Here is a 136,190-nt window from a genome sequence, read left to right as displayed (position 1 = left end):
ATCCTGGAAAAAAATTACTTTTACTTATTTTAAGCACAGAACTGTGCAGTAAAGCTGAAACTCTACATCTTCAAACTGCATCATGTAATTGAAAAAAAGGAAAACAAAAAAACTTTACACTTTTTTGAGAACTTTACAGAAGTTTTTGATTTACAAAATGCTAGCTAGTGATGCACATGCAGCACCTTTTTACGTCATTAGAATGCACAATTACTGTAGGAAAATTATAATCTAAGAAACTCCTGGAACTAACAAGCAAAAAAAATTAACAGGTACTTTAACAAATCTTGTTTAGTAAAACTCCAAAGTGTTAAAAACTTTTCACTGACATTCAGAAGTCTAACAATTGTTTTAACAACAAAAACATCTGTAGAGTCTATACCACACCTTTATCACATTGTCCACAACAAGAGGGGTAGTGCTAGAGCCACTCATGTTCAGCAATGTCTGAGATGAGAGTGAGGACTCTGGGATTGACACTTTTCTTCTTGGATTCAACCTTGGAGCCTCTCTCAGGATTTATGGAAAAGAAACACCTTTATGGGAAAAAAAAAAAGGTTGAAAGGAAGATTGAGAAAATTAACAACCTGAGATGGGATCCAAAAAAGGTGTCCATAAAAACAGAAATTTTACCATTGGAGAAACTCCAGTGTTGAAAGTAGTTCCACTGGGTAGTGTATGTTAAAGCAGTAATAACTGCCAAACATCAGGCAGAACATCTTGTCGATGCTCAACATGAATGTCTCAGCAGCGAAGCAGAAGGAACCTGGGAATAATAATAAAAATAAAAAATTCAAACGTTTAATAACAGAGGCTTCAATGTCAGTTATATATAATGCAGATACTTAAAACGAATTGGAGAATGGACCCTGTCAATATTGGTAGTAAACAAATAAAAAATGGCTTGATAAAGTAATTAATGTGCCAAATAAAAATATTACATAAAAAGGAAAGTAATTATTAAAAAATAAGATTAGAAATAAAAGGGAAAATTAAATAATAGTGCTAATTTTAAATAAAAACTGAAAATGATAAATATTGATCTATATCAATGTATAATAAAATAAGTTGGTAAAGTTTCTTTTTTGGATGCTAAATTTGGCACAATAATTAATCAAGCCATGTATTTAGTTATTTTTTTTATTACCAATTAAGGCAGGATCCATCTTCCATAGTTACATCCATCATAGGATGAATCATCTTACTGGCTGATCTTCTGAGGATGTGTTAGCCAGTGTTTCAGTACGTAAGCTAGCGAATGTGTGCGAGAATGAATAAATAACTGAATGTATTGAAGTCCTCTGGACTACATAAAATCTTATACAAATTGTGGGAAATGATATAACAAAACTAAACAAGCCAAGAGTACAATAACATTACAGTTACATCAGGAAAAAAACTGTTGGATTTTGCTCTATTTACTTACCACAAACAATAATGAAGGGTGTTGGTGGCACTTTCTCCATCTGAACATCCTATGCAAGGCTTGTCATCTCAACACAGTGGAACAGAAGCTCTTCCTTCTCATTAAATGTGGCAGTAAAAAAAAGCAGCATCTCAATGACTTCTTGGGAGCAACCACTGGACTGACCTCTTTCAGTCTGAAGCTTGAGAAGAGCGTTCTGGACTCGTTTGCTTTTTTGTGCATCAACATATCTCAGGAACTTTAACAGACGTGCCCCTTTTTTGTCTACATTGGCAAGGAAGGTTTCCATCAGATTCACACCAGTCAGCTCTTGGAAATGTGCTGGCATACCAACTTCATTGAAGAGAGAGGGTCATTCCTGGCATAGTTTCTGGATGCTTGCCCCTTTGTTGATGTCTTTACGCTGGGTGTAATAGGTGCACTTGACTAGTTCTTTCACAACATCTGTACTGTAGTTCTTCTTAAACATCTTCATTTCTTCTTTTTTTTTCAAGCTGACTCTCCACAGTCTCTGAGAGTGGCAAATGCTTTCGCTCCCAGCTAATACATCCATAGGTGTCTTGAACACTTGCTTTTTGTTCTGTAGGTATTTCGTCTGTGTCATCATCTGATGCTGCTTTGCGCTTTATAACCTTTGGTGTGCCGGGTCAAATCGCTCTAAGCAGTTTGGTATTAATGGTGTACAGATTCCTGAAGATGATGTAGAGGTGGATGATGCTGGTGAAAAAGAAATTGAGGATGCAGAGGAAAACACAAAGAACTGGAGATGAATGCACAGATTTTGGTGTTGAAGTCCCGGAGACTAAAAAGAAGATATGAAAGTATTAAACAGTGAGTAATGCTTTTTTTGTTTTGCTAAATTACACACTGTATAGATGCATTTGGAGACATTAAGGTTACACAAAATAGTAAAAACTAAATGTAAATTGTCTAACAGATTGCATTTTAAAAATTAAAATTTTTAAACAGCCCCTATTGCATAATAACAACATTTATTTATTCAGGAAATAATGATGATCACATCATTAGACTCAAAAATTCATATTCTAACCTTAACACCATGTTAACAAGTGTGCCATTGGGTGGTGTGGTGACATTGTTCTATACTCACTATTTTGGGTCCAGGCAGAAACCAGTCTTCGGGCTTGTATGGGCTTTAACACTGGCAGCAAACAGTTTTCTGTGATGTCCTTTAAATCATCTGTGGTTGCCGCACCAAGTGTTTTCAAAGTATCTTCAACGGACTTAACAAGTTGATCAGGAAGGTCCGGAAGCACTTCTGCTATCACATCCCCCGTGTTCTTTAGCAGCTGTGATTCAGCCATATCTGTTAGGACACACAAACAAAGAGTTCGGTCTCTGGTCCAATGAAATTAAGGTATTCAGTCTGACAAGATGCTGTGCTTCAGTGGAATAATCTGGTAACCATTTTACACATAAGATAACAATGGCCACAAGTAAATCAGTTCACTGATGAGTCTGCACTCTAATCTGAGTACATGTGGTAGTAAGAAATAAATTCAGCATCATAAACTCTCATGAGAAAATGAAGAGCTGAATCATCCTTAACAAATTAGCAGAAGTTCACCAAACTTCACTGACTCCTCATACTTCATGACAAAAAACTGGCCCTTCCTGTAAGCAAGGCCATTGTACTGAACATCAACTGGAAACTTTGTATTCTTTTCAGTAAAACCAAAATTTAGGACTGCGTCTTTAACTTGCTCACTGTAAAGCTCCAAGTAAAGTGGTAAACCATCTTTTATTTGCAATGCTGGAGGACTGACTGACCCAGCAGAAAGGAAGGCCTGGAACATTTGATGGAACAATGCCTTTCTGGTTTCAAAATATTCTTGGATGAGAGCATCCAGATAAGTAACCTGGGCCATGGAAATTTGCTGAGCACAAATTAAGTGAACGATGTACTTGAGCTGCAACGTTAACTGCCAGACATCATCTTGAGGGTTCTGCACTTTGTCTCCAATTATGAGAGGGAAAAGTCTCAAGAAGTTCCAATTTTGAACAGTTTGTCCAACTAAGTTTCAATGTTTTTGGACAGACCTCACAAGGCTTGGATAAAGTATCTGTTCCTTTGTATTTAAATTGCTTGATGCACCTGTTCAGAACTGTGTAAGTGAACCATTTATTTGTGCAGATGAAATATTTCAGGTAAAGAGCAAGATCGTATGAGAGAACACCCTCAAAAATGTCATGACCAAGACCTGGGGGCATGCCAGGTGTATAAACAAAGTTTACAAAGTTTTGTAAAGAATTAAACACAGACCTGAACTTTATCCCCTGTATATCTGACAGGTCTTCTCTTTCCAGCTGTTCTGTGGCAGATCTATAGGTTTCTGGAGTCCTCTGAGGTCCACAGACTGCTGGATCAGCACCCTGAAATTCAGTTCGAGTAAACAGACAATATCTGCATAAATACACTGATGAACTAAAATTTTCTGTAAAACCCCTAATACAATGAGAGCCCAGGTTGTCTTCAGCAATGCAGTAGAGAGCTCTAATCACAACAGTTTTGTCTGCCATCGTTAAGCCATTCTCCTCTAGTACTTTCAAATCGTTCAGGAGTTCTGAAAAGAACTTGTCATTGCCAAATTCCATAAAATCCTTCTCCCTACACAGTAAAACTAGCTGCATATGATCAGCATTAGACCGGGCATGGGGAGAAATGTTGAGTAGAGACAAGTACACAGCCAAAAACGTGTGCTTCTTTTTTTTGCAAAACCAAGTGGGTTCACTACTTCGAATGCATCCTGGTATAGAACAAGCTTAAGACAATTTGGATTTTCTTTTTAAAAAAACGTGCTTGACACAAACACGTCTCCATCACAACAGTCACTGAGAACATCTGATCTTGAAACATCAGGATCCACTGATATGAGACCTTGCCAAAAACTAGATTCCAGTATATTCTTTCAAGTATTTAGCACAGGAACATAAGCAAATATCTCAGTTCTGTTCTCGTCTCTGCTCAGAAATACTTTTTTTGGGTTAACATACTTAAACACCATCTCAATCTCGCCTCCCTCACCTTGTCACCAAAACATCCTACATGCGCTGTCCCTCTAATAAACTCATTTCTAATCTTGTCCATCCTCGTCACTCCCAACGAAAACCTCAACATCTTCAGCTCTGCTACCTCCAGCTCCACCTCCTGTCTTTTACTCAATGCCACTGTCTCTAATCCATACAACATCGCAGGTCTCACCACAGTCCTATAAACTTTCCCTTTCATTTTTGCAGATACCCCATCACAAATCACTCCGGTCACTCTTCTCCACCCACTCCACCCTGCCTGCACACTTTTCTTCACTTCTCTAACACACTCTCCATTACTTTGCACTGTTGACCCCAGGTACCTGAACTCCTCCACCTTCTCCAGCTCTTCTCCCTGCAACCGCACCATTCCACTGCCCTCCCTCTCATTCACACATGTACTCTGTCTTACTCCTACTGAGTTTCATTCCCCTTCTTTCCAGAAGAAGGGGAAAGGTGGAGTTATCTCCACCTCTCCAGGCTCTTCTCAACCTGCTCCCTACTCTCACAACAAATCACAATATCATCCGCAAACATCATAGTCCAGGGAGACTCCTGTCTGACCTCGTCCGTCAACCTGTCCATCACCACTGCAAACAGGAAAGGGCTTAGGGCCGATCCTTGATGCAGTCCAACCTTCACCCTGAACCAGTCTGTCGTACCTACTGCACACTTCACTGCCGTCACACTGTCCTCATACATGTCCTGCACCATACTTCTCTGACACACCTGACTTCCTCATACAATACCACAACTCCTCTCTTGGCACCCTGTCGTACACCTTCTCTAAATCCACAAATCCACAATGCAATTCCTTCTGTCCTTCTCTATACTTCTCCATCAACATTCTCAAAGCAAATAAGGCATCTGTGGTACTCTTCCTCGGCATGAAACCATACTGTTGCTCACAGATGGTCACCTCTTCTCTCAGCCTGGCTTCCACTACTCTTTCCGATAACTTCATGGTGTGACTGATCAGCTTAAATCCCCTGTAGTTACTGCAGGTCTGCACATCTCCTTTATGCTTAAAGATCGGTACCAGCACACTTCTTCATTCCTCAGGCATCTACTCACCTTCCAAAATCCTGTTAAACAATCTGGTCAAAAACTCCACTGCCATCTCTCCTAAACATCTCCACGCTTCTACCGGTATGTCATCTGGTCCAACCAACTTTCCACTCTTCATCCTCTTAATCACTGCTCTCACTTCCTCCTTACTAATCCTATCTACATCCTGCTTCACCAACTCCACATCATCCAACCTTCTCTCTCTCTGATTTTCCTCATTCATCAGCTGTTTAAAATACTCCCGCCACCTCCTCAACACACTCTCCTCACTAGTCAACACATTTCCCTCTCCATCCTTTACTGCTCTAACTTGCAGTACATCCTTCCCAGCTCGGTACTTCTGCCTGGCCAATCGGTATAAATCCTTTTCTATTTCCTTAGTGTCCAACCTCTCATACAGCTCCTCATATGCCTTTTCCTTGGCTTTCGCCACATCCCTTTTAACCTGCTGCCGCATCTTCTTGTACTCCTGCCTACTTTTCTCATCACTCTGTCTATCCCACTTCTGTTTTGCCAACCTCTTTCTCCTTATGCTCTCATGCACTTCCTCATTCAACCACCACGTCTCCTTGTCTTGCTTTCTATTTCCAGATGTCACACCAAGTACTTTTCTAGCTGCCTCCCTCATCACTCCTGCAGTAGTTGCCCAATCATCCAACACCTCCTTAACACCACTGAGCTTCTGTCTGACCTCTTCCCTGAACCTCACACTACACTCTTCCTCCTTCAGTTTCCACCATCTTATTCTTCTTTCAGTCCTCACTCTCCTCCTCCTCTTCTTCTCCTCCAAAACCATCCTACAGACCACCATTTGATGCTGTCTAGCTACACTGTCCCCTGCCAACACCTTACAGTCTCCAATCTCCTTCAGGTTGCATCTCCTGCATAGCACATAGTCCACCTGTGTGCACCTTCCTCCACTCTTATACGTCACCCTATGATCCTCCTTCTTCTTAAAATAAGTGTTCACCACTGCCATTTCCATCCTCTATCCTAGGTACACCATTTACAACTTAATCTAATTCACTCCAGAATCTTTCCTTCTCCTCCATCTCACAGCCAACTTGTGGAGCATAAGCACTGATGACATTTATCATCATCCCTTCAACTTCCACCTTCACGATCATCACCCTATCAGAAACTCTCTTCACCTCCACTACACTCTTACTGTACGCTTCCTTCAGAATCAACCCTACACCATTTCTCTTTCCATCCACACCATGATAAAACAGTTTAAACCCACCTCCAATGCTCCTGGCCTTACTCCCTTACCACTTGGTCTCCTGAACACACAGCATATCTACCTTTCTCCTCTCCATCATATCAGCTATCTCTCCCATTACCCGTCATAGTACCAACATTTAAAGTACCAACCTGAACCTCCACTCTCCTGCACTGCTCCTTTCCCTGCCGTCTCTTTAGATGTCTTCCTCCTCTTCTTCTCCTCCTACGGCCAACAGTAGCCCAATTTCCACCGGTTCCCTGTCGGCTAACGATACCTGTGGCGGTCGTTGTTAACCCGGGCCTCGCCCGATCCGGTATGAAATTCTCATTTGTTATCGGCATATTTGATTTGGCACGTTTTACGCTGGATGCCCATCCTAACGCAACCCTCCCCATTTACCCGGGCTTGGGACCGGCACTAAGAGTGCACTGGCTTGTGCATCCATAATGGCTGGGTTGTGTTTTCTAGTCATATGGGAGGGTAAATTAAGATTTTACAGAGATCACACTTTGACATCCTCTCACTGAACAAATCACATGTCGTCCCTCATCTGTGTTCCTTTAAGTGAGCAATCAAAGCTTTAGTTCCCTCACACTGGCGTTCACACAGTCAAACGGTACAATTCAATAGCATAAGGGAAGTATTGTGAGAGACGGCTGCAGCACTGGTGTGGTGAGAGTAGAAGTGACACTTTAAAGCGGCATATCGAGAAAACACCTGCTTACAGCGCTTACTTCTACACATTTAAAAATACACCGGGGTTCATTACGATGCAGTCTGCAATGAAAAACATAAGCTTTCACGGACTGAACCGATTCTCCACAAATGCAGCAAGAACACATATTCCCTAGAACACAGCTGTGAGGTTAACTAACTTACAGCTCTAGCCTGGTATCATAAAAAGATGGAAAATCCAGGCTGCCTTTACATAAAGCCTTAAACTGGAGTTACACTTATAAGACGGCCTACATTAATCCACACGTCTCTGAAACATCCACTACTGGCGTTAGAAGGCTGTTTTTTACTCTGAGGTGGCTAACGTTAGTGCAGGACCTTGCGCTAAAGCTAACATAACACTGTTCATAAATAAACCAATTTAGATCATTTTCTTACCGAAGTAACTGAAGACGACCTGTGGTCGAGGTTAAATCCAAGAAAATAGAAAAAAATTGGTGAAAACGTTGATGCCGTAATCCAAAGTAAGCGGGGCTGCAAAGACGTTAATTAGCCGCTTCGGAGCCTGATGCAGTGCGCTGATTGGCCCGTTTGAATTTAGGCGCCTTGAGGTGAAAGATTTCAGGAGGGAAACGATTTTGGATGAGATACTTTTAAAATCATACAGTTCTATTTTCCCTAAAAAAAAAAATAGAGATATAGTATTATTTAAGTGTAAATAAATAAAACAAGCAAGAGATTATTATTTTTATGTTTTGGGGAGCATAAAAAGATTGTTTCATGTATAAAGAAGAAGAATATGCTGTTTTAAAAAACACAAAACAAAAGGGAACTGATAAAGACATGTAAAGATTTAATTTTACTCAAATATTCTAATACATTTTACACTGTTTATTGTACGACCAATGTGTGAAGGTGGATTGAATCAAGAATGAATTCAGTGTAAAGTGATTTTGATTTGTAAATAGTGCTATTTAATTCATTATGTTGTTAAAATATTTAAAAAAATCAGTCATATTATAGCATACATTCATTACCAACACAATCATAACTGCATTCAACAATTAAAACCTGTATTTCTTTAAGACAAATAAATGTAAAAATCATAGTGTTTGTTATAAAATTTATTAAAATTTTCCATAAAAAAAAAAACAGTGCAAAGGTGCATTACGGTATTGTTAAGTTGTTTTTTTTTTCTGAGAAACAATATACAAATTACTGGTTTTCACAGATTCATTTATGTTTTAGTGTCATGCTGGTAACTGGACGTCATATATATATATATATATATATATATATATATATATATATTACACCCAGGATTTAAAAGCTGGTCACTCTCTCCATCATCACACTTCTGCAAATATTTTTCTTTTCTTTTCGCACTACAACACTTTAAACTCTGGACAGTCACTTTAACTGTGGGCTTGCACAGCACAGTGCACTTTATACCACACCATACCGCACACGTTTACTTTAAGGACAATCACATCAACCACCTTGTGTGATTACTGTTTACTGTACATTAGCATACCTTGTATCCTTGTTTTTTGTTTTATTTCTTCTCCCCATCTTATTTCCTAATGCCGGACAGTCGTACAAAGCATTTCACTGCATGTCGTACGTGTATGTGACAAATAAAATTGGATTTGATACATGATTGATATATGGTATATGGTAGCGCCCGCTCGCGCGGCGCGACGGGAGGGAGGGAGGGAGGGACACACGTTGTGTCCTTATTTGTTGTGTACAGGGGCGCCGGGGGAAAAGGAGAAGTGCAATCTTGTATAGGAATGTGAAGGAGTCCTTAACGCCGCGCCCGCCGGAGCTTCCGACGTAGCGCCGCTCCAAATACGTGTTCGCGGCTACGGCCCGTCCGAGGAGAGCTGAGTCCCAAAACCTGTCTGGGCGAGTGGGTGCTCGGTGTCCTCAGCACGTAGAGACCTTTAGAGAGTCGTTGGAAGAGGTTCGGCATAGTCGCTGCGATAACTCGCGCTACTCGCGCTGCTTTCTGTTGCGAAAAGGGAACCCGTTCGTTAGTTAGACGCAAAACATTCCTCTCGCAATGCTCCTTCGTGGCTCCTTTTATATTCCTCCTTCTCCTTGATGCGCGTGGAGAGTTGGCGTTTTCCTTATGAGCTTCCAGCCGTGCCTCGTTATGCCGCTCCGCCCCGCCCCGCTGCCACGTGCTCTGCAGCTTTCCACAACACTGATATGGCGCTGTCCCTTCAGCACCCGCCTGCCTGTCGTGTTCGGAGCGTTTGCCTGGTTTTGTGAACGGGACGTAATGCCGACGTCACTTTATATATATAAAGTTGTTGCCAAAAGTATTGGGTCACCTTGTCATAAGTACGCTTTGTGATTTTTGAGCATCGCATTCCACATTTAGTCTCAATTTGCTCTTGTAATTTTCTCCACTATTCTGTGAAGATGTTTCGCTAGATTTTGGAGTGTGCTGATGGATATTTGTGTTTATTAGCCACAAGGGTGTTATGAAAGGCAGGTACTGATGTAGGTGAGGTAGGGTGCAGTCAGCGTTCACATTCATCCCAAAGATGATTTAGTTGGATGAGATCAGAAAACAACCACATATAGGAGCAAAGGTCAGGTGACCCAATACTTTTGGAAATATAGTGTATACCAAGTGTATCACCAAGGCCATATCCCAAACTGTAGGGAGATTCTAGATCTGTCCTTAAAAACAACTTACAATTATTGTGATGTTTTACAAATGACAAAATTAAGGTGAGTTATACTGTGCATTTTATTGAAATTGAAACCGGGAGAAAATAATAACATGTGGCAGCATCCCTTATATAAAACACAAACAAAATTGTAGGGAAATAACTTTAGCCACTCCAAAAACTGGGGCAAGGAATTTTAAGGCAAGGCATACACTACATAACTATGAGTTATGTTTTGCAGTTTTCTTCGATTATCTCAGCAGCTGTGGTGAATCTTGCACTTTTGTGCCACAGCTTGAGCACTTTGAAAATGCTGAGTGGGACAGCCACTTGTAAGCTGAATTGAAATTGGCTTTCAAGACATCATCTGTAGACACCAGATTCAGGAGGTGGCAGGCACAGTGATGGTGTTTAGGCAGTTGATATTCCAGGCCATCATCTTGGTCCAACATTGTTCCAGCTTCAACAAACTCAACACCCTCATTGTTTTCCTCCTCTTGAATTATTTACACTTAAATAATACTATATATCTATTTTTTTAGGGAAAATAGAACTGTATGATTTTAAAAGTATCGTTATCATCATCATTACCACTCTCACTTTTTCTCACTTGACTTTGCCTGGCCCCTTCCACAATTTCTGGATTATTATTTTCTTTAAGCTCACCATAGATTTTATATGATTTTAGAAAATTGGAGCCGTTGTCAGTTGTTGTGCGAACAATCTTGTCACGGATGTTAAACTCAGTGTGAATTTCATACATGGCACCTGCAAGTGCAGAAAAAGAATGTGTGCCTTTTAGTTGTTTACATGCTAGGGCAGCACAACATCTCTGTAGAGTTTCTGGATCTATTCAGTGTGCCATGTGACATATGAAGCTCTGTCGGTGTGCTGTCCAGCAGTCAGTGGTGGTTGCAATGAACTTAATTTCATGGCTCATGGCTTCTTTCAGGTTGTTCTTCATTTTCTGTGTTGCCTTTTGAACTTTGTTTTTTTTACAGTACCACGAGACATTACCACAACACTTAGTTGTAGGAGATGCACAAGGGATTTAAAACCCTCCTGTTCAACAACACTTAGTAAATGTATACCCTGAATGACAAAGTTAACAATAGCTTCATCCACGCTGTGCTGTGAGACCCTCTTGGTTTCTTACAACTTTATTTGCTTTAATGAGGAGCCTTCATCTAATAATCTTCTTTTTAGAGCAGTTTAAGTGAGCTTGGTATATCTCTCGAAGTTATTGGTGTGCTTTCTCTAGAAGTGACAAGTAGATTCAAGAAACAGACAGACACATAGGACATAGAAATGTAATTCAAATAACAGAATAACAGTTCCTAAAAAGTAACCATTATACACCCAGGGGTGATATAATGATGGTGAATTAAGTTAATTAATATTTCAATAAAAATAACAGCTAGCTAACATTACAAATGCATAGTTAGCGACGTTACTAACATTCACTAATCAAGCAAACATGTGCTGCCCTGAAGTTAATGTGATAGCAAAATGTGCACCCCTATACATTTATGCTAACATTGCAGACATTGCAAACACTTTTATTACTGAAAACATTAAAATGGCCCATGACAAGAAAGATAACAATAAAAAATTAGATTGTCTTTGTTGTTATTTATTTACACTTCAGTGACTCCCTCTGAATTCACATTACACTGAAAAAAATATCCGTATATTTAACAGTGATAAACAGTAAAATTGTGACAGGAAAAATCAGTAAACTATAAAATATTTTAAAACTGTAGATTTAATGTGAATTTCCCGTAAATGATTGAATCTGTGAAAACCAGTAAATTGTATATTGTTTCTCAGAAAAAAAACTTAACAATACCGTAATGCACTATTGCAGTGTTTTTTTTTTTTTAATGGAATATTTTCATTAATTTTATAACAAACACTATGATTTTTACATTTATTTGTTGAAAAAAAAATACAGGTTTTAATTGTTGAATGCAGTTATGATTGTGTTGGTAATGAATGTATGCTATAATATGACTGTGATTTTTTAAAATATTTTAACAACATAATGAATTAAATAGCACTATTTACAAATCAAAATCACTTTACACTGAATTCATTCTTGATTCAATCCACCTTCACACATTGGTCGTACAATAAACAGTGTAAAATGTATTAGAATTTTTTTTCCTTAAGTGTCATATTTGAGTAAAATTAAATCTTTACATGTCTTTATCAGTTCCCTTTTGTTTTGTGTTTTTTAAAACAGCATATTCTTCTTCTTTATACATGAAACAATATTTTTTTATGCTCCCAAAAACATAAAAATAATAATCTCTTGCTTGTTTTATTTATTTACACTTAAATAATACTATATCTCTATTTTTTTTTTAGGGAAAATAGAACTGTATGATTTTAAAAGTATCTCATCCAAAATCGTTTCCCTCCTGAAATCTTTCACCTCAAGGCGCCTAAATTCAAACGGGCCAATCAGCGCACTGCATCAGGCTCCGAAGCGGCTAATTAACGTCTTTGCAGCCCCGCTTACTTTGGATTACGGCATCAACGTTTTCACCAATTTTTTTCTATTTTCTTGGATTTAACCTCGACCACAGGTCGTCTTCAGTTACTTCGGTAAGAAAATGATCTAAATTGGTTTATTTATGAACAGTGTTGTTATGTTAGCTTTAGCGCAAGGTCCTGCACTAACGTTAGCCACCTCAGAGTAAAAAACAGCCTTCTAACGCCAGTAGTGGATGTTTCAGAGACGTGTGGATTAATGTAGGCCGTCTTATAAGTGTAACTCCAGTTTAAGGCTTTATGTAAAGGCAGCCTGGATTTTCCATCTTTTTATGATACCAGGCTAGAGCTGTAAGTTAGTTAACCTCACAGCTGTGTTCTAGGGAATATGTGTTCTTGCTGCATTTGTGGAGAATCGGTTCAGTCCGTGAAAGCTTATGTTTTTCATTGCAGACTGCATCGTAATGAACCCCGGTGTATTTTTAAATGTGTAGAAGTAAGCGCTGTAAGCAGGTGTTTTCTCGATATGCCGCTTTAAAGTGTCACTTCTACTCTCACCACACCAGTGCTGCAGCCGTCTCTCACAATACTTCCCTTATGCTATTGAATTGTACCGTTTCACTGTGTGAACGCCAGTGTGAGGGAACTAAAGCTTTGATTGCTCACTTAAAGGAACACAGATGAGGGACGACATGTGATTTGTCCAGTGAGAGGATGTCAAAGTGTGATCTCTGTAAAATCTTAATTTACCCTCCCATATGACTAGAAAACACAAATGTTTAGAAAATGTGATTTGGGGTTCGAACAAAGATACTCGGTCAGAGAGTCCAACTACAAGTGCCACCATTCAGGAAGCTGCCAGTGTGTCAGATACAGAAAATCCTTGTATGTATGGGCCTAATTTCAGTGACCTGTATCTCAGAAATGTATGCATGTTTTACATTAAACTACAGGGACAGCATCTTCTGCCAGCATCTACCATTCAAACAATTGTTGAAGAAATACAAAATATAAATGAATTGAGGATGTTATAAAAATCTGTGACACAGTAAAACAATCTGACTTGTTCTCTGCTTGTCACACAGGACCTATGAGAAGTGCTTACTCAAGAGTTCAGTGCTTTAAAGATGTGTTTAAGTATGTTGACCCAAAAAAAGTATTTCTGAGCAGAGACGAGAACAGAACTGAGATATTTGCTTATGTTCCTGTGCTAAATACTTGAAAGAATATACTGGAATCTAGTTTTTGGCAAGGTCTCATATCAGTGGATCCTGATGTTTCAAGATCAGATGTTCTCAGTGACTGTTGTGATGGAGACGTGTTTGTGTCAAGCACGTTTTTTTAAAAAGAAAATCCAAATTGTCTCAAGCTTGTTCTATACCAGGATGCATTCGAAGTAGTGAACCCACTTGGTTTTGCAAAAAAAAGAAGCACACGTTTTTGGCTGTGTACTTGTCTCTACTTAACATTTCTCCCCATGCCCGGTCTAATGCTGATCATATGCAGCTAGTTTTACTGTGTAGGGAGAAGGATTTTATGGAATTTGGCAATGACAAGTTCTTTTCAGAACTCCTGAACGATTTGAAAGTATTAGAGGAGAATGGCATAACGATGGCAGACAAAACTGTTGTGATTAGAGCTCTCTACTGCATTGCTGAAGACAACCTGGGCTCTCATTGTATTAGGGGTTTTACAGAAAATTTTAGTTCATCAGTGTATTTATGCAGATATTGTCTGTTTACTCGAACTGAATTTCAGGGTGCTGATCCAGCAGTCTGTGGACCTCAGAGGACTCCAGAAACCTATAGATCTGCCACAGAACAGCTGGAAAGAGAAGACCTGTCAGATATACAGGGGATAAAGTTCAGGTCTGTGTTTAATTCTTTACAAAACTTTGATGTTTATACACCTGGCATGCCCCCAGGTCTTGGTCATGACATTTTTGAGGGTGTTCTCTCATACGATCTTGCTCTTTACCTGAAATATTTCATCTGCACAAATAAATGGTTCACTTACACAGTTCTCAACAGACGCATCAAGCAATTTAAATACAAAGGAACAGATACTTTATCCAAGCCTTGTGAGGAACTTCTTGAGACTTTTCCCTCTCATAATTGGAGACAAAGGGCAGAACCCTCAAGATGATGTCTGGCAGTTAACGTTGCAGCTCAAGTACATCGTTCACTTAATTTGTGCTCAGCAAATTTTCAAGGCCCAGGTTACTTATCTGGATGCTCTCATCCAAGAATATTTAAAAACCAGAAAGGCATTTTGTTTCATAATACCAACTTAAAACCTAAACGCCATTACTTACGACATTATTCAGGGCTAATCCTAAAATCTGGCCCTCTCATCAGGCTTTGGACAATGCGCTTTGAGAGCAAACACAGTTACTTCAAAAGATGCACAAGGCATCTAAAAAATTTCAAAAACCTGTGCTTGACTCTTTTAGAGAGACATCAAATGTTCCAGGCCTTCCTTTCTGCTGGGTCAGTCAGTCCTCCAGCATTGCAAATAAAAGATGGCTCACCATTTTACTTGGAGCTTTACAGTGAGCAAGTTAAAGACGCAGTCCTACATTTTGGTTTTACTGAAAAGAATACAAAGTTTCTTCTGCTGATTTTGTTAAGGATGATTCAGCTCTTCATTTTCTCATGAGAGTTTATGATGCTGAATTTATTTCTTACTACCACATGTACTCAGATTAGAGTGCAGACTCATCAGTGAACTGATTGACTTGTGGCCATTGTTATCTTATGTGAAAAATTTTACTAGATTATTCCACTGAAGCACAGCATCTTGTCAGACTGATTGATTTCATTTCATTGGACCAGAGACCAAACTCTTGGTTTGTGTGTCCTAACAGATATGGCTAAATCACAGCTGCTAAAGAACACGGGGGATGTGATAGCAGGAGTGCTTCCGGACCTTCCTGATCAACTTGTTAAGTCTGTTGAAGATACTTTGAAAACACTTGGTGCGGCAACCACAGATGATTTAAAGGACATCACAGAAAACTGTTTGCTGCCAGTGTTAAAGCCCATACAAGCCCGAAGACTGGTTTCTGCCTGGACCCAAAATAGTGAGTATAGAACAATGTCACCACACCACCCAATGGCACACTTGTTAACATGGTGTTAAGGTTAGAATATGAATTTTTATGAGTTAGGGGGGCACGGTACATGAAAAAACACCCGAACCGTTCGGTTTGCTTGTCTCGGTTCGGTTCGTGTGTGCGTCGCACGGTTCGACGCATGCGCAATGTAGCCCCGTGCTCAGTTTCGCCTCAGACAGTTTCACGTGAACATACATATAGACAGTAAAAGTTGAGTAAGGAGTGCTACAGAAATGGCAAGTGGAGGAGATAATGAAGGCTGCCCGGAGTTAGCGGATGCGCCCGCGTCGTTCAAATCCGGTGTGGGAACATTTTGGATTTCATGTTACTTACGATGACAACGGAAATCAAACGGTAGATAAAACTGGGACTGTGTGCAATCATTGTGCAAAATGCATTCAATAGGCTAATGGCAACACTTCTAATATGACAGTTCATTTGAGAAGACATCACGCCAATGTGTCGATAAGCACAAACAGTAGAGAGCCGGTTAGGAAACAACTTCTACTGTCCGCAGCATTTAAGCAACCTCTCAGTGATAAGTCGGACAGGGCAATAGCCATAACTAAAGCATTGGGGATGTTTATAGCAAAAGATATGGAACCGTGCAGCGTGATTGAGTGTGAAGGATTTCGTCAGCTGATGAATGTACTCGAGCCGCGGTTTAATATTTCCTCTCGCCGACACTTCGGCACCACTGTCATTTGAAAACTGTATATATACACGAGCAGAAATTAAAAAAGAATTGTCCGACACAGCCCACGTAGCTCTCACTACAGATGGATGGACCTCCAGGGCCACGAAAGTTTCCTCATGATGACCGCTCACTATATTACTTCGGAGTGGGAAATGAGAAGCTGCGTTTTGCAAACACGCCCCATTTATGATAGTCATACCAGTGAGCATCTCTCTGAAATGCTGACAGACGCGGTGGCGGAATGGAAACTGGAGTGGGTAAATAGCATAATTCCTGTTACTACAGATAATGCTAAAAATATAGTGAATTCTATCGATTTAGCAGTGGGACTTGGGCCACAGATCGGGTGCTTCGCACACACAGTTAACCTTGCAGCCAAGAGTGCAATTTCACTAAACCAAGTATCCCAAATACTGCACTTTAATTTCAAGTGAAAGAAATGTTTCCCTACTCTCAGGGAATAGAAGCATTGTTTACTGCAAACTGTTTTTGTGTTAAGATGGTTAAACTTATGCTTGACTTTATGATGATGGCCTTTGCTATTGTTATAGCCTCATTATATTATGTTATTACATTATATTATATATTTATGTTTAAAATATTTTGACTTGTTTAAAAGACAGAGCTTGTAAGAGTTCCTCTCTTTTTCTTTAATTTTTTTATTATTTTTGTAAGAGCTACACTGAAGTTGGCAGTTTGATAAATGCAAGTTAATTTCAGTCTTTGTGTGCTAAAAAGGCACAAGTTCCTGTAGAGATAATACACATTCTCCTTTTTTTTTTGCCAAATAAACGAAAAGCATGTCATCATCAATGTCTTCTCTCTTGCTGTATCAAAATCTCACCTAGCTTTTACTCAGAGATGGTCCCAATAATGTGCTTAAAGTCAAGTCAAATTCAGTTAGTGCATGATTACATTACAAAAATGTTAATACTGTATCCTAAATTGTGGATAATTAAGCTAATAAGCTATATATCAAATGCTGAAGGAAATTTCTAGAGTGTTGAGAAAATAAAAAATAAAAACAAGAACCGTACAGAACCAAAAACCGTAACCCTAAAACCGTGATACGAACCGAACTGTGGGTTTTGTAAACCCCTAGACAACATATCACAATGTGGGCCACCAGCTATGTAAAGAACAGGTAGAAGAGCCAACATGGGGTCACTGTAAAAGTTTTTTATTTTAAGACAAAACACAAAAATAACAAACATCCTCTTCCATTTATAATTTATTTTATGACCCCTCATCTGAGTCACAAAAAATAAAAAACAAATACATTGTGGATATTTTGAAAACGTCTTAAAAAATTTAATTGGCTAAATGTCCAATAGTCAACAAAATAAAGAACGTTCAGGGTTCTGTTTCATCTGAGGAGGAGAGACCAGCATTTCCAAGCTCTGCTTTTAGGGGGCGGATCTGAAGTTTTGCTTTGGTTTGCTGCAGTTTGGTCAGCTTGATTTGTTCCTCTGCCAGGAGTATCTGTGCTTCTACTCTTTCAGTCTCTCGTTTTAAAAGTAATTCATAGGCATCATCATTATTATTCAGCAAAGGACGCTTCAAGCCTCTTTTATGAGCTCCTGTGACTGCTGGCTCTACCAATTAGGATCCAGGTAATAATAATAATAGGGCTGAGATCCAGAATGAATGTTTCCTTTGCATTAGGAGGAACTGGCTCACTTTCCTCTAAAATCGTAGGCTCACCATCCCCTATAACACTTTGAATCCAGTACAGAGCTTTAGAGTTCTCACCTCCAATAATGTTCAGAACCACATCTGTTTATTCACCCTTCTTAAATGGTTTGTTGCCTGTTCGGGTTTTGTTGCTCTGGCCCTCAGTTTCTTCCATCTAAATTTCACTTGCTCCAAGGTCCTCTTCTGGCCAGACCCCATTGCATTCACATTCTGGGTGATTTCAACCCAAATGTCTTTCTTCCTTTTGTTAGTCACCATTCCACCCATAACAAAACTTTCTACTATTGAGGCATAATGGCACTTAACACCCTCCAGCAGTACATGGGTTTCTGCAACAGTGAAATTAGGTCCTTTTGAGTCCATGGTTCCACCTCATCTGTTGCAGTGAACATAGTATTTAGAGGCCTTGAGCATGATTGATTTAATTGAATACAAGCCACAGCCCATCAGCCAATTGGTGTGTGGGTATTTGACAGCCACCTTATATTCAGCTTTTCTTAGAGGACTCAGAGTGAGGCACTGACATGGCAGGTATTGTCCATCGCTGTTGGAAGAGGATACCGTCAAAGGGTGTATGTTGATGGTGCACAACCACTGGAGCAATACACCACTGAAGAACTGTATGCTCGCTTTTGCTTTGGGAATGCTGATATTAAGTACATTGCAGACCTTGTCAGGCCAGAACTTCAACGGAGAACCCGAAGGAGTCACAGTCTGTCTGTGGAGGAACAGTTCCTCATTAGTCTGCACTTCTATGCATCTGGCACTTTCTACAAAGTAGTTGGTGATGTAGTAAAAGCTGTGTCAATTGCATTGGCCAGCCTGGTCAATCAGTTTGTTTCACTTCCAAAGGATGTCCAGATTGCCCAGGCAAAGCACAAGTTTTTTCTTTTGGGGAACATGCCCAATAGTATTGGGGTTATTGACTGCACTCATGTTCATATCTAAGCACCTCATGAGAGGGATTGGGAGTACATCAACCGAAAGGGGAGGCGCAGCATCAAAATCCAACTTGTGGGTGACGCTGACCTCATCATTACAAACTGTGTCGTGATGTGGCCTGGGTCTGTTCATGATGCACGTATCTTGAGAGAGAGTGCTTTATACAGAGAGTTTCAAACCAACCGACCGGATGGAATAATATTAGGAGACAATGCCTATCCACTTCTACCATGGCTGATGACTCCTTTTCTTGCAGCAACCACACCGGCGCAGGCACGCTTCAACACTGCTCATTGCAAAACAAGATGTGCAATTGAACGTTTAAATAGAGTTCTGAAAAGACCCTTTGCATGCCTTAACTACTTGCGAGTGGAACCACAGAGGGCATGCAACATAATACTAGCGTGTGTCGTCCTGCACAACATCGGTACCAGGCGCAATGTTCCTCTCTGTGATGTTTATGATGCACCTGAGCCTGTTGAAGAACCAGACCAACCTCTGGCATTCTGTCAGAATAAGGGACTGATCAAATGTAACAAATGTATCATTTGACCAAATTTAAAGTTTTATTACATTTTCCTCCTGGAATCCACCTTGAAATCCTACCCCCTGTTGGGATCAGGATAATCCTGTTTTTTTGGATCAAAGTTATCCAAATCCTACTGACAAGTTTTGAACAACACAAACTGAATGTTTGATCCAGATTTAAACTAGGATTGGATTCTGTGATCTAATCCGATTTCAGATTCCTTCTTTCCCTTTTGAACAACCCATTTTCAAGATTTGATCCAATCCAATAACCAGAATCCGATCAGCTTACCTTAACTTCAACACCAAAATTTGTGCATTCATCTCCAGTTGTTGTCTTTCCCTCTGCACCCTCAATTTCTTCTTCACCAGCATCATCTACCTCTACATCATCTTCAGGAATCTGTACACCATTAATTCCAAACTGCTTAGAGCGATTTCAAATACCATGGCAGAGGCTCCCTGAGGAGTTAATACAGAACTTGGAAAGACAGAAAAGACCTAGTGCAAGACAACGAAGAGAAATGGTAAGGATCATGGTCTCTGAAATGATGAAGATTTCCCAGAATCCAACCATTACATAACATGTGATGATGGCCAGGTATCCAAAGTCTCTGCAAGATGTGATGGATGGTGACGTTATTGGACCAGGCTATCATTCTCTGGTGAAGCAGCTTCAGGCAAGAGTTGAAAATGTCAAGCGACCCGACACACCAAAGGTTATAAAGCGCAAAGCAGCATCAGATGATGACACAGACGAAATACCTACCGAACAAAAAGCAAGTGTTCAAGACACCTATGGATGTATTAGCTGGGAGCGAAAGCATTTGCCACTCTCAGAGACTGTGGAGAGTCAGCTTGAAAAAAAAGAAGAAATGAAGATGTTTAAGAAGAACTACAGTACAGATGTTGTGAAAGAACTAGTCAAGTGCACCTATTACACCCAGCGTAAAGACATCAACAAAGGGGCAAGCATCCAGAAACTATGCCAGGAATGACCCTCTCTCTTCAATGAAGTTGGTATGCCAGCACATTTCCAAGAGCTGACTGGTGTGAATCTGATGGAAACCTTCCTTGCCAATGTAGACAAAAAAGGGGCACGTCTGTTAAAGTTCCTGAGATATGTTGATGCACAAAAAAGCAAACGAGTCCAGAATGCTCTTCTCAAGCTTCAGACTGAAAGAGGTCAGTCCAGTGGTTGCTCCCAAGAAGACATTCAGTTATTTATTCATTCTCGCACACATTCGCTAGCTTACGTACTGAAACACTGGCTAACACATCCTCAGAAGATCAGCCAGTAAGATGATTCATCCTATGATGGATGTAACTATGGAAGATGGATCCTGCCTTAATTGGTAATAAAAAAAAAAAAAACTAAATACATGGCTTGATTAATTATTGTGCCAAATATAGCATCCAAAAAAGAAACTTTACCAACTTATTTTATTATACACTGATATAGATCAATATTTATCATTTTCAAATTTCAAATTTTTAATTTAAAATTAGCACTATTATTTAATTTTCCCTTTTATTTCTAATCTTATTTTTTAATAATTACTTTCCTTTTTATGTAATATTTTTATTTGGCACATTAATTACTTTATCAATCCATTTTTTTATTTGTTTACTACCAATATTGACAGGGTCCATTCTCCAATTCGTTTTAAGTATCTGCATTATATATAACTGACATTGAAGCCCCTGTTATTAACAATAAATTTTTTTTTATAAAAAAAAAAAAAAAAAAAAATGTATTCCCAGGTTCCTTCTGCTTCGCTGCTGAGACATTCATGTTGAGTGTATCACAACCTTCACCTCTGCCATCTGCCTGATGTTTGGCAGTTATTACTGCTTTAACATACACTACCCAATGTATATGTAGCGTTTCAGCTTTACTGCACAGTTCTGTGCCTAAAATAAGTCATTTTTTCCAGGAATTTCTTGAATTCAGATTTTATTGAAATAGAAAAATAGTTTATTTTCCTATAACTACATTTGCATATTTTAAAATAAGGAACATTTAACTTGTTTTAACATTTTTGTAGTTCAAACAGCACCAATAACACTTAAAGTTCTCAAAGTTATGGTAAAGGTGTTTGCAAATTGTCTGCCACAGTTGATGTAAAATATAATGTATGCTCAACTTATAACACTGGTTTTGCACAATTTGAAGAGAACTCATTAAGACAGTCCTTGGTGATTTGAGTGAAATGTTTAATATTTGATGTTCACAACTTCATAGATGGTAAATAAAATACTTTATTTTAAATATAAGGTGGACATTTGTCTTTTATTTATACATTTTCATAAATTAATGCAGTGTGTATTAAGCTTACAGAATAGACCAATTAAAAGGGCTCCTTCTGAAAAAGGTAACTACTAGGCAGGCTTAATACTTTACTTAGACTTAAAAATTATTTGTATGCATGAAATGACGTAGTTGTTGATCATTCATTGTAAAATAACCAGCAAAAGGTGATCATATTTTATATATTTCATCAGGTAAACCCTTTGATAGCTCATAAAAATTTTCCATGTCATCTCTAAATTATTATTAATCATAATTATTAAAAAGGGGAAACTGCAAAGCATTTTTTTAAATTCTGGGAATTTTTACAGAATAAAACTGTATTGTATTTTATATTTTTTGATAGTTAATTTTACAGGGAATAGATGTTTTCTGTGGCACAAACTTAATTTTATAGGTCGTTTTCTTGTTCATTTTAAGGAAAATCATTGTTTTTTCCTTAAGTTGAAACTTTTTCTTTTACAGTAAAACATTGACTCCAGCACCAGATTTAACCGTAGAAACAACAATAACAATGACTGCCAACCGTAAAAGGAAATAATGTTTTACCCGTCATTTTACGGTGGAATTCTGGCAACCCCAGCTGCCAGCGTTTTACCGTAGAATCTACGTTGTTGTTGTTTTTTACAGTGTGCAGGCCTGGGGATATAAAAGATTCCCGAAGATAATATGCTGTGTATACAATAAAACATCAGTTTTAGGGGAACCAGGGAATAGTTGGCTAAGCAAGTACATGAATGTAAGATTTTGCACAGGGATTTATATTTAACTTAACCTGAAGTTGATTTTGCTTCTTTTTATATTGTTGGAAAATATAATACTAAGGCACTTTGTACTGGTTAAAGTGGTGTTACAAATCTCGTACAGAACCGTTTGAGATTGAGCCTCATTCGTTTTAAAATTATAATGCAAAGAGCTGAGTACTTAAAAGTGCTATTTTTCATGGATCACTGCGAAACAGTGTTAACAATCATTGTGTTTGTCTAAGCTATAGGGTTGATGGATGAAAAAATGAAGTTCACGTTTTTATTTTGTCATTATTTTATTTTATTATATATAATAATATAAGTGCTGTTGTACACAGGTGAACAGAGTCCTCCATACCACACAGCTGTTTTCAGAAATGAGAAAAAGTCCTGAATTTAATACTGCTGAGATGATTTTATAGGGGTTTAATTCCTTAATTTAATACCAATATAAAAATATGTTTACATATAATGGTGAAGGTATGGGCCAGTTGAGAATAGATGTTTGTAAAGAGTGGTGGGGGGTCAAGATCAAGCACATCTTTAAAAAACATTTTTTGGACTTGATTGTAATTCATTAAAAAATATGTATGACAATTCTTATACATTGTGATTTATATACATGACGTGTTTATGGACATTCTTTTCTGGGTTCTGTTGCATGTACATTTAAAAGAGATTTTACCATTCCTCATCAGATTTTTTTATTATTATAATGGTCTATAGCAGGCCTATTCAACTTAAATCTGTGATCATGTTGCATAAACTTTCTCACTTAAAAAGGTATTGATATGTAGATGAATATGGTTAAATGATCAGACTAAATACTACCATTTGTTATTGTTACAAACCTGTTTGTTCAAAAAAGGTCTGACAAAGTCTACAACTCCCCTTTCAATCACTCATATAAGTATTGTAGCTACAGTAGACTCTCACCCCATGAACTGGAATATAGTGTTACGGTTTTTCAAAATCAGTCTGACTTTTTGTTTCCAAAGTCAGTGTTTTCCAAACAAGTATCAGCCATCAAAACACTCTCAAATGTGCAGTGTTATGTTGTCAGGAAACAGAAGGAAGCAAGATCAGGTAGTATGAATCGATTATTTATTTTCAAATAGCTCATAGCATACATCTAGCACGGGCTAATCACTTTTATTCTCTCTCATTCTCTTTTTTCAGTTTACTTCTACTGCCCCCTAATGGTATCTGTAAGCATTAACACAAAACAACAGGGCACCGCAGTACAATCTAATTACACCCCAAATTAAACCCCACCTTTTGATCAAAATCACATTCTTGCCTTTAAACTGCAAACATGTATTTTTTATGATTTAATATAATTATAAGGATTTGAACGCCCTAGTACGTCTACACCAAGCCAACATTTTCATGTGGGCCCTGCATTAGCAACCCAAATGGGGCCCAAAGAAATTTGTCAATCAGCTCCACATGGGCCCATGTGTGTTAGCCCAGAGGGGCCATTGATGGGTCCATGGTGGGCTCTAAGTCGGACCCGTATAGGTGTTCTTTATATGGGCCCATTTGGGTCCCAAATAGTTGTTAAAAATGGGGCCAAAGTGGGCTACAAAAAGGACCCTTATGGGGCCCAAATGACTCAATCATGGGTCATCCCACAAATTGCCCCTTTATGGGGTTGTTGTGGGATCACAGTGGGTGAGATTTGGGTCCCATTTTTTATTTCATCATTGATTTCTGTGGGTGAACTTAATGTGCTACTATGGAAAATCCACTGTCAAACCATTTCAAACCTCAGTTACAATGTAAAACTGTGCCTGACCAAACAAAGACCTAATATTAGCTGATTTTATGTGCTGCTCTATGTTTAAAATTATATGGTTGAGTATTTGAACTGTGAAAAATAAATGACTGCAACTCAGAATGTGTAAATAACATTTAATTCAAATTAATTCAAGTAAACAAGAAACAGGAATAACAGAATTACTGAGTAAAATAGTTCACTGGTGGGTCTATGCAGATTCCTCAGCTGCACACCTATAAAACAGTAATGAAAGAGAAGACAGAAAAGGCAATTTAGTAAATTTTAAAATACTACCATTCACTAAAAAAACATGTATCAATATAATTAAGACATATCCTAGAATCTCATCAGTGAATTGTTCCCACCTCTGCCTCACACAGTAATAACAAAAATAACAAAATAAATGTTTCATAGGGACCCCAACAAATGACGACTCCGGGACTGCTTGTTCAGTGTCTAGTCATCAGTTGTGGTGTTGATGATCTTAAAGGTGAGTTTTTTGTTTATTTTAACATCCTGATCATGATTTCTTGGCTTTGCCAGTTAACATAATAACGTTTTACAGATAATTGTGTATTTCATCAGATTATTAAGGATAATAATATCCAAAAGGCCAGGGAATCATAAATAAACAATGATAAACAAACAACTCACCTTTCAGGTCATTGACAACACCACTGACAAATAGACATTGAACAATAAGCAGTCCCAGACGGGTTTTCACTTGTGGTCCCCTTGAAACAGTTATTTTGTGATCTGTGATATTTGGTTGTATTGTGAGGTTTTGCAGCGTGTTTCTGTACTTGGTTGCATTGTGAGGGTTTACAGCACGTGTTGTCAAACTGATAACTTTTTTTTTTTATTATTTATTTGCTGGTGGTTTTTTCTATATGCATGGGTTTTCTTGAGTTGCAGAGCATTGAGCTCTCTCAGCCACCTTATAGGATGCCTTGAGGATAAGTAACGTATAAGATATTTTTTTATTTCAGGGTGGAGTATTCCCTTAATTAAACAGAGGCAAAAACAGTGATCGGGATAAAATATTATTAATTGTGCAGCCCTAGCTATAGGTTATATGACTTACAGTTCCGGCTGTACTGCCCTCTGATCATGGTCCCACTGGGCTCTCAAAGCACGGTTGCCTTCTCTGTCTCTTGCATTTGTGAACCATTTACCAAGTGCTGTCTCCAGCTCTTTCTTACTGACAGTTTTCAGCAAAGGATTCTGCTTCAGGCTACCTGTAAAGCAAAAAAATGTATATAAAGTAGAGCATGCTACCACATCAACCAGGGCACAAACCATTAATTGTATGTATAAAGCATGCAAGTTACCTGAGCATAAGTACCTTAAACTAATGTTACAGTGGTCAGTTCAAATTCACGGTCCAAAGTGCACCAATACAAATTTAATAATCGATCTGTGTTCCCCCCCACTAATTATTCTAAACATTAATTACAACAAAGCCTGAAATTCACCATATTAATGCATTTAACTTTTTACATGGTATTGTGTAATTTTAACATTATTTACTCAGATCAGTTAACAGTGTGGGCAAATGGTGGATTAGAAGGTGCTTACAACCTAGTGATTTTGAGTCTTTTATTTATTTATTTATTTATTTTTAACTAAAGTTAATGTTATTGTTATATACATTTTTTGTTTCAATCATATAAAACACGCAAAAAACATATCATTTGAATTTATCATCAATTGACTAATATAGCTAAATATAGCCCAAATGTGGCCCATACAGGGCCCTCAAATAAACAAAATGGGCAACCTAACTGGGGCCCACATTCAGCCCATCAAAGTGCCCAATCTGACCCCATGCCCACGTGAAGCCCATATAACCCAGATAAAACCCATGTGGGGCCCACATAGACATGTTGGCTGGGCAGAGGAATGCTGCAGGAGCTCTTGTAGATGCGCCCAAACTACCTGTCCATACAGCACGTTCGGGAACGGTATGGACAGCAGGCTTGCAGTGGTGGTGTACAGTGAGGAGGGGAATATACAAAAGAGAAGTCTATATCAAGCACCGAGTATTTCAATTAAATACATATTTTACAATCACACACACACATCCCGTTTTTAGCTTCCACTGCGCTAATTAAATTATGGAAGCCCCGCCTCCTTTGTGACGTCCGCAGAGCGCTGCCGTGGTCTGGATGTCTGTTGTGTCGCTCTTGTATTTCTATCAAACGCTCACTGACCACGCGAATGGAGGGACATCCCAAACAACGCGCCGAAACATTTTATAGAAAGGATGAAGACAGCGAAACTGCCAAAATTCAGATGGAGGATGGTGAAATAAGGCCGGATAATAAGACAGGTAACAGCTACACCTGAAGCTCTTCGCGCGAGTGTGCGCACATATACCTGTATATAGAGTATTGTGTTCTATAAAAGTGCAGGTATGAGGTAGCAAGTAGACACTGTGTACAAATATAGAGGTGCATTGTGCAGATAAATGAGGTTAAAATGTTCAGTGAGCATCAGGAGACTATGCAGCAATCATGTAGTAATTATTCCTTAATGTGCAAAGATTGCAGGTAGAGAAAGAGGTATATGACAAGTAAAATGGTGGTGCAAATGACAAGAAACAATTTTTTTTTTTATAACGTACCAGTTATTTTTAACAATTTATTTATTTTTAAACATAGGTCAACGACCATTTGTTCATGTTCATTACAGCATTTGAATTAAGAGTTCAGAAGTCTGACAGCACTGCGGTTAAGCCAGCCGCACTTTTCTTTGTGTTGCGCTTTCCATCAGCTGTTTTAAAGTGTCTTTGCTTCCATGTTTCAGCAAAATCATGCACAACACCATAAGCATACTTAGAATCAGTGTATATAGTCACTACTTTACCTTCAGACAACTGACATGCTCTTGTAAGTGCAAACCAACTTTGCAGCTTGTGCAGATGTGTATGGTAATGATTTAGCTTCAGCTATTTCATTAGGTAATCTTACAACTGCATATCCACATAAATACACACCATCAGAAAGTTTTGAACATGAACCATCTATATATAGGCAATTCCCCTCTTCCAGGGCCGTATCTAAAAGATCAGGCCTACAAGAGGTCTCTTGTTCAGTGTGTTTAAGGCAATCGCGTGCGTCAATATCGTCTAGCAGATCACGCAGCGTTACTACAGCTGAATGCTGCTGAGAAGAGGCTTAATGGTCAAGTTTTCTGTCGCCAAGAGTGTGGTTTCATAACCAGATCTACGTTGTGCTGTCATATGTTTTGTGTTGAGGGCGATATCTGTCACCGTGTTCCTGGGCTAGAATTCCTGCAGCCGTACTACCACATTTGTGCACATAAAGGTGAAAAGGCTTAGCATAATTCGGAAGACCTACAGCTGGAGCAGACTGTATAGCCTGCTTGAGGGCAGTAAAACTTTGTCATTTCATGAGTCCACAGAATGAGATGTGATGGAGGAGCTTTGTGATCAATAGCACTACGCAAAACATTATCATGCTGTGTGCAGTCAGGGATCCATGCTCGGCAGTAGTTCATCAATCCCAAGAAGCTCTGCATCTGTTTTACATTCTTGAAAACCTAGTCACAAGCTGTACTCTGTCCTGTAATATCTTACGTTGGCCTTCTGAGTTCACATGGCCCAGATTTCAGACCTTTCGCTTCACCCACTGTAGATTCTATTGTGAAGCTTTAAATCCAGCTTGAGCCAGGACGTTGCAGACAACCACTGACGCTTTGTGGCAGTCGTGCTCAGTCAGTCTTGTAACAAGGATGTCATCTGCGTATTGAAGGATGCAGGTTGTTTCTGGCAGGTGGATATCGGCCAAAGGTCTGTGCTCTACAGCGGAGAATACGGCTGGCGAGTCAACAAAACCCCGAGGAAGACGGGTCCAGGTGAATTGACGTGCCCCTATAGGTAAATACGAAAAGCAGCTGCGTCTCTGAGGCCAAAGGGACACTGGAAAAGGCAGAACAAAGATCAATCACAGTAAAAAATCTGTGAGTTGCTGGAATAGAGTTAACAATGGTAGCTACATCAGGATAACGAAATAACTACTTTATTAATCTCTCGTAAATCTGGTGTAACCTCCATTTTTTATCTGCCTTCAAAACTGGATTAACTGGTGTGTTATAAGGTGAATGGATATTGTTTAACAAAAACAGAATGGTGTGTTTTCATGAGTGAATTATACGGTTTTACCTGGATTTACCTGCCTCGTCTTTGTGAGAGGCCCATGATTTAGGGTTAACTTCACCTAAATTTGACTCATCAGGCAGGACGTCTGTACTACCATTGAAGAAATCTTCCGGATGTGGCTGTGGCTCAGTTGAGAGCATAAGAACAGAAGGAAAAGACAGTGTAACATTGGTTTAAAAAAGCAGAATCTCCATTCCCATTTTATGCATCATATCTCTTCCTAAAAGGTTTAAAGGCGAGTTTGGAATTATTGTAAAGCTATGAAAAAGATTTGTATCAGTCGGTGTCACCACAGGCAAAAGGTGAGTTACAGGACATGAAATTGGAACCCAATCTATTCCCACAGAGCGAATACTTTTTCCTGAAATGGGACCAGAATATTTACTCGCAGCAATTGAAGAACGGGTAGCGCCAGTATCAACAAGAAAACAACAATATTTATTGTCTATGTGCAACGTGACGTTAGGCGAAGTCGAAGGGTGATTAGTGTAGGATAAAGTTATCATCGAAAAATCATGGGGTTCATTGCTCCGTAGGCTGCCCTATGCTGCCTGCTGGTCTGTATTCCCTGCTCGCTGAGTGGCTACACCCCTTCTCTCATCTTCCATTCTCTTTCTACAAGCTTTAATCCAATGACCAGACTTCCCACAATAGTTGCACCTCCCTTTTCTCCTAAAACCTTCTCCTTGAATTTTGTACTGTGGCTGGAATGCAGCACTTCCTGTTGCAGCAAAAAAATATAATTGGTTCGGACTTAACTAAAGCAGAAAACCTTCAGCGGCTTCTAAATCTATAATTCTAGCACAGAACTAATCTACCGACTTCTCTAGTAATCTGTCTGTCATGATGCGAATCAGTTGAGCCTGAGAAGCTTTTATATTATTCAAACAAGTGTTTATAAACAACACATTGTGTGTATCATTGGTTGGCAGTTTAGAATCATTCTCCCATGCTGCTTAAAATCGCACCACAAAGGTAGATGGCATTTCTTTAAAACCCTGTTTAGTGTTGGCTGCATGTGAAATGTCACGCTTGGATGCTATTCTGTTATCCAGAAAATCCTTTAGCTCATTGTACATTTGCATTACATTGGCATCATTTTCCCAAAAAATCTGGTGACGGTTCGTGCCGTGCCCTCGCCTGTAATAACATTATTAGCTCGCCAAAAGGTCAGGCCTTTTTCTATGATAAATTTTTCTGTAACGTCTGTAATCTCCCAAAGTACGCAAAAGAATAGTTCTAAAATCAGGGCCTGTTAATTGGGCATACCGAGTGTGTATTTTTAATATCGGTATATATTTTGTGGGGTTAGTTGGAATAGGAAGATTTCTACATATAACATCAATATCACTAGCTTTCGCTGGTTTAACATGTATTTAATTTTATTCTCGTACAAATGCAAAAGCGCGCTGTATAGATGTAGCAACAGGCAGCACAGGATAAAGACCAGGGCTAGTAGATGTTGTTGAATTGTATGGTGGAGGCGGTGTTTCTTATTCGAAGAGCATTTAGAAGCATTGACTCTTACCTGATTTCCCATCGGATATTCCGGGGAAGTATCTTGCGTCTGACGCCAAAACTGTTAGATTTTTATCGTGCTCTTCGGTTTATTGGAGTCAACAGACAAATATATATACATATTGGAAAAAAAGCCTGACCTAAAGCTGTTTCCTGTTCGGATAAATAGACATACTAGCCGGAGATGTGGGAGTCCAGATAAAGACTTCCTGTATACCTTACGTACTAACATCGTAAATATTCTATAGACACTGATCAGACAAAGGAATGTGTGTAAATCAGTGTGAGAACCATCTTAACACTAACAGCATGACAACACAGATTCTCCATAACAGCACTCATGCTCATGTTATTTTGCTTAATTATGATGTTTACAATTTGTCCAACTGTCTTGCAGTTAAGGTCCTTTAACATTTTAAGTTAAGTGTCAGTGTCCACCACAGGAAATGGAATAAAAAAAAAAAAAGCTAATAGATTTAATACTTCTGTCCTTTTTTAGGAAAATAATAAGGTATATCTTCATAACATAACCAAGGTCTGTCTACATAACTAACATGCGCTCCCATAATGGTTTAAATTACCACATACAATCCATGAACAAAATCCTGCCTATCCTATTACAATCATTCTGTGTTTCTTCAAATAGGGAGTGAGCCAAAACATATCTATATCTTTGTATCTTTGTAGGCAGTTTGCAGAGTAGTGCCTCAAATAGGAGAACTGATCTAGAGCCAAACCATCATATAATCAAGTACATGCCAGTAGAAGTACCAGTACATGACCAGTACATGCCTGAATTTAGTGATCAGTTCCCTGGCCTTAACCATCAAGACTCACAAGAACTGCTGTCCCGTGGAGGCACTTGCTTTGATCCACCTCTGTTCACTTGTGTTTCACCATTCTCCATACCTGAACTGACATTCTGTCAGACAAGGTGAGTTAATCTCATTCTTCTGGAACTGTTCCAGAAGAATGAGATGCAAATTAAATTATTGCCCTAATAACCACTGATTTACTTTGATATTCAGGTCAAATTGTGCAATTCTGTTTACAGCACCTGCCACGGGTCTGACTGCGCAAGCAGTGAGGTTAACCTCATGGATGAGGATGATATCACTTTGAAGAACAAGGACATCTTTTCTATTTTAAACGAGGAATATGGCTTTTTCCAACAGCCTGGCGCCCAGACGTATGGTGAAGGCACACAAAACGGCACAGAGATCCTGGAGTCTGTACAATTCTTTGACATGGATGTCTTTGAGGCTCTGTTGAACCAAATTGATCAGATGGTCAATAATAGTTAGAATTTTTAGAAGAAATCTTTTAAATGTATTTAATTTGACATATAAATCTCAAATAAAGGTTTTGAAAGCCACAAAGCGTAATCTCTATTTTTCACAGATAACATTTAATGACTAAATTTTCTTCCTAGAAATCCCCTTTAGTAAATTCAGTGATGTATGAGATCATTGCTGCTTGCACAATGCAGCCAATGAGATATGAGAATCTGGTTTTATATATATATATATATATACACACAGTACAGACCAAAAGTTTGGACACACCTTCTCATTCAAAGAGTTTTCTTTATTTTCATGACTATGAAAATTGTAGATTCACACTGAAGGCAATAAAACTATGAATGAACACATGTGGAATTATATATGGAATTATATACATAACAAAAAAGTGTGAAACAACTGAAAAATGTCATATTCTAGGTTCTTCAAAGTAGCCACCTTTTGCTTTGATTACTGCTTTGCACACTCTTGGCATTCGCTTGATGAACTTCAAGAGGTAGTCACCTGAAATGGTCTTGCAACAGTCTTGAAGAAGTTCCCCGAGAGATGCTTGGCACTTGTTGGCCCTTTTGCCTTCACTCTGCGGTCCAGCTCACCCCTAAACCATCTCGATTGGGTTCAGGTCCGGTGACTGTGGAGGCCAGGTCATCTGGCGCAGCACCCCATTACTCTCCTTCTTGGTCAAATAGCCCTTGATGCCTTCAGTGTGACTCTACAATTTTCATAGTCATGAAAATAAAGAAAACTCTTTGAATGAGAAGGTGTGTCCAAACTTTTGGTCTGTACTGTGTGTGTGTGTGTGTGTGTGTGTGTGTGTGTGTGTGTGTGTGTGTGTGTGTGTGTGTGTGTGTGTGTGTGTGTATATATATATATATATATATATATATATATATATATTGTATGTATGTGTGTGTGTGTGTGTGTGTGTTAAATTGGTCACTCTTTTAGCCGTTCAGGGTATTGATAACCCTGTGCTAGGAAGGTCTAGCAAAATCCTTTCTTGAAGGAGCAAGAGCTGAATTACGTTATGGTTTTAGTGTAATTCTTCATTTTATATTGTGCAGAAATGGTTAACACTAGGTTCACTTAACAACACCTAAACATTACTGCTGTATAACGTGCAAATAGTAAAAGCTAAAGAAAACTCCTCAGTATAAAACTCTATTCATCATACTGTAAAACCCAAAGGGCTGATTACTCTATCATGTGCAATTTTGGTCTTTTGTACAAAACTAACATTTAAATATGTTTGTTGGTCAGACAGACAGTATGTCTGAAGTGCTCTTCTTATATAATCAATAGTGAGAGAGATTGCTGCCATAATGTTGTTTTGTTTCCTGTAGCCCCTGTTGTATCTAAGATCCCTAATGAGGTTTCCACAGTCGCAGCTACTTTCACAGCAGGACAGCTGTTTCTTCCTTGAAGCTTCTCATGCTGTGACCCAGCCTGTTGCTGTAATTCCATCATTTCCCTGGGCATGATGCCCCCATTTAGAGTGTCTTTGCATTACCTGACATGGTAAAATTTAAACAGTCTATTGATATTCTAAAGTTTTATTTAACGTTAATTTATTAAAGACTAGATGGCGCCAGAGTGTTGTTGCTTATGTTAGGAAATTTGCACTGTTTGAAATGTATTTGTAAATTTTAGGAGGACAAAAATAAGTCATTTAATACATTTATTTATTTATTTTTTTTTTACATCGCAAAAGTTGTTTGGCAGCCAATTTACAGTTTTAAGGTCAGATACTAGCTGTAACACAAAAAAAAGAGTATGACCGTAAAAATTTACTGCAGCACAAAACAGATATCAACCCAAATAAAATATTAACTTACACCAAAATAAGGACGTTGTTTGGATTCCTAAAACATGAAGGTCAAAAGTATTATAAAATGTACATTTAACCAATGTTTAAATCACATTATTAAAAAGTATGCCTACACTTTTTATTGATTTTTTTTTATCAGTTTTAGAGAAAACAATTTGTTTTATATATTGTTTGTAGATATGAAATGATTCATCTCAATATATAAGATTTTGTCCTTCCTTGTCCATTCTTAGTAAGTCCTTAGATTTGTATTACATTTATGGTTTATGCATTTGGTGCATGCTGAAAACATTGTCTGTTTTTTGTTTTTCCTTTTTTTTTTTAAGGATTGGTGCAGACCATGGGCCCTCCTTTAGTAGCCATGATGCACCCTCAGCTCCTGATGATGCACCCACAGGGTGTGTGCCTTGAACCAACCTGCTGAACTAAAGGAGAAAGGTGGATTGTGGTTTTTAAAAGATTTTGTCCAATAGAAAAAGAACTGACTGCATTTGTTATTTTTTTATTTAGATACAGATGAAGCCACATATGACCTGATGAGTCTGCAGATGATTCTGAGGCTATGGAAATTGGTGATGTAGAACTTAAAGCTGAAGCTTCTATTCTGCCCAAAAAGGTAACAGCCGTTTTTTTTTTTTATCAATTATTATAATTCTGGAAATGAATCCATCTTCAAAGCATTTTATTCTGTTCCTAAAGCCATTAAAAAAGGAAAAAACAAACTTAAACTTAATCTCTCACCCTGAGAGAAGGTGGTACCAGTTGGCAAAAACATGGAACAGTGGAGAACCTTTCCTGGAGTGGCCGGCTGACCAAAATTACCCCAAGAGCACAGCGACGACTCATCCAACAGGTCACAAAAGACCCCACAACAACATCCAAAGAACTGCAGGCCTCACTTGCCTCAGTTAAGGTCAGTGTTCATGACTCCACCATAAGAAAGAGACTGGGCAAAAATGGTCTGCATGGCAGAGTTCCAAGACGAAAACCGCTGCTGAACAAAAAGAACATAAAGGCTCGTCTCAGTTTTGCCAGAAAACATTTTGATGATCTCAAAGACTTTGGGGGAAAATACTCTGTGGACTGACGAGACAAAAGTTAGGAACTGTGTGTCCTATTACGTCTGGCGCGAAAGAAACACCGCATTTCAGAAAAAGAACATCATACCAACAGTAAAATATTGTGGTGGCAGTGTGATGGTCTGGGACTGTTTTGCTGCTTCAGGACCAGGAAGACTTGCTGTGATAAATGAAACCATGAATTCTGCCATTTACCAAAAAATCCTAAAGGAGAATGTCCAGCCATCTGTTCATGAACTCAAGCTGAAGCGAGCTTTGGTTATGCAGCAGGACAATGATCCAAAACACACCAGCAAGTCCACCTCTGAATGGCTGAAGAAAAACAAAATGAAGACTTTGGAGTGGCCTAGTCAAAGTCCTGACCGGAATCCTATTGAGATGCTGTGGCATGACCTTAAAAAGGCGGTTCATGCTCGAAAACCCACCTGTGTGGCTGAATTAAAATTCTTCATAGATGAGTGGACCAAAATTCCTCCACAGCGCTGTAACAGACTCGTTGCAAGTTATCGCAAACGCTTGATTGCAGTTGTTGCTGCTAAGTGTGGCCCAACCAGTTATTAAGTTTAGGGGAAAACACTTTTTCACACAGGGCCATGTAGTTTTGGGTTTTGTTTTCCCTCAATAATTATTATTTAAAAAAATCTGAATCAGGCAGTTTCACTTAGTTTAAGGACATGCTGCTGGAGAGAGGGGTGAAATACTTTACCGCAATACTCTCACCAGCTCTGTAATGTTAGACACATAAATCTGAAGGGAAAACCACAAAGGTACAATCTTCAGTTTGTTCAGTTGTAAGTGAAACAAACAGTATGTACTAAGGGTGCATCAGTATGAAAATAATGGGCTGTTATTTGAAAAGTAGAACTATAACTGAAAAATGTGTGTTAATTATTAAAATATATAAAAAATATTTTGCATAGCATATGGATTTTCTGGAAAATACTTTTGTATTTTGTAATGAAAATAAATATAGGTGACAAAAGGTAAAACGTATAAATAAGTGGACAAACATGATGAAGTGTACTGCATGATCCATTGAAGCAGTTTAAATCCTTCTCCGATGCTCTGGGGCATCTCTTCGTGTATTCTCAATAAGTGGGTAAGTACATGTAGTGTAGAATAAGACCTGAAAGCCTTGGCTCTGTTGGTTGACGGCGTCACTTCCTGCGACGCTTCCTGTGTTTGACTTGTTTGCCACGAGTTCCGTGTTTGTATTTATTTTGGCATATTCATACTTTAAACTTGACAGTTTTTTTTCTTCTTTTTTTTCCCTTTTAAATAATCCTGAACAATAGTTTTTTTTGTCTCCCTGACCTGTTGTGCCTGTAGTTTGTTAACCCGACTACCACTTGTGTTGATTACATTCATTGCCTCACACAGCTTATCTTAACTCTATTTGCCATTATAAGCACTATGTCGGTTGTGTATCTGCCTTTCAGCACAGATGAGGACTTGTTCGAGTTGCACACGGTGGAGTTGGAGCTGGAGGCTGTGAAGAAATAGATCCGCGACCTTCATGTAAAGCAGCTGGACCTGCTTTACATGGGAAAAAAGGTGTTCTCTGCCCAGGCCCAGCACACCTAGAATGCGGCACGCCCAGGTATCGTTCACTCAGGGGCACCATGGACCCTGAAAGCTGCAGCAGCGAAAGACGCAAGCCAAGCCCTGTTTGAGGACATCTTCACCGTCACCGGCCTTCGAGATCTCGACTTAGAACCACTTCGCCCCTCTCCACGAGACGGAATGGGATACTGTGATTCTTGGGGATTCCATTGTCCGGGATGTATTTAATACTGGAGCCAAAGTCGATGCAGTCGATTTCGCTGCGCAGGTACCCGCAAACCTGAAAGAGAACTTCGGAGCTGGTGTCCTTAATGCCAGAAGGAACGACACCAGGCTGAGGCAAACTGAGATCTTAAAAAGAGATTCCAGCTTCCTGGTTGAGATGGTACCCAGCACATCACCCACATCACTTGCGCTACTGCTCATCGCTAGTGGAGTTTGTGACTGTTAGATGCAGACTTTTTATTTACCACAGGAATTCACCACTGTTTTTATTGTCAGAGTGTACATTCCACCCAGCGCTAATGCTAAGGAGGCACTGTGTGAACTCTATTCTGGACTCTATTCTATACGCTGGATCTTGTTTACACAAACATCCCCGGCGCATATCGTGCGGAGCCCCGCCCCGCCCCCATCTCCGCTACTCAGACCACATCTGTTATGCTAATTCCAGCATATAGACCGCTCGTCAGACGCTCTAAACCGGTTCTGAAACAGGTGAAAATCTGGCCAGCAGGAGCTACTTCTGCTCTTCAAGTCTGTTTTGAGTGCACTGACTGGAACATGTTCAGGGAGGCTGCAACCAACGGCGATTCCATCAACTTGGAGGAGTACACGTCAACAGTGACCAGCTACATCAGCAAGTGCGTTGATGATGTGACTATCTTAAAGACCATCACTACACGCTCCAACCAGAAGCCGTGGATGACTGCAAATGTGCGTGTGCTGCTGAAACAAAGAGACTCTGCCTTCAGAACAGGGGACAAGACGGCCTTAAAAACAGCAAGGGCCAAACTGTCCCGTGCCATCAGAGAGGCGAAGTGCGCACATGCAAAGAAAATCCCCGGCCACTTCCAGGACAGCAGAGACACCCAGCACATGTGGCAGGGCATCCAGGCGATCATGAACTACAACATCACCAGCTTGTGACCGTGACGCTCCCCCCCCCCCCCCAGATGCCCTGAACGCCCGGTTTGAGGTACAGAACAACGTGAAGGTGAGGAAGACCACCCCTCCTCCCAGTGACCAGGTGCTCTGTCTAACCACAGCTGAAGTGAGGAAAACTCTATGCAGAGTTAACTCACGGAGGTCTGTTGGACCACACAACATTCCTGGTAGAGTGCTCAGGGAATGTGCAGAACAGTTAGCGGATGTCTTTACCGACATCTTCAACATCTCCCTGAGCAGCAACTTTGTTCCTACATGCCTCAAGACGACGATCATTGTCCCTGTGCCGAAGAAGTCTACTGTCTCCTGCCTCAATAACGTCCCATCTCGCTTTCACCCTTTGTGATGAAGTGCTTCAAGAGGCTCGTCTTGAGGCACATTAAGACACAGCTTCCACCCTCACTGGACCCCATGCAGTTTGCGTATCGTCCAAACCGTTTCACGGACAATGCCATCTCCACAACCCTCCATTTGGCCCTTACCCACCTGGACAACAAGGACATGCATCTACGAATGCTGTTCATTGACTTCAGCTCAGCATTCAACACAATCATCCGTCAGCACCTGATTCAGAAGTTGAGCCTATTGGGCCTGAACACTGGATCCTGGACATCCTGACTGGGAGACTGGGAGACCTCAGTTAGTCCGGATCGGGAACAGCATCTCCAGCACCACCACACTGAGCACTGGAGCCCCTCAGGGCTGTGTGCTCAGTCCACTGCTGATTACTCTGTTGACTCACGGCTGTGCACCAACGCACAGCTCGAATCATATCATCAAGTTTGCCGATGACACGACCGTGGTGGGTCTAATCAGCAAGAACGACGAGTCAGCATAAAGAGAGGAGGTGCAACGGTTAACTGCCTGGTGTGGAGCAAACAACCTGTCTCTGAACGTGGACAAAACGAAAGAGATGGTTGTGGATTTCAGGAGAGCACAGAGCGACCAATCTCCACTAATTATGGATGGATCCTCTGTGGAGATTGTCAAGAGCACCAAATTCCTTGGTGTTCATCTGGCAGACAACCTCACCTGGTCACTTAACACCAGCTCCATCACCAATAAAGCCCAGCAGCGTCTCTACTTCCTGAGAAGGCTGAGGAAAGCCCACCTCCCTCCCCCCATCCTGACCATGTTCTACAGAGGGACCATTGAGAGCATCCTGAGCAGCTGCATCACTGCCTGGTTTGGGAATTGTACCGTCTCGGATTGCAAAACCCTACAGAGGATAGTGAGAACAGCTGAGAAGATCATCGGAGTCTCTCTCCCCTCTATCATGGACATTTACACAACACGCTGCATCCGCAAAGCACACAGCATTGTGGACGATCACACACACCCGTCACACACACTTTTCACACTCCTACCATCAGGAAAACGGTTCCGAAGCATTTGGGCTGTTACAACAAGACTGTGCAACAGTTTCTTTCCACAAGCCATTAGGCTTCTAAACACACAGACTAAAACAGAACTTGCACACACTCACTCACACACACTCACTCAAATGTGTGTCACTGAACTGTACAACCTGGACTAACCACAATCATCACTCATCTCGATCCACTCCACCACCATTTATCTATTTATTATTATTTACATGCTATCTTTGCACCTCCTTGCTGCTGTTTTTTTTTTTGCACTATATTGTTCTGTTCTGTTCTGTTTGTACTCCTGGGTATAGTTTTTACATTTCTCCTTACACAGTACTGTATAATCAAGTATACAGTAGGTTTACTAGTCGGTGCTATACTTGTTTTTTTGTCTTGTCTTGTCTTGTGTTGTCTGTCTGTACTGGGTTTTTTTGCACTGTTTGCACCAGGTTGCACTCGATGCACTTTATGTTTGTGTTGTTTAGTGTAGCACCAGGGTTCCAGAGGAACGTTGTTTCGTTTTTACTGTGTACTGTGTACCACTGTGTATAGTAAAAATGACAATAAAAGCCACTTGACTTGACTTGATAAAGAAGAGGCTGGATGACCTCAAGAACCGCTCAACAGGACCAATATGAGAGTGGTGGGCATTCTTGAAAAGCTTGAGTGGTTGAACCTAGTTAATTTTATGACATACTCTTTCACTGGGAAAGGACACTGCTGCCAAAACCTGAGAAAGAAAGCAGGGTACATGGAATCTTAGCCTGATGGATGAGCCGGTAAAGGTGCTCGTCAAGCTCCAACAGACCCAACACCAGGTTTTCCTTTAGGTCGTCATGTGGCACGGGTCTCATTGCTTAAGGCAGATTAGGTATTTAATTTACTTCTTGTTTTTGGCAGAGAAACAAGACACATTAGTTAAACAGAAATAACAGTCCGTCACATGGTCCTTCTGTTCTCGCTATAAAATCAGGACAGCAATCGACATTGTCTTTTAAGTGCCTCTGAGCTAAGCTCTCAGACAGACAGCACATGTTGTACAACAAATGTGAGGCGCCCATTCCTTGTCTTGATCACTAATTTTACAGCCAAAGTACAGATGATATGCTTTCTTCACAAGAGAAGTCATTAAGCGTCTAATTAACAAGCGTGTCCTCGCCACAAATACAGCAGATTGCATCGCGGATGTTACGACGATGAGGCATATCAACCGACACCAATTTTCCTGTAAAACGTATAACATCTAAATTACTTGTAACAGTGCTAATGAGGCAATGCTATATTCTGAAACAATACGTATACACTAACGTCTATATTAATCCAATGAGCAGCATCTGGTATGCAGGCCATTTTTATAGTGTCTTGAGACAGGCATGCCCTGTCTGCATACTTCCACAGAACTACTTCCACCCTGGTCTGATATTATGCCTGGACATGCCCAGACTACACAAAACATTGTTTATAGGTCTCTAAATTTTTTTAGCACAAATATAAGAAAAACATAACTAAACTAAAGATTGCAATGAAACGGTATGTGATGGGCAATTTTATATGTGATATTCATGATCAACAGCCAACGAGCTATTTTATGCAACAGAAAGTTATTTGTGGACACTAATTTTTTAAACCAATAGTAAAGTAGTTGTCTTTTTATTCCCATGTTCACCAACCAAGTATTAACAAGTTGCCCAAAGGAAATGAATAATATTTCTAATACATTTTATTCCATGTGCTTGTACTTACGAATTCCCTTCGGCTTCAATGGATATAGAACTTTTTTAGATAATCTTGACAATCCAGCCTAATAATTTGAAGAGGTAGAAGATTTAAAGCAGGATTTTTTTAGCTGGAAGAGATTAATAAGGCCATTATTACAATGAAAAGTGGTAGGTCTCCAGGCCCTGATGGTTTTATAAAAAAACATGGGAATACACTTGTGCCAATTCTTCTTGAAGCATTGACAGAGTTTTGGAATCTGGATCTTTGCCACCATTGTTTTTCAAAAGTATCTATTTCACTTGATAATCAAATAGGATTTATTAAGCATCAGCATTCTTTTACCAATATCTGCAGACATAAAGATATAACGCTAGGCTAGATATTTGCCTAGTACTTGTCTAAGATCTGAGATACGCAAAAGGCTTTCCTTCAAATTGAATGGCCATATCTATTTGCAAGCATTGAAAAAATTTTTTTTTAGCAATATATTTATTTCCTGGGTTAAACTACTATAACATTCACCTTAGGCATCCATTCAGACCGATTACTCTCAGTCTAATTATTTCCCATTAACACAATGATCCTTCACTAACGCTAAAATCAATCACATTTTTCCAAGAAATTAAAAGGGGGGACATTAAACACCACCTGTCCTCCTATGTTGATGATGTTTTGCTTTAGTGATCCCATAACTATCTATCCCACAATTAAAAAAAAAAGTTTGTAACATTTTTCAAGTTACAGATTAAATCTTAAATAAAGTTAGTTCTCAGTTTAGCCTTGCAGATTAAATACAAATTGATCCAATTTCTTAAAAAAAAAAAAAAAAAGGTTTTAATATCTTGGAGTATATAATTATATTATCTTTCTCTTCTTTGTTTAATGACAATTTAAAAGTGTATACTACATTTAGAAGAATTGATGGCTAAGGTGGAGAAGTGGCATGGTATTCACTTTTCTTTAGCTGGAAGAATTAATTCTGTAAAAAGTACAGCACTCCTGAAGTTTATTTGTATGTTTCAGTATTTACCTGTTTTTTTTTTTTTTAGCAGCCCAAATCCTTTTTCTATTCAATCAACGAATCTCAATTTAAATAAATCTCCCAATATATCCTCCTTTATCTGGGAAAATAAGATTTCAAGAGTTAATAAATATATTCTACAGAGAAGCCGTGAAGTTTGTGGATTGGGTCGTCTCAGTTTTATTCACTACTACTGCGCATCCAACATTCAAAAGATACTATACTAGTTTCACTGCCCTGAAAGAAATCGGTGTTTAATTGAATCACAATTTTGCCATACTTTATCTCTCCCAGCTTTAGTATGTTTCTCTTTACCCTTGAAAACCTGCCAATTTACATCAGTGCTTTCCTAGGATCTTTAATCACTATTAGTTTACATCAGCATCAATCTTGGGCAAGATGGGACCGGCGAAAACGGGCAATCCACCGTCTGCCTCGCCTCTCCAGGGAAGTCCAGATGACAGTGTTCCCAGGGACAGGCAGCTTCTCTCCCTCTCTCTCATTCCCGCTGCTCCACCAACCATTCCAGCCCACCCACCCGCTCCTCGGAGTCTGGGAGCGCTTTCCACCAGCTCCTGCCTCTCGTGCTGGGGGGTCAGCTCAGTCAGGCGTTGGGGTAGGTGCCAGTGGTGAGCAAGTGTAGGGCGGAGCTGGGCAGAACGAGCGGTAAGCAACACTTGTAGCTTAACAGACTAGAGAAAGTTTGCTGATCTGCGAGTGAGACGGACGGATGCCTGGAAAAGGCGTGCTGGTCCACAAGGAAACTCGGGCGGACGCTAAAGAGAGACAGCATGCCGATCCGTAAGTGAGACTTAGATATAGGAGGACAGTTTGCTATATAAAAATTACAAAAGGAACTGGACATTTCATGAAATGAAATGTTTCATGTTCCCCAGTGTATTGCTCTATTTATTTTTATTCAATATGACAACAGACCGTAACTCAATTTGCTGAAGAAGTTAATGTTGGTCTCTGACAAATAGGTGTCAGAATACACAGCGCATCGCAGTTTGATGTCCAGATGGCTGTGGTCTTTTTTTTCAGCAGGATAATGCACACTGCCACAAAGCAAAAATGGTTCAGGTATGGTTGAGGAGCACAACAACGAGTGTGAGTTGTTGACTTTGGCCTCCAAAGTCCCCAGATGTCAATGCAATCCAGCATCTGTGGGATGTGCTGGACAAACAAGTCCGACCTTCAGTTGTCTAGTGAAGTTCATGCCTCCACTGCACTCCACTCTTTACTCTGTCACACTCTTCCATGCTTTTTTGTTACAGCTTGTATTTGACCATAATCTACAACACCATTTCACACAGTGCTAAATACCTATTTGGCAACAGCACTCTGGCGCCATCTAGTCTTTAGTAACTTAACATAAATTGAAATAACAATAGAGTGTCAGTACATTGTTTACTTTTTATTCAATCAATCAAAAGTTTATTTGCATAGCACCTTTAATAATGAGCTGTTAACAAAGTGAATTACAATTAAAAGTACTAATTGAAAGTAAATAAAGCATTCACAACCAAGTATCAGTCAAGAAACAAACACAAAAAAAAAAACTTAAACTTTTTAACAAAGATTATAAACTAGCCAGATTTAAGGCTGACCTTATATTAAAAGGCTAATTGTTCCACAGCTTAGGAGCAGCCAGAGCAAAAGCTTCAATCACCTCGGTTTTATTAAGTCAAGTCAAGTTTATTTTTATAGCGCTTTTCACAACAGACATTGTCTCAAAGCAGCTTTACAAAATGTTAAGAGTTAAGATGAATTGTGTGCATTTATCCCTGATGAGCAGCTTGGGTCAACTCTGGCAAGGAAAAACTCCCTTAGATGTTATGAGGAAGAAACTTTGAGAGGAACTTGAGCACTGGAATGTAAGATTCAGAGTAATGTTCTTTCTACAGTCTAAGTGAGCATGATGAAGAATAGAGCTGTAGTAAATCAACAATGTATTTGTGGGCTGAATTATTTAAAGCTTTATAGACAAATGTTAGAACTTTAAAATCAACTCAATGAATTGGAATGCAAGTGCAGCAAAGCCAAAACAGGGGTTTTATGTCTTGCCTGCATGTATTAGTTAAAAGATGAGCAGCAGCATTTTCAAAACAATACAATACAATTTTGAAAACAAACAATAACCTGTTCGTGAATGATTGTGGGAGCCCAATGTACAATGAATTACAATAATCTAACCTGGAGCTAATAAATGCATGTGTAGCCTTTTCAAGATTTGAAAAGGATAGAAAATACTTCACTTTGGAAAGAAATCTGAGTTGAAAGAAACTGTTATTATGAGTTTTTTAAAAGTAGGGTTGCTATCACATACTAATGCCAAATTCCTTACAAAGGGTTTAATGCCAAATTCCTTACACAGGTTGTGGTTCCTGATGGAGACAAGGAACCAAGGTAAGTGCCGGTAGATCTAGTAAAAGCAGGGGGCCCAAATAAGATCACCTCTGTTTTATTATTTTCATTTAAGTAAACAAAGTTTAATGTCAGCCATGATTTTATTTCTACGAGACAGTCTAATAAGGACTTTACAGATCCATTCTTATTTGTTTTGATAGGAAGATAGATCTGTAGATCATCTGTGTAGAGATGGTAAAGAATGCCATGTTTCAAAAAGAGAGGCCCTAAAGGAAGCGTTCTGTAGCACCACTGAAAAATATCTAAAATACCATTGTTATCCAAATAACAATGTAATTGAATATTTATAACTTTGCCAAGATTTTGGAGATTATTAAAGGAAATTTAGAAATTGGTGTATAATTTGACAGAACCATAGGATCTAAATTAAGTTTTTCAAAACTGCTTTCACCACAGCATGTTTAAAAGCATTTGGGACACATCCAGTACTAATTCGTATTTTATATTTTCATATAGTTAATAAGACAACAGAGGCTAAGTGAATAAACATCAAAGTGAATAAACATCATAGTGATTAAACGTTAAAATGTCATACAAACAATAGAGGGATCCATGTAAATGTACAAATTATTGACCATTATTGCTGTAATCTTTTCTATAAAGAACTAAAGAAAATTGTTACAGGAGGATATAAGATAGAATTTATAGTATTTTGTATGAAGACAATGCCTGTGACGTTATTAAAAACCAGTGTTGAGAAATATTGCTTTCTGGTATATAGTTAATTGTGCCCTAAAAATGCTGCTTGATGGCATTGGTAGTAGAAGTTAGTCAGGGCTTGAGCCGTGGTTTAATAGTCTATAACCTAGAGTAGCAACAGTGTCCAAGATAGGAGCACAGGTCACATTGGAAAGTGAAATGCACTTTTCAGGAAAGTAGTGAACAGGAAATCTGTCTGCTGTGAAAAGCTTTAAAAGCAGTAGATCAATGTTAAAAGCCTTTTTAAAAAAATAACACCTTAAAAACAGTAGTAGTGGTGTTCAGATGTCACACGGTTGCTATGCGACTGAGATGAGCAGAGGTTAGTGGTTGGGTGACTTAGCAAAAGAGTAATCTCAAAATTAACAGACAAATGGTCAGCGTTAAGAAGATCATAGATATGAGTATGAAGTTGTTAAAAATCACCTAGGATAATGAGTCGTATAACGGTCATACGTGCATCTTAAAACAGACCACTCGGAAGTTAGAACGTAAATTGACAGTATTTCAAATAGCACGGAAGGAGAGCCTCCTAAGCTATAGAAAAGCTCTTAGTGCTGCTAGATCAACATATTTTTCTTAAAACCAAGCAGAATACTATAGGTTTATTCAGTGCTGTGGCTAAATTAATTAGCAATAAAAATTAATTAATTAAATTTATTTCTGCATCAAAATCAACTGGTGTTCTAGATTGTTTACCTACATATTTCAGAAGCAATACATCTGTTCTAAAAATAAAAATATATTCCATTAGCACTGGTTATGTACCTAAATCTGTAGTTATATATTATAAGCCTAAAGCTGGCAGTTATCAAACGCCTAATTAAGAAACCTGAACTTGACCCCTGTCCATCCCTGGCCAATATCAAACCTAGTTCTTATCTCTAAGGTCCTTAAAAAGGTTGTAGCACAGCAGTTATGCTCATCCCTATACAGGAATAACCTTCATGAAATGTAGTTTATATGGTGTTGCTCACTGGGCTTTTTGATAATCTATTTGGTTGCTTTTTGCAATGAATTTGGTGTGACGCTAGTGGCTAGTTATTCTATGCCTGTCGGATGCTAGGCTGTTATTCTGTGATTTTCAGTTGAATGCTATTCCAGGACGTTGGTATGATGTGTCTTGATGCTTGTAATGTCTGGTTGTTGCTAGGGTGCCAGGAATGCAACCTTAGGGACCCAAATGCAGGATGCAGACTGGAATATAATAAGGTTCTAACCCACACAGGTAAAAGGCAATGGAGGGCAGACAAAGACAATTCAAAACCGTAAACCCGAGCACCGACAGCTAAGCAATGTATAAAAGGTAGTGGCAGAGTACAGAGCAAATTGTGCAGAAATGTAGGAGTATGAGGGGCTTGAGGCGGATTGGCACCAGGTAGAGCATCTTGGAGGTCATTAAAGGCTGAACAAGACAGAAAAGTCCTAAAAACTTCTATAAGTCCTAAAAACTTTAACATACACAGCCCCCGGTCTGTGGATCACCTCGAATTTGAACGGCTGAAGGGCCAAATACCACCGAGTGATCTGCGCGTTGGCATCCTTCATGCAATGGAGCCACTGGAGCGGGGCGTGGTCTGAACCGAGGGTGAAGGCCTGTCCCAACAGATAGTATTAGAGGGTGAGGACCGCCTACTTGATGGCAAGACACTCCTTCTCTATGTTGCTGTACCGGCTCTCTCGCACCGACAATTTACGACTGATGGCCCCCAACCCCTGTCCGAACATCCGTCTGTAATAAAAAGAGGAAAGAGAAGTTAGGAACATGTTAAAGCGGACCACCGCAGAGTGCAGCTTGAACTCGCGAAAATGCCCGTTGGCACGACCCCACCACTGGACCGGATCTGGCGCTCCCTTTTTAGAGAGATCGGTCAGCGGGCTGGTGACGTCCGAAAACATGGGGACGAACCTCTGATAATAGCCAGCCAGCCCCAGGAACAGTCTCACCTTCTTTTTGGTCTTGGGCCTCGGACAGGTCGCAATCGCTGCCGTCTTATCAATTTGGAGACGCACCTGCCAATGAGTGGAAACCCAGATACCGTACTTCAACCCGCCCAATCCCACATTTCCCTGGGTTTGCCATGAGCCCTGCCCGCCTCAAGGTCCTCAGGACCGCCTTGAGGTGTCGCAAATTCCGCTGCCAGTCATTGCTATATATGACTATGTCATCCAAATAGGCAGCGGCGTATCCGATATAAGGCCGGAGAATTCTATTGATGAGGCATTGAAACTTTGCTGGGGTGCCGAACAAACTGAACGGAAGTGTAATGAACTGGTGTAAACCGAACGGAGCGGAAAAAGCAGTTTTTTTCCCGGGACATTGGCGTCAAGCGGATCTGCCAATATCCCTTGGTTAAATCTGGCGTCAAATTAATGCGAGCCGCACCTAACCGATCAAGCAGCTTGTCGATGCGGGCATTGGATATGCGTCGAATTTGACTTTACGACAGTCCACACAGAATCAGACGGACCCGTCACCCTTGGGCACCAAGACCGACGGGCTGCTTTAATCACTGTGAGACTCCTCGACTACTCCTATGTCAAGCATCGCCTTAAGTTCGTCCTGAAGCACGTTTTTTTTTGTGTTTCGGGAAGCCGGTATGGGTGGCTGCGCACCACTATAATGAGGGACGTCTCGATATGGTGTTCTATGATGTTTGTCCACCCAGGTAGGGGAGAAAACATATCCGCAAACTCTTGTCACAACTCCTCTACCTGTGCTCTTTGCGATGGCAAGAGGTAATCTCCACAGTGAACCGGGGTGGATTCTGACGCAGATTTTGGCCTTACCTCCAGTCCTAGCTCCTCCCTCTCGGATACCACCATCGCTTAGGACACACGCACCTCCTCCCTCCACAGTTTCAGGAGGTTAAGGTGGTATACCTGGAGTGTATCGCCTCTATCCATGTGCCGCACCTCATAGTCAACGTCCCACACCTGCCGTGTAACCTCAAAAGGTCCTTGCTACTTCGCGCGTAGCTTAGAGCTTGGGGTAGCAGAACAAGGACTCTATCTGCTGGGGAAAATTGCCAGATTGCCGTTCTTGCACCTGTAGCAAATTCCCCAGGGCTAGTTGTCCTAATGTGTGGAGTTTTGCTCTCAGGTCAAGAATGTACCGAATTGTATTTTTACTGTTCGAAGGTCCCTCCTCCCAATTCTCGCGGAGGACATTGAGCACTCCACGTGGCTTGCAGCCGTATAATAATTCAAATGGGGAAAAACCCAGTGGAGGCTTGCGGGACGTCTCATACTGCGAATAACAGGGGCTCGAGTGTCAGGCGAAAGAACGTGCCGGAAAACCGAAGTGTAATCCACAAAGTTTTTAATGAAAAAAAAGAGCAAGGCAGAAAATGGCAAAACCGCAACGAAACGCCAGGTTCAATAACCCTGGTGAAAACTATGGTTAGACAAAACACAGAGTCCTGTAACCAATGATAATCATAAACAGAGTGCTAGAATAGCCCGACAGTGTTCCTTAGCCTAAGCCGTAGAACGGACAATGAGCTGGTGGAGGAATGGGGTTTAAGCATGCAAACTGATAAGGGCCAGGTGTAGCTGATTAGTATGTGGGAGAGCTGTTTGGAGTGATAGGTGGAGGTGTGGCTAATGGATCCCTGACATTGAGCCACTTATCCCAGTTCCGTGCATCACCGTGTACGAACTTTCAGATCATGTTCTTGAGGGTTTGGTTGAAATGCTCTACTAAGCCATCAGTTTGAGGGTGGTATACGCTGGTGCGAATCGACTTAATCCCCGATAAAAGTTTTAAAGTTTTATCGCAGCCCAGATGTCCGGCCATCGGAAGTGGACAACGTCCACTTCCAGTTTGGCGCCATCTTTCAGCCGGCGGCATGCGCTCGCTGCCAGATTGTCCCGTTTCGGCTCCGCGCTATTTTGAGACCGTCCAGCCTTTATTTTCCTGGTGGAAAGTTTTACTTTCATTTTCGGATCTCTCTTTTTTTTACCTGCCCTTGGTTTTCGGATTTTGGATTTTTCCCTATAGCTCTGTTCTCTGGCTCTCTACTACAGACTGTTTTCGGACTCGCTTCTTTTCACTGCTCCACCTCCTGTTTTGCACTCCCGGCACCACCGACGTTAAACATTAACCCTGTGAGTGCTGCGACTGTGTGTTCTAAAGTATTCTGACATTATTGTTTTCCTGCCTGTTCTATTCCTCCTCACCCTTTTCTCCTACTTTAACCCTGTGTGTGCTGCTACTGTATGTGTTCATAAGCATTAAATATTTCCTGCCTGTGCTAAACCCTCATCTCCCGATTCTTATCGGGTCTATCGGACGCGAAACTAACGTCGACGGCCCCGGCCCCAGTCAACATAGCGCACATTCCACACTGCTTCGCCTCGCTGCAGGACCCATCCACCAACATTTCCCTTAACAACCGAGGAAAAGCGGGCCAATTCATTCCCAGAATTAGTGGGAACATCCACCGATGATGGACGCTGGCATTGGACCCATTCTGCCATCCATGGCGGATGTCGTGCGACGAACTGCTCCAGCACTATGCGGTCCACAACCTCGTCGGCTGCAGCCTCAGCGTCATCCTGCAGACCCATCTTGTTTAGCAGAACGCTAGGCGCAGGTGTCGGGGCGGTGGCAGGAGTTTCCTTACGGTTCAGGGCACTCTGGAACGCCGCTCGGTCCTCCGCCTGGGCTCGGAGCACTTCCTGGAACCGCTGTTCCGGCACGTACCTGAAGTAGGGCTTGGTGCTGGGTCTGCTGTAGTTTGGCGGGCGCCTTCACCAACTCAGCCAACTGCGAGAGCTCCATTATTGGTTCGTCCTGCATTCCAATCCCGGGTTTTGGCACCACTGTGGGAGAGCTGATGGTTCAGGGAAAGGAACACCACTTAGGACAGAATCAGGTTTAAAATAAATTCTTTTATTTCTTTATTTTAGTGCTCAGTGACAGAGTTATAAATTGGCAGGCACACACCCCATCTGCACACGCGCTCCTGCTCCTCTTTTATACTCCCACCAGATCACTGCAAGAGAGAGAACATTAATTAGTCAGAATTCACCTCAGGTGTGTCATTCCCACGGTTCCCTGCTCCCGGCCTCGCCCTCCATTCACAAACCGGCGCTCGGCCATACCCGCTGCCACAGTTATGTTGCAGCTTGATACTACAATCGTTCAAGTACTCCATAATGACAAGTCATAACAGAATTCTAGAAATGTCACGGTCAATGGTAAAATGCAACAAGCCTTGTACACCAGGATTGGGGGATTTTCTTCCATTTTTATTTGCAAATCCTCTCAAGCTCAATCAGATTGGATTGAGAACATCAGTGGACAGCCATTTTCAGGCTTCAATAGGGTTCCAGCTGGGCCACTTTGGGACATTTACAGAATTGTCCCTGTTCCTCACAGTCCGAGAGTCCTTCAGGTGCTTTTTTTTTTTTTAGCTTCCTCTAAGAGGGCTTTAATGTGTTTTGCACTGGGAAGAGGCTTCCCTCTAGTCACTCTGCCATAAAACCCAAAACAGTGGAGGGCTGCAAAGATGTTTGTCCTTCTGGAACTTGTCCAATCTCCACACAGAATCACTTGAGCTTTGTGAAAGTGACCATCGGGCTCTTGTCACCTCTCTTACTAAAGCCATTCTCCACAGATTGCTCCATTTGGCTGGGTGATCAACTCTTTAACAAGTTCTAGTTGGTCCATTTGAGAATTATGAAGACCACTGTGCTCTTGGGAATCTTTGCAGCAGAATTTTTTGTAGCCTTCCCCAGATGCTGTATGTGCCCCGCAACAATTTTTGAGCTTTGTAGGCAGTTCCTTTAACCTCACTGCTTGGTCTTTGCTCTCTAAATCATGTCCAATCAATTTAATTTATTGGTGCACTCCAATCAAGGTGTTAAAACATCTCAGCAATGATCAAAAGAAATGGGAGGCAACTGGGCTGAATTTCAAGTATTGTTGCAAAGCGTCTAAAATGTATATTGATGTGATATTTAAGTTTTCATTTCCCATTTCATACATTTGCAAACAATTGTAGAAGTCTGTTTTCACTTTGTTACTATGTGGTATGCAACATAAAAAAAAGTGAAAAAAGTGAAAGGAGTCTGAATACTTTTTGAATGCACTGTGTATATATGTATAGAGGATCATTGTGCAGAGAAATGAGTTTAAAATGTCCAGTGACCTTAGGTGACTATACAGAGATCATGTAGTAATTATACCTTAATGTGCAAAGATTACATGTAAATAATCAGGTATAAAACAAGAAAAATGGTAGTACAAATGACCAAGAATAAAGTTAGTGCATTTATTTCATTAGTTTTTTAAACAATGGTCAACGAGGAAATGTACAAATATGTGTCTGAGATAAGGATAAGGTCATAAAGGTCATGTTTATTTCAGCATTTGAATTAAGAGTTCAGAAGTCTGATATCTGATAGGAAAGAAACTGTTTTTGAGTCTGCTAGTGTGAGGTGAAGACTTCTGTAAACAGACCATGGTTGGGGTGAGAGTTACCAATGCTAAAAAATTTTAATATCCTTTTTCATCCTATGTGATGGCTGCCTTTTATGGAATGTAGCTGGAAACCAGTGATGTATCCAGCAGTTTCTTTACCCACTGAAGGACCTTCTAATCTGAGACTGTGCAGTTGCTGTAACACACTTTGATGCATTTTGTTAGGATGTTTTCAGTAGTGCAACAATAAAAATTCAGGATGGCACTGGTACTTTTTATTGTTTGTATTATAACACATTATTTGTGTGTTTGCCACATACCACTCTCACTCTAGCAATAGTTAATTTCTTTGAAACCTTTACTACACTTTCTATAGGCTGTGGTATAGTCTGTGTTAGCATGTCAAAACAGATAATGTAAAACAGCACTTATGCTCATGTTATATTGCTGAATTAAGGTGCTATGGTTTGTCATCCAATTCTCTTGCAGTCTACCAGTCCTAGGCATGCATGCCTTAGAGCATGTACTGTTGAGCAAACTTGATCAGAGGGACAATGTTTCAATAATGGAAGAAGATTGTGAAATTAATGCTTCATGTGCTTTAGTGTGAATGCTGTTACATCCATCGTCAGTTCACGTTTAGTTCTAATTAAACGAGTTTTATTTCTCATTGAAGAAATACGATTTTGAAAGCCAACAGTATTTAATGTCTATTCATCATAGAAAGCATTCAATTACTTAATTTTCTTCCCTGAAATGGCCTTTAGGAAATGTAGTGATGTATGACGTTCCTTAAAGAAAAGGAGTTTTAGGAACTGTGATGTGTGACTGATAGATCTCTGGACCAATCATCTGTGTGAGATCACACGGCCGCTTGCCAAGTGCAGCCAATGAGATACGAGGATCTAGTCAAAGGGGGTTTTGTCAGCAGGAAGTTGTCTGTTTGGATCTTTTGGTAGAATGGCGGAGCACATAGAGGGAGAAAACAGTGCGGCTGGTGATAGCAGGTGAGAGCGGCTTGTAATTAAATATGACCAAAGAATTGCCAGGTTTTTTTAGTTGACGCTCTGTTGAGACGAGCAGTTCCATGGCGAACTCACTGTTGCAGCTTAGCTACCAGGCTAATATTAGCGAACTACTATTTCCCAAACCAAGTAGAAATACATTTCACACTTACAGAGGTATTAGTTTTTTGGGGTTCACTGTAACTACAACAATTATTAAAATTGAGCTAGACTGGTATATACATTTGTGCATTTTAGTAAGTAATAATTGGTGCATGAAGCGGCGATAACAGGACTGTGTTGTATTTTACACTAGCTCACTTTCAGCTAGCTGACAGAAATAATTGTTCTTGCTGCCCATAAAACTGATGTAACGGTATAATTTACAAGCAGCCTCTGTTTCTTTTTTCTACTGGGTAGTGTTATCTATATATATATATATATATATATATATATATATATATATATATATATATATATATATATATATATATAATTTGTATAAATTGGTCACTGTTATCTATTCAAGCTATTGCTAACGCTGGCAACTTCTGCCTAGCAGAAGCTTTTGCAAATCGACGTCACGCCGCGCTGCATTGTGGGACCATTCCGCCATTCTTTGAGGTTTAGCGCTTTGTTCACGCTGCGAGAGCTGGATGTTGTTACGTTTTTATTGTAATTTCGTTTTTTTGGGTGCAAAAAATGTTGGGAATGCTTATTAACTCACTTAGTGTTCTGTAAACAATGTGGCTGACTGTCAATGTGGGCCTAAACCTGATTCACTTAAACATCTGTACTTCCTGATTAAGAGCATGGATTGGCACAAAACATTTAAAGCTTTGTTCAGGAGAAGATTGTAATGACATCAGCAGTCAATCATTCTGACAGGGTGAACACTTGGTTCACCTCACAACACAAACGGTATTTCTGTACGATATCCAACCAGTAAAAGCTTAAGAAAACTTTATAAAGTTCACACTTGTCAGCTTATAGTCATAGTCTCCAGTAAGACATCAAATGATTTGTACTGTATATACAAGTATTTGTTTTATAATAATCGTCATACAAACAAAAAAAAGTTCTGTATGAATCACTTTAAGTATGTTCCTGTTATCATGACGTCACACATGATGGTGAATGATGCTGAGTCTGTGCTCATGATTTAAGTTTACTTTTCAAATTAAATTTTTATTAGTCACATACATGTAGTGTCCAACATGTAAACATTAAAGTATACTAAAATTATAACTGAAAGTATAACACACACTAGAAAGATTTTATATATAATATAAATAAATATGAATCGCACAGACGGGGTGGATGTGTATGACAGATATACAGATTAAAGAAGTAATCCAGTGTGATTTGTCTTTAAAGTGCCAATCCAAAGCGATGTAGAATTCTCTCATTCATACAGTGGCAGCTTTCTGGTGGTGGGATTTTAACTCTCAATCTTCTGATCAAAAGTCCAACATCTTCGACACTGAGCTACTTCCTCCCCCAAGTTCACCATTTACTTTTCTTTTAGAATGGCCCTGCAGCAAGCTTTACGTTTTTCTAGCCCAGCTCCCCCTCCCAACACAGTGATGCGAGGTCCTCCACCACTTCTACGACCTCCACCACCTCCTTTTGGCATGCTAAGAGGGCCTCCACCACCCCCCAGACCTCCATTTGGACGTCCACCTTTTGATCCGAGTATGTCAGCAATTCCCCCACCTGGTGCTATGCCACCACCAATTGCACCTCCTCATCTACAGGTACATTTTACTTATTACATTTCTCCCCAAAAAAAAAAAAAAAAATTCCTAATGCTTAATTCCAACTAATGTGTGTTTTGTAATTTACTAATGTAAATTACTTGTGTAAATGATACAAAGATGTAATTTGGTGATTGAAAGCCGGCTAGATATTTTGAAGCCTACCTTTTTTTAAATTTTTTTATTGTATATTGTATATTCAGAGGCCCCCATTTCTGCCACCACCCATGGGAAACATGCCTCCTCCTCCAGGCATGATTTTCCCTCCTGGAATGCACCCAGTACCAGCAGCTGGGGGTGCAGGAGGTACAGCAACCGAGGAGATCTGGGTGGAGAATACCACCCTGGAGGGAAAGGTACTGTTGGTTATAGCATGGAGGTTATTTCATATCTAGTTTCAGTGCTTTGGGCTGTAATTATTGTCATTTAATAAATAAATAAAAAGTTCTTTTTTTTTAGGTATTATCTATTTCAGTGCTACTTTTTTCTTTTTATGTGTGTGTGTGTGTGTGTGTGTGTGTGTGTGTGTGTGTGTGTGTGTGTATATATATAATGTGTGTGTGTATGTATGTAAGAAAATAGAAGCACTGAAATAGAAAATACCTAAAAGAACATTAACTTTTTTTTTTTGTTGTAAATCATTATGAACTATTTTTCCAACATTTGTATGTGTTGGAAAAATATTTGAAATTTGTTAAATCAGCTGACTGCTCCACCCAGTCATGTATTCTTTATACCATGTGGCTTTTTTCCAGGTCTACTACTACAATGCAAGAACTCGTGAGTCTGCCTGGACCAAACCAGAGGGGGTAAAGATCATTCAGCAGTCAGAGCTTACATCTATAGCAACTGCCCAAGTAGGAGCAACTGGATCTATGTCCAGCAGCCCTGCCTCTACTACAGCTAATACTGCAGCTACAGTGACTCCTGTCTCCAATCAGCAGGCTTCCCCCACCCACACCCTCACAGTCAGTCCTGAACGGACCAGTAGCCCCACACCCACTGTCTCCCAGCAAGTGGCCAGTGAGTACTGAACTCATAAGACCTGTCAAAATAAAAGGTTTTAGCTCAAATCCATATGACATCAGATCTGTAATTAAACACACAAAAACACAGAAAACTGGACCATGGTGCACTTTACTAAAGAAATTCTCATTGATTTTACACTAATGCAGTATTGTTGCACTAAATCTTATCTCCTTTAATACAAGATACACAAATTTGGATGGTCCTGTCAAGCACACAAAAACATGAACATGATGAATATGACATGATTTTGCATGGTTACACAACATACACCTGTTTTCTCTTAGGGTGTACTCAATTTTGTTGCTTGTTATTTTGACAATAATGTCTGTATGTTTAGTTATTTTTCAGAGGACAGTAAATCTGTATTGCTATACAGCTGCACATTGACTACTCTAACAAATATCCAAGTTTAATTTCTATAGTATTGTACCTTGAAGATTCACTACAATGGTTGCTGAAATGTGAGGGGTGCACTCACTTTTGTGAGGTTATATTAAAAAAAAAAAAAAAAAAAAAAAAAAAAAAAAAGATTTGGACGAATCCTTTATATGAATTGACCTGCCTAATGTGTAATATGTAAATTTTTTATGCTTCATGTTGTAAAACCCAATGGTTTGGTTACTTTATGTAAGATTTTGGTCTCTTGAACCAAACTAAGGTTTAAGTATGTTTGTTGACAATATGCCTGATATGCTGCTCTTATGTAATGTGTCATTTGTTTAGCAGCTTGTTGTAATAATGTTTTGTTTCCTGTAGCACCTGCTGTATCTGAGATGGCCACTGTAGTTTCTGCTCCTCCTGTCAGTGTTGGTGTGACTCCGGTTGCTGTTGTCAGTGTGCCAACAGTCACAGCTACTGTCACAGCAGGGCAGCCGGTGCCATTACTTACTCGAACCCTCCCACCAGGTCTTCCTCATGCTATTGCACAGCCTTCTGCTGCAATCCCAGCATTTCCCCCGGTCATGGTGCCCCCATTTAGAGTGCCTTTACCTGGCATGCACATTCCCCTGCCAGGTATAGCAAAATATCACTCTCAAACTATGTGTCTAATGTGTGAATTATTTGTTCAGTATCATTTAACAACTTCTGAAATGCTAAAAGTAAAACAGTCAACTGAGATTTTTGTTTTAGTGAATTTATTGAATCCTAGATGGTGCCAGAGTGCTTAATATATATTCAATTAAAATATATTTATCACATTGCAAAAGCTTTTTGGAATCCAATTCACAGCATTAAGGTCGGATACTAGCGGTAACAAAAAAAAGGATGGACCGAGTAAAAATTTACTACAGAACAGATATCAACACAAATAAGGAATTTGTACCTGATAAGAAAAGTAATTTTTTTTTAAAGTTGAATAATGTTTTTAAAAATTTTTATTTTATAATATTTTACCTTTGTTGATGGTGCAGTTCAATTAATTTTCAAATAAATAGAAAATTTTTAATTGTGCATTTACTGATGTTTAGCTCACATAGTAATCAAAAGGCATGTGCTTTTTATTTGCTTTATCAGTTTTAGAGAAATTATGAGAAATTATGTTGCACGATAATGTAATGATATAAAATTATTCATCTCTACATAAGATTTTGCTCATCTTACACATTATGGGGTAATTCTATGTAAGTCTTTAGCTACTTTTTACGTTTATGATAATGATGTATGCCTTTTTTTAAATAAATTTAGGAATGTTACCGAGCATGGGCCCTCCTTTGGTACCCATGATGCACCCACAGCTGGCCATCACAGCAGCTCCTGCTGCCTTGGCTGGTGCACACCCACTGCTAGAATGGACTGAATATAAAACAGTGGATGGCAAGACTTACTACTACAATAATCGTACTCAGGAATCCACATGGGACCAACCTGGTGAACTAAAGGAGAAAGGTGGATTGCAATCATTTGCATATTTTATTATTAAAATATTTTTGTCAATTATTTCAACAACCCAAATAGAAAGTTCTGAACACATTCTTTTTTTTTTTTTTTTGTGTTTAATCATTTAGATAAGAATGGAAATGAAGCCAAAGATGACCAGTCTGCTGATGATTCTGAGGCCATGGAAATTGATGTAGAACTTAAAGCTGAAGCTTCCATTCTGTCCAAAGAGGTAAAAGCAGTTCTTTTTTCAATTATTATAATACTGAAAATAAATCCATGTTTAAAGCTTTTTATTCTGTTCTGGAAGACATTAAAGGAGGAAGAAATGACAGAAGAAGAAAAAGCAGCTCAAAAAGCTAAGCCAGTGGCCACCAACCCTATCCCTGGAACTCCCTGGTAAGGTTTATGGAGAGAATTATTTATTTATTTTTGTAATTATAGTTTTATTGATGTCAATATTATAGATTTATTGACAATGGAAAGGCAAGTCAAAACATGGAAAAGAAAATCAAAAAAGGATTGGAAAAAGAATATGTGAGTGCTAGGTTCTTGCTTTAAGTTAATCCCATAAAGGTGCCCATATCGGGCAGAATAATTAGGATTTGTTTTGTAAGTCATGTATAAGTATTTCCAAAGGAAGATGAGTAGCCACTTATGCAAAATACATCTTTACAGTTGGTACCCGAGATGATGACCATAGAATAAGTACACATTTCTTTGCCAAATAAGTAATGAAATTTATTATTGTGCATTAATAAGAAAATGTAGTGATGTTTTACAGTTAAAAAAAATTTGAGACCAAGTGAATTTTCTAATCGGCATTTGCTGAACCATATCCACTACCTCATGCCAAAAAGATTAAATTTTCTTACAGTCTTAAATTAAATGTATCAATGTTCATATTTTAGGTTTACATTTAAAACATAGCTGAGATACTTTTGGGTACATTTGACATATTTTTGGGTACACCACAGCTGGTGGGCTAGAGTAAAAAAGTCTGACTAGTCTGATAGGTATAGCCCAAATTAAATTTGTCCAAACTTGTCCAAAATAGGAAAAAAATATATATTAAAAAAGTAAGAGTATTTTTTTATGGACATATAATTGAATGGCGTTTCAAGAAGAAAGAAATCGACTTTGGTGCAGGACCGGCTTAACAGTCATTAAATATAAAACCAAAGTTTGTCCTTACAAACAGAATTCTACCGAGTGGTTCTGGATTACCTCAAAAAAGCCATTTATTTGTGGTTGAGTTCAGTAGGGGGAAAAATTAAACGCCCTTGAAATGTTTAAAGAAAGGGGAGAAAACAGGGACATTATTTTTCTGTCTACAGAAAAACAGAATGGAGAAGTTTATTCAGCTGCCTCCAGAAAGTTAGTAGCTGCTTCCACAGTGGCAATTAATGTTATCTTTCCTGTGTGTGAACAGCGAAGTCTAGCTGGATACGCTTAGCCTCTGTATGCTCCGGGGACCACCAGTCTTTTGCACACACCTCCAAACGTCTCTCAGTCACCTGGCTTCATGCTTTTCTTATTGTTTTGTGATCTTGTTGATTGAGAAATAGAAAAATCCTTATCCCTGCCATTTTCCCTTTTCTTTCACATTTATTGAATAAGCAGAAAGTATACAAAAAAGTGCGTGATAAGAGAATAGTTTCGAAGCGGCGCGAAACTCTTAAGCTGCCATCTTGCCTGTGGTCATGTGACCAACAAGGAAATGTTCTTTTAAATTTCATTACCTATGGTAATCAACAACATGCTATACTAATTACATCACCTTTTTTTAAAAAAATATATTTTTTTTCCATTTTGTAGGTGTGTGGTGTGGACCGGTGATGATCGTGTGTTCTTCTACAATCCCACAACTCGACACTCCATGTGGGATCGACCAGATGAGTTGGTTGGTCGGGTGGATGTGGATAAATACATCCAAGAACCTCCACACAAGAGGACTTTGGATGATGCAAGGAAAGCGGGTATAAACCTTATTTAAACAGATCATTACCAGGAAAGATTTACTGAGGATTCATACACATTGTCAATGAAGCAGTGAAATCGTTCTATTTTAGTCACAGGCATCAGCAACGAGGACCCTGAAGTCAGCACAGAAGAAACACAAGATGAGCCATCTAAGGCTAAGAAGAGGAAGTAAGTACCATTTCCTATTTAATATAGAAACAGCAAGGGACCATTTAAACAATACTGAAAGACAAATAGCTTCTGCTGTGTTGAACTATGAGCATGAAGAATGAACATAGTTTATTTATTTCAGAAGATTTAAACCTACATGTGTCCATAATAAATTCATTGTTAATTGGACCTTTATTTTGGTTTTTACATTGGAGAATTTCTTTTGTCAAAATGCACCCAATGCTGATTTTAACTTTCATCATTTGTACTCGGGTCTGTAATGAGTGGTGACGTCGTATTGTCCAGATTTACCAAGTCAAATCAGTCACTGTTTCCCATCAGTGCCCTTCAAGCCTGCTTCTCCCTGACCCCAAACAGTGGTCGTGTTGCACTGGGGACTATTTTTCAGGGAACGCTTCTAAGCTCTGGCGATGCCAACATGGGCCTCCAAGGTAACCCACCTTGCTTGACCTCTCTCTAGCCTGCATTAGGAAAACCCCAGTGAAGCAATCGAAACGCCCTCATTTGAACCCTGATTTTTTTTTTTTTTTTTTTCTAATTTTGAGTAATAGGAATTCAGAGATTATAGTAAGGGAGGACACAGACATTAGGCCTAATTACTGTCATGTTCAAGACCAAAAACCCCTTCTAATTAAAAAAAAAAAAAAAAAGAAGGAATGGTCAAAGGATGAAGATCATAATCAGTCTGTATGTCTCTTTCCTTAAAATATGAAATTGCACATGTACCAGCCATTCTCTCTGAATCTTTCCCCCTGCTGTTTTTTTCCTGCAGGAAAGAGGAGGCGATGGAAAGTGATGCTGAGAAAGAGGCGGCTGTGGAGGCCGAGCTGAAGGCAGCTCGGGATCGGGCAGTTGTACCCCTGGAGGCCCGTCTTAATCAGTTCAAGGACATGCTGCTGGAGAGAGGGGTAAAATACTTCAACGCAATACTCTAACCAGCTCTGTAATGTTAGACACATAAATCTGAATGGAAACCCACAAAGGTACAATCTTCAGTTTGTTCTCCTTCCTGTCCTCTTTCTTCGTAATTCTCTTGTTCGTGTTTTCTCTCTTGCTTCTACTGACCTGTCTCTATTATTTGAGTAGCTGGACTAATTGTTCTAAACAGTTTATATGTTTGCATTTCCTGAGCTGCTCTTAGCCAGTTGTAATTGAAACAATAAAATGTGGATATGGCTTAGGGGTGCATCATTATGAAAATGATGGGCTATTATTTAACAAGTAGCTCTATAACTGACAAATGTCCATAAACAGTTACATATTGCAAAGCACATGAATTTTATGCATCATATTTTTGTATTTTGTAATGAAAATACAGATAGGTGACAAATAAAAGGAAAAACATCAAAAAGTGGATGAGTGGATAAACATGAAGTGTACTGTAAGATCCAACTAAGCATTTCATATCCTACTCTGGGGCATCTCTCATCATGTATTCCCAATGATTGGGTGAAATACACATTCCTTAAAAGCAGACCTGAAAGCCTCCGGTGGGCACATTATACTGCAGTGTTTAGTGTTATTTGACTTTGTTCCTGTCGACAAGCTTTAAAGTGTTCACCCAATGCTCTGATGGTATAGAAATAGGTGATAAAAAGGATGCAGATAATTTAATCTCTGCACTCAACAGATTTTGCTCCAAGACATGGTAGATATATATTAGATATAGATAGCCCATATATTCCCATCTCTCATTAAAACACACATTGAGGGAATTCTTTTTGAAAAACATTGTTCTGGTGGCCTTTGAAGGCCCAACACTTCGATTAAATATTGTCTTTGTTTTTCCTTCAATTTGTTGCCTGTCTGTAAGGCATCTTCCCAAGGTGATGCAGATTTAACTGGCAGTACAAATTTCACATGCACATTTACCCCTCTAGATTATTTATTGGATACATTTTAACATTAAATTGGCATATAAATGCCATCAGAAATAATGGCACCAATGTTATAGTGCAGTCCTAGTTTACTTCTTGAAATGGTTTCATAAGCGTTTTTTTGCGAGGATAAAATTTTGTCCCCCTCAAATTCAGTTTGCATATTTTGATTACTTTTACTGTGTACTTTTAAGCTTTGGGTTAAGCATTGACATTCTTCTTAGGTTTACCTGAAATGCACGTGTGTAGCCACTGTTGGACTATATAGTACCTCCAGAACAATTATACCCCATGTGATTTCTCATTTTGCTGTATTGTAGTATCAAACTGAGGCCTATCAGAAGTTTTCTCTCCGAGTCACTTTTTTTTAAAACTTGACCTCTGAATTTTCCAAATTGAACGTTTTGGCATTTCTTTCATTCCTCAATGCAAATTCTCTCCAACGCTTCCAAATCAGATAAATCTTGGACAGTAATTTTCAGCAGGTTTTACCACAGATTTAAATTTGGGCTTTGGGTCTTCCCTTCTCAAACACAGACCTCCTTTTATTCCCAAGCCAATTTTTTTTTGGCCCAGTAGCTTAACTCCTTATTCTGTTGGAAATTAAATATTCACTCTAAACACAAACATGCCATAACCTGGTAGGAACAGGTTCTTTTCAACATTTTGCTGGTGTTTGACTTCATCCATGTTGCCCTTGATGGCAACAAGCAACATTTACTTCTGCTCACACTCTATTCAACAGCATAATGCTACCATCACCCCTTGATTGAAACAGTTTGTTTATTTGGTTTGTGCCAAATATTACACTTTTCTTTGAGTCCGAATGGTCTCAACATTTTCAAAAACTATCAGGTTTTTTCTGTGTACCTTTTTCGTATTTCTTAGAATAAGCTTTCTTTTGGTCTTTTTTGGACTTTTATTTCTCCCTTTTTCATCAGTGAGCTCTGCAATGCCTTCAGTATTGTAGTTGGATACAGGAGTTGTGCCCTAAGTTTTCCTCTTAAATACGTTGTACTCTGCTGATAATCATTTTAAGTTTGACCTTCCACAGTCAGTGGACAGAGATGGCTTTAAAATGAACACAACCATAAAATGTTTATATATTTTGGATATATACAAAATATATATATATATATATATATATATATATATATATATATATATATATATATATATATATATATATATATATATATATATATATATATATATATATATAAATAATACACAGTGAGGAAAATAAGTATTTGAACACCCTGCTATTTTGCAAGTTCTCCCACTTAGAAATCATGGTGGGGTCTGAAATTGTCATTATAGGTGCATGTCCACTGTGAGAGACATAATCTAAAAAAAAATATCCAGAAATCACAATGTATGATTTTTTTTAACTATATTTGTATGATACAGCTGCAAATAAGTATTTGAACACCTGAGAAAGTCAATGTTAATATTTGGTACAGTAGCCTTTGTTTGCAATTACAGAGGTCAAACATTTCCTGTAGTTTTTCACCAGGTTTGCACACACTGCAGGAGGGATTTTGGCCCACTCCTCCACACAGATCTTCTGTAGATCAGTCAGGTTTCTGGCCTGTCGCTGAGAAACACGGAGTTTGAGCTCCCTCCAAAGATTCTCTATTGGGTTTAGGTCTGGAGACTGGCTAGGCCACGCCAGAACCTTGATATGCTTCTTACAGAGCCACTCCTTGGTTATCCTGGCCCGTGTGCTTCGGGTCATTGTCATGTTGGAAGACCCAGCCTCGACCCATCTTCAATGCTCTAACTGAGGGAAGGAGGTTGTTCCCCAAAATCTCGCAATACATGGCCCCGGTCATCCTCTCCTTAATACAGTGCAGTCGCCCTGTCCCATGTGCAGAAAAACACCCCAAAGCATGATGCTACCACCCCCATGATTTACAGTAGGGATGGTGTTCTTGGGATGGTACTCATCATTCTTCTTCCCCCAAACACGTTTAGTGGAATTATGACCCAAAAGTTCTATTTTGGTCTCATCTGACCACATGACTTTCTCCCATGACTCCTCTGGATCATTCAAATGGTCATTGGCAAACTTAAGACGTGCCTGGACATGTGCTGGTTTAAGCAGGGGAACCTTCCGTGCCATGCATGATTTCAAACCATGACGTCTTAGTGTATTACCAACATTAACCTTGGAAACGGTGGTCCCAGCTCTTTTCAGGTCATTGACCAGCTCCTCCCGTGTAGTTCTGGGCTGATTTCTCACCTTCCTTAGTATCATTGAGACCCCACGAGGTGAGATCTTGCATGGAGCCCCAGTCCGAGGGAGATTGACAGTCATGTTTAGCTTCTTCCATTTTCTAATGATTGCTCCAACAGTGGACCTTTTTTCACCAAGCTGCTTGGCAATTTCCCCGTAGCCCTTTCCAGCCTTGTGGAGGTGTACAATTTTGTCTCTAGTGTCTATGGACAGCTCTTTGGTCTTGGCCATGTTAGTAGTTGGATTCTTACTGATTGTATGGGGTGGACAGGTGTCTTTATGCTGCTAACGACCTCAAACAGGTGCATCTAATTTAGGATAATAAATGTAGTGGAGGGACATTTTAAAGGCAGACTAACAGGTCTTTGAGGGTCAGAATTCTAGCTGATAGACAGGTGTTCAAATACTTATTTGCAGCTGTATCATACAAATAAATAGTTTAAAAATCATATATTGTGATTTCTGGATTTTTTTTTTTAGATTATGTCTCTCACAGTGGACATGCACCTACGATGACAATTTCAGACCCCTCCATGATTTCTAAGTGGGAGAACTTGCAAAATAGCAGGGTGTTCAAATACTTATTTTCCTTACTCTATATATATATATATATATATATATATAAATAAATTAAGGCTGCAGCTTACTATTATTTTGAAAAATAGAGAAAAAAAAATACATTGGTGTACAAATGCATAATTATTAGCTGCAAACCACAAGTTACGAAAAATGTGATCATTTACTGCTGCTGCTGTTTGCTACTTTTAGATTTTGTTTGTTCACACTGTTTTAATTAAAATATTAGTTGTTAGTAAACAAACAGTTTACACATTAGCACTTCATTAAACTACACTATTTTAACATGATCAGTATTGTACAGTTTTTGCTTAATGTGCTGTTACGGCTTCATCCGTGACACCAGTGTGCTTTCTTTTTCACGTGCTCGTGCTTAACTGTGGTACTTCCATACCACATAAGCTCAGCTTTGCATAACTTCCAGAGTTTTTTTGTTGCATTTAATATAAAATGCTCCCATTACTTGGGCTGCACACTTTTTTCCCCCCGCTGCCGGTTGACCCTGTAGTGTCAGCTATTTTCACAGGTGGCTGTTTTATCTTGCAGTCACGCTAAACCGTTGGCAATGAATTTCACTATCAATTATTATCGATTTCATCGAGAAGTTGTTGCAGCCCTTTCTTGTGAATTAATATGTAAAACCTGCAGATATCTACAGAAGACTTCAAGAACAGTACAGTGATTAGAAGCTCAGTAAGACAGCTCTGCAGTAAGACATTTAAATGGTGTAAACTTTTCTAAGCCTGTCAGTTAGGATCCTGGTTGTGGTGGTTCCCTGATGACAAAGTGAAGCAGGCTGTCCTACAACGGTTCATGCATACTGCCAAATCTTTTAATGTCAAATCTAGTCTATAAGTGTATAAATCTGTAAGTGTATAAATGTAGCAGGGGAGTATGTCAAAAAATACTTGCAGTTTCCACTCCTTGAAATTTATTTTATTTTATGAACTCAAAAGTCCTGGTTTGATTTGATGCGTGTGTGTGTGTGTGTGTGTGTGTGTGTGTGTGTGTGTGTGTGTGTGTGTGTGTGTGTGTGTGTGTGTGTGTGTGTGTGTGTGTGTGTGTGTGTGTGTGTGTGTGTGTGTGTGTGTGTGTGTGTGTGTGTGTGTGTGTGAAATCACTAGTGTGTGTGTGTGTGTGTGTGAAATCACTAGTGTGTGAGTACTTTCTGGAGGTGCTGTATAGTGACATTCTGTAATGCAAAGGTTCAAACAAAATAACTGATGTGTGTAACAGTATAAAATCTGGCCATGTGATTACAAAAATTGCATAGTATATGTGTAGTGCTTTTAACAATGTTGAGGAAGCCAGATATAAATATCTATCAATCACTGACCATGGTTTCTGAGGAAAGTGACAGTAGTGTAAAGTTGAATAATTACATTGCGTGAGTAGATAAGTGCACATACTCTGACTTTGTAATTAAACAACATACACATGTTTATTCACTTACTTGTTTTGCCCGTTATACTGTAGCATGTAAAATGTATTTAATACAGGAAACTGTGCTTTAATCTGTTGTGTAATGATCTGTATTACACTATTATACATTGTATCATACATTTTACATTACAGATTCATTACCAACAATAAATTCTTTATAGTTGACTTTTATTCTACTATTATTTTCTTAACCTGTTCATGTTTATTAACAGGTTTCAGCCTTTTCCACATGGGACAAAGAGTTGCATAAAATAGTGTTTGATCCACGCTATTTACTTCTCAATCCCAAAGAGAGGAAGCAGGTCATAAATACTTTTACCTAGCAGTAAAAACTGCCTATTTTTGAATTATGCCATTTATTCGGCTGCTGTTTCTAAAATAGGAGTTTCCTTTTTGTATCTTCAGGTGTTTGATCAGTTTGTGAAGACTCGTGCTGAAGAGGAGCGAAAAGAAAAGAAAAACAAGCTCATGCAAGCAAAGGAAGATTATAAAAAGATGATGGAGGATGCCAGACTTAATGTTAGGTTTGTTGAAGGATTTGTTTTTTTTTATCTTGTGATTCTTTATCATGTCACTAGTGAAGCTTGGTCTGTAGCCACATTTTAGTTATTTGCACAATGACTATATCTACTTTGCACAGACAATATATGGCCAAAATAGGTGAACACCTGACCATCCCACAAATATGTGGACCATTTCCCAAAATGTTCTCACAAATTTGGAAGCACAGAATTGTGTAAAATGTATCATGAATAATTCTCTTTGATGGACAGAAGTCTGTTTCAACATGACAGTGCTGAAGTCCATAAATCATGCTGCCATGAAGTTTGATGATCTCACTAATGCTCATGTGGCTGAATGGGGAAATGCTCACAGCCACATTCCAAAATGTACTTGTCATGAGTGGAGGCTCTTATCCCTTTTTGCCAGATAGTGACCCATTTGAAGTAGTAATGATCACAAATGAAATTTTGTTATTGATTTTTGTTCATCCCTATAGAGAAAAAGAATAATACATTTTGTGCTTGCCTCTATTCACTGCACTCTTTTTGAAATGTTGTTATTTAGGACTACGTTCAGTGAGTTTGCTTCTAAAAATGCGAAAGATCCTCGTTTTAAGGCTATTGACAAGATGAAGGACCGAGAGGCCATGTTTACAGAGTTCATGACTGCCTTTAGGAAGAAAGAGAAAGAAGACTCCAAAAACAAAGGAGACAAGGTAAATCTAACTGGTTTTGAAGGCTGGTTGATATTCAAATAAAATATTGTTTGAGTATTCTGTAAAGTGCACAACAGTACATCGATTTTTTTTTAAATAGTCAGATTTTAACAAATGTCAAATGCAGACTGTTAACATTTGATGACTAATGACAGCTACTGGACTCCTCAGATTACTAGGGAATCAAATTAAATCAGTTCTGTTTTTGTGTGTTTAGGTAAAACAGGAGTTTTTTGACTTGCTGTCAGACCACCACGTGGACATTCAGCAGCGTTGGAGCAAAGTCAAGGACAAGCTTGAGACGGATCAGCGCTACAAAGCTGTAGAGAGCTCAGCAGCTCGAGAGGAACTTTACAGACAGTATGTGGAAAAGCAAGCGAAGGTGCGGGCCTCTTTTTCTTAATCCTCTTACTGTTCTCATTTTCTTCTGTATCTATGTGCATTAGGGGTTAACGCCACACACATTTGATATATAATCATGATGATGCATTTTTAGTGCAACAGAAAGCAAGACTTTCCCTGATTGTTTCATTTTCTATTTTCAATTTATTCAAACATTCAATATAAGTTTAAAGGTTTAAATTGTTCCATTTAATATATTCAACACAAAAATAATGATGCATTTGTATATACAAGTGTGTGTATACACACAGTCCCCTCTAAATGTATTGGACAGAGTAAATATCTTAAGTCTAAGATTTCTTTTGGTATTCATTTAAGGCATTTCAGTTTGAGGTCAAAAGATATATATGAAACAACTGATCAAAATGATTGGAACATGCGACTGACCGGCTTTTCCTGTGGCCCAGGTGGCCTGTTAGACGTGTTAAACAATTAAAAAGGTCTGAACGTCTGAAAGATTTTCCTCACTGTAATTTTTAAGTTAAAATAATTGGGATTGCACTGCATTGTACTGTAGTCTTATATAGTATGTGTGATTGGCGCTGTTCCTGTCCTTCTGCAGAGTGTGGATGCTGAGAAGGAGAAAGAACTGGAGCGTCAGGCCCGTATTGAGGCAAGTTTGCGTGAGAGAGAGCGTGAAGTGCAAAAAGCCCGATCTGAACAGACCAAGGAGATCGACAGAGAGCGAGAGCAACACAAGCGCGAAGAAGCTATCCAAAGCTTCAAAGCTCTAATGTCCGATATGGTCAGTACACATTTGTGCGTATGGTGCTATTAATAACAATGACAACTATGTTATGCCTTTAGGATAAGTGGGTTCAGCATGATGTAAACGGCATTGTAAAATGTACCAAATGAGTAGGAAAAAAAACATTCTATTTAGCAAAGAAAATTATTAAATTAGAGTATGATTAAATATTTGCTAATTTGCAGTATTGCTAGAGAATACAGGAAACGGCTCTGCTTTGTCTACTACATAGGCTGCTGTAACTGTGTGTACCCGCTTCTTTTGTGGTTTTCCTATTTGGTTTATTTATAAGAGTTCGACTGATAGTGGATTTTACCGATACACTTAGGTTGGACTGTACTTGCTGATAAACAATTAATCAACAGATTAATCCACTTTATTGTTGTTGTTTTTTGTTTGTAATTGGTACTGGATTTTAAAAAATAGTACTGAACTTACAAAAACTAAAACACCTTACTGAATCATGAAAATGTGCTAAATGGAAAAATATGAATATTTTAATTATATTTATAAATATTGAGGAAAATAAGTAGAAAAAAAAGTACAAAAAGTAAAATCGGAATAAAAATATTTACATAATATTTACATTAAACTAGAACTATGACATAGTTAACATAAAGTTTCACCTGTTTAAAAAAAGGATTTATTTATTTATATTTTACTAATCTTAGTAAAATATAAATAAATAAATCCTTTTTTTAAACAGGTGAAACTTAACTATGTTAACTATGTCATAGTTCTAGTTCTATTTTAATATTGAAAGTTAAGAAGCCTTAAATTATAATGAAGAAAGCAGAGCTGGTGTGCATGGTGTCCAGTGAGTCCACTCCCTTTTTGGCATCATAAAGCATGCCCACAAACAGCACGTGGCGTCAGTGATTCGCCTCTAGAGGCCGCTCTCGTACTGTATAATGAAAGGGGATCTTCTGCACCCAAATGGAAAAACTCAATATTGGTGCTGATTTAATCTGCAAATTCGATGAATCGGTCAAACTCCAAATATGAATTTGTACGTTTGTTCTTGTGAATAGGTGAAGTCGACTGATGTCTCCTGGTCGGATACAAGGCGCATTCTGCGCAAAGATCATCGCTGGGAATCGGCGGCTCTGTTGGAGCGCCATGAAAAGGAGAAGTTGTTTGAAGAGCATGTGGAAGTACTTACTAAAAGAAAAAAAGAACATTTCAGGCTGCTGTTGGATGAAACCACCATGGTGAGGGACAGCAATTGGTGTAAATGTATTTATTAATTATATAAAAAATTATTCAATAAATTTTGTATACATTTGATTTATTACACAGCTGTATTCAAGCTCTTTTCTCCTGTTGCATGCAAAATTATTATTGCCTTTATATGAGATTTTATATATATATATATATATATATATATATATATAATTTTTCTTTTTCTTTTTTTTTCTTTTTTTTATTGTCTTTAGTGTATTCTGTACAAACACATTGATTTGCCTGACATGATGGTGAATAGAAGCGTTGGTGATATTGACAGGCCATTTTCCTTGTGTTGTAGATCACACTGACCACCACATGGAAGGAGGTAAAGAAGGTGATTAAAGATGATCCTCGGTGCATCAAGTTTTCAAGCAGTGATCGAGTGAGTAAACGAGCGAGCCTGATGTTTAGTGTAAGAGAGTTCTTCTAATAAACGCAGTGCTGACCTCACTGGCTTTCTTTCCTTAATAGAAAAGACAGCGGGAATTTGAAGATTACATAAAGGACAAATACATCACAGCCAAAGCTGACTTCAGAACGCTTTTAAAAGAGACAAAGTTCATTACGTATAGGTAATGTGTATTTTCATCTTTATTCTTTATTTTAAAGACCACTACATGAGTTCAAACAACAAACCTAACTTGCTTGTTGAAGTCTGGGGAAACCACTCATATAGTAACATTTTAAATCTTTCCTGGTCTACTCTGACCTGAACTGTCTCACACTGTCCAACCAGTAGTGTAGTTCTAGTCTGGTTAATCCCAAAAGTGAAAAGGAAGCAAATTGTGACATTTTTCTCTATATCTGATTACAAACAGAATTGATTACTCTTTATCTGGTAGTTAACCTGACCAGTGACTTGCACAGTGTAAGAAAAGCAAACTTACTTCAGACATCAGACATTGCATTTGTTTATCTAAAAAAATTCGTTTGTGAATATTGCTCGTAGGTCCATTTGCTCATATGTTCGAACTAGTTTTCCCCATAAGAATGAATGTAAAAGTGATTTAATTCGATCGCTTATTTCATTACTTATAAAGTATTTCTAGCCTATTTAAAAAAAACAAATACACCGCTAATTACCGTAATGTAAACATAATTTAACATTTACCCATGTGGTAGTGGTTGATTGTGAGACGCGCACCACGCTCGTACTTTTTTTTTTCACCATTTTCTTTTTGGTTTCAATTGTAATTCTATTTACTTTCGTTTTCCCAGCGCCATCACTGATTTTCTTGGGAATCATTGTTTTAAGATTTCTAGTGAAATAAAAATAACACTAAAAAAAAAAAAAAGTAAATTTTTTGCTGCACTGAACAACGAGAGCGAGCGACACTAGATGAACTAAGTGACTGATGGTACCCTTATCACAGCTGGGTCCCCGTTCGATCATTCACAGTAAATATATAAATCATCGACAAATAGTCTTAATTTTGATTGCTATAAAGAGAAATTACTGCAAGTAAATATTTTCTGAGGTCTTTGTACATTATAGACATGATTTTATCTGCAGTGCTTTATATTTAGTGCCAGGAATTTCATTATTACCCCACTGACTTTTTTTAAACATAAGTTTTTCATCAAAGAACCAAAAGCCAACGTGAACACACTTGCTTTCTTTGTTTAGATCCCGAAGACTGATCCAGGAATCGGAGCAGCATTTGAAAGACATTGAGAAAGTCCTACAGAATGACAAACGTTATCTGGTTCTTGATTGTGTCCCTGAGGAACGGCGAAAGCTCACCATGTTCTACATAGAGGATTTGGACCGCCGAGGCCCCCCACCTCCACCAACGGCGTCAGAGCCAACAAGACGCTCTACCAAGTGATTGCAGCCGGACATCTGAACTGATCACTCTGAATTTAATCCTGCACTGAGCACAGTAATTACCCAGAACATGTGTATATTTAATCTAAGCATGTACATCCGCTGGCTGCTGGGGTATTGGCTAGCACAAATTAAATATTCACGTTGTTCTGTGATTTATTATTATTTTTTGGCTGTGAAGCAGGGTCAACCAAATCGATTTCTAGATGCAGCCATGCTTGGTTCATCAGCCTTATCTCTCTTCATGACCCAGAATATGTATTTTTAGGCAGGTACTGCTAAAACAGCAGGGACAGAAGTGTGTAAACCAGTGCAGTGTTCATTTTCAACAATGTACCCTTCTGTAAATGATGCAGATGTTTCATATTTCCTAATGTGGTTTGCTTATGACATGTTGCTGTTTCTGTAAGCAGTGACTGGAAAATAAACAGCCTCAGGCTTTTTCTTTTCTCTTTTTTTTTTCTTTTTAACATACATGAGTGGGTCTCAGCACATACTTAGGATGCCATGACACGGGAAAGAAAAATGGCTTCCCCTTGATTTACAAAAAAAATTTTAATATTAAGAGTTTATTTAGAAAATTAAACAAAAGCAGTAAATTGCTACATAGGGTTTTTTTTTTTCTTTATTCCATTTTTTACTAATGCATTGCTGCACTATTCAAACTGTAGTCCTGGGTCATAATTCTCCTCCATGAATACCAATGGTGAATAAATAGTAAAAAGAAAAAAGGTAACTTCCGTGGTACCATTAAGCTTATCTGCAACTTGTGAATGCGCAGGACACCTCGTGTGGAAAGTGTTCCAATTGTGCGGCAAAATCAAAACCGTTGTCCATTTTATTGCTGTCTGTATTGAACTTCGGTGCAGGAGATCAACAGAAAAGGAAAACTAATAAATGAAGCAGGTACCAGCCATCTTAGCATTTTAGCAACCTGAAATGAACAGTGCATATAATTCAGTGCCGTGGGTAATAATTAGGTAAAAAGTTAAAACCAAATCTTTTCCACTGTCATTTCCAGCCCATTTTTGTCAGGAATTAGTTTCTGTCTCTGATGGACAGCTTTGGTGCTACATGCTAGTTGACTTTGTCCTGGAAAATGTAAAGGTTGTTAGTGGCGGCCACGGCGATAATATTCTCTGATGGGTGCCAGGCTGTGTGAAGGATCTTCTTGCTGAGGTCTAGGCTGTCGACGCTGATCTCATCTTTACGCCGTTTGCCACCAACACACACCTTGCGGGGTTTGAGGATGGCTCGAGGTTTACTGTTTTCCCTGGATGCCTCCAGTGTGACATCACGCTTGGTGTTACGATCAAACATGCGGAAGAAGTTGTTGTAGGATCCAGTCATCAGGACACTGAGTGAAAAAGAATTGAATTCTTTTGTAACAAAGTTCTCAGAGGTACATTATGTATACGGCATAGAATAAAGGTGGTTTAAGTGTTTACACTTTATCAGTAACTTTACCATGGTGTGTGATATAATGGGCTCAAGGGGAAGCTGGATAGGAACTTGTATGATCATTTACACCCAAAAATTGATATTCATGAAAATCCTATTGTCTTTCCGAAGCCCTACGTTTTTGTACATTTCTACAAATTCTAAAGCACATGGCGTGATTGATTTACATGTTTAGACATTTTTAGAAGAAATAAATAAAAAAAAATATACGAGTGCAACCAACAAGCAATATGAACGGTACAATTATGGGCACCAAATTAAATTCAATAAAGTAAAATGTATTTAAAAATTATTCCAATTGGTATTTTTAAATCTTTTAGTACACCCAGGTGACTAGGAACAGGAAATTGTTCCACCTTTTTTTTTATTTTTTTAACCAGAGTACAAATGAGACACACCTTGAACAAATTCCCTTAGTCATTCAGTGAAAATGCCCATTTCCATCATCAGGACAATAAGTCTCAGTCAACTGAAAATGTTATGAATGTATCTATATTACGTCTCCACACTGTACAGAGGATTGTTTAAGTGGTCAGGAAAGAATCACAGCTAAAGAATTGCAGGGGCTCTTAAGACAGACGTCAGACCTACAAACATCAACTGCATCAAGTTGTTTGGAAAGTTTACAAAAATTGATCATTCATTAAAAAACTCAAGCATCTTTAGTTTGCCAGACACCACTGGAACTGAAAGGACATCAGGTTCTATGGTCAGATGTAACCTTTTTTGGCAAAAAAAAAAGACCAGGGGAGATTTGGTGCACACAGATAAGGAGTCATCTGGAAAAGTACCATGTTCACAGTTAGATATAATAGTTACTCTTTAATGCATTTGAGGTATTTTTCAGATAAAAGTCCTGGACATTTAGTCAAGATACATGGCATCCCATTGGCATGGCATCAAGAGCCATCATTTTAGTTCTCCAACCTTATCAGGCATTATAGGAGACTCAGATCTGTTATCATGGCAAAGGGTGCCAATATTTCTGCCACATATATATTTAACAATTAAAATTTATTTTATAAAATTTGTTTCAGTTAGGTGAGATTTATGAGAACTGAGTATGTTTGTGAATTTGAGCTTAGGGTTACAGTCATCCTTGAGCATATTTAACAGAAGTGCCAATATTAGTTAAAGATTCCCTCTCTCAGTGTTCTCTCTCTCTCTCTCTCTCTCTCTCTCTCTCTCTCTCTCTCTCTCTCTCTCTCTCTCTCTCTCTCTCTCTTTTATATATTTTAGGGCTGTCCAAACTAACGGTGTATATATATATATATATATATATATATATATATATGTGTACAAACACAGTGTATATATATATATATATATATATATATATATATATATATATATATATATATATATATATATATATATATATATATATATAAACTCAGATTATTTTCATCCAGATAAGAGCAATACATCATTAGAATCTGTAAAGGGTCTACGTTTATTTGTATACAATAATTTATTTTTTCTTTGCGTTGTCATTTCTCTTCACAGACACATTAATAAATATGTACCTCACAAACAAAATAAATATATGTATGGAAAGCATGAAATGTCTTTTTATTTAAAAAAAAAAAAAAAAGAAAACAAATTCACATCGAAAATAAATATTCTCTAATTATGTAATCCGTATGAAAGTCAGTGGAGGTACAGTTTCTCCGGTGTCACCTCATTAACTGTCCGTGTGGAAACACAGCAAAAGTTCCTTTTTGGTGTGCTGATGATTTACGTAATTTAAAACGCTATAATTACTTTAAAACAGTTACAAGAATATTTTGTTTTCATGCTCTTATGTTGAGTATTGTTTCACTAAAAATTAACTATAATAAAATAAACATTTGCATAAAGCATCAATATCTGTCAATGGCTATGTTGATTAAAGTATAAAAAAAAGTATTAATTTAAGGTACAATTAAACAAATGTGCGATTAAGTTAAGAATAATCAAGACATAACTCATGACAATCATGCAATTAATTGCGATTAAGTATTTTAATCGTTTGACAGCCCTTATATATATATTTTCTAGAAATTATCCTTTCTTGTTTTGTTCACCCTGTTTGACCAATTCCAAGAAAATAAAATAATAATTTTATATAAATCATTAAATATTCAACCTCCCATTCTGAGGATTCTTAACATGAATCTAAGACACAGGCAGAGGCAGGCAGAGAGATGAAACATTTTAAAATATTCCATTTTGAATAATGTATTCATATTTGGATACATCCCTAGTGAGTAAGATGTAAAGTACATAAAAGGTTTGAAGTAAATTTGAACTCATTTACACACTACGTGATTTAGAATTTTTGTTTTTAAGTGGTTGCAGAAACCTTTTGGATTTCTGTACATTGACTTGTGAGTGGTCACTGTGGCAGTGATTATTTCTTTCGTTTGTCTACAACAAAAGATTTTTATTGCAACATCACATTTTTAAGTATTTTAAGTATTCTTAAATATACATAAGTATTTGCTCCCACTCTTATTCTATAATTAGAATTTGAACCATGTTATAATCCACTACACACTGATACCAGAAAGTATTCACTGTTTCAATACTCTCACCAGCAGGAAGTATTTACAAGTATTTGTGTTTTGATGTGGCTAAAATTCAGATGTAGGTTATTTATTTGGGGTTTCAGCTCCAATTCTAATCGATACACTAAATAAGTAGGTTTTCTTTTATTTGTATGATTGCCCTAATGCTTGTGTCAGGGTGAAGATTCATCAAATCTGCACTAAACCTAAATATTTGACATTTTATGATATAAAATCCTGCTGCGTGTTACTATTATTATATGAACGTACCTGTCTGTTCCATTCCACACACATTCAAACTTGTCAAAGATACAGTCATTCTCATAGAGTGAGCACAGTTTACTTCTCAGGTATTCATGCACCTGTAAAAAAAAATAAAAAAGGAGGGGAGGACAAAAATGAGCACATGAAAATCTAAAATGACCAAAATATTAAGCGACTTAGTAAGATTGGCTTTTATTTAATGCTTAATTAGTCTACCAAAAGCTCACATTTACAATATACAATTACATTTATTAAATGTTTAAAAAAAAATACTGGTATATAAAAAAAATCTATTATTCTCTTGATATATTCATTCTTGCTCATTTCCACAATAGGTATTTCAATAACTCAGTAGGTGACTACTTATTATCATTAAAGCTCTAGTAACTCATGCTCAATGTTGATTAAGGAAGGTCGAGGTATATTACTGTATCATTTTTGTGCGTGATTGATTGGAAGATTATCATCAGTCTGATATATTTGATGTAAACAAAAAAACACCACAGTACCTGATAGGTCTCCAGAGGTTTGTATTCCATGTTAAGATCCCATACTTTAACAGTAAGATAGTCACGAGTCATTAGATAACGACCACTGTGGCTGAACTTTACGTCAGAGATGGAGGAAATAATCTCAGAGAAGAAGGAGCGATTACTGGGGTCCTCGGGTTCCTCAAAGACTAGAAGGTGTAAAATGAGCCATATTAACGAGACAAGAGTGGGTGTCTGAGCAACCTCTAGTTAATCAATGCATCATAAATCAGAATACCAACAGTAATAGGAATGGCAAATCAACGTACATTTGCAGTGGTTGTCACAGAGTGCAGCTGCTCTCATGTCACACAGTCGAATGGAGCCCTTGCTACTGCTATAGATAAATGTGTTACACTGGTTGGGATGAAACTCTGCTGCAGTGATTACTTCAGTGAGTTCTTCCATGTTGGCTGGTTTTATATCCACAATGTCTTAAGAAGTAGGATGAAGGAACCATAATATAAAACTGAGTGGATGAACACAAATGTTTACTTCCTTCAAAAATCCATTTTTTTGCCATTATTAGCACATTAACATTAACATCGAGTCAACATTCATACATCCATCTAGCTCCATTTACTGTTTTATTCAGCTCAGGATGCCAGTGGAGCTAGAGGTCCACAGTCATTCTATATTGGTCAGTAGTTTTTAGATGTATTATCTAAAATGTCAAGGATTCATTATCTATATCATTGAATTATAAAATATTTGGAGAAATAATACTTCATTAGGTCGAACAAAAAGGATCAGGCACACCACCCCCAACCCCAAACTTTGTACATTTTCAAATTGTATCCACCACATGTGCATTATACAATTTTGTGACTATTTTCGACATACTTGTGACATATTTTCTTCATAGTTTGTAAAATAGATATGAGCCGAGTTAGTTCATAGTAATGCTATAATTTTAAACGTGGCTTTATTTTTAGTAGTGACAGAGCATCCGTCATGGTGTGGCATGCGATCAAAAGATTACAGGCTTCATCCTAAAAGATATTGCTAGAGACATGGTGAATAACAGGCTCAGTATAGGCTCTGTGTCTATTGAGTTCCGACTGAAGCTTCTCATATCAGACCCCATTAGCCTGCTGATCAATACTTTCAAATGGAAAGAGATGCCTGTAAATGGTCTCCTAATGACCTTTAAGAAGTACTCTAGTTTAAGGTTAATGGCTTGGGTAAGGCCTTTAAGGGGTAGAGTTCATTCAAACTGTTTGTAGATGAAACTCCAAACTGAAACTGAACTCTAAAACTTAAAACTTGCAATGGCAAGTCTGGAACAGTCATGGCTTACTTTCAAATGGCTTTTCAGACTTGTTCAATCACAAAAACTCATTGTGTAGAATAGAAGAGTTGAAAGGATACTGAAACTTCTGTTGGTGATTTCCAGATTCCACAGGTTGATCCTGAGATCATCTGTTGACATATAGGTTTCATTGTCACTGTTCACCGAAATAGAGTTGATGTGATAGGTGTGTGCATTGGAGAACACTCGCCGAGGAGTAGCCTCCACCATCAGGTCCACGGGCCTCAACACTGGCACCTATCAGAGTGTATAAATCACAAGAAGAAGGGGATTGGTAAGGAAAAATCTAAAAGACAAAAACAATGTTATATCAAATATATGCAGCTGTTATCTGTACATTACATAGTCCAGTAAATATATTTATAAACTATTAAATATTATATGAATATTTAGACATAAGAAGTTATTTCAGCTTTATTTAATAATATTTCATCAAATGAAATATTATTTAAATACTTTAGTATAGACATTGTCACAAAGCAACATTACAAAAAACTGAGCGTAGATTTCTAATTTAAATTTATACCCAGACAGAGTAAACAAGGAAAAACTCAGTGTGACTTCATAAGGAAGAAACTCTTAGCAAAAACACATTCGAAAGAAAACACATCCTTTTCAGGGAAACACCAAATAATGTGATTATGAATAATTGATCTTCTTTAACTGAAAGGACCTTAAGTATAAGATACATATAAAAAATGTCATTTCTCATTTTAGTTTTAACTTGATATCTATCATATTAAAGTGAAGGGACCAAAGGTAATTAAACAAACAGTTACAATATATAATTACATTGCTCATATTAATATTTAGTTGTAAATGACTTCCTGAGGTTTGGGACCAAAGACATGACCAGATGCAGGGAATCCGACATCCTTTCTTTTTTAATGACTTTTTTCCTGCTTGTTTATGGAGTGCTTTGCCTGCAGGTTTGTCTTCAATTCAATCAGAATCAGAATCAGAATCAGGTTTATTAGCCAAGTGTGTTTTACACACAAGGAATTTGGTTCCAGCTGTTTGTGACTCTCAAAAGTACAGACATAAATAAAACCTATACATGACAAAACAGACATGACAAGACAAAAACAGACTATACAAGACAATACAAGACAATACAGACAATGTAAGACAGTATAGACAGTGTGGGTAATAAATAGGGATACAGATGAGTAATGTACATAAAGTGTGGGAGTGCATGGTAGTGCAAATGACCAGGTATGTGCCAGGTATGATTAGAGAGTTTACTATAGAACGTTGTACAGTATATAGCAGCAATAGTGTGTGCAACATATACAGATAATGTGATGACTGACAGTTCTGTGCAGTACTCATAGATGTGAAGCAGGGAATATAATTATGGTCAGTTGTTAGTAAGGGTGATTGCTTGGGGAAAGAAACTGTTACTGTGTCTGGCAGTTTTAGTGAACAAAGTTCTGTAGCACCTGCCAGAAGGGAGGAGCTGAAAGATGTTGTGTCCAGGGTGTGAAGGGTCATTAATATTTTTTTCTGCCCGGTTTCTGGTTCTTGTATGGTACAAGTCCTGGAGAGTGGGCAGGGGAGCACCAATGATGATTTAATAAGTCAGTGGAATTAGTCCAACACTTTTAACAATAGAAATTGTTCCAAAGCAGCTTTCTAGAATGTAGCAGATTACAAATATAAATTACACCATCATAAATTAGTCCCTGTTATTTTATCCCTAATGATTAAGCATCGGTGACAGTGGAAAAAGAAAAAACTCCCTGAAATATAGGAAAGGTATGAGGAAAAAACCTGGAAAAAATATGATTGTCCATTTATTATAATCCTATCATTGCTGAGGTTATCAACAGTTTACTGACTGCACACTTGCTTCATATCAATTTTAGCCCTAAGCCACTGTAGCAATTCCACTGACCATAACATGACATAGTTTGTTTTAGGATCATCAGCAGTCCCATCTTTTCTCCATACTCCTCTCTTCTCCTTACTCAGGTACAAGTAAATCTTCAGCGCATCTGCCCATAAGATTTTGCTCAAGAAATGTTAGCATTTGTACTAAATGTAAGATTGTATTTGGCAAACTGAAATGTCTTTTTTTTCTAACAATGCAGTTACATCGCTATCTCTATGATGGATTTGTTTATAATTAAGGGCAGTTTTAAAATAAAAAAACAAACAAGCAAACCATTTAAGATAATTTGCTCGCATTTTCTCATCAAGAAACACTACATATCCAACCAATGGTTCTAGTAAATGACTCGAATGTACCCCGTCGGTATTGTGCAGCCAGAACATTTATCATTATGTACCAAGGGCCCCTACAGTGGGGTCTAATAGGAATCACAGTTATTTTGTTGGTAGGCTTTCCCTTAATTATGACTAATTTAAAGAGTGCAGCCCCTACATGCACCCTACTGCAGTAGAGTGCTGCAACCCCCTCTTTTCCATCACCCTCTTTATGGGGAAAGACACTTTCTAATGACAGCCCTCTCTAGCACTACAGATGTGTCTTGCTGTTCAGACTGATTGGAGGGGGAAGGGCTAAATGTTCCTGCTGAGAAAGGTCATTATCACTGCACATGGGGTGTTTTTTAAGGTGTTTTGCGGAGGAAAGACAGTCTTTACAAATAATGGGAAAGCATAGTGCACCATGTACATCATGCTTTTAAAACTTAAAGAAAAATATATATTTTTTAACCTTTTTTAAGACAAGGGCAGTAACAAATAAATAAATAAGCACCACAATTACTTTAAATTTATGTCTCGCAATACACAATATAGTATAGGTCCTCTTTTAGTTCAGTGTCAGTACTGAAGCATACATACAAGGATACAACTGATTCAGCCTTTAATTAGAGTGAAATACTGGGATTTCAGCAACTAACAATGACTAAACAATATTAATATCTCTGCAAAAGATGTTTAAATATTGAATATTGGGATAGCTGAGAGTACTTCATTATTTGTTTTTTAAATGTCTTGCAAGTCATGACAAGCATTGGGCAAAATGTGTGTGTGTGTGTGTGTGTGTGTGTGTGTGTGTGTGTGTGTGTGTGTGTGTGTGTTTAGAGGAGAAGGACATATATTTGTATCAGCCTCACATTTGGCGTTCCTAACCTATGACGTGGCTTAGAACATTTTTTTAAGCTCACTCAAAAAAGCATCAAATGCTACTGTTTCCAATAAACAGCTAAGTCACAGGATGTGAGCAAGCTATTGTTCTAGTTAGAGTGGTTCTTTTCTTCACAACACACACACACACACACACACACACACACACACACACACACACACACACACACACACACACACACACACACGCACACGCACACACACACACGCACACAAAATACTGCTTAGGAAATTCCCTATAAGTTACAGCTTGTAAACACTACCTTTGTTGTTAAGGATTATGTAAAAGAGAAGACATTACAGTAGCTTTCTTAAAAAAAAAATAAATAAATAAAAAAATAAAATAAAATACTGAGTACTGTCTAACACTGCCATCTGTTAACAGCTTTGCATAGCACAGAAATACAAATATCCTGTTGCATTTAAAACAGTGACTATAATAATAATTATTATAATAATTATAATAATAACATTCTATTCATAAAAATGCAATTAAGTGCAGACTACTGTTTATGTCAGTAACCTGTTAACAGCAAAATAGTAAGCAGCTCACTTGATGTTCTCAGAGCAGAAGGTATTGATGGGGAGACTGCTCTTAATATCCTTATGCCAATGCAACTACAATTGGCTTCCAAAGATGTATGTAAAGATCTATTAAGGGCTCGCTTGGAATATAAAAAATAAGGAAGGAGAGAAATGATTGAGATGGCTTAAATTTAAAGCAGAGTGGAGGCTTTCTGTGCTTACCATAAATAGTATAAACTCATCACAAATCCATATGATACTCTCCAAAAAATTCTAAGAGCTTATGAAGTTAAGGCAAAAATAGGAGCGATCAGAACTGTATCATATATTTCCTAAAAGCCATTATGTTAGCTATGTCTTGTTTCGTTTTGCTACTCATTTATTTAGTAAAACAGCATTCACAAAAAAATATGTAAACAGCATTTTGATAGGGGGGGGGGGGTGAAAAGATATCTGTCTTAATGTAAAAAAAAGGGAAAAAATAGGCAAAGAAGTTGCCCAAAATTCCATCCTTACATTGTTTGGTTATGATAATCATAAAATCAGTTTCAAACTGCCAATGCAAAAGATCTGTCAGCATCCTTAACATTACAGGCGGCATCCAGAACTAACTAGATACATTTAATATTTCTTAATGTGATCATCTTTTGTGTGAAAGACAAGGAAAATTTGTTTTTGGTATTCATACCCAACCTGGCTTTGACCTTCTTTTTGGACAGCACTGACATGATGAACATGCTTATGTTTTAGTCATTGGGGACCTGAAACGTCAAAAGTCTTTGCACCAAAGCCCAATATCATGTACACCCTCAACCCCATCTGGGCCCTCTCCCCCCTCTATAATCTTGAATCAATGGCAAGCTAGAAACCGCTCTGGTTCCATAAGCTTTTATTTCACCATATATCAACATTGTGGTGCTAAAGCCTTTTTTTTATTATGTAATAAAATCTGCTGCCAACACACAGAAAAGTAAGACAGCATGACATCTTACCCTCAGTGCTGTGATGGTCGTGGGGTCCAGCACCCTGCCATCATCATCCTTCAGGTTATAACCCTCTGGTCGCTTGTCTCTCTCACTGATTTTCCACAACTTGACAGTTTTATCTGACAGAATGACAAGAACTGTGAGAATTCTGGTCCTGGATGTTAATAACAAGAATGAGATGCCAAACCAAGTGTGCTCAGAGAATGTGCTGATTCACTCGATGAGGGTGAGCAAGAGCAGTGAACAAAATTGACTTAACCAAAACAGATAGAAAGTAAATCATATAAGATTAAATCTTCCTCAATTAAAATGATTACAGCAAAAGCAAGCCAACACATTCATGCTGACTTCTTGGCACATTTCCCAGTCTATTCTGCAAAGCAAGTAAATGCAGACTGCAGCAAAGTGTAGGTCAGTGACTTACATATATTAAAGTTTGTAACACTAAGGCAGCAACATTTTTCCCATTTTGCCATTTTACAACATTTATACTGTTACTCAGTAACAGCTGTTTAAATGGGTCATGTGATACATGTGGCTGCAATATTAGAGCAAACCAGTAACTCTGCATCTAAAATATTCAACCAGTCATTAGATTATAAAAAAATAAATAAAAAACTAATTTGGCTTGCCATTAGTGGAGAGAAGAAAATAGGCAGCATTCTGTTGAGGCAGCCAGCGGATCTTGTTGATCTTTTCCTCAATTTCCAAGCTTTTCAGGTAGTCAAACTCAGGCTCATGGCTCTGAAAAGTGCTGTAAACATTGTACTCCCCTCGCCGGTGTGGCTGATTTTTACTCTGATGGAAGGTATTGAGAAAAATATACAGCATTAGAAGAAGTGATCAAAATAAACAGTTTCCTAAATGTCTTAAGAAAAATAGCACACAATTATTTACAATTTGCACAGCATTAAGTAATGTGCATGATTTTAGTAATCTTATGCTCCTTGTGTTAGAGCAGATATACATATATACTAGTCCTAGAGGCTTAGAACACATATGAAGGCATATGAGAATGCATTGTTCTTCTTGTTCTTCTCTCAGTGAAATCTCTAGAGCTCTCTGATTTGTACTGCATTGCAGTGGTACATGTGAGGGCAATTGTTTCTTATTTTATTTTTGTTTTAGGAATGAGTGAGTAAAGAATCATCATGACACTTTAATGATTTCTGATTGTAGGCAAAGCATGGAATCCTAAAGGGTGGGCTATATCTTCAGGGAGCCTCAGTATCAATAGTATAAGTCAAGTATCAATTGATGACAGAAGACTCAATGGGGTATATCTTAATGGGAACAGACTTAACCTTGATGAGTGCAAAAGAGTGGTAAAATGCAATACTCCTTACTTACTGCTTTATATAGCATTGGAGAAAGATGGATTTATTCAGTCGAACAAATGTTTCTCTTAATCCAATGTTTCTCTTTAAAAAAGGCCAAACCACCACATTTTAAGTACAACATTTGTAGTTAAATTTGTGACATACACATGGGTCAGAACTAGTGCAATTGAAATAGTTCTGATTTATGTATACTGATAAACAATTTAAAATAGCAAATGTTTTATTGAGGGATTAAAGGGTATAAAGCTTGATGTTAAGGGTAGCAGTCATTTAATGGGATTCAGGGAATAGCTATACACCTACCTCCTGCTCTCTCTGGAACACCACCACTCGACCTCCTTTGTCCCCTGTGGCAAGGAGCTCCCCAGTGGAGTTGAACTCAACAGTGGATATAATGTCAGCTGGATAAAAATAAAAAGATAATGTGTTAAGTAGTAATAGGAATATACATTCAGTGACCACTTCATTAGGAACACCTAAACACTTGCTCATTTATGCAATTATTGACTTATCCAATCATGCGGATACAGATCTTCAGCTATTTTTCACATCAAACATCCCAATAGGGCAAAATTGTACGACTGTGGTGTGGTTATTTCTTCTGAACCAAATAAAATCCAATGCATTTGTTTAGCAATGTTGAAGATGGACATTGCAAAGCAGCTTTTAAAATTATGTAGGTTATAAAATTTAAGTTTATATGTTAGTGCCTATAAGTTTATCCTTAGATTGTTTACATTTTCCAGAATCTGTGGCTCTCCAGGGCTTTTGATGTATAGCAGTCTATAGAGTTTACACACAATGATGCAAACAAACTACAGAAAAAACTAAACATAGAAAAAAGCCAGCGAGTAGCAGGTCTGTGGGGAGAAATGCCTTGATTAGATAGAACAGAAGAGATTGGTCAAACTGGTTCAAGAAGACATGAAGACTAAGTCAAATAACTATTCTTTATTACTGTGGTGAAAAGACACTGGGTTTTGATTCTGTCAGCCAAGAACTGTGGGCACAGACTTACCTAAACTGGGCAGGTAAAGATTGGAAATATAGAAACAGCTGTGATTTCCTGTAAGCTTGAATTAGTCTGGTCATTCTCCCTTATCTCTCTCATTAGCAAGGGCTTTATGGCTACAGACATGCCTATCGCTTTTTGTTTTGTTTTATGCATCATTCTATATAAAGTGAATCCTATATACCAGGGGTGGGCAATTAAATTTTTACAAGGGGCCACATGAGAAACCTGAATTGTGTCAGAGAGCCACACCAACGATAATATTTTAGGGATGCACCGAAATGAAAAAGCAATTCAAAAGTCAATGAAATCCATAATTTTTTGTGTTATGCCTTTTGCCTCGGCACCATCACTGGAAAACTTTCCTGCCTTTTCAAAAACGTCCTCCACAGACGGAGTGCGCATGCTCGGATTGACTACTTTTCTGCGCCGCGTTCTTCTCATATTTAGAATGGCAATCGGGATGTTTGGATTTCAGGTGATAAATTAAACCCCGATGTGAAGAAACTCTTTGCAGATACACCCCCTCTTGAAATTTCAGCATTGCATGTTCTGCAAATCGCTATCCACACACCGCAGACATGTTGCTCTTATCCAGATAACCGTGTGCTGCTGCACTTTTTATTGCGTCATTACAATTGTGTTTCTGCCATGTTGTTTCTGTGATTTAGGTATTACGGCCGAAGATTTTCGGTGCATCCCTGTAATTTATGATTGGCCTCACGCGGGCCGGACAGGGAAGTACAAAGGGGAGGATGTGGCCCGCGGGCCGTAGTTTGCCCAGGTCTGCTATATACAGTGTTTTATGCCTTATCAACTATATACAGTGTATTTGCACACCCTTTTTTGCACCCAAAATTGCAGGTTTTCTAAATATAAAGACAGAAATAGCAACATAAATGTCAGACTTGTTACATTTTAAGGTGATCTTCCAACAAACAAAAATAAAATAAATATTTTAATATTCAAAACAAATTTAAATACAAAACCTACAACACCCTGATTGAATATGTCTGCACACCATTTAATATTGGGGGCTTCAAAGTTAACCAGCTACATTCAAAATTAGGCCTGTACGTAACATGGCATTCACCTACCATCAATTAAAGTGATTCTGATTAACACCAGATAAAAGTCTTCTGTTGCTTCAGTATTTACTTGAATGTTTGGGGTTGTATTCTACTAAGAGCCAAGAGCTGCCAAAAAAACCATCAATAAGTGGAGAAAATGTGGCACCACAGAGACGTTACAAAGCTCAGGATGAACCTTCAAGGTTGAGGAGAAGAAAACTTATCAGTGAGGCTAGCAAGAGGCCAACACTGACGTAACTACAGGAATTTCCGGCAGGTACTGGTCACTACTTGCATGTGACTACACTCTTCTGTATTCTGCACAAGATGTAAGCCGTTTCATATAAAGAATACTATGTAAGCCCTTCCGAATTAATTCAGTCAACCCAATCCATGTGGGAAAATGTGTTCAACAAAGGTTAACCTTTTTGACCATGATTTTAAAATATATGTTTGGCACAAAGCCAATACAGAGCATCATCTAAGGGACACCTTGAACAAAATCAGCAATGACATGGCTTCCGAGCTGTACGTTGGTCACCTCATAGTTTGAAATAACTTTTTTGCAAAGAAGAGTAGGATAAAAATTTCCAAGTCTATATGTGTGAAGTTAATAAAGACTTATTCACAAAGATTTTTATGCAGTAATTAAGACAAAAGTTAGAAGGGGCGTTCAGACTTATGCAATCGAACTGTGGCAGTTTGTTTATTTGAAATATTAGCAGAAATAAAATATTTCTGGTCTCTATGGATTTCTGCATGTTGAAAAATCTGAATATAGTGAAATACTTAAAACTGGCACAGCAACATCTATGGAACAGTAAATTAAATAGTTTATTTTATATAGGGTAAAGGGATCCTTATATAACACTGGCTATATCAGTCTACACAAACAACGAGATGTGAATGTGGTCTGATCTAATACAACACACACTATAACATATACTGAGGCACAAATATTTGAGCACTATTCCGAAAGGTTCTGTGTGCGTATGTACATGATAAACAGTCAAGCACTCACTGAATAAGTCTATTGTAATGTCTAGTTCTCTGAAAGGAGAATTGTTTTAGTATTTTAAATATTTAGATGTACATTTGGAATTTATTTGTAGACCTGAAATGTGAGCAACTAGTACTGTTTTTCAATATCTCAATGCAATTCAATTTAAACCAAGTTCTTACATTTGGCCAGAAATTCTTCCTTGCGATACATGCTGATGGTGTGCACTAGTTTCTCTTTTAACCAAATTACTCAAATTAAATGTTCTGTCAGACTTGTATATGAAAAGTCATATCCACAGAATGCTCCAACATGCAAGACAGACGTGAAAAAAAATATTTTATTTCTGCTAATATTTCAAATAAACAAACTGCCACAGTTCGATTGCATAAGTCTGAACGCCCCTTCTAACTTTTGTCTTAATTACTGCATAAAAATCTTTGTGAATAAGTCTTTATTAACTTCACACATATAGACTTGGAAATTTTTATCCTACTCTTCTTTGCAAAAAAGTTCAAGTTCTTTCAAACTATAAGGTAACCAACGTACAGCTCGGAAGCCATGTCATTGCTGATTTTGTTCAAGGTGTCCCTTAGATGATGCTCTGTATTGGCTTTGTGCCAAACATATATTTTAAAATCATGGTCAAAAAGGTTAACCTTTGTTGAACACATTTTCCCACATGGATTGGGTTGACTGAATTAATTCGGAAGGGCTTACATAGTATTCTTTATATGAAACGGCTTACATCTTGTGCAGAATACAGAAGAGTGTAGTCACATGCAAGTAGTGACCAGTACCTGCCGGAAATTCCTGTAGTTACGTCAGTGTTGGCCTCTTGCTAGCCTCACTGATAAGTTTTCTTCTCCTCAACCTTGAAGGTTCATCCTGAGCTTTGTAACGTCTCTGTGGTGCCACATTTTCTCCACTTATTGATGTTTTTTTTCGCAGTTTTTTTGGCAGCTCTTGGCTCTTAGTAGAATACAACCCCAAACATTCAAGTAAATACTGAAGCAACAGAAGACTTTTATCTGGTGTTAATCAGAATCACTTTAATTGATGGTAGGTGAATGCCATGTTACGTACAGGCCTAATTTTGAATGTAGCTGGTTAACTTTGAAGCCCCCAATATTAAATGGTGTGCAGACATATTCAATCAGGGTGTTGTAGGTTTTGTATTTAAATTTGTTTTGAATATTAAAATATTTATTTTATTTTTGTTTGTTGGAAGATCACCTTAAAATGTAACAAGTCCTAGATAATATTTCGGGAGTGTCCATTAAATGGAAAAAGCACTTTTAGTGCACCAAACTGTATGAGTCTTAGCTACAACTGTCCAAGTTAAGTTTGATTGTTTCCTAATGTGGTGTTTCTAGGAAATGTCATGTGACCAGTGGAGATAGGATCTTTACTGAGCTAGACTGGTGAAGCTTGGTAAGGAAAGGATGACTGGAGCTAATGACGTTTAAAGTACACTGTCTACTGCAATAGAAGAAAAACTGGCCAAGCTCTCAGGATGGGAGGGATGATGTACTCTCTTATCTGTCAATCACAGCAACACTTGCTAGTCATAAAGTAGGGAAGAAAGCAAACAGTACTTTCCGTTAAAGTGGCCATTAATGCTGAACAAGCAGTTGTTTGAAAAAAAATTGAATGGCTTTACAGGAAGCATGGGTTAGTTTATTTTCTCTTTAATAATTGATAGTATTGCTGATTGTTTTGAAACCAGCAAAGTGCAAGCAGATGACAGGAAAATGTAATGTGAAATAAAAATAAAACCCACAAATAAAGGAAAACTAGAATAATACTTAATATCATCTAAATACAACAGCAGAAAAGAGACCAAAGACAGATTCTCACACTACTGCTGGTTTTCCAAAAGTAATCTGGTGAATAGCTTCACACATATAATTAGTTTCAAAGGCAAGTATTTCTGTGATACTCGTGATTGAGGAGTGGAATTCTCACACATGAATCACAGTGCCAATCAGAGAATACTATACTATTACTATTAGGTGTTGTAAGCAAAAATAGAATAAAATAGAATTTGTCATAGTAGTGATACTCAGTAGTGATAATGCAGACATTATTTAAAAATCCTTGTTAAAGCAGCTTTTAAAAAATATCAGAGAAACCCGAGGCAAAACTGCTTATGAAGCCTTTTTTAAAGCCTGTACTGGTTATGGACTAATTCAAAATGAGAGCAGAGCAAAGGCACATGACTAAAAACATATTACTATGTTCCAAAAGCACTTGCTGATACAAAAGAGCATCTGTGTTTAATAGATGACCTCATCAGAAATGCAGACTAGTTCCTACCTTTGACACATCTTCTGTGGTCCTCCTCCAGGAGATGCATCTGTTTCTCTGACTTTGAGATGCACTGTTGCTATGCAATCCTTCTTTAGAAAAGACCCTGTTTTATCAACACTAGATACCTTCCCAATCTCTTTGCACTCTATTGTCTCATCAAAGGTGGCAACATTGGCAGAAGCAGTGTATCACCAGGCATCTAATCAGCTCTCTCCTCACATTCCTATAGTATAGCCAAAGCTGTAAAAATGGTCTCCTGTCCATCATTAGCATGACTTCAAGCAAAGGAAAAAAAAGATGGCTTCTAAATATTCCCTTTCGCTTCCTCAAGAACTCGTCACAGAGGACTGAAAGAAATAGAATAGCAGAACAAGGAAACACTAGATTGTTGTTTTTCACCCTCTCGACACACCTTCATGTGCTTTCCTATCCTCTCTGTGAAGAATACAAGTGCATGGTAACCATGACAACCCTTTCCAGACTATGGAGAAAAAGGCTTTATGTGAATCTTGCACAGATTTTGTTCTTGAAATTTGAACAGATGATGCAACATTTAGGAGAATGAACAATAAATTCAGTCAGCAGTAAGATTTTCAATACTGGAACATACTATTACCACATCTATTAAACACTAGCCTGAAGAAAATGTGGCAAAACTATTAAGAATTTTGTCAAAAACAAACCTTTAGTCTGTAAGCTGTAAGTCATTTTTAGACTTTGTAAATATATATGTTTATTAGTGTATCAGTTTAAATAAACATTTTAAATGCCTGTTTAGTTAAATAATATATAAAATAATATTTGATAATCAATAAAGTTAATGCAATAAACTTTTTACTATTTTTATTTGATTGGCACAAATTTAATTGATTTAAATAAAATAAAATAAAATAAAGGGAAAAATTTAATTAAATATTTGTTAGACCCAATTTGGTTAATACAGGTGTGTGTGTGTGTGTGTGTGTGTGTGTGTGTGTGTGTATGTTTTACATTTAACTTATTTGTTTTACATATTTCAGCATACTTTAACAAAAGTCTTCATTCCTTCCTTCCATCCTTCATTCATTCATATGAATCGCAGCAATCGGTGAGAACTCAGATCAGCAATGAGGAAGTGGAAAGAAATCGCAACTTAACGCAGACCTCGCATTGTTGCTGTGCACTCCTGACCAAATTTTCTTCGCCTGTGACTACTACTCAACCCCCCTGCTCCATCCTCCCTGACTGCAGAAGACTTTGCCTCCTTCTATGATTAGAAGATTAAGGAAATCTGTCAGACCTTCACTTCCTCCCTAACAATGACTACACTACACAGCCAGGAATCCCCTACTCCTAAATTGTCAAGCTTCTCAACCATAGCAGAAGATGAGATACTGCAAGTCATCCAATCTTGCAATCCCACCACCTGTGCTCTGGATCCAATACCTTCAACTATGCTTCAGACCATCTCACAGGACAGCCTGGCGTTCATCTCCATGATCATCAACGGGTCCTTAACATCTGCCTTAACAACTACCTTCAAGCAAGCGAGGGTTATTCCCATCTTGAAGAAACCTGCTCTGGATCCATCAGACATCAGTCATAATAAGCATTTCACTGCATGTCGTACCCTGTATGTATGTTTATGTGACAAATAAAATTTGATTTGATTTGACATCAACAACTACAGACCAGTATAACTTCTCTCCTTTCTTTCTAAATCTCTGGCACGCACTGTTTTTAACCAATTGCCTGTTTATCTCTCACAGAACAACCTCCATAATCCAAACTAGTCTGGCTTCAAAGTGGCACATTTTACAAAGACAGCTCTTTTGGCTGTCTCTGAGAAACTACATGCTGCTCGATCAGCCAAGCTGTCATCTGTACTCATCCTCCTTGACCTTTCAGCAGCATTCGACATAGTCAACCACAAGACTCTTTTGTCTACCCTCGGTTTTCATGGAGCAGCATGGGAATGGTTTCCTTTCCTCGAAGGTCGCTCATACCAGGTAACCAGGGGGTCCACATCTGCCCCATGCAGACTCTCCACTGGTGTCCGCAAGGCTCAGTACTCTCCCTCTATACTCACTCTATTGGTAAAGTCATATCCTCACATGAGTTTTCTTACCACTGCTATGCAGATGACACTGAACTCATCTTTTCTTTCCCTCCCTCAGATACCACAGCTTCTGCTTGGATCTCTGAATGCTTGGCAGACATATCTTCATGGATGAGTGCTCATCAACTAAAATTGAATCCCAGCAAAACTGAACTGCTGGTCATCCCAGGTGATTCATCTTCAGGTCAATATCTCTGAATATCTCTTCATAACTCTCTGATTGCCCCTTCAGCCACTGCTTGCAACCTTGGGGTAACTATGGACAATAAACTGTCCTTCTCCTCACATGTTGCTGATGTGGCTTGTACTTTTAAAAAAAAATTTCTACAACGTCCGCATGGCACATGGTGGACGCCGTTTAGCCCTTCACTAAGGTAGGGTGTTGTTGTTGTACACGTTTAAATTTGTATATAATTTGCTGATGAAGGTGCAAAAAGATTCAAAAAGTGGTTACAACTAATATCAAATCAGGTCAGAGAGACACTAATTGGGGGTACCCTTCACAAGTGGCATCTGCCCTTCAGTTACTAGTGTCTAGTGACTATGCAGTGACTATACCCTATTATGTAAGAATCACTAAAATAGAACAGCTGTAGTCAGACTGAAGTACTAAGCTTAGAGTGGTACAGTTGCTTAATGGAGCTATTACCTAATAGCCCCTGATAGTAAATGAGCCATTGTGTGCATGGTTAAAGCCTTTTTTTATAATATAAGGAAATGTTTACTTACGTAAGAACTTTTGATTCTCTAAGACAAATACTTATTGTGTTGTTATTGAAGTGCCACCTTGTATCTCTGTCAATGCCAATCATTCACATTACTGTAATAAGCTACTTTACACATGTAGCTCTAATGTTATTTAAAACACATCACAACCGACTGCTCGGTTTCCAAGCTTTAGGACACTATTATGATTTCTTGCTCAGAGCTGAGCAATACCTTTTGCATGGATTACATGGATGATTGTAAATAGTTGTTCTTGTCCCAGAAAAGATAGCAAAGGACCTCCAGATATTTTTGTTAGTGTATGTGTATTGTAAACATAAAAGGACAAATTTCTGACATTAAAATGTATATTCATAATCTATTAATTTCTGTATAGCTTATTTGGGACAATGTTCATTGTTAAAAGACTAAACAAATAAATTTGCTCTGAATTGACTTCAGCTACTTTGATCAGCTACTGACATTTCTATGTGGGCCAAGGAGAGGATCCAGCAGATTTAAAATGCTGGATCATGGCAAAATAAAAATAAAAAACGCGTCTTAAAACTTGTTATAGAGATCATGTTTATGTGATCATACAAGTTGAGTAAAAAAAAAAATTTGATAAATAGAAGACTTTGTGTGACCCATTTTGCCACAGATGTGTTTTCCCTGTAGAGCTTATATTAGAATGTTTTGTACCTTGAGCATGCACACACACACACACACACACACACACACACACACACACACACACACACACACACACACACACACACACAATAACCCCACTCAATGTGTTGCTCTGTCAACATGTCAAACAATCATGTCATACACAATGCATCATACGGTTTATCACAAAGAGGTGTACTGGAGCAGAAATAATTACATCTAAATCACATTCTCATTCCCAATAAGATTTGAAATTCAAATTCAGTTCTCAGGGATGTCCTGACCTAATTAGACCCTAGGAGAATTTGATTTTCAGACTCTTCAAAGCATTTTCTATCGTTATCAGTTTCAGGAAACAAAAAAATACCTAAATTATTAATATAGCAAACTGAACACAATTGCTTGGTAGGTAGATGGGAAGCTGGTGGATGGGACACGTAGTCCATATGTAGTCTTTTATTTAAAGACTTGGACTGTGACAGCATCTTTTTGTATTCCTATAATGATCAGTTGGTTAATGGAGTGAGGCTGCCCTCTCTTTTAAAAAAGAAAATGAGGCAGCCAAGTCTAAGAATTTGTGTTTCACTGTCATCATTAACACATCACATATGGAAGGAGAAGCTAATTATTTGAACCAATCCAATGAGGGACAGGGCACTGCTACTTTGTCCTGTGATCACAGACAGTCTGGCACTTACATCCAGACATGTGAAACACACACACACACACACACACACACACACACACACACACACACACACACACACACACACACACACATTTCCCCATTGACAGTGAGGCACACAAAGAATAGGGAATAGCATTATCCACGGTTGCCAAGGTTCAGCAAAATTTTCAGCTCAACTAAATCTAAAAAAATAAAAACCACACAAAAGACTTGAATTGAGCCCAAAAACTTAGGCAGTGAAAAGGGAATACAGAGCCTTCTTTTTTCCCCAGCCATTGTGTAGAAACAAGGTCACTGTGCTGCACATACCAAAAAATAAAAGAAATTAAAAATAAAGTGCTTATTTTTACAGCTGCTACAAGTGATTTTTTGGCTTTGTGACAAACTCAACAATCTGCAGATAATTTTAGTCTTTATTCATATAAGTGTGTCTGTGTTTGTCTATGCAAATGTGTTGAAAGAAAAAAACGTCTGACTGCTGCTACTGTCTGTATTCAGTCTTGTAGCATTCACACGATTTACCGCCCTTTCCGATATTAAACTTTTTCCGAATTACAAATACAAAAATGGATGCTTTAGAAAAGGCACTTAACTGAGTCTGGCTTTTACTTTAAACCTTTACTTTTCTATGAACAATTACTAGTTGTCTCACTACTAGCATATTAAATTCAGATTTTATTATTTCTATTCCAAGTGCTTATCTTTTATAATTAATTTATAAGCACGTAGCTCAATATAACCGAACAGATGACACAAAATAAAATGGAAATGACCACTCACTAGAAAATAACTCCTCCTGTGGTTATTTTATTGCTTTTCTAAACCAAAAGGATTTACACTAAACAATGCAATGTAAAAACAGTTAAAGTAATCCTGTCCAAATAGGGCCTAGATAAATGACATTGACACAGAAATGTGCATGTGAACCTATTTAGTTTAAATTCACACTAAACACAATAACCCTAAAACAGTTTTCATTTGGAGTGTTTTGTGGTAGTTTGTAGAAACATAAGTGGGTGAGGTTTAAGACTGGGAGTTCTGGGAAATGATCCAGTAAAATGGAGCATATAAAAAGATAGAATAAGGTACTGATCCACTTAACTTCATTGATAACAAAAAAATATTTTTTAGTTACTTATAATTGGCTAGTAGTGGTGACCGAAGTATTTACAAGCCAAACTAGTATAGGTTTGGAGACCTTGGATCATAAATGGTAAGAGGTAGCCAAGACACACAACATCTACACAACAGCTACACAAGAGAAAGAAAAAAAAAAAAAGCATTGTATCTCCTGTATGCACAGTATCAGCAGGAGATGCAAGGCTTAGGGCTGAGTGGATGGAGATAATGCTGTGTCAGAGAAAAATTCAAGTGCAGAGAGAAGAGGAGACAGGGCTAGAATAGATAGAGGTCATTACTATAATTTGGTAAGGCATGTTATATAAAATGAATATAAATAATTTAAATTAAATCTAATCAATGTGCAGATAATGTGAGGTGTGGTTTTTAAAACTGTCATGAAATTAAGCGATTGCACTTGAAACAACGCCACTGTATGCTGTATGACTGTATGTTGTTGACTCTCAAATGCTGAATAATGCTTGATGGTTGCCTATAGCAAAAATCTAATTTGAAAAACTTTATTCCGGTACATCCATAGCCACGAGCCAGTGCTGGTCACAGAGCATGAGAGGGTTCATAAAAAAATAAATAAATAAATAAAAAAATTTTTTTATATATATATATATATATATATATATATATATATATATATATATATATATATATATATATATATATATATATATATATATATACAGTGAGGAAAATAAGTATTTGAACACCCTGCTATTTTGCAAGTTCTCCCACTTAGAAATCATGGAGGGGTCTGAAATTGTCATTATAGGTGCATGTCCACTGTGAGAGACATAATCTAAAAAAAAAAAATTCCAGAAATCACAATGTATGATTTTTTAACTATTTATTTGTATGATACAGCTGCAAATAAGTATTTGAACACCTGAGAAAGTCAATGTTAATATTTGGTACAGTAGCCTTTGTTTGCAATTACAGAGGTCAAACGTTTCCTGTAGTTTTTCACCAGGTTTGCACACACTGCAGGAGGGATTTTGGCCCACTCCTCCACACAGATCTTCTCTAGATCAGTCAGGTTTCTGGCCTGTCGCTGAGAAACACGGAGTTTGAGCTCCCTCCAAAGATTCTCTATTGGGTTTAGGTCTGGAGACTGGCTAGGCCATGCCAGAACCTTGATATGCTTCTTACAGAGCCACTTCTTGGTTATCCTGGCTGTGTGCTTCGGGTCATTGTCATGTTGGAAGACCCAGCCTCGACCCATCTTCAATGCTCTAACTGAGGGAAGGAGGTTGTTCCCCAAAATCTCGCAATACATGGCCCCGGTCATCCTCTCCTTAATACAGTGCAGTCGCCCTGTCCCATGTGCAGAAAAACACCCCCAAAGAATGATGCTACCACCCCCATGCTTCACAGTAGGGATGGTGTTCTTGGGATGGTATTCATCATTCTTCTTCCTCCAAACACGTTTAGTGGAATTATGACCCAAAAGTTCTATTTTGGTCTCATCTGACCACATGACTTTCTCCCATTACTCCTCTGGATCATCCAAATGGTCATTGGCAAACTTAAGACGTGCCCGGACATGTGCTGGTTTAAGCAGGGGAACCTTCCGTGCCATGCATGATTTCAAACCATGACGTCTTAGTGTATTACCAACAGTAACCTTGGAAACGGTGGTCCCAGCTCTTTTCAGGTCATTGACCAGCTCCTCCCGTGTAGTTCTGGGCTGATTTCTCACCTTCCTTAGGATCATTGAGACCCCACAAGGTGAGATCTTGCATGGAGCCCCAGTCCGAGGGAGATTGACAGTCATGTTTAGCTTCTTCCATTTTCTAATGATTGTTTCAACAGTGGACCTTTTTTCACCAAGCTGCTTGGCAATTTCCCCGTAGCCCTTTCCAGCCTTGTGGAGGTGTACAATTTTGTCTCTAGTGTCTTTGGACAGCTCTTTGGTCTTGGCCATGTTAGTAGTAGGATTCTTACTGATTGTATGGGGTGGACAGGTGTCTTTATGCAGCTAACGACCTCAAACAGGTGCATCTAATTTAGGATAATAAATGTAGTGGAGGTGGACATTTTAAAGGCAGACTAACAGGTCTTTGAGGGTCAGAATTCTAGCTGATAGACAGGTGTTCAAATACTTATTTGCAGCTGTATCATACAAATAAATAGTTTAAAAATCATATATTGTGATTTCTGGATGTTTTTTTTTTAGATTTTGTCTCTCACAGTGGACATGCACCTACGATGACCATTTCAGACCCCTCCATGATTTTTAGTGGGAGAACTTGCAAAATAGCAGGGTGTTTAAATACTTATTTTCCTCACTGTATATATATATATATATATATATATATATATATATATATATATATATATATATATATATATATATATATATATATATATATATATATATATATATATATATATATATATATAAATATAAATAGCACCCTAATGCAGCACTTGCCACTTTTCCCAAAATTCCTACTGTATAATAATATATATATATATATAATAAGTGTATAATAAGTTCTTTAGAATATCTATTATATTTCAAAATGGTGTTTCACATGTGGTGTGTACAATGAAATCTGTGAATATTTAGACAAAACAGACTGTGTTCTTGTGTGTTCACCCATCTCCCCCAACATTACCACCTGCTCAGTCTTTCACTTTACTGACCGCATCATGCATCGGAGGATTTTTGTGTTGAGAAAAATAATGAATGCGTCTCCTGGGGTTAAAGCTGAATTTTTTTTTTTTTTTATGAATAAATCTGATGCTATGGCCAGGGGGTTGTTTGCTTGGCAGTCATGTTTAGCTAGCCCTGGTCAATAAAAAACAGGCACAGCTTCACATCCTATCATCCAGACAGATTGCATTTCTGTTGCAAGCAGCCAGCAGTTTGGTCAGAGGTCTTTACTTCCTCGCTGTTTATTTTGTCAGGAAGGTCATAGGCTTAAAGCCAACATTCGTGTTCGACTTGACCTACTAAAAATAAAAGTTGGACTGTGTGAAAACAGGATGCCCATTTTAGATTTTTCACATCAAAGAGTGTTTAATTTTTAGGTATGGCTTTTTCAATGGTGAGTCATTAAATAACACTGTGACTTTTTAATGAAACTAACGTTCACGAACACCTCCTTTTAATACAATTTTACATTTAGTTTATATAAGCAATCAACTGACACAAACAGCAATGTGACATCTGAGATACTGCTCGGTGTTACTGGTCCTAGGGCAGACACAGTATCAGGAGCTACCATATATAAGGAGTTAAAAATAATTGTGTAGGGTAAAAAATAAACTTGTGTGATAACAGGAATAAGTCATCAAATGAAACAAAGATTTTATAGATCTTGACCACCATCCTTTTCTCTCTCATATTTCTGTCAGTGGCCTTACCCCTGCACAGAATGAATTCTATGTGCCATTATCTATTCATTGTTCCCTCCAGAAGCTCATCAAATGGATGATGAAAGAGGGGATTGCAATGAATAGAGGGGGAATGATGAGCTCAGACACTGTAGCTGCACTTTACGTTCCACTGCAGTGCTATGAAGAGCTTCTTTAAATAAATAACTCGCATCTGCATCGGCAAAAGAGAAATCAAATCAATCTCAAACTGTGCAGCATGACCAGGGACAAATCAGATCCATCCAGGCTACTATTCTAAGCAGAAAGAAGAAATGTGTATTATTTCGTTACCTAAGGATATCCAAATAAGACAATGACATAAAATAAAAAAATAAAACTATACTGTAAGTGTTTCAAACTGATCTGGGTGGGGAAAAGTATTTTTCAAATAAATCCAACACAAATAGTCTACAGTACATAAAATCTGAACCAAATTCAGGAGGCAGTATAAATATTTAGCATCCTTTCTACTTAATATTGCTCATAACATTGCCTTTACGCTAACATCTAAAGATAACAAAACCAACATAGACAGCAGCATCACCTTTAAGCAAAAGAAATATATGCAATAAATTCTGATTAATTAAAAAAAAAAAGAACATAATTAATCATAAAAATTAAATAATAGTATTCTAGCCCTAATATTTACGTAACATTTTACACACAGTAGTACTGTTGCTAGGGCATGTAATGTAATGAGTTCAGAATTGTACATAAAATATGAAAAGCATTTTTAGCTTCAATATGTTCAGCTTATCTTTTAGTTTCATATGCAGGTTGTATTAACAGTTTGATATATGATTCGTCATTGTGTAATAAGTTGAAGAGAAATAAAATAATACAACAAATGTAACATAAACCTCTGTGTGACTCCAGTATTTCCTAATTCCTGATTTGCCCTACAGCACCCTTTATACTGGCAGTATACATCTCTATAACACCAATATCTGTGTCCACCTGCTAATCTATTACATGCTCACACCAGTGATGGTGGTGATGGTGTGTGCGTGTGTGGGCTGGTGTTGCACAGATGCCCTGGGCTGTTGTGCTAATGAGAAACACAGGTGATATCCAGATGCCACCATCATAAATTTATCTGATTCCCATGCCAAGTCTGAACCATCCGACGCTGATCACCATGAGCTCCACACTATGGGCATTCATTAAAATCTGCTATATTATATAAGTGTAAGGGAATTGAGTAGTTAAGTTGCTTTAACTTTAAACATTCTCAGAGAACTCACAGAGAGCTTGATAGTCTAATGTTTGTTGTGACATGTTAAGACCAAGATCTAATTTTAATTTTACGCCATTTTTATTTTAATCTAAGCTATTAGCAAAATAAGGTCAGATTTTTTTTTTTTTTTTTAGGTATGTCCACATTCCAGAGAGGGCAGTTGTGTCTAAATAGTCTATTTCTATTTTCTAAGTATTTGTTAGATTCATTAAATTTGTTGCATATTTCTTAAATGCCATAATCGTATAACCTTCCACTTCTGCACATTTCCTCTTCAATGCCATAGCCTTAGAACATTTATCTGTACTTCTCAACGATGTCCACACGTCTCTGCACTGCTATAGCCTTTATATTTATTCACTATACATATGCTTACATATATATCACATGCTGTACATATGCTACATATTTATCTGCACTATTTGCACGATTACTACTTTTTGCACTTCTCGTAGATGGCAAAATGCATTTCGTTGCTGTGTACCTGTACAATGTAATCTATCATCTATTTCTCAACTGAAGAAAATATGCACATGTAAGTTCAGTTGAAGCGATTCCACGATTAACTTTGTAACTGAGTAAATTATTGAGGGAAATTATTTGCTTAGATGCTAACAATTAGCTCTGGAGGAGACAAAACAAGACAGATGAAGCAGACCATTCATACACCAAGAGCTTCAAACTTAAAAAAAAAAAACGTTTCAACTTTTTTAGAATTGCGAGAAAAAACTCTGAATTGAAAAAAAGAAAAAATAAAGAATTAGGCTTTTTTTTTTTTTTGTGGAGGAAACAGGCTTCCATAGTATTCAGGCCAAAAAAAAGACAGAAAGTTCCAAAAGTTTTGATCATTTCAAACAAAAATATAAAGAAAACTCCATACAGTGCATTACCGTAATTTCCGGACTATAAAGTGCACCCATATATAAGCTGAATTTGACAAAGATTTTTATTTTGAACATAAATAAGCCCCACCTGTCTATAAGCCTACATTGAAACTAATGAACTTTACACAGGCTTTAACGACAGTGTCTGTTACACGGGTGAAATACTGTATGTTGTGGCTCCTTTAAGAGCAGAGCAGCATTTTGGGAATAGCCTGCTGCCTCATTTTTCCGGTATTACTGCATGTGTGCAAGACCGAGGAATGTCCTTATTATTTTCTGATGCTCATTTCTAAGTTTCTTTGACTAACCCTCTTTGACTAACGCTGTTGCCAAAAAAAATAAAAAAGCACGAGTTTTGTAAACCTGTCTGTGCTTATATGATTTCTGTTGCAACTGGAGTTAGTGAGATCTCCCTTCACCCTGACTCAACGCGTTACAACGGCTTGTATCTAAACAGTAGCCGACCAAGAAAGTCATTGTTCACTGTCTTCCTCCTTCCTTTCACAACTATTTCTCTCTCGAGTTTTTCTTTTGGCATCGTCGTGCGTTTAAAAAAAAAAAGTTTTTTCTCCCGATGCCGTGCAGCTCAGAACACAGGTGAGGTGCGTTTTTTCGTTTCTGTTCGGAAATTTCATTGGTCTAATGTTATGGGGTCCAGTTTTTTTGGCTTGAAGTTTGTGAAACCGGGAAAAACCCAGGAAAATTCATAAATAATTTATGAATTTATTTATAATAATGAAATATATTATATTATATATGTATATATATGAGGTATATATATATATATATATATATATATATATATATATATATATATATATATATATATATATATATATATATGCGATATGATCTATACAAACACAAAACTGACTTAAACACAAAGTCATTTTTAAACACTATTTTATTTAAGTCAGACCAGCACAAACTGAATATATCACAAGGATTTCTGAAATAAATAACAAAACAAGCTGAATAATATATTCACAATCAAAAACTAAAGTGGCTTCTGCATCATAAAAGCTGTTGTGTTGAGCCCTTAAAAATGTTCCTTTCACAGCTGAAGTATGAAAACTATCAACAATGTAGAACAGAACACCGGGTTAGCTTCTAGCTCCTCAGGCATGGAGGTCCTGGAGGAGCTTCAACAGATTGAAGGTGCTGTTTATCTCAGTAGATACGAGCTTCGAACCAGAAAGACACAACTTACATTTGACTTAAAAGTTTTTGTCTTTATACTTAACTAAAGTGAAATAATGAGCATATTTCCACTTTGAGAAACTCGTCTTGCTCTCGCCTCGACTCGCCATTACTGCCGCACAGACCTGAATAAACGGAGACACGCCCTCAGTGCGTCTTCTTCGTGTTTACAGTGGTTCATCCACCAATCCTACAATGCGACGCTGTAAGCAGGTTAGGCTGTAGTGTACACTTCAGCCGAAATGTATTCATTTAAAAATGTAACGGGTAAGAGTTACTTTATTTTTTTAAGTAACGCGTTACAGTATTAGTTACTGTCAAAAGTAACGCATTACCGGTAACGCGTTACTGCCCAACACTGTGTGTGTGTATATATATATACATATATATATATATATATATATATATATATATATATATATATATATATATATATATATATATACACATATACATATACATATATATATATATATATATATATATATATATATATATATATATATATATATATATATATATACACACACAGACACACACACACACACATATACACACATATACACACACAGTACAATAGTTTTCCTTGCCATTGCTGCCTCTGGCTTGCTCATTAGGGATAAACTTATTAAAATATTAAACATTATTAATAAATAATTTATTTATTATTACACCTATTAAACATTAAACTTTTAAGCACTAAATGTATAGGCGATAACAGAGTGGTAGCTCAGTGGTTAAAGTACTGGGTTACTGATCAGAAGGTTGGGGGTTCAAGCCCAGGTATCTCCAAGCTGCCACTTTGGGTCCTTAACCATCTGTGCTCCAAGGATGCTGTATCATTGCTGACCCCAGCTTCTGATCAAGCTGTGATATGTGAAGACAAGAATTTCACTCTGCTGTAATGTATATGTGACAAATAAAGGCTATTATTAAAAATGTATATATATTGTAAGATTTTGTATCTTTAGACAGCAGTTTTGGGACAATGTTCATTGTTTTAAGAGCTATACTAATAAAACTGAATTGATTTGAAGTATTTGGGTCTGTATAATTGGATGTAATCATTGTAATTACATTGGATTTACAGTAATTGTTTTTTGGAGGAAACAAGTGAACCCCCTGGCCAAAGGAGCTTAGCACACAATCGCTAGCTCCTGTTTTTCCACAGTTTACCCAGTTTATCAGTGTTTCTCCACCTTGGTCCATGGTGAAGTATCATCGACCATGGACATTATAGTGTTAAACCTGCTCTAATTCACTTTAATTTATCCAATTAACAATTCTGAACTAGTTTAAACTTGAAGTTGAATGATGGGAAAAACATTTTAAAAATAATTTAATGAAGCAATTAGATTTCACTAAAAAGACAAAACATGTCTTTGTCTTTCACTGTAAAACTGCAACTCCAGATTGTCTCTAAATGGCTGCTGATGTAGCTATAAAAAAAAAAATCTCAGTGCTGCACTGGGCTGAGATGAATGACTTTTCTCAGGGAGCTGATGGGAATTCAAAGTGTCCAAAATGGTGGCACACTATGCAGAACTCAGATTTAAAAATTGATGACACGTCAACCAAAGCAAAAGAACAAGGAATTACTTCCTGCAAGGAAAAAATGGTTGCGTGTTGATGCGCACTATTGTTTTTTGCAGGACTTAGAGGGACTATTATTATCTTATGAGGGACCTTTTTAACATTATTTAGCCTGATAACTTGACTTAGTTTGTCAGGAAGACTATGTTGGACTATATTGGAGTCTCTGTTCTGAATTATTTTTATTATTATTATTATTATGATTACTAAGCTGTTACTAAACTGTTGTAAAATGCTAATAAACATAGATTTAAAAGTATTGCTAGAAGTATAACAGTATGAAACAGGCACTACCTTGGTCATTAACATTTATATCACCTGGCCAGAAATGTGTGTGATGACTACTAAAGTAGTTAACAATTGCAGCAATGTTACATCTACATGTTCTATTTGTGTTTGAGTTGTTTAGTGCGTACTCGTGCTAGGTTTCAAAAATATTATTATCCCCTGCCATATCTATTTTTAAACAGAAAACAGTTGTGCTCCAGTACAATATACTGTTGCCATGTACTCCTGTTTCAGGGGCACTACAAAGTCAATTCATTCAACTTAGATATATTTTTCATCATGTCACATTGCTAAAGAAAATGCATTGAGGTTTCTATTTTACACCATTTCAAATCTACTAAATAACCTTAGCTTTAAAATTGTATTTTTGTTATCTGAGTTATAGGCTCAAAGTCAAAGTTTGTTGATTCAACTTTATTTAATTAAATTTTTTATTTAATCTTTTTATCTTATTTAAACGTCTCATGTCTTTATTAGCACCTACAATGAAGGTTACAGTTACAATCATCAACAATTATTTGTTAGTTAGCTTGAGTTTAGAATCATACATTAATATTGCTTAAATATTTCTTAAATTATAATGGCTTAAATGTTTATTTAAGTTGTTCAGGCAACCTTAATCCTCAGGACTAAGCTGTACAGCAACACAGGACAGTGTGGACTCAGGTTCTGCAGTTCAAAACAACAAGCTTTTTTCAATCTGACCTTTAAAAATTTTACTTTATATAAGATACAGATTAGTTTTTGTCCTGCCCTAATGCACTGTAATATATTGCATTTCTGAAATCTTTATTTTATGGTTAAATAAAACACACTGATCAATATAATATGTAAATTATTTGATTTACATTGCCGATTGTTCATTGCCGATTGTTCATTTCATATATATATATATATATATATATATATATATATATATATATATATATATATATATATATATATATATATATATATATACATACATACATACATACATACATACATACACTTAATTACTACTGTATTTAGTTATCAAGAGGCTTTTTCAAATGAAATATTTGGTAGCAGATGACAAAATATAAAGAGTCTCCCTTAGAAGTCAGGGACCAGATGTCTGCTTCAGATAATAGAATGGACCTAAGCCATCATGCATATAAACATAGCTCAAGGACATTCATGTTAAAATAAAAAAATTTACATATTCTGACACAAGGGCTTTTACGAAGACTATTAATTAATTATGCCAATCTAGACTCAGTCTTTTTGGTAATCACAGGCTGAAAAATGAATGCTCTGCTAAAGGGCTAAAAATAAAAAGAATGTAATTTACAAACAGTGTAAAGCCTTTTTTTTAAAGTACTGTTATACAGATATGTGCAAGTCAGAGACTAGCATTACACACCTTAGCATATATGAGCTCAATCTGGGAGACATGGCACACATACACTGTTTTTTGTAGCAAGCTGCTTTATTATTTTTTTTATTGGTTCCTTACTTTTAAAGGTAAAATAATAAAAGATTACTGTGCACAATGCAAAATGATGCATTGCATTTTTTGCCAGCCAGGTTCCTGGTTAATAAGAAATAAGATGTTTTAGAGCACTTTATTTATTCTCATTTACAGCCCCCTGTCTATTTTCTTTTGTTCTTTTCCCTTTGAACTAGTGCACTGTACCCAAAGACCAGTCCTTATTTACAGCTCCAGCTAAAGACACAGGTTTGGGAAGCATCGCTCAAGTCGGTTCCTCAAGAAATTGTAATCACTCCTGTAAGTTACTGCTCAGTTTTCAAATCTAACAATGAAAGCTAACATGAAAACAAATCCAACACTTATTCCATCTCTATACTTCATTTTAGTTTATCTGTGAGGTGGCTTTTAAAAAGTGATCAATCAACTTATTGGATACTTGGTGGTTAAACATTTGCTCACTTGCCAGTAAGTGCCCAGTAAGCAGCTAGTGAGGGCAGCGATAAGCCTCCTTAGATGTGCACACAGATTATCAATGGAGTGTTGTGTGTGAACTCCGGAAACAAAAGATTCTTAAGTATTATGGAGGCTTTTGGAACTAATTTCTTTTTGTCAATACATACAAAAAAACAGAAAGATATACAGTACATGTTTACATAAACAATATGAACTATATGGAGAAGAACTATGAAGGCACTTAAACTTTAGCTTGAGAAAATACACAAATATGTATTATCACCATTAATTTTGTGAGCTTTGTATTATGGTGCACACAAAAGTTTAAAAGTATGCTCACTGTCAATGTGTTTCTCATCAGCCACTGCAAATCATGGGGCAATGACACATGAATGTTTGTGCACCTGAATCATGTTGCTAGTTATGAATATACACTGCTTGCTGCACCTTTGTTGACTATATGCTCTGTAGTGTACCCTTGTTTCATGTCTTAGTTTTTTGTTATTTGATACTTTGTTCATTTTGTTGTTTGGTTTGATTTTATGTTCGATGAGTATGTGTATGTGTAACCATATTGCCCTGCCATGAATGTCAGTACACTTCTTGGCTGCAACTCAGATATCACGGTGCAATCCTGTTTGCCTGAGGAGGTTGCTCCATCATATCTCTCAGCTAAAGGTGTCACTCTCCCCCTTTTACCTGTCAGAGGGCATTGCATCCCTTCTGACCTTGCAGAGGGTACCCCTCCCCCTATCGCCCCTATCTCCCCCCACCATGGTGAGTTGAATTCACCAAATTTGCATTTAATATGTATGTATCCATATATTGTGCTGCACAATCTTCATAGAATGAGTTTCTATGTCAGAACAGCTGCATCCAACCAAACACCATCAAGTGCAAAGCCTAAAGTAAGCTGATATGGTGTAAAGCACACCACCTCTGGACTAGGGAGCAGTAAAAATGTATTCATGAATCACGCTTTTCTGTTTGGCAGTTTGATGGGTGAATCTAGGTTTAGTGGATGCCAGGAGAATATTACCTGCCTGACAGCACTGTACTAACTGTAGTGTTTGTTCGAGGAGGGATAATGGTATGAAGTTGTTTTCAGAGGTTGGTCTGGGCCCCTTACTTCCAGTGAAGGAAAATCTATAAATGATTTTGCATTCCAAGACATCTTGAACAATGCGATGCCAAAGTGACATTTTGGGGAAAGCCCTTTTGAATTTTAGCATGACTGTGCCCCAGTGTACAAAGCAAGGTCCATGAAGACATGGTAGTTTGCTGTGGGCAAACTTGACTGGCTTTTAAAGGCCTCAACCCCAAACACCTTTGGAAAAAACTGGAATGGAGATTGCTGGCCAGGCCTTCTCAACCAGAATCAGTACCTGCCATCTCAAATGCTCCACGCTATAAATGGTCAGAAATTCCCACAGAAACACTACAAAATGTTATGGCAATCCTTCCCAGAAGAGTGGAAGCTATTATTGCTTTAAAGAGAAACCAGCTCCATATCAATATCTAGCTATTCAAAATGTGATATCATTACAGTTCTTATTGTTGTAATGATCAGGTGTCCCAATCCTTTTGTCCATATAGTGTAGTTTATACTCTTTAAAAGAACTGAATATGTAGCTCTATGGCATGTAAAGTAATGGCTGATATGTTAGGTTAGCATGTGTCAACATTAAAGCTGTTTTTAAACACCAGTTAATCCCATCATATTCAAACAAATATTTCATAATCGACACATTGACCAATTTCATTAATTGAATGTTACTTTTAATTGCTTCAATTTCGTAAGCCATTTTTAGATTACTGATATAAATACCCTGCATATAACCCAAAAAAACAGTTTATACAAAACAGTCACATTCCATCTGTTTTGCTTTTTGTTCCTCTTTTTTATTGGTAGTAAACACATTCCACTTACACAGCATTATATTGAGCAAGACCACATTAAATGACCATCCTCATCTCCGCATCCATTAGCGCTGTTTATGGATGTGAGCAATGCAAATGGGTTTTTTAAAAATAGGCAGACATTTATAAGTGGTTCCTACTTGTGTTTTACTGATGTGAATAATGAAAATAAATCAATGGAAGATTTGTAAATTCCACCGTCTGTTCATAGAATTAACAGAATAGTCATCTTTTTACAGTTCTGATCATTTCAGAGCTCTGAATTTGAACCAGTAAGGTTTAGTAAGCAGAAAATATGTTGTGTATGTGTCTGATTACATGCTGCAATCGGAGGCATGCTTTAAGGCGATATGAGTCACACAGTCACATGTAAGACCCGAATAAAAAAAAAATGTCCTCGGATCAAAACCATGTCTCTGATCTGATACCAAGCCAGTGTTTCAGCCCAGGTCAAGTCAAATAATGTAACATTTCTAATTTCTATGTGCTGTTATCATGCAGCAAAGTTGTGTATGTGCTTCTTATTAAATCCATTCTTACCAACACATCAATCTATTGCATTTACAACATGTCCAAAATGATTTCAAGCTCTTTTTCGCCGGTGTTAATGCGGTGAATCTGCTTAGGGTCTTAATCTGGCTGTTTCTATTTTAGCCAGTAGACACGGGAAACATTCTCGAATGCATTTCTTATAAATAAACTACTGTATTAGATCCCACTATACATACTCTACGCACTTAGTTCGACATTACTGGTTTTTGTTGGAACAAATCTACACCTCTGTCAAACATTCTAGGTCTAAAAGGGGCAAGAAAAAGCTAGGTCAAAATCATCTCAAATTTGACTACCTTCAGTTGCATAATTGTGGTCGCGAAGGAAGCTGCTGTTAATTTTGCGGGTGTCTATTTCCTCATCCATGTATAAGGCGGTGTGGCTGAAGACAGTATGGATAAAAGCCGGCGTCCATGATCCGCCGCATCGACTCAGATCCGAGCAGTCCGCACGCGCTGCGGCCGCATCCAGCCGGCACAGAACAAGTAGATGCAGATGCTGCTAGTGGTTTCGCTCGCTCGCTCTCTCTCTCCACCACACACACACACACACACACACACACACACACACACACACACACACACACACACACACACACACACACACACACACACTTACTTGCTTATACAGCAAGGGAGCGAAACACCCCGTGCTGTCACAATTTCTGGGTGTGACAGTGTCAACTAACGAAATGCGACTTCTTTACTGAAGAACAATCGGAACGAATAATCGAAGGTACGAAGCGGTGTAGGTACAAATCCATACTCTGAAGGCGTAGCTGTGTGGCCGAGCTGCAACAGAGTGGAGAAGAGCGGCGGCGTTGCTGCAGTAGCTGCTGCGCACCCTGCGTTTTTAGCTCCGCCCACCATCTCGCACCTCGCTCCTGCAGGAACCACAGGACGCGCATGCGGGTTCCCAGGGCTGTTAGAATCATCAACACCGGCATGAAACTTCCATTTAGTACATAGTTAAATCCCGCACATAAAGCTAAATGAACTGCTTCTGACGTTTTACTTTACTTTATTTGTATAGCGCTTTATTTGTCCCAAAGCAGTTAGAATTGATGTTTAGTGCTCATTTGCCTAAAGCAGACTGTTTATATCAATTACAGTCCAAATCAATCCTCATAGTTCTTGAGTTGCTCAATATCCTAATGGATCTTTAGGCTGTTCATGGGGAACCATCCTCAGCTGTGGTTAAAGAGTAGTTGAAGGGCGTTAATACATCATATTAGGAAGGAGTGACTGTGTATCAGAAAAAACCTTTGCATCCCAATTTTAAATTCTCAAAGACTTACATATAATATATGTAATCTAAATGTAATATAAATATAAATTTTGCCAGAACCAAGATGCAACATAAAAACATACATCCATATAATACTCAGTATATATATATATATATATATAATCCTCTAATATTCTATATATTATATTGAATTAACATATATATTACTGCCATGTCAATCTAATCTGCCCAGGGCCTTTAGAGTTAGTAGTTCTGGTCGATGTACTTTAGACTATATTAGCAATGGGTCTATTTCTTTAAGCAATACAATTTCAAATTCGCCTCACAGGGCCAGAGAATAGTGTCAGAATTTTTCCATTCTCTTAATGGTTGGTCAAAGAAAAATTGTTACGGCCAAGTTCGACTTGCAAAACACGTCTGTAGCGATCTGCACAAATGAATACATCAGAGTCAAACTTTTTTATGCCTACAACGGCTGACGGAGGAAAAGAAATTTATTTGGTCTCGGACATACTTAAAAATCAATTTTCAAGGCAAACTTTTCCAGAAAAGCTAGACATTGTGAGGAGAGATCGGCTAATCCTGAAGCTAGCTACCTCGTCTCAGCCCGAGAAAATGGTTTGTTTGCCACTTCGAGACCATTGCCTACGAGTGGTACCACTGGCTTACAGCCTCTGAGGCATGGTGCAAATTATTTGAGTATGCATTATGTGTATGCATCTCTGGTAAATAGGTTGTATTTTATTTACATTTTAAAGTTTTTGTCATGTTATTAGACAAATATTGATTCTGAACTGTTACAGATGATGTAGGTACCGATGTATGTAGTCTCTTCTTCCATTAGGGGTCGCCACAGCCGATCATCCGTCTCCATACCCCCCTGTCCTCTACATCTGCCTCTTTCAAACCAACTACCTGCATGTCTTCCCTCACCACATTCATAAACCTCCTCCTTGGCCTTCCTCTTTTCCTCCTTCCTGGTGGCTCCATCCTCAGCATTCTCCTACCGATATAACCCATGTCCAAACCACCTCAATCTCGCCTCCCTCACCTTGTCTCCAAAACGTCCTTCATGCTCTGTCCCTCTAATAAAGTAATTTCTAATCCTGTCAATCCTCGTCACTCCCAACGAAAACCTCAACATCTTCAGCTCTGCTACCTCCAACTCCACCTCCTGTCTTTTACTCAATGCCCCTGTCTCTAAACCAGGGGTGTCAAACTCAAATTCACGGTGGGCCAAAATTAAAAACTGGGACGAAGTCGTGGGCCAAACTCAATATTTATTGAAAAAATGACCGCAATTGTGCATATTTTCTCTTCTCTCTAGATGTGTAATGTTAAACCTTTTCATATGGAAACAAACTTTAGTTTTGCATAAACAATAAATCTGGAACAACCAAAGTTTAATATTATAAACACATGAGGAATTAAATTTGAAATAAAACACACATCAGTGGTATTCGTTTCTTATTATGTCTGCCTCGCTCTATCTGTAGACTTTCGAATTCCTTTATAAATAATTTTTCACAGGCCAACAACAAAACCAAAAATAATAATTTCCTTCAATTAAAAAAAGCAATCTTTCAACCATCAACAGTCCATGCCTCGGAGTAAGAAAAGTGCATAAAGACAACATTCATTCATTGGTTGAAGACAGATACCTGCATCTCTTCTTAGATACAAGTGCATCATGTCTGGGGTTTAGGCTCTGAGCTGAGAAAATCCTCAGGGTTGAGTGAAGATGTTCATCAGTGAGACTCCTGAGTGGTGTTTTGTTCATCTTCATTAAAGAGAACAGTCGCTCACACAGATATATGCTGGTGAACATAGAGAGGATTTGAGCAGCTTGGGCACGGAGTCGGAGCAGTGTGTCGGGGAGGAAACATGGAAACTGTGCAGCACACACAGAGTCATACTTTGACTTGAGGGTGTCTCTACACTGGAGTTCAATCAGCTCCATTTGAAGGTTGGTTGGTGCGCTTTCCAAGTCAACCACAAACGGATTACTTAGCATTTCAAATCTGCATTTCTGGGCTTCAAAGTCGGTAAATCTCTGGGTAAATTCAGCGCTAAGTACGCAGAGTTTTTTCAGCGGTCTCGACTGACATGCCAACGCACTAACAAAGCATTCTGGGATTTGTAGTATTAGCGGTGTATGCGCTATATACTGGCGGGCCAGCTCTAATACACATTTGATATGATCTCGCGGCCCGCGGGCCTGAGTTTGACACCCTTTTACCAAGAGTAAAAGGGAAAGTTTGTAGGACTGTGGTGAGACCTGCGATGTATGGTTTAGAGTCTAAACCATACAACATCGCAGGTCTCACCACAGTCCTACAAACTTTCCCTTTTACTCTTGCAGATACCCTTCTATCACAAATCACTTCTCTCTACCCACTTCACCCTGCCTGCACTCTTTTCTTCACTTCTCTAACACACTTTCCATTACTTTGCACTGTTGACCCCAGGTACCTGAACTCCTTCACCTTCTCCCTGCAACTGCACACCTCCACTGCCTTCTCAAAATGCTCCCTACTCTAACCACAAATCACAATATCATCCCCAAACAACATAGTCCAGTGACACTCCTGTCTGACTTTGTCCGTTAACCTGTCCATCACCACTGCAAATAGGAAAGGGCTCATAGCCGAACCTTGATGCAGTCTAACCTCCACCTTGAACCAGTCTGTCGTTTCTACTCCACACTTCACTGCTGTCACACTGTCCTCATACATGTCCTGCACCACACTCACATACTTCTCTGACACACCTGACTTCCTCATACAGTACCACAATTCCTCTCTCGGCACCCTGTCGTATGCTTTCTCTAAATCCACAAACACACAATGCAACCCCTGCTGACCTTCTCTATTCTTCTCCATCAACATTCTCAAAGCAAAGAATGTGTCTGTGGTGCTCTTCCTCGGCATTAAACCATACTGTTGCTCACAGATGGTCACCTCTTCTCTCAGCCTGGCTTCCACTACTTTTTCCCGTAACTTCATGGTGTGACTGATCAAAGTTACTGCAGGTCTGCACATTTCCCTTATTCTTAAAGATCGGTACCAGCACACTCCTTTTCTATTCCTCAGGCATCCTCTCACCTTCCAAAATCTTGTTAAACAATTTTGTTGAAAACTCCACTGCCATCTCTCCTAAACATCTCCATGCTTCTACTGGTATGCCATCTGGTCCAACTGACTTTCCACTCTTCATCCTCTTAATAGCTGCTCTAACTTCCTCCTTACTAATCCTATCCACTTCCTGCTTTTCTCCCATCTCCACATCAACCAGCCTTCTCTCACTATCATTTTCCAGCTGCTTAAAATACTCCATCCATATTCTCAACACACTCTCCTCACTAGTCAACACATTTCCATCTCCATCCTTTATTGCTTTAACTTGCAGCACATCCTTCCCAGCTCGGTCTGCCTGGCCATCAGTATAAATAATTTTCTTCTTCCTTAGTGTCCAACTTCACATGCAGCTCCTCATATGTCCTTTCTCAGGCTTTTCGCCACATCCCTCTTTAAATGCTGCTCTTTGTACTCCTGCCTACTTTTCTCATCACTCTGTTGATCCCAATTATTTCTCCTTATGTTTTTCTGCACTTCCTCATTCCACCACTTTCTTGTCTCTAGTGTCTTTGGACAGCTCTTTGGTCTTAGCCATGTTAGTAGTTGGATTCTTACTGATTGTATGGGGTGGACAGGTGTCTTTATGTCTTTTTAGACATGTTTTTAAATACTTATTTGCAGCTGTATTAAACAAATAAATAGTTTAAAAATCATATATTAAAATTTTTTTTAGATTATGTCTCTCACAGTGGACATGCACCTACGATGACAATTTCAGACCCCTCCATGATTTCTAAGTGGGAGAACTTGCAAAATAGCAGGGTGTTCAAATACTTATTTTCCTCACTGTATGTGGGTGTATACTGTACACCCACAGTACCAGTGAAACGTTTAGACACACTTTTTCTTCAGTGTTATTTTTTAAATTATTTTCAACATTAATACTGAAGATATGTAAACTATGAAAGAACATGTATGGAATCAAGGAATAAACAAAAGTCCAGAGTAGCTACACAGTAGTTACAATTTGATGATATATTGGGAAACTGCATTCTCTCATCTGATTCACATGATAGTCATCTGGAATGGTTCTGAATTCACAGGTGTGCCTTTTCAAGAGTTAATTTGTGATATTACTTGCCTTCTTAATGTGCGGTAGACCATTAGTTGTCTTGTGCAGAGGAAAATATGAGTACAAAGTCAATAGGCCTATTAGTGCTACTAACAACTACTGTACCAATACATACTGTGGCTAGAAACACTCAATTAAGAAAGAGAAAATACAGTTTATTATTACGATAAGAAATGAAGGTTAGTCAAACCAAAAAGACATCCCCAAAGACGTTTAAATGTATCCCCAAGAGCAGTCTCCAAAACCATCAAACACTAGGATGAAACAGGCTTTCTTGAGGACCATCCCTGGAAAGGAAGATAAAGAGCTGCCTCAGCTGCAGAGGATACGTTTATTAGAGATACCGGCGTCAGAAATTGCCAATTTACATAAATGCATCTTAGAGGTGAAGGGGAGACCTCGTGAATCAGACCTGCATGGTTGAAATTTGACATAGAAACATTTACGTTGGAAGAACAACAAGCTGAAGATACTTGCTAGGGCCAAGAAAGATAAATGATGGACATTAGATAAGTGGTAAACTGTCCTTTGTTTGATGAGTCCAAGTTTGAGATTTTTGGCTCAAACCACCTTGTATTTGTTACACACAGAGAGAGTGAACAGACAGTTCCTGAGCGTGTCTTTCCCACTGTGAAGCACGGAGAAGGAAGTCTGATGTGCATTGCTGGTGACACTGATGGTGATTCATTCCAAATTAAAGACACGCTTCACACATGCTATCCCATCTCGTTTGCACTTAGTGGGGCCATAATTTGTTTTCCAACAGGACAATGACTCCAAACACACCTTTAGGTTATGTAAGAGCTATTTGTTAAAGAAGAAGAGTGATGGAGTGCTGCATCAGATGACCTGGCCTCCACAATCACCTGATCTATATCCAGTTGATTTAAAAGAAAGAGTTAAAGCAAAGCAGCCAAGACGCAACCAAACAACTCTGGGAACTCCTCAAGATTGTTTGAAAACCATTCCAGGTAACTACCTCATGAAGTTGACTAAGAGAATGCCAAGGGTGTGCAAACCTGTCATCAAAGCAAACGGTGGCTGCTTTTACATGTTTTTGTTCACTACATTATTCCAAACATGTTCTCCATAGTTTGGATTCCTTCAGCATTAATGTATAAAATTGCTGAAATTAGCTGTGAAATGATATACTGTATACCTATGTGCAGATACACTCACCAAACATTTTATTACGAACATTATGAAACACTAATACTAAGAAGGGCCTCAAAACCGTAGGATGTTTTCAAAACAACCTTCATGCCATGCTTTGATATTCTGATCTTATCATCTGTGAGCCTCAGCAGAAATCAAGATTTACCAGAACAGGTTTTGGTGAGCCTTTGTCCACTGCAGCCTCAGTGTTCTCTTTTTGGCTGACAGAAGTGGTTTGACATGTGTGCATTTTGTGATGCATTTTTGCTCACCAGTTGTACATAGTGGTTGTAGTAGTTACTATAAAATGTGTCATCTTGAACATGTCTAATCATTCTCTGGTTCACAGCTATTGTCAACGAAGTGTGTACATCTTACTAGATGTATTTTCTTTATTGCACTATTGTGAATAACTCTGTGAAAATCCAAAGAAATAAGAATTTATAAATACTCAAACAACCTCATCAACCTCAGAGTCAATGCTAAAAGTTAATGAGATCATTCTACCCCAACCCCATCCTATTTCTGATAGGTGATATAAACAATACCCAAAGCTTTCAGCTCATATCTGCATGATTTTATGAACTGCACTACTGCCACATGATTGGATAATAAGATAATTGCATGACTGGGTATATACAATAATCCCCTGTTTATTGCAGTGGCATGTTCCAAAACCGCCCGCGATAAATGAATAAATAAACAGAGGCCACCCCAAAAATGTATACAGTACACTACTGTATTAACATTTCTTAATTAATAATTATATTTATATTAATACATTTCATTATTTAAACCTAACACTATATAAAAACAATTCCCTATAAGTTTTCTGGTCTATCGTGCTATCCGCAAGAGATCGGGAAAATCAGCCAAACAAATTAGTTATGTGGCAAATGCAATTCTGCGATAAACCAGGAACACGAGATTCGAACCGCTGTAAAGCGGGGGATTACTGTATACTAAAGTAATAAAGTACTAAACTAATAAAGTGTTCAATGAGTGTAGTTAAACACACATACATAGCTTCATAATGCTGACTTTAGTGTCGGCAAAACTACATCAAGATCACTTATAATCAGTCTGTTATGCTTTTTTAGCCTAAACAGTTTGCAAGTCTCAAATGCACAGGCCTGACATTAATCAACAAGTATAACACCAAGTCCAAAAAACAGTCAGTATACTCTCGAGATGCCCGACTACTTAAAGAAAACAATAAAAAGGTTCTATTTTGATGAATCTACAACTTGGCAGCAGGCATCTTTTAGATAAAAGCACTGCCAGGGGCAGAGTCTATGCCAACTAACAGACTGAACAGAATCTACCATAGACTGTAAACTGGCTATTTTAAACATGACAAGGTTTCATAAGTCACTCTGAAATTTATTTTACTGACACCCTTCAAGGGGATTCAGGCCCCAGCTTATTGTTTGTCTCAATAAGATAATAAATCACTAATATGTAAGTAGTTAAAACTTGTGTTCTTGTAGCTAGTGGTCTGAGTGCTCAAAAGCAAAAGAGAAATTATTAGCACAACTGCTATGTGAGCATTCTATTGTCCTTACATGTTTATATATTTTTTATCTTTTGTAAATGCGCAGCATGTATTCTGTTCATGACACCTTTGCCTGTCTAGTCTGCTTCTGGTTTATTTTCAAGGATGGCACTCTGCCCTCTCATTCTAATTCCCCCTCCTTTTTACCCAATTTCCAAAATAGATGGGTTGGCTCACTTCCCAGTAAAAGAATTGAAAGCATGGAGAGGTATCTGAGGTGATGTATTATTAGCTATTGTTCTAGAGAGGTGCATTTTTTTTGTGTTTCCAACATTTAATGAATGTACCTTTTTTCTTTTCCTGTTTTTGTTAAAAAAAAAAAAAAGTATTAAATAAAAAAATCAGGTTTCAGCACCACGGATAGTGACACCCAGGACATATTGAGTACACCTTGGAAGTAAGTCAATTTACTGTATGTTTGTGCTTAATGTTCAAAAGCACCTGGATAGAACTACTGATTCATTGTAATAAGTGTATAATCTTTTAACATGCCTTATCATCTCCATGAAATTTTGAGAATGTGAGCACTCAGTGTCTGCACTCAGACAGACAAGAAACTGATCATTTCCATGAGTATCATTTACCAATAAATAAAAAGGAGACATATTATAATACAATGTAATATATAAAATAAATGGTGGATAAAAAGCATGTTATACAGTATGTGCTGGCCATTCCTTACATTCACTTTTGGATCTCCAGTTTTCTCGGACATGCGCTTTGCCCCTCGGACGTAGTTTGTTTGTTATTTGCCAGCTCTCAGAGTTATGGATGAAGGCCAACTGCTCAAGGTTTGGATTGATGTCCAGGGTCACAGCCATGAGTTAGCGGTGTTTGTCGACTCAGGGGCGGATGCTGAATTCCTCAATAAGGAACTTACTCACGAAACTGGACATCGAGTCGAAACCCCTCCTGTCACCTCTCCTGGTCCGAGCCCTTGACGGCCAAATTTTCCACCAGAACACCCTTTGCACCAGGCCCCTCCTTGTCTCGACTGCTTAGCATCAATGTAAATGGCTACCCTTTCTCATCATCCCATCATTTGGCTTCACTAATGCTCCAGTGGTCTTCCAGGCCCTGGGTAACAACGTCCTTTGGGATATGCTCCACTGCTTCATGTTTGTCTACATTGACAATATATTAATCTTTTCCCGTTCTCTGGAACAACACTGTCTGCTGTTTTTACCAACCTGATTCAGACACAGTTGTATGTAAAAGCAGAGAAGTGCAAGTTTCACGTGTCTAGCACATCCTTATCTGCTCCATTGCGGCCCCCCCACACTGAATCACCTCCACTCATCAGTTGTTCTGCTTAAACCAGAAGCCGAACAGGCCTTTTAGAAACTCAAGACCTGGTTCACCTCTGCGGCAGTCCTTACTCTGCCCCACTCATCCTGGCAATTCATCATGGAAGTTCATGCCTATAACACAGGTGTGGGAACCGTCCTGTAAAAGAGAGGAGCCAAAGACAACCGCCTTCATCCATGCAGCTTTTTCTTGCACTGACTTACCCCTGCCGAACAAAACTACTCCATTAGGGTCTGTGAGCTGCTGTTCCAGGTGGGTTCCCCTGATTAGGAGGAGGGGGAAACCCCGAGCCATTTTTTTCCCACGTCCGTCTCGGTCCGAGCACTTTGCCTGGACATGAATCACAAGGTGCACAGGGCTACTTGTGCACCCCTGATGTTCGGCAGTTCGTAGATGCCTGCCCCATTTGTGCCCAGCACAAGACCCCTAGATCCTTCCCAGTGGGTCTTCTCCATCCTCTCTTGGTCCCCCATTAACCATGGTCCCATATCACCCTGGATTTTTTTTTACCAGCCTACCCCCTCAGCCAGCCACTTCACCATCCTTTCTGGATTAGAACGGTTTTCCAAGTTTCCAAGGCTTCCCTCTGCCCAAGAAACATGGCTCCATGGCCTCCCCAGTAATATAGTGTCGGATCGGGACCCACAATTCACCGCTAAGTTTTGAAAATAATTATTTCACCCCCTAGGCATCTCTTGGTCTTCACACATATGCCCATAACTCTCTTCCATCCGCAGCCACTTGCCCTGTCTCCCTTCCAATTCGCCTATGGTTAATTCAATTCAATTCAATTCAATTCATTTTTATTTGTATAGCGCTTTTAACAATGAACATTGTCTCAAAGCAGCTTTACACAGATAATGTGGTGATTAAAAATGAATATGTTCTTTATGAGTAAATTTGTCCCTGATGAGCAAGCCGGTGGTGACTGTGGCAAGGAAAAACTCCCCGAGATGGCATAAGGAAGAAACCTTGAGAGGAACCAGACTCAAGAGGGAACCCATCCTCATCTGGGTTACACCGAATGTCCATTTGTGGCAGGTATACAATGTTGTGGGTTATCACCCACCCATGTTCTCCACTCAAGAGGCTGAAGAATTTTTGGAGGTATGGACTGGAGTTATGGACTGTTTATTGACTCAGGTCTTTCTCTTCCTGGCTCGGTTTTCTAAGTTGGCCTTCTCACAGTTGATATGTTTTATCCTCAGACTCTCTGATCCCTTGTTTAAATATATATATTTTTTTGGACAATTTGTATTCCCAAGCAAAGTTTGAATTTCTATTGATCTTAAGTTTTTGTACATTCTGTGTTTTTCTGTTCCTGCTAATTCCTCATTAAAGACTACAAATATTCCATATGTCAGCATCCTGCATTTTGGGTCCTTCCAACCCGTAACTGACAGTAAAATTCATTCTCACCCCAAAATACAACATCCTTCTACAGTCTAAGACTTTAGGTCTGACTGTTGCAAAGTGCTGACACGGGTCTCTATCCGGAAATGTTTAATAAATGTCTCTCTACAGGAATATTTGCCATATCAAAGACTAGAATTTCACCAGTGAGTTTAAAACCTACATATTAAACTAACAACAATTTGATTAAGAAACAAATTCATAAATGGATATTAAAATCACTATTTATACAAACCTTATCCAAATATTAAAGTAATTTTTTTTTTCTTCAATCTCATGTATGCATAACTAAGCATATTCCTTTGTAACTTTTGAATATATTTGCAATCAGTGAGTGAACTGACCGTTTTTTTTTTATATTCAGAGTTGGATGCAGTGGTTACATTCTTCCTCCTAAATTATTATCCAAAGAAGCCATAACAGCCATATGTACTCACAGGCAAAAGAAGAAAAGATTCACACACACACACACACACACACACACACACACACACACACACACACACACACACACACACACACACACATCAAAGCAAAGAGACAAAAATAAGAATAACTGACATCACGTGTCTGCCACTTCATTTCAGTGGTTGTACTGTTACAGTTGTTACACAACAGCACCACCTTAAGGTAAAAATAAAACCCCAGATATTACAGACTTCACTTTTTTGGCAATAATCATGAAAATAGCTGAAAAAAGGGGTATGCTTAGCCAAAACCGTTTAATCAAAAATTTAATGTTTAAAAAAATTGAATGGATTTGGAAGTTTTGAACTGTTTAGAAAACAGTGACATGCTTCTTTGATGCTCGAAAGTCTATTTCTCATAAATGCATGAATTTTCTGTTTGTATGTAAACTATCTGTTTACATTTTATTTTACATTAAAATAAAAGTTATTTTCAAAAGTTCTCAGTTTAAAAGAAGAGACTGGTTTGAAAAGAAAAAAATTTCCTGGCTGTGATATCACTTACATGCTACATGTGGACCAGCAATACTGATTATCCACCAGGTCAGTTTTTCAAGAGAACTAGCAGGGTTTTTCCCTTTCCTTGAGTTCCAATAGCAAATATATAACCTGGTGACTAAGACTCTAATGCAAAGCCTAAAGAAAGGTTCCTATTATATTATAGCTTCTCCTGATTTTAATTCTCACCTTGTTTTAGAGTTAAGGAAGTAGTGATGTTCATTCTAATATTTGAGTCATTGTTGTTTTAACCACAACTGTCTATTTGTGAATTTGGAAGAGTAGCTAATTTTGTAGGCTTAGCAATTGCTATGTAATTGCCTGTGTTTTTCAGAATAGAATGATGCATTCTGCCAAGCCAGTAAAGATGGATGATGGATGATGGACATGATCAGCACCCAAATATTCATCAATTGAACTTTGAACTTTGTTGAAATTGCATAATACAACTAAGCAGAATAAGCACTGCTCACCAGCTGTGAAAATAGAGTTTTAAAAGCTGGGAACAAACACATCACTGATTTATCTGAAAAGCAAATTACTGATGTACCTTTGTGTCTGTTAAGCACCAGATGAACAGATCACTGTGGTGTCAGAACAAACTTTAATTGAAAATACATTATACTGTAATTTCCTTGATGTGATGGTGCATTTAACATTTACATAACATTTACATCATCTGGCAGACACACTTATCCAAAGTGACTTGCTTTTGTCTCCACATAGTGATGGATGATATAAGGACACTTTCAATGATGGCTCTCTAGGATAATCTGAACCATTATTAAGGTTAAGGCGCCAAAAAGTTTCTAGATGCCTCATCATCACACCTACATTTGTTTAATCCTCCCATTACAGATTTGGTCCTGTAATTGATATTTTAATAACCAACACTTTTTTCTAAAAGGAATTCTTAATGTGGCATTGGGACTTGCTCATTCAGGAGGCCTGTGGTTCAGTTCAAATGATTTGCATAGCAATGGATTTGTATAGCAATTTTTCACAAAGGAGATTTTTACAAAGCATCTATAGATTCAGTCTTGCTCTTACCAAAGGTGCTTAATGGGGTTGAGGTCGGGGCCACTTAAGTTTTGCCACTCAATCCTGGGCAAACGTCTTTATAGACATTGCTTTGTGTACAGTATCATTGTCATAGTGGAACATGTTTGCTGTAGGTCACTTATTTCCAGTGTAGAGAAACTGTAATGCTATAGCATACTTTATCCTTTACAGTTTCAAATATTGTGGAAATAGATTTGGGAAGTTCCATATATGGTATGATTGTCAGTTGTCATAATTCTTAAAAAGAAGAAGCTCAGCAACACCAGAAGGCATGGAAAATTCATTTCTTAAGCAAAGAAATGAAATGTTTGAATATAGACAACTCAATCACCTACGACTTATTGAGGACACAGCTGAAGGCAGAAACGCTGCCTGTTTGTGGGCAGCAACTAAAAGCATACCAAAAGAGGATAGCATTTGGTTATGTGCATATGTTCCAGAGGCAGTTTTTGACTACAAAAGATTTGCACCCAATAATTAAAAATAATTTATATTTACAATTATGTCCGGTTGTACTAATAATCAATAGGATCCAGAAAAGTGCACTCCGTCGTATAGACACATTTACTAAAGCACATATTTAGTGCTTTATCTGCATGATTTTGCACTGATTTATGCAAAAATATATATTTTTTTATTAATTATTAATGTTGCACTGTACAACATGGACAAATTATACAAACACAAATAATGACACTACACTTGAAGGTGAGCTTTCTTTCACTGTTTTCAATCTACAGTTCCAAGCACATAAAAACATTCACTATTACAGAAATAATGACAGTAACTCACTATTTTGCAATGGAAGGCAATGCCTGGGCTTATCTTTCTAAAGGGCTTATCTTTCTCTTTTCTGCTAAATAGTTAAGAGCTTCCTTACCAATAAACCACCATTAAGCATTTAACATGATCACTGGAGTCTGCGATATTTCCGGTGCATGCAGAGATATAAATAAATCATGTGAAATTGCAGGCTCTATACATAGACATATTAAAAAGTGCTCTCTGTTGAGAGTGTAAATGGTTTCTCTGTTGAACTGGGGCTTTTATAACATAATACAGACAAGTGCAGAATACATACTTATAATAAGGCTTCACAATCTACATAGGATTAAGGCAATATAATCTGAATATATACCAATATTGCCCAATGTTAAAGAAAGCATGTCTCTTTTTTATTTTAATGCAAAATTTAATTGGCTGCCTAATATTGATAAATAAAAGTATTTTTATACTATGGTTAATAATTAGTAATAAGTCATTATAAGTAAGTAATTATCATTGTAAGTAATTATCATTGTAGTCTATGCCATCCCAAACTTCACTAGATGTGACTTAGTCTTTATAAAAAAAAGCAAAGCTATATGTTGAAGCCACTGTCACTTCTCTGTGCATACTCTTACAAGTAAAGCTAACTAAATACCAGAAGCAAGTATATGTGCAGATAAATATGTAATACATTTTTAATACAGTAATTTCACTGGTCATGTTTTATTTGATATTCCAAATAATTCAATTATCCTATAGACAATGCATACTGCTTGCCATGAATTTTTTAAGCTTGGTGAGATTCACATTTTGGGGTTAAATGTGAGGTGAAGGCATGGTATTCTAATAGCTTAGGTAGAGCTGAAAGCTGATTGAAGCTGTGACAGTTGGAATTATGTTCCATTACAAATGGGATTTCAGACAGGAGTTGAAAATAACTCGCTATTCAGTTTTTTTTAAGTGGCTACTTGCACACATAAAAAGTCAGGTGGAGTAGCATATCTGGTTGTTACAAAAGCAAGAATGAGTGTATCATTTAAATGTACAAGTAATATTACCTTGCTCCATATTCCAGTTAGCTCAAAATCTCACTTCTTTACCCATGACACATGGCATTGCAATTGATATTAATGGGGCTGATAAATCTCTGAGAGTGGGCAAATAAAGATATTTTGCCCTTAACAGCTGTCTGTCTTATGCACTGATACAATCCAATGGCATATGCAGTGTCTTTTAGCTTTTACTTCAGGATTGGTAAATTTAGCTGGGTTTAAATCTTACACAATGTTGTTTACGCACAGGGAGGAGACTAAGCCTCTGGACCAGGATGAATATGCCTTACCACTGCTATTTATCATCCTATCAACTTTTCCGCTTATGCAGATGAGAATGTTTCGAGGTGAGATGAGTGTTTAGTGAGGACTTGTGGAAGTGGCCACCAGCTTACAGGTCACTGACTAACTTTTTATATGATTTGGGAAACACAATGAAAGGCCTTTACTGTCTTAATACGGATTCTATCTTTCCGTAAAGAAACTTGGCGTATTGAATAAGCACATTCAAACATGTTAAAATGTGCCTTTTATTACTTAACGTCATTCACTGTGCACTCAAGCTGGCATGTGGGTTAAAATTTAAACTCTTCATTGCATGCTTTAACAAAATAAACTGAAGTTTAACTTTATCACACCTGTGCTTTGTGTTGAGTTTTAATTCTTATTTTGTTCTATAATTTGTTGGTAACTTATTTATTTTTTTTTTTTTTACATTTTTATATTTTCTTTCCTTAGTGTCCAAACCACTGTTCTGAATCTCTTTTCTCCTCCTCTAATCTCATTACTACTATGATTATCTGTTAGTCACTACTCCACGGGAAATGTATTGTACTTGGGTAATCATTGTATTTGGTAACTTCACTATGCTTAAGCTTATTTCCCCTTATAATAAGGAAGTGTTAGGATTATCTTTTTGCTCATTTTCCTGTTCTGCACAGCCAGGTCTTGGTATGATAATAAATTTGTTATAGAAAACATTTCTATTTTTTCTATAAACACAAAATCTATTAGCCATGACGAAATACCTGAATGTTGGGAGTTTCTACTGCATATGGAAATGTAATGGCAATGTAAAACATTCAAACATGAAAAGTATTCATTTTATAACTAAATTTAAAGACAACTGACACATTTGTGTATGGCTTTACCTCGGGTCCCAACAATGAGTGCCTTGCTGTAGAAAATACTGATGTTTAATATTATCAGTGGCCCAGAGTGCAGAAATAACTGCACCAAATAAGACAATACACATCATATTTTATTTGAGAAATCAGTACCTGTGACCTAAATTCAAACAGTGATCAACTGACAATTCATAACATGAAAAGACTCTTGTAGCAGACAAGACTGTTGTAAAACAGTGGTGACTACATAGTAAATATCTTAAGAAAAACTGTGCCATATTATGCTCCAACACCTACAGTGGTCCCTAAAAATAACTTGATATTTACCCAAAAGATATGTTTGGGTAGAAAAATAAAATTGGTAAAATCGGAAAAGATGATGTGCTGGAGTTAAAACCCAGTTAAAACTGGGCTATACAATGAATATGGTCCTTGTTTCTTCGCTCTATCCTTTAAAAAATCTTCTTAACCACAAAACGACATCAAAACATTTTAATAATATCTCTTTAAAAAAAAAACGTTTATTAAGTGCACTGAAACTAAGAGGCCACACCTGCTCCAGCATGAAAAAGATCTCGCATCTCGGTTTAGCTGAAAAATTTCATTCTCACTTAACTATTTTTATTAAGCTTAAATGCCATATTGAATTCAAAAAAGAAAAGAAAACATTTTTTTTGGACAATTGTTTCTACATTTTTCCATTATGCATGATTTCCATTATTTTATTTTATATTTCCATTCAGCTCTACACATGTAATGTGTTAATGTTAAGCTGTGTTTTTAGAAACAAAATAAAACCATTTACCAAAGCAGGCCACTATATTGAACAAGGTTTCAGCACAAATTCAATTAGTCTCTTTACTAATTTGGAAATATATATTTTTTTATTAGTTAGTATTGCATTCTTGTTAAATAGACATCATGCAAACTGTTCTTGTGTGCTAAGACATTTAAATTTGTTGTGACCTAAATCCTATTTCAAATCAAATCAAATCTAATTTAATTTGTCACATACACATACTGTACATACATACTATTTGGATAATTTTCAAATATTAAGTTCATCAGCGGACAATGCTAAATAAATCCTATGAAAATTCACTTCATTCCTGAAGTGGTGCAGTCCAATTTTGTAGCAGTTTTTACCAGAATATTAAAAACAGATGTTTTCTTACATTCAACAAATTTATACTGTTACATCAGTACAATACAATGATGTGGTAATTTCTCATTGTAAAAGCTTCTTCTTTTTTTTCAGCCTGAGCAATACAAAAACCTCTCTTTGTCTTTCTCTCTCTCTCTCTCTCTCTCTCTCTCTCTCTCTCTCTCTCTCTCCCCACCCCCCGGCAAAAAGAGATTGATGGTCGACACCAACCACATTACATGGCCTGATTATCTCCATCATCTTCCTACAGAATTTTTTCGAGGCTTAAGGAACCCAGACCACCCACTCACATCACATAAAGCCTACAACTTCCAGACAGCAGGCTGGCATCTCAAAAAAAGGTACAGTAGAAAACAAAAGCAAAGCCTTTATGAGCTGATCGATTGTGCCTGACCAGGAGACAGAGGCCGACAGACCAAGAGCACTGAAAATAGAAAGAAAAACAAGCATCTTACACTATTGCGAAAGCTACAGCTACAAAAACTTACAGTATTGTCTCCCCTTGACAATAGTCAAAGATCTTACCATGCAAGATGCTTCTTTGATGTTAGTAATGAATACTGAATTAACAATGCCTAACTGACCTATGATTTGAATTTAATAATGTATATGCTGATTATATCTATGTTTTTCCAATTGGAATCTGGAAACCCCTGAAGATGTATAGCCAGCAAAGTGTGCATTATTAGTTATTTGATAATGATATAATAATATTACAGATATACAGACATCATTATGAACCAAGTACAACCACTGTTTTAGGTATTATTAAGCTATATAATTTTCAGCCTAATCAACTAGCCACTAGAATTGAATGACTCTAAAATGGTACATAACTGGTTTTATGGAAAACTATTAATGTTATTATCTGAAGTTTAATTTAAAAAAGCATGCATAATGTGCAAACTTTTGTAATTTTAATCCTGATATGACAGCTATTTAGGAAATACTCAAACTATCTGGTACCAACAATTATACAATGGAGGCATTTTTCCTTATATTAATTAACTTATGATCTTTGTCCATATATGTGTAACCTTTTTTCTTCTTGCACTGAGGCCATATGATTTGCAGATTAGATAACTGCATGAATGATCCTGATGAAGCCTAATGAAGTGAATGGTGGTGGATCCGCAATATATCTGTTGCTGTAAGCAATTCCATTATCAGGAAATTTTATTACATGTTTTTGCTTTAATGTGGTGATGTCCCACAAAAGAAATAGGATTTATAATATTGGTGTTTCTCTTTGTTACTCAGTCATTAATTGGACTGTCATTCATATAAGTTCATAAGATATATTATATATTGCTCTTCTTTAGATGATTTAAAGGATGCTTATTGACAACAAACAATTGTTTAAAAATATTTTCCTTACCCCCATCCACAATTCACATTACAGTACATTTAACTTATCTTGTTTTAGTGATTATAATATGTAACATTCGTAACAGAATTGTATTGTAGTAGGGCTTGTTGCTGCCACATCTTCCACATGTACACATGGGTTTCCTCTGTGTTCTGACTGAAACATTGTAAACAATGACTATATAAATGTGCCATGAAGTGTACATGAGTGTGTGACTAAATGTAGATGCAGAAAAAATGGACTGGTGTGCTGTCTTTGGTGTGTTCTTCCTAGATTTCCTGGAACAGGTGCTGGATTAACTATACCTCACACCAAGATAAAGCAGTTGACAAAGAAATTCATGTAATGCCTGGCAATCTACTTTTTCTGCAGGTCACATAAAACTAATATGGGAAATCTGAGTCTTAACCTGACACTAAGTCTAATAAAGTAAGCAGAAATATGCCCATTCCTGATCCTGGACATTAGAAGCTCTTTTCAGCATAGAGCAGGAAATTAAAATTATGGTAGAAAATGGTGGAAAGATTATATAATATCGATATTGTAATATATTATGTCACAATATAATTTTCTTAGATGTCATTAGTATTGTCCAAATTGTATTAGTATTTTTTTTACAACTACAAAATAATCGATATTTTGTCTTTAAACTTCCTTTTGGCTTCTCACATTAGAGGTCGCCACAGCCGATCCTTCGCATGTTTGATTTGGAACATGTTTTTATGCTGGATGCCCTTCCTAACGCAACCCTCCCCAATTTATCCGGGCTTGGGACTGGCACTAAGAGTGGCTGGGGTTGGTTCCCTGACCGGGGATCGAACCCGGGCCGCAGCGGTGAGAGCGCCGCATCCTAACCACTAGACCACCAGGGAACTTATTGATATTTTGTCATTAATCTTTACAATTGTAAAATATGAAAAGGTGTGTAAATAGAGTGTCTGTCATAATTTGGAAACACCTAGGCATTTATCGTTTTTGAGAGACACATGCATTGTTTATATGAAACAAATGGTAAGAATAAATACTATGACCAAGCAAATATATAAATGTACAGATGTACATAAAACAAATCCTCCCTTAGCATTAGTAACAGCTTTATACACTTTTGGTATTTGGACAGTAAGTTTCTCATTTAGCAGAAATACTATGCCAAGTCTTTTTTTAAACTTGCCAACGATGTTCTTTGCTAGTTGGAGATTTCTTTCTGATGTTGTGATACAGTTTATCGCAGAGCAGTTCAATAGAATTTAGGTCCAGTAACAGTGCAGGCCATTCAATAATAGATAACACTCCAGCTGACTGCTCTCTAAATAAAGCCTACAGAGCTTGGATTTATGATTTGGGTCATTGTCTTGTTGTATGGTGACCTTGGTTCCAATTAGCCGCAGTCCAGACAGAATTGCATGGTTTTTTTTATATATATATGGGATGGTAGCTAATGTTTTTTTTAAATATGGGATGGCTGTTGGTTCAGTATTCTTTTCACTTAGAATAAGTAATACTTTTTTCCTGTTCCAAAAAACCCCCAAACCATTAAGCTTTCACCTCCATGTTTGACTATAGGTGTGAAGTAGTCTGCTAAAATCTGTTGACCAAGTTCTACTGTTATAGGCAAAAATGTCAAATTTAGACTCATCTGCCCACAGAACATTATCCACTCATTAACTGTGCTCACACAAAATATTGACACTTTGGACACAGTTTTGACGTTCAGTTAGGGTGTACCCAATTTTGTTGGCCGTTATTTAGACAATAATGGCTGTATGTTGAGTTATTTTTAGAGGACAGTAAATCTGTACTGCTGTACAAACTGCATATCGATTACTCAAAAATATATCCAAGTTTAATTTCTATAATATTGTCATTTAAGAAGATGTGCGCATTTTCGGTTACGCGGCGTGCATTTCCGGTTTGGCGGCGAGCACTTCCGGGTCAGCAGTCATCTTGGCGTTTATCCCACGCCACTCAGTAACCACTGGACACCAAATACATTATCTCAGGGATAGATGATCTCACTGTCTTTTCATGTCCCTGAGATTATTCTTGCCACCATGTCTGCTCTGGTTCCTGTTCCCAAACCCTGTTCTTGATCCCTGTTCTGCCTGCCTACCCTGGATACTGGATTAGACTCTGGACTGTCTTTTTGTTTTTGCTCTGCTCTTTGTTGCTGTGTTTAAACTGTTTTTTTCCCTTTCTGTTTTATTTATTAAAATACTGTTTTCGTCATACCCCTGTTGCACATTTCCAGTCACCACTACTAAAAGAATCTGGCCTTGCGTTACTGACACAAGGTTTGCCAGCAATTTTTTGGGATTATTGTCCTGCTGCATAATCCAATTTTGGTCAAGCTTTTGGCATTATATTTGACTCTAGAATAATTTGGTATACAGAGGAGTGTATGGCTCAACCAAATTATTGCAAGTGGCCAAGGTCATGCAGCTGCAAAACAATCCAAATCATCACCCCTCCAAGTCAAGTCAAGTCAAGAAGCTTTAATTGTAATCTCTACCATATATAGCTGACGCAGTACACAGTGAAATAAGACAACATTCCTCCAGAAACCTGGTGCTACATTAAACAACATAGAGCTACAACGAATAACATAAAGCTACATAACAGAACACAGAGCAAGGACTAAAGTAAGTGTCCTCGCCACATACAACAAAAAACAGTGTTGGACAGATACACAAAATACAAAATAGTGCCGAGCAGTAAACCTATTGTATAATATGGTTATACAATAATGTGTAAAAGAGGAATATGAACAAGAGTGTATTTGTAAACATAAACACGATGTTGTGCAAAAACAGCAGTAGCAGCAGTCAAGAGGTGCAAAATAGCATGTAAACAGTATATTATGATTAAATATAAATATAATGTGTGGTGAAATGGATTGAGATGAGTAATGAGTGTGTGTTGAGTTTAGGTTGTATGGTTCAATAACACCGTGTGTGTGTTTTGTACAGTTCAGATTTGTGTTTTGAGGATCCTGATGGCTTGAGGGGAAAAAACTGTTGCACAGTCTGGATGTGAGGCCTGAATGCTTCGGAACCTCTTTCCTAATGGTAGGAGAGTGAAGAGTGTGTGTGCCACCACTGTCCTGCCTGATGAAAAGACTGCCACCTTGTCACTCATTGGGATCTTAAAATGTATGATAGAACAGAGCTTGACACTGGACAAGAAGGACTCCACAACTTTAGCTAACGTGTAGACAGCTTCAAAAACGCTCAGGCAGATCGTTATATATATATATATATATATAGTAAAACTTTTAGGTTTACTTAGTGCAACTATTTGATACAGCACTACTGTAGCATTGTAGTACAAAGCATATATTATACCTATATCTATATCTATATCTATATATATATATATATATATATATATATATATATATATATATATGATGGTATACAAGTTTGCATACTATATAACAACATTGTATTTAATGTGTTAGGGTTAAAGGTAGCACTTCTCATACTACATTATTACTGTTTGCATTTTCCTTCCTAAATATGATTTAATGTCTTGTCTAACTGCATCCAACTATGACTTTTCAACTTAATGTCAAATTTGGTTAATGACATGTCTAATCTCTAAGCAGATTATATTTTTAACCATTCATTCATCTTCCTACATCATATCAGGTCTGGAATCTTAGAGGGTCATGGTAAACATTCACCTATAAGATTTTTCCCCCCGTATATTTAATCCATGTTTATGTGCCAGGTTTTATGCCTCTCGTTGAATTTATTTTTTTTACACTCTTTTTTCTGGTTATGGGAAATCGAAAGCTTTAAATTCAGCATATATATCTTATTTCGACACACTTGTGTCACACTTGTGTATTAAAGTGCATCTTGTTAGCCAAACATATGTAGGTCAGTGTGTATCCCCATATGCCATTTTTGCTGTTTTTCCATTGAATTATTTGTCAATATATCTGTGTGACTAGTTATATATATGCTCCATCAACATCACATGATAGGACATTTAAAATGTAATGAGGAGGAAATGATGACGCACGAGTTTTTCAGATCATCATGTAACATGCTGATTGTTGATAAAGTCACTGATTTTCTCTTCCTATTTTTTTTTTATTTTTTTTAGCTTGCTTTCTTATATTTAGGCTACAGCCTGCATATACGCAAAAACACACATCTGGCTGTACACACAGGCAGGCAGAACACACCGATACTTCTCTCACTCACACACACACACACACACACACACACACACACACACACACACACACACACACACACTCAATAACACAGAAACACCAAAACGGAAAATACTAGCTGGCTGTACACATTTGACAGCTGTTGAGATGTTACCTTCAGTGTGACAGCTGGAGGAGAGGATGTTGCTCGGAGGTCGGAAGAGATAAGGCAGGTACCGGGAGATGCATTTCATCTTCCTAGCGCGCGCATCGTCTCCTGTTCGGAAAAGCGAGTCAGGTTCCCTTTCTTTACCCACCGCTCATGTGCAACCCGAGCAGCAGCTCCAGTCTCTCTCATCCGGCGCAGGAGAAACGACGCTGCTGTAAAACATACCGATTCCTCCTCTCACCAGCAGACGAGAATCTATCTTATGTTAGTTGTGAGCCCGGTGGGAGAGGCTGTATGGTGAAAAGAGAGGGTGGGGGGTATTGGGGGCGTGAAGAAGTGAAGGCAGGAAGAAGCGCGATTTTCAACAGGAGCACCTTCATCATCACTGCAGACTTACTGTATCAGAAATGGGGAAATTCTGCGGACAGGCATGGGGCATGGATTTAGTATGGCATGTTCGCACAAGCAGTCCCAAATGGCCCAAATCTACTTTTACCAAATGAGTCTGTTCACACCATGTTTACATCCAGGCCTATATCTAACACTAGTGTGAACAGATCACACTTATTAACAAGCCCACATTTTGTGACATAATTATGGCTATGTTTTCAAAAATGTATTTACATTTTGCTTTTACATTGTTGACGTTTCTTGGCCATTCATTTTAGTTGCGACTTGGGCCTTCTTATTTTGTGTACAAAGTTTCTGAGGTCAATTAGCTCACCATCCCTTATGTAAGATCCAACTGAATAATTTGATTTTGATTTGCATTTTTATTATACCAATTAATATATTGGTTTTAAAAACATTAAATTAAAGTATTAGTTTTGTAATTTAGCCAGTCATGCAAAGCTCTGTTTTATTTTTATTTCTTTATAGTTCTATAATATTTTGCTTAGAGAGTGTTGATGTAGAAGTACAGAGAAGGTCAAAAGAAGTTGCATTGTGTGTTTGTGGATTTAGAGAACATACGACAGGGTGCCAAGAGAGGAGTTTGTGGTTTTGTATGAGGAAGTCAGGTGTGTCAGAGAAGTACATGAGGGTGGTGCAGGACATGTATGAGGACGGTGTGAAAGCAGTGACGTGTGCAGTAGGAACGACAGACTGGTTCAAGGTGGAGGTTGAACTGCATCAAGTCATCATGTGTATGAATGAGAGGGAGGGCAGTGGAGGGGTGTGGTTGCAGGGAGAAGAGGTGGTGAAGGTAGAAGAGTTTAGGTACCTGGGGTCAGCAGTGCAAAGTAATGGTGAGTGTGTTAGAGAAGTGAAGACAAGAGTGCAGCCAGGGTGGAGTGGGTGGAGAAGTCAAGTCAAGTTTATTTCTATAGTGCTTTTCACAACAGACATTGTCTCAAAGCATCTTTACAGAATTTAAGAGTTAAGGTGAACAATGTTTATTTATCCCTGATGAGCAAGCCATAAGGACGGCGGCAAGGAAAAACTCCCTTAGATGTTATGAGCAAGAAACCTTGAGAGGAACCAGACTTAAAAGGGAAACCCATCCTCATTTGGGTGATATCAAGAGTGTGATTATAGTCTTTAAACAATACAGAACACTGAGTGTGAGAACTAAAGAGAAGCTTGGCAGGAGTTATTTGTGATAGAAGGGTATCTGCAAGAATGAAAGGGAAAGTTTATAGGACTGTGGTGAGACCTGCGATGTTGTATGGTTTAGAGACAGGGGCATTGAGTAAAAGACAGGAGGTGGAGCTGGAGGTAGCAGAGCTGAAGATGTTGAGGTTTTCATTGGAAGTAACAGCGATGGAAAGAATTAGAGATGAGTTTATTAGAGGGACAGCGCATGAAGGACGTTTTGGAGACAAGGTGAGGGAGGCGCGATTGAGATGGTTTGGACATGTGCAGAGAAGGGACATGGGGTATATAAGTAGAAGAATGCTGAGAATGGAGCCACCAGGAAGGGGGAAAAGAGAAAGGCCAAGGAGGTTTATGGATGTGGTGAGGGAAGACAAGCAGGTAGTTGGTTTGAAAGAGGCAAATGTAGAGGACAGGGGGGAATGGAGACGGATGATCCGCTGTGGCGACCCCTAATGGGAGAAGCCGAAAGAAGAAGAAGATAGTTTTATATTATTTCTTGTTATTCTGACATCATTAATTCCTATTCTGTTTCTCTGTTAGCCACTCCTGGTTATTTAAATATTGGCCTGTTGAGACATGTTCAAGCAGGAGAAACTGTGTTTTTTTTTTTTTTTTTTTTACCATCATTAAGCCTTTAGGAATAAATTTATTTTTAAGATGTTTATGGTAACACAAGAAATGGCATAACAGGTGTTTATGGATGAAAATATTAGAATTGAAAGGATTTTCTTTACATTTATTTTATTTTTTATTTTTTTTGCATTTGTGATAAAAACAAAACTCATTTTACAGACACATTTTTGTTTTTATTGTGACATTGTAAGGACCTATTATCTTGCATTATAGTTTTAAGAAAAGGTAAACAGGACCTTGTTTTTACCTTCACTGGAATAATTTTTCAAATATTCTTTCATCTTTCTGAGTCAGACTGATGCAAAATGTCAATGAATTCAGATCTTCCTGTTCAGACAGATTTCACACTGTTACATATATGTATATGTAGCAAATTCATGTACCAAATGAAAGTGTTTTTTTTTTTTCTTTTTTTGCTGTATACACAGCCATTCATGTAACAAATACATACCAGATTTGAAGAAACAAACATTTGATTTGGGGTATTTTTTCCTATCTTGTGAATGTAGTCTATTTAACTTCACATGTGAATGAACTAAATAATTATTTACTGAATTCATGTCTCAGGCTGCAGGACTTTAATTTTGTAGAAATTCATCTTTGTTGTATTAAAAGTACTTTTTAAACAATTATATAATTATATACTGTACTGGATTCTGGTTATTTTGAGTTCAAGTAATTATTTTTGCTCGTGTTGCTCTTTCTTTACTGACAAGTATTGGTAAAGTTTGTGTAAACCTACTTAGCAGATTCATTTACCGAATGCAAATTTCAGAGCAAAAACAGCATTTAATCTCTACTAACTTTATTGTTATTGGTGATATAACGGATAACTTTTTATAGATAGTATCATATAGGCCTACAATGCTTATATTTTATATTCATATCTTCAATAACTGGTCTTTTCAGTTTGCTTATATTTCAGTCAGTTGGGTGTTGAGTGTGCCTGGGTGTTATATTGAATTTAATAAAAAAATTTCCTATTACAGCTGTCTTCAGTAAATAGATATACTGAGATTTCTTTCTGTCATTGTTGTTATTAAAGAAGAGCTTTAGTTGACCAGGGACTCAAGCAAGGTTATTGTTGAGGACAGAACAGTGCAAGTGAATGTTTTGGTAAAAACTAAATGGAGCATATCAGCACAAACACCTCATACAAACCGTCAAGTACTGTGATGGAGGGGTGATGATTTGAGCTTGTTTTGCAATTACAGTAGCTGGGCACCTTGCAGTCATTGAGTTTAAGATGTACACCAAGGTATTCTAAAGTCAAATGTATTCTAGAGTCAAAAAAGAAGCATAAAAGTACTGGAGAACCATGGATTAGGGCTGTTGCTTATCTGAATTGAGAAAAGCTAGTTGAGGTAGCAAAAAAACTAAATGTATCGACAGGGATAGGAATTGTCTACAGAACATCCATATGCAAAGATACTAGTGCTTTAATGCTGGAATATTGCACATTTTAATCCAAGGGATCTAGACATAAAACAATTGCATATATAAAAACAACTGTGCAACTTCATAAAATGCATCCACCACTTCTGTCTTACTGTATATTCAAATCAACTAGGCATGCAAATGTCTAATGAGGTCATTTATGAGCAGGAACAAATCATGATGAGTTTTATTTCCTCTTTCTAAAAAAAAAAATATAAAGCATTTTTGCTTAGAGGGAGCACTCCAGTCATGTATACAACACAACCAATAGGTCAAGCACAGATTGACGGTCAATTGCAACAGAATGTATGTACATTAAATTGGGATATGGGGCAGTTGTTTTTTTTTTTTTGGTAAAATGTCAATTACAGATTTATGGTCTTGAATAATGCAATTGTAATATTGCTAGTAGGTTACTGGGGTTACAAAATGTTATATAATGTACATTATTAACTGAGACACATTTACTCACATTTATAGTCCTAAACTTTTGATTTCGTCTGCACAACTGGCTCAGTGACAAATAGAGTGTCACAGTATCTGTGATGGAATTAAACTATATAATTAATATTACACCTGTTTATTATATTCTGTGACCAAAAAATTGATCAAGAATGCAGGTTGCTATGTTAATCATTAACAGCATGAGGCATGGCTGATTCAGTGTTATCTGATCTGTAAGTATATTGATGGGGGAGTATAAAGAGTTATGACATGGTTTACCCATCTGTTTGTGCCAACAATGCTGACAATACTCCCCTAACCATATAATACTATATCTAGTCAGAGGAGGTCCTATAACCATCTGTCTCTCTACTGATGCAAAGAAATTGTGTCAGTAATTAGTCAGTATTTAGCACCAGAATTAGTAATTATATATGCACAGAAACAATATATGTGGTAGATGTAACTATAGACATATAGACACACGCACACACACATGTATGTCAAATATGTCAACTATATGCCTCAAAAAATTTCAGAACCAATTACCAGCTAAAAACAAAATTCTTTTATGACCATTCTTTTGGGGGGCTCCATATGGGGTGAAATCAGAAAAAGACAGATTTTATACACAATTTTATTTACAGTAAAATTTCTATATAGTGTAACATAAAAAAAATCAATCGGTAAGATAAAGTTGAAGAGGCAGTATATACATTTAGGTAATATAGGTCAAATGCTCTGAATATCTTCACAAGCCTAAACACAACATACAATGCTTATTTATAAATACTGATGTTTCATAAATACAAATTAGCCATAGTAATGCACTACATTACATCTTCATGAAGTTTCCATTTCCATATTTAACTTGCCTTGTAGGTTTTCAGATAATAAAGTGCTTATAAACATGAATAATAACACAATATACATAATACATTGCATTTAAAGAAGGAAAAAAACATGCATTTCTAATTAATAAAATTTGCTTATGCACATCGTTTTCTTCATTTACATTTCATTTTTATTGTAAAAGTTTTAAAGTTTGTTTGGTGTTTAAGCCTGATTATTAAAAGCTGCTTATGAAAAACAGTTAATTACAGTTAATCATTTTGGTAACACCAAAAGCTTATAAACACCATTTGTGGCATAATATCTATTCAAGCCATTTAAAAAAAATGTACTCATAAACATTTGTAAAATAATTGTTAAATATCATAAGTATTCTATTTTACATTAACAAAAGTACTACCTGATGAGGAAATAAATGTCCTAGTTGTATTCTTCTGTACCCGACAACAGGAAGAAAGGCACAATGATTATTACACAAATTTATATACATCTATATCTTACTAGCTTATGAAAATGCATTTTAACCCAAACCTCTTCAGAATGTGATAATTTTGTTTATTACACATACTAAAGACACGAATAGCAAAGAATTCTTTCAATCATTACCTCAGTTTGTGTATCAATGACATGACACTGGAGGGTTCTCTGCAGCTGTTTTATATCCATCCATGTTATTTGGAGCATCCAAGCTTAAGAACTGAACTCCGTGGGCTGAATGCTAATTGAACACCCTTGGAATTCAGTTCTCAAAGCCAAAACCTCAGTTCAAAGCAGTGCAAAATGTACACCAAATATTTGTCCTAATGCAAAAAAAAAAGAAAATGCATAAATAAAATAATGCAATAGTATATTTTATTTATTATTACTATTATTCTTATAATTGACATATGTTGTTAAGTAATCGCCTGTTGTTTTTCTGTCTTTGGGAATTTTTCTTTATTTCCTTGTTCCTCATCTGTAACTGTGCATGATTTATGTTACACTTCCTGCATATACAAATGTCTAAGTTCAACAATAACTGCTACTATGTGAAACTATTTTAACTTTTTAAAAGACATAAAACAGATTTTATTCAGGAATCAGTGTGTAAAGTTAACTCTAAATAGAAAGTGCATACTATGTGAGAAGAGTAACTGCAAAATGTCTCAAATAAAAATACCTCATAGGTGTTATTTGTAGTTATAAATGTTACATGAACTAACCAAATTAACTTTTAGAGATGGAACAATGATCAAATTATCAAAAGGATAATATTAGACAATTTGTCACATCCTAAAGACCTACCTGATAAGAAAGACAATAAACATGATTGTATAAGAAAATCTAAAATAAATAAAGGCGTTTAAAAAAGGTAACAGACAAACGGCTAAGGAAAAGGAACCTTGAGAAAATCTGGGCTAAAACATTTCCTTATAAGTTATGAAAAGAAATAAAAAAATAAAATTTCTAATAAAAACTCAATGCAGCTACATCCTTGTTGTTTGTTGTTTATTTCTGCATCCAGTCACACTGCTCTTGACTTGCCTTCCTATGTATATGACGGTTTTAAAACAGATTATATAACATTTGCTATCTACAATAGAATATATTTTTAATGTTATAACACTGGTTGTAATAAAAATACAATCCACATCAGGAGCTGTGCGTAATAAGAAAAACTGTACACAGCATGTTTGTTAAAAAAAAGTCATCCAGTTTAAAGTGATAATAGTTATGAGAGATAATATTTATTTAAACAAAAGTAGAATAAAAAAAAAAAAATCATCCAGGCCCTGTTGAGTGTGATAGAAGGGTTTGGATCTCAAGCATCACACCCAGATTTGACCTTAACACAAAAAAACACGTGCAAAGTCCCTAATAAAGATGCTCATCCTAATGCACACTAACCATCTCAAAACGTCATTTATCTCTCCCTCTGTCGTTCTCACCTCGTCTTTTGCTTTTTTTTCCTCCTATAAAGGCTCCGGTGAGTCATTCCGGGAAAAGCAGGCTCAGGATGCTGAATCATAAGTGCACTTGATAAATAATATAAAAGGCGTGCACTGAGCCGCCTACTCCTCTGGATCAGGCCTGTTTCGGCATATATAAAGCCGGCGCTCATTTGCATATACGCAAACTTGTATGCCTGCACGCGCGCGCGCACCCGCGGACCTCGCTGGAAATTCCCGTTTAATCCATAACACGCGCGCGGGCTGCTAATGTAAGACGGAGCCGCGTTGTTCGGCGACACGGGCTTTTAGATATAGTGTGTGTGTGTGTGTGTGTGTGTGAGACAGCTCGGAGTGAACGCGCAAATAACAACCAGGTCGTGTCCGTACCCCCTCCTCCTCCTGCCACATATATGAGCTCGCTGTAAGGCGACGCGGTGTTTGAGAAAACCCCTAACCGCTGGAAACAGGAGGAAACGGCGGTGAAGAGTCAATACACCATTTCCGCTCTGTAAACTCCGCGGCTTGTGACGGGGAAATCCTAAAGCACCTCGAGCTTTCGCCTGCTGTAACCGTCGTAGTCTGCTGTTTTTCATCTTTGATCTTTAGTTCATTTTTAACTGATCGGTTATAATTTATACACCGAAGGACCGAACCTTGTTGAGTTTTTGATACAAATTAATATTGGAGTTTACATGCAAAACCAGC

General features: G+C 37.8%; 2 protein-coding genes, 1 long non-coding RNA gene and 1 pseudogene across 7 annotated transcripts; 3 read left to right on the top strand and 1 right to left on the bottom strand.

Moving 5' to 3' along the window:
* The first annotated feature begins 18,656 nt into the window (after positions 1 to 18,656).
* On the top strand, positions 18,657 to 19,626 carry LOC310739464 (putative nuclease HARBI1; annotated as a pseudogene). The gene has a single exon. The product of its transcript is annotated as a putative nuclease HARBI1 (transcript).
* A 6,799-nt stretch (positions 19,627 to 26,425) lies between these two features.
* Positions 26,426 to 33,885, top strand: LOC310739387. Its single transcript, XR_014537366.1, has 4 exons — positions 26,426 to 26,771; positions 32,824 to 32,959; positions 33,596 to 33,707; positions 33,780 to 33,885. It is a non-coding gene; the product is annotated as an uncharacterized lncRNA (long non-coding RNA).
* Positions 33,886 to 51,596: 17,711 nt separating this feature from the next.
* On the top strand, positions 51,597 to 70,577 carry tcerg1b (transcription elongation regulator 1b (CA150)). Its single transcript, XM_083565056.1, has 20 exons — positions 51,597 to 51,754; positions 53,280 to 53,508; positions 53,712 to 53,864; positions 54,264 to 54,531; positions 55,294 to 55,551; positions 56,224 to 56,424; positions 56,544 to 56,647; positions 56,726 to 56,814; positions 58,234 to 58,394; positions 58,488 to 58,566; positions 59,342 to 59,477; positions 64,917 to 65,006; positions 65,110 to 65,228; positions 65,773 to 65,923; positions 66,141 to 66,305; positions 66,888 to 67,070; positions 68,105 to 68,284; positions 68,599 to 68,682; positions 68,772 to 68,872; positions 69,928 to 70,577. Exons 1-20 carry the CDS (start codon positions 51,708 to 51,710, stop codon positions 70,127 to 70,129), a joined length of 3,000 nt encoding a protein of 999 aa, XP_083421182.1. The 5' UTR covers positions 51,597 to 51,707; the 3' UTR covers positions 70,130 to 70,577.
* A 163-nt stretch (positions 70,578 to 70,740) lies between these two features.
* On the bottom strand, positions 70,741 to 128,992 carry ppp2r2bb (protein phosphatase 2, regulatory subunit B, beta b). Of its 4 annotated transcripts, none has more exons than XM_083565240.1 (10): positions 106,454 to 106,729; positions 106,162 to 106,394; positions 82,513 to 82,610; positions 81,502 to 81,667; positions 80,876 to 80,988; positions 76,304 to 76,481; positions 75,202 to 75,366; positions 74,912 to 75,081; positions 74,409 to 74,500; positions 70,741 to 71,485 (listed from the first exon to the last, which is right to left on the bottom strand). In XM_083565240.1, the coding sequence occupies exons 2-10, from the start codon at positions 106,229 to 106,231 to the stop codon at positions 71,206 to 71,208; spliced, it is 1,332 nt and encodes a 443-aa protein (XP_083421366.1). In that variant the 5' UTR covers positions 106,232 to 106,394; positions 106,454 to 106,729; the 3' UTR covers positions 70,741 to 71,205. The 4 variants fall into 4 exon arrangements, with proteins under 4 accessions (XP_083421366.1, XP_083421365.1, XP_083421364.1 ...); XM_083565239.1 differs by having other exon boundaries at positions 106,466 to 106,729; XM_083565238.1 differs by lacking the exons at positions 106,162 to 106,394; positions 106,454 to 106,729 and adding an exon at positions 128,599 to 128,992.
* Positions 128,993 to 136,190: the final 7,198 nt, after the last annotated feature.

This window comes from Silurus aristotelis, assembly GCF_946808225.1.
Source record: "Silurus aristotelis genome assembly, chromosome: 16".
Taxonomy (NCBI): domain Eukaryota; kingdom Metazoa; phylum Chordata; class Actinopteri; order Siluriformes; family Siluridae; genus Silurus; species Silurus aristotelis.
Note: the sequence above shows the minus strand (reverse complement) of the source record. Positions and strands in the feature narration are given on the sequence as shown.

Bases quoted from the DNA above. Each gene is read 5' to 3' on its own strand.
- ppp2r2bb (XM_083565238.1), bottom strand. From the start codon at position 128,677: ATGAAATGCATCTCCCGGTACCTGCCTTATCTCTTCCGACCTCCGAGC. The intron at 76,482-80,875 runs GTAAGATGTCAT...ACACTCTGATAG, and splicing joins CGACCATCACAGCACTGAGG to GTGCCAGTGTTGAGGCCCGT. The intron at 74,501-74,911 runs GTACTGTGGTGT...TTTTTTTTACAG, and splicing joins AACCTCTGGAGACCTATCAG to GTGCATGAATACCTGAGAAG.
- tcerg1b (XM_083565056.1), top strand. From the start codon at position 51,708: ATGGCGGAGCACATAGAGGGAGAAAACAGTGCGGCTGGTGATAGCAG. The intron at 56,815-58,233 runs GTAAGGTTTATG...TCCATTTTGTAG, and splicing joins CCTATCCCTGGAACTCCCTG to GTGTGTGGTGTGGACCGGTG. The intron at 65,924-66,140 runs GTAAATCTAACT...TTGTGTGTTTAG, and splicing joins CCAAAAACAAAGGAGACAAG to GTAAAACAGGAGTTTTTTGA.